Below are 144179 nucleotides of genomic sequence, written 5' to 3'. Positions count from 1 at the left end.
CACACAGGGCTGAACACCTTTCATAAAGTAACCATTTCATATATCGAAAGACCAGCTTTGTCCTTCAAGGAAACCTGTACAAGCCTTGCACCATAGGTTCATAACTCTGCTATGGACTTAATAGAAACACTGGTTTTATGGTTCATTATACCCACTTATAACACACCACCCTGCCTGCTACCCTTAAGTACCAACTTTCAAACTCTTTATGCATAACAGTTAACCCCCCACTTCATTTCAAGCCACCACCTCCAACATGCATTTCCCCCTTTTTGCTTAATCTGTCCCAACTTGTATTTAGCTCAGTCACTCTGCTTCCTTCCCCAGACTTGAAGAAGAGCTCTGTGTAGCTTGAAAGCTTGTACCTTCCACCAACAGAAGTGGGTTCAATAAAAGATATTACTTTACCCACCTTGTCCCTTTCATATCCCAGGACAAACACAGCTAAACAACGCTGCAAACAGTCTATGTGAAAGTCTTACCTCAAATCCTGCCATCTTTTGGCAAAGACCCTAGGCAAGCTGCCTTTTTCCAGTCACCTCTAACCTCCGGGTTCTGCGTGTCTGTCTGTTTTCCTTAACTGTGTCTCTTCCTGCCCTTAAGTCTAGTCAGGGTCTCTTTGTTCTCCTGTGTTCAGTAGTTTAGGCACCCTCTTGGCAAACTAGGCCAGCTCTACACTACAGAGTTAGGTCATCACAAGGCAGCTTAAGTCAATCAACTCTGTAAGTGTCTACACTATAGCATTGCTCCTGCCAATATAAATCCCCCACTACACTGACCTAATAACTCCACCTGCATGAAAGGTGTAGCATTTAGGTCAATGTAGGTAGGGTGACAGTGTCTGTGTAGACACTGCATTATTTTCATCACCTGTCAGCTCCCAGCTGGGGGTCCAGGCTGTCGGCCTGGCACCAGGAGCCTGAGCTGTCAGCTCCGCACACTGCCCAACTTAAATTGGTGCCAGCGCTCTTGGTGAGGATGTGCCCCACGGACAGAAGGAAGATGGTGTGGACAAGAAAAAAGCCCACAGTAATTACTGCAGTGGCTGTACATTGACCTAACATAGGTCACTTCATTGTGTAGCGTGGACAAGGCCCTCATCCATTGAGCTCAGCAGGGGCTGGGAAATGGAACAAAGGTAAATCCCTCTTAAGTGTTAGTAGCAGGGTGGCTGGCTGGAGCTATTGTTCCACTTCCAACAGCATTAAACTAAACCAATGTGTTCATACAGCAAATATCCCAATAACCAGGACAAAATACGGTATTCATAAAGTATTCAGAGCTGATGCATGTCCCTCACACCCATTGCCATATTATTTGAGAGACTTCTTGTTGTTAAGGGGTTATCTTTGGATTCAGGAGACCAGGGTTCGATTTGCTGCTCTGCCACAGACTTCCTGGATGACCCTGGGCAAGCTGCTTGGGATCAGGTTCTTCAGAACATGTTTAGGCACCTAAAGATGCAGATAGGCCCCTAGGGGGATTTTTCAGAAGTGTGAGGGCAGGTTAGGTGCCTAATTCTCCTTGATTTCAATGAAAATTAGACTCCTAAATGACTTAGGTACTTTTGAAAGTCCCACTAGTCATTATTTGCATCTGTAGGCACCTAAATACCTTTAAGAATCTAGTCCTTGGTCTCCCTACGCCTCAGTCCCTCGTCTGTAAAATGGGGCACTGACGTACTTTGGTAATGGGGGGCTATATAAGTAACTTCAATAGAGCTCAGAGTATAAACTGTGCCATTAGTTCTGAGATCTTTAATGCCCAGCTCTCCGGCAGCTGGATATTCACCAGCTACTTGTTACCAACATGAATCCATGTCTTTGGGAACACAGGGCTGTTTGGCACCCTACATTCAGTCTGTCTTCCTGAGCAAATGAAATATTAAGGCTGGGTGTATCTTTGCCTCTCTGTGAAACAGGATTCAGATGTGATGTGGCCAAAGGAAGATTCTATAAATAGTGATTTGGCTGGGAGCAGGGTTATTGGAAAAGATAACAAAACAAACAGGCCAATACTGGGCCTATTTATCCAATCTCCTCTCCCCTCTACTCCCCATTCACAATCTATTTATTCTATAGCTTCATAATTTCCCTTGTCTCTCTCTTTTAGTGGGATTGGTTTCTTTTTCAGAAACTTGGAAGGACAACCAGGTTGAAAACAGGGCTCATAATCAGAAGCTAGGCTTCAACTCTTAACTACAGCCTGACCACGGCTGCTCCATAATCATTGCAAGAAAATCACTGCCGAAGAAAGTAGAAATAATGGAAAAGGGTAAAGCTAAAGCTCTGCAAGCAGGGAACCATTTACACCAAATAAACCCAAGATTTCCCCTGTCCTTGTTTGTTTGCACATTTCCCTTCAAACTTAGATTGTTCCATCCTAATTTAGTACAGGAGATTTTTTTTTTAAATACAGGAAAAATACACAAGGGACATTTGATTAGACATTACAGGTTTTTGTTTTCCTGAGATTAACAGGAAGCAAAAAAAAAAAAAAAGACTCCCTTAAGCAGATTTCATTAATATAAGTGCAAAACATGTTTTCGTCCATCATTTTTGCCTTGTGAAAATGACTGCTGGGTAGCACAATAGAAGTGATTGAAGCTTTCGCTGAGTAGGAAGGACTTCATATTATATAGGACTATTAATGAGGTGACTTGTTCGATCAGAAGAAATTACATTTTCAAAGGCTACTTAGCAACAAAGCATAGATTAATGGTGGCTTTGCAGAAAATCAGCCATGCAAGCATACATTGCTTTTTTTAAAAATGTCTTTCTCAATAGTGCTGAATTGAAGGAGCTTGCGAAGGACAGGAGCTAGTAGGACATTTACATAGCCTCTGTGACCTTTGTCTGAACTGTCTCAAGCCATTACCTTGTGCTTCTTCCCAGGAGGACTTCCTGTCGCACGCTCTGATGAGGCACTGTTACTTTTCCTCTAGCAGATGTAAACAGAGCTCAGGGGAACTCTGTAGAGTAACTTGTTTTGCCCACATTTTTAGCACATATTTTAGAAACTGCAAGGTTCACACTGATGGATTTCTCTCTGGTTTCAGTTAGTGTGAAGCCTTCAGCCATTCCAGGTGAGACCATACTAATACATAGCTCTTATACTGATGAAAAATGCTATATATCTCAAAACACTTTACAAAGGACAGAAGTAGAATTCATTCCATTTTGCAGATGGGAAAACTGAGGCAGCAAGAGGTAAAGAGACTTAACTCAGGTCACCCAGCAGGCCAATGGCAGATCCAGAAATAAATACTGAGTCCCAGTCCAGTGCTCTAGCTATTGGGCCACTTCTGATTCTGTTGTTAGAGCCCCTGCATGGTGTTGGGTGCTGTGGTTCAGGAGGTGCTGCCTTTTGTATAACAAAACTGATTTGTTGGCAGCCGGTTTCATGTGGAGTGCCCCAGGGGTTGGTCCTGGGGCCGGTTTTGTTCAATATCTTCATTAATGATCTGGAGGATGGTGTGGACTGCACTCTCAGCAAGTTTGAAGATGACACTAAACTGTTGTGTGTGGGTTACACAGATAACAAACAAAGGCTGGTCCTCAAATTTACACTGCATTTGTTGAGCCAATTTGCCAACATGTAGCACTTTTTCAGTCTTTACAAGGCTTTACAAATATCACCTAGTTGGGTCTCATTGGGAACAAGATTCATGTCGACTGTTTTTAAAATCCTTTTTCTGTGGTGTTATTCTTTGTGCCTATTAAGGTTAAACAATACTTCGATCACCATATCCAGAAGACTGTGGCCGGTAGGGAAGGTAAGAACTGCATGTACCGCACCTAGTTGGACCTGTTGGATATGGCGTGTTGACAGACAGGGTACTGCAGCCCAGGGCCCAGTCTGAGAGTGGGAGAATCAGATTCCATCCCAGGAAAAGTAAAGGTACCAGGCCTGACACCTGAGGGGTGCACTCAAGAGACCAGAGAGGGGGTCGCTGTGCAGCTAGCAACCTCGACAAAGGGCTATATAGAAATGCTCGTTATAATAACAGTACATTAAATATAGGGTCAGTACAGCATGTTTTCATGTGACTGCTCTTTATTTATTAGCCCTATTGATTTCCCTCCCATCAGATATTAATCCTAAAATTCCTTATACAGTCAGCTTACTGTAAATGGAGTAAAAGCCACTTCTTGTGTTTCTCTACATGGAAATAAGCAGCTTTATGCATTAGCCATGCAGTCCAATACCAGGCTACACATCAGCATGTCTCATTAAGACAGAATGTGTGTAAATTGGAGTCCATCGTTATGCTGCATTAACCATGTTACAGAATTTAGTAAACAATTTCTGCCTTATTCATTTCTGAGAAGAAAACAAGCCTGTGACATTTTTTAAAAATTAGCTTTAAGCAAGGAAACACAAAGGTTCTTTGCTCTCTGCAGCTGACAGTCCATCTTCTTTCTCTCGACTACTGGACATAGTAAACCTACAGGCCTGTGTGTAGTGCTTTAATGCATTCAGCCTAAGGAGCTACTTAATGCAACATAGTGCTGTAAAGGCCTCCTCATGACTCAACTGGCTTGCATAGACTGGGCCTGATTTCTCATTTACATTTAAGCCTCTTTACAGCACTTAACAGTGTAAAAGGACCTTAAAAGGGACATAAAAAGGCCCCTTTACACTTCCAGAGCTGTGTAAGGGGCTTCAGTGTAAATGGAGAATCAGGTCCAACGTGTTTTATTTCTCTATACGTTGGGGATAGCCAAATCCACTTGCGAATATGAAACTTTCCATTGTTGTTGGTTGTTGTATGCAGTGTTGACAGCCATGTTGGTCCTGGGATGTTAGAGAGACAAGGTGGGTGAGGTAATGTCTTTTATTGGACCAACGTCTGTTGGTAAGAGAGACAAGCTTTTGAGCTTCTCTATGTAAGCTCAAAGCTTGTCTCTCTCACCAACTGAAGTTGGTCTGATAAAAGATATTACCTCCCCCACCTTGTCTCTCAAACTTTTCACTCTGAGTAAGGGGTTTCTCCATCAATTTCTGCTTAATATAACCTTTCCATTTTAGTAAACTTTTTTTATGAAGAAGCCCATCCATAACTGAACCAAATATCAACCCATGCAGTTTTCTCTAAGGTGCCACAAGTACTCCTGTTCTTCTTTTTGCGGATACAGACTAACACGGCTGTTACTCTGAAACTTGCCATGCAGTTTTGTCTTCCTGAGTCTGGAAACAGCCTAAAACAGAGGTGTGAACTGCCTAAGGCCTCAATGCACACTCTGAGCACCTAGACTATACATTGCCAAAGAGTTCCTCTGGAGTTGGGGCAGAAGAAATCTCCTCCTGCCCCACATATCTCTACAGCAGCAGAACTGCTATACTGGATGAATGGCTAGTGGATGGCAGGAGGCTTCCATCATGGTGCTGGTCTATGTGGTGTGGAGGAGAGGCATATCTCCTGTGTAGGCTCCCTAAATCATGTCCATCCTTTGCATAGTGCTTTCTTGCCACAAAGGAGGGAGGCAGAATTGCCTCAAAAGTTGTGCTTTCTCCCCCCTCATACCTATGGGATGTTAATTCTCAATTCTGTCTCTAGGAATTGGCTTTACCCCTCCAAAATACTATGTCTGGGACTTCCAGTAAGTTTCAACCATCCTCCTCTCACCCCTATTCCCCTCATATTTTGTATAGTGTAAATACAAGTGTACATAGATCTGGCATCTGGCTGGATCATTTTAAGGGCTGATATATGCTGTTACATTCTTGCACTTATCATCTGTGATCCCTCGATTCAAGGATGATCTCAACCATGGATTTACATATGGGTCCTGAGATGATTCAGCAGTCCTATCCTGGAACCACAGATCTGCCCACAGTATGTACAGACATTTCCTGGAGGGTCAGCTGCCTGCTGGGAGTAAGTTCTTTCTTTTTCCTTCCTTCTCTCCATCTTTTCAGCTTCAAGGGCAAGGTGCTTCTCCTCGAAGCGGGCCACTGCCTGATGGAGGATGTGTTGCTATTGGGGTCGGTTGGCAGCTTGCTCCTCCCAGCTTGTAATGTCCACATCAGTTTTCCCGAGATATGCTTTGTGTGTCTTTGTAGCGTTTCCTTTGACCACCACGAGCTCTCTGACCATGGGTGAGCTGAGAGTAGACGACTTGTTTTGGGAGGCAAGAGTCTGGCCTCTGCACCCAATGTCCAACCCAGCTGAGTCTTCCTGAGGGTCATTTCTTAAATGCTGGTCACATTGGCTTCAGTGAGGATGCTGGCATTAATGCAGCGATCTTCCCATGCGATGCGAAGGATCTTCCGGAGGCATCGTTGGTGGTACCTCTCCAGACTCTTGAGGTGCTGTCGATAAGTCACAGAGGTTTCACATCCATACACTTATATACAGGTGACCAAATGCAGGCCTGGCATAAGATGGCAAAGCTTCATTTACCCTAAATGGAGCTGCATTGTCAGCACGGAATTGGACTGTATGTGCAATGTCTGTGCAGACACCTGACTTTTGTGCATTTAAACTTTCAGTATGAATACTGCTTTAATATGCCATTTTTGTACTGAATTCCATGTGTGTTTAATTAAAAATAAGCTATAGTCAAGGGCTGAGATGTTTCTAAAATGCCTATTGCTAAAAAAAGCAGATTTACAGGATACAGGACTACAGCTTAGGGTGGAAGACATAAGGTCAAATTTGTCCTTGCTGGTACCTCACTAGAGTTAAGCACCAAGGATGAATTTGGCCCACAACTCCTTGCTTCATCTTCTCTATCGATGGTGGCTTTAAAAAAAAAAAAGTGCATCTTTAATATATACATTAGCCTGAAGAAAGCTTCACACACATGGTGAGTAATAGAGATTTACATTTTAACAAACATTCTTTTTAATCTTGGGTTGCCCAGCAACTGACAATTTGGCAGTGGTGACTTTTTAAAATCATTAACCTTGTCAATCCACAGGTAGCCATTCTTCCTAACATCTGCTACTGACCTCTTTCTACAATATGTTTGTGACAAGTGATCTTAGGCACCGACTCCGTGGGTGCTCCAGGGCTTGAGCAGCCACCAAAAACAATAGGGGTGCTCAGCACCCACAGAGCCGGATTAATTTTTTGTGGGCTTTTTGGGTGCCTGGACCATGGCCCTGCCCACCATTCTGCCTCGAGGCCCCACCCGCTGCTCTGCCCTGAGACCCTGCCCACGCTCGTCCTATACTCCGCCTGCCACTTGCACCGGGGGCAGGGAAGGAGCACCCACCAGCAAAAACAAAAGTCAATGCCTGTGCAAGTGATTTGCTAATGACTCTCCATTAAACTGTAAGTTCTGAAAATTAAAAAAAAACCATCAGGTAGCACTGCCTATAATAACCTGTGGTCCTATACATTTTCCATTGTAAGATCCTGTTTTCGGTTGCGTATAACTGCCAAATTTAAGCTGTTCACACTGAATTTCCAACACTGGGTATCTGTCTCAGGCTTTAAAAAAACCCAACAACTTAAGTTTCAGCTACAATGGCTCAGTCCCGTCCAAGAATGAGGTTACAGGAAACTGTTTTGCCTGTATAGAAAATTCTTTCAACTCTTCTGCTGAGACGCTCTAGTGCCTCCATGCTTCAGAAGAGGGACCTAAAACTTGCCAGGAGGCCCACCTCAGTGCCAGCACTATGCCTTTAATGTTCCCATTTAAAACTGCCCACATTTGGCTAAGTTATAAGCCACCGACCAATCTGTTTGCACATGCTTAGTAGAAGCTTAGACTTGTAGTTTGAGCCTCTCACTGAGCATGTTCCACCCGCTCACAGCTCCATCTGCCACTGGACTAAATGTATGCCATCCCCACAGAGACAAAACATCCTCCAGCCTGGCACTGCAGGACTTTCCTAGCAATTGCTCCTCCAAGTTGCTGGGGGATAGTAGCTGGGCATAGTAACTGAGAGCAGGCAGACTCTCTCTCCGCATGCTCCCTGCAGACATGTCAGCCGTGTAGGGAAGGAGCGTGCAGCCTAACTCATATGCAGAGATGTGAGGGAAAAGATGCAAGGTGGAGGGTTGGGAGTTTGGAGGGGAGGAGAGGGGGAGGTAAGCATATGAAGAGCAGAAGTCAGCGGGGAGGTGGGGCAGGGTGTAGAGGCAGGAGCAGATGATGTAGGAGGGCTAGGAACACGGGATGCGGGCGGATGGCAGTGGAGTGGTGGAGGAAGTTAGCAGAAGCTGGGGACAGGAGCAGGACCAGAGAGAAAGGGAATGGGACAGGGGCGGGAACAGGGTGGGGATAGGCAGGTGGGGGCAGGTGGGGGCAGATGGGAGCAAAATAGGACAGGGAGGGCCTATAACCACTAGAGCACATTCCCCCTACAGAACCTGGAACTGATCCCTTTTTTGCCTGAGTCTCAGCATTTCTTTACCATGTAGTAAAATAGCTGAGAAACCCACTGGCAAGTTTGCTCCATTCCTTATTAGTGGCAGGCACACACAGAAAATAATAGCCTTCTACTGCTAGCAGTTATTCCATTAGTGCAGGTGGTAGAAGGACTGCTATGAATCTCAAGACCAACCTTGTTGATGACTCTTGTGTATGGAGAGGTCCCCCATGACTACATTTCTTTGTTTTTTTTAAACAATTAAAAATTGAAAAATCTTAAGAAATTACATTAAAAATAACTACACTGAAAGAACAAAAAGATAGCAAAGCTATACACTGAAAAGTTAGGAAATACCAAAATTAAGGTTGCCCGTGTAACCTTAATTTGGCCACCTTGTGCATATATGTTATAAAAACAACGAGGAGTGCAGTGGCACCTGAAAAACTAACAGATTTATTTGGGCATAGAAGTGGAAATAAGAAGGGGAAGAAGTGGGTCTGCATTATGCATCTGAAGAAGTGGGTTTTTTACCCATGAAAGCTTATGCCCAAATAGATCTGTTAGTCTTTAAGGTGCCACTGGACTCCTTGTTGTTTTTGTGGATACAGACTAACACAGACTCTCATATGTTATGATACAGATCAATATGATCATATACTATTTTTCTACTTTTATTACTATATTAATACTAGTTACCTAGCTAACAGTGGCGTTATGAGGCTTATTTCATCAGTGTTTGTGAAGTGCAATTTACAATCCTGTGTTTTAGTATATCCCTGTTTTCTCTTCACCTATCTGCCTCTGATATAAAATTAGACAAAGTTGTTGGTACTTTTATCAAAGGGAATCCCTAGATCTTGAAATTCCTTCTTTAACTAAGCATTCCTCAAGTCTGCCTTCTAGCCAGCAGAGAGAGAGACTGCATGGCTGATGTCAGAAGGACACAGTACCATGAGAATATACACAGAAGAACTGCCAGAAGATGAAGATTAAGTACAAATTCAGACGAATGGATCCTGCTAATGTTACCATAAAAAGCTCCCACAATTCCCACTTTCTAGCATTCCCTAGGCTGCTGATTTTGACCATGGATTTTGCATAAAATGCTCATTGCTCTGTATGGAACTGAAGCACCATATGTTGCTGATTAATAATCACAATATTCATTGATGTAGTAATACTTTGCCCTTCTATAGCAACTTCCATGCAAAGCTCTCAGAGTCAGGCCCACTGACAGCCACTCCGGGCCCCAGGGCAGAACAGTGAATGGACTCCCACGCACGCACAAGCCGCACTGGCATGGACATGGTCCACCTGACATTTGGGCAGTGCTGCACCTGCACTGGCTGGTGCTCAGCGAGCTGCCGGCTGTGCTGCTGGGTGTGCTCTTCTGGCACTGCCAGGGCTTCCACATGCCCGTGCCAACTGTCTAATCGCGCAAACCCAAAGACCCTTGCCCCGCCCCCTGCCCCGCCCCTTCCCTGAGACCAGGTCCCTGTCCCACCCCTTCTCTGAGGCCCTGCCCCCTGCTCACTCCATCCCCCCTCTCTCCATCACTCGCTCTCCCCCACCTTCACTCACTTTCACCAGGCTGGGACAGGGGGTTGGGGTGCAGGAGGGGGTATGGGGTACAGGAGGGGGTGCAGGCTGTGGGAGGGAGTTTGGGTGTGGGAGAGGGTGCAGGGTTCGGGTCTGGGAGGGAGTTTGGTTGTGGGAGAGGGTGCAGCGTTCGGGTCTGGGAGGGCGTTGGGTGTGGGGTGCAGGCTTTAGACTGGGGCAGGGGATTGGGGTGCAGGAGAGGGGCACAGGGTCGGTGCTTACCTCGGGCAGCTCCTGAAAGCAACTGGCACACCCCTCTGGCAGCGGCTCCTAGGCAGGGGGCCCCAAGGGGTCTCTGCACACTACTACCTGCAGGTACCACCCCTGCAGCTCCCATTGGCCCATTGGCCAATGGTAGCTGTGGAGTTGGCGCTCGGGGTGGGGGCAGTACACGGAGATCTCCCTGCTCCCTCAGGGGCCGTAGAGCTGTTCTGGCTGCTTCTGGGAGCAGCGTGGAGTGAGGGCAGACAGGAAGCCTGCCTTAGCTCTGCTGTGCTGCCAGCGGTGGTGGCCAGAGGCCCCCGGGCCCTTTTAAATGGCCCAGACCCCTGGGCAATTGCCCCCTTTGTGCCCCCTCCCCCCCATTGGTGGGCCTGCTCATAGCGATTTGCAAACAGGAAAATGATTTACCCATTGTCAGACCAGAAACAGAAGCCAAATCTCCCAACTCTCAGTTCCTGTCTTAACCACATGACCAACTTTCCTTCTTAGTCACATTAAATTAAGCTCGAACTTGTTATATAATGACAAATTGGGTCAATAAGTAATGGGAAAAAAAGAAGACACGAGAATCTGCTGAAGCTGTTGCTGCTATCCATCGCTGCTGCTTGCTATAACACTAAGCATCTTCCTCTAAACAACACAAATCCACATCAGTGGGTTTTGGTGTCATAAGGCACTTAGTGTACATCTTGTCTTCCCTGTGGACTGGGGCTCTAGTGAGGTTTGGGAGAAGAAGAAAAGATCAGGGGCAGAGTGAAAAGAGAACACCATACCAACAAGATTTAAAATGTGAAAAAGTAGCTTAATCAACAAGTGCAGAGTGTTTAGTGTAAAGTCCAGACGAGTACTATCTGAGGATTTCTTAAAGGGTTTCAGTCTTTGTCGCTCAAAAAGCGCAGTGATGTGCTCCTGAATATTAGGTTTAGGAAGACTCCCCCCCCCCCCCTTCAATTTTCCATTTTACTCTAAGTAGAGCAAGTCGTGATTTAATTAACAACTCATACAAACTATTTTTATACTATTCAAGTTACTGATTTTGAATTAGCACTCGGGACTTCCTAGATCATTTTCTCTCTTGTTGTTCATACTGATCAAAATAACAGCTCTCTAACTCAGCATAGCCTAAAATTGGCTCAAATTTCTGTTATTTAGGCTAACGTTCTTTAAAAAAAAAGTCACTGGTTAGGGTGCCTCAGTTTTTGCCCAAAGTAAGATGCTTTGGGGCTGATTTTTCAGAAAGTACTGAGCATCCAAAACTCGAGTGGAAGTTGATGGGTGTTTGTCCAACCTGTTCTTAAAAACCTCCATTGACTGGGATTCCACAACCTCCCCTGGAAATCTATTTTAATACTTAACTACCCTTGCAGATAGAAAGTTTTTCCTAATATCTAACCTAAAACTCCCTTGCTGCAAATTAAGCCATTCCTCCTCCTCCTACCTGCAGTGGACATGGAGAACAACTGATCACTGTCTTCTTTATAACAGCCCTTAATGTATTTTGAAGACTTAGCAGATTCCACACACCCTCACCCCATCTTCTTTTCTCAAGACTAAACATGCCTAGTTTTTTTCTTAACCTTTCCTCATAGGTCAGGTTTTATAAATCTTTTATCATGTTTTGTAGCACGTTTTTGAACTCTCTTGAATTTGTCCACATCTTTCTTAAAGTGTGGTGCTCAGTACTCCAGCTGAGGTCTTACCAGTGCCGAATAAAGTGATGGGATATTATCTCCCATATCTTACGAACGACACTCCTGTTAATACACTCCAGAATGACATTAGCCTTTTTTGTAACTGCATCATATTGTTGACTCATATTCAATTAGAAATCCACTATATACTCCAGATCCTTTTCAGTGATAGTACCACCTACCCAGTGATTGCCCACTTTGTAGCTGTGCATTTGATTTTTCCTTCCTAAGGGCAAAGTACTACACTTATCTTTATTGAATTTCATCTTGTTGATTTCAGACTAATTCTCCAATTTGTCAGTTTGTTTTGAATTTTACTCCTGTCCTCCAAAGTGCTTGCAACCCCTCCCAGTTTGATGTCATCTTCAGATTTTATAAGCACACTCTCCACTCCACTATCCCATCATTAATGAACATATTGAATAGTATTTGACCCAGGACTGGCTTCTGCAGGGCCCCATTAGATACAGCTACCCAGTTTGACAGTGAACCATTGATAAATTACTCCTCTGATTACGGTCTTTCAACCAGTTGTCCACCCCACCTTATAGTAATCCCATGCCTTGCTAGGGAATGGTACATTATCTTTCCTAGAGAAGACTCAGGGTGATGGGCTGAAGCTATGCTGTCAACATTTGCAAAAGAGAAGTCCTTGATCTACCTGGGGTATGTGGAATGGCAGTGCACACTGCTGTTCATAGTGGTGCAGCTTGAAGAGCATGAGGGGCAGTATTCCCCCGTGTGTCATTTTATATCTATATTGCAACAACAGAGGCTCCAATCAGGATTGGGCCCCATTGTGCTAGGTGCTGTACAAACACAGAGGAAGACATGATTTCTGCCCTAGCAATGCCATGAATCTGCACTCTGAATAGCCTCTTTTCTTTGGTAAGAACTAGATGTCTCACACTGTAGAGCTCCTTCTATATTGTTTTTCAAACCATATTAGCTTCCCTATTTATAAGATAAATGTTGAGCTATTAATGAGAGCAGACAACACTTCACTGTGAATTAATGTTTGGGGATTCTCTCCTCACTCCACCCCCCCCGCTTCTTGCAGACAGGGTCTTATATAGTCTCTTCCATATGTAAAGCTGTGGGTTGTTGGGTGGTTTTTTGTCAAAGCACATTTTTCAAAAATGAAATCTCTCATACGCTTTATTGCTTGTGTCATCATGGCTGTCTGGGAAATCAAGGGAACGCTCACCCTCACACTCGCCCGACACACACAACCATATGCAGTGACTATTCCTACTTCAGTTGCTAGAAGAGTCCAAAATTTTTCCCCGTATATGAATTATAGGTTATTTGGTTTGAAAGTGGAGCTATGAGAATTCAAGAGGGTCCTTCCGAAATCCTGCTGTTCATGCTCCTTTCAATTCCACCATCCCATGATGTAGGCACATCCACGGATTTCACTACTCAAGAGCAAGTTATAATTTTCATAACAGGGCAATTTGAGTCATGGGATAGTAAAGGCAACTCCATCACCCTGCCATGCACCATTCGTTATGAAAACTCTGCTAGTACTTTAGGATTCTGGAAGGATGGAGGCGCCAGGATTTAAAGGCTGGAGAGAGACACACGGCTGCTGTGGGAAGATCAGTGAGAATGGGCTTGACGCGGTCAATACAACAAACCTTTCACATTTTAAATGTGTGTGTTTCATCCCTTGTACAGGATAAATGTATGTGTATAACTATATATATATATAAAGTGCACCAGGCGTTTTAAAAATAAAGACCCCAAGCCTGCAATATAATCTACACAGGCAGAGCCAAGCCAGCAGCCCCTTGAACCCAACAGAGGCACTCCCTTCCCAGCATCACTGTACCTGGCTAGCAGCCAACTGTACAACTTAGAGGGAGCCATCTGTGCTAGTCATTCTGATGCTTCTTTTTATCAGCCCAGTCCAACACCCATTAACGTTAATGGGAATCTTTCCATTGACTTTAGCAGGACTCTACGGAGGATAATCCACACAGATCGGGTTTCAGGATCAGGTCCTAAGTGTGCGCTGAATTCACGTTCTGTCTAGTTGCAATGTTACAGTCCTGTTGCAAAATGGGGAAGAAAAATTCTGTTCTGGTTTCATTTCAGCTTTTAATTAAATGACTTTGTCGCCAAAATTAAACTTGAGTTTTCCACTAAAATCATAGAATCACAGGACTGGAAGGGACCTCAAGGGGTCATCTAGTCCAGTCCCCTGCATGCATGGTAGGACTAAGTATTATCTAGACCAGGGGTCGGCAACCTTTCAGAAGTGGTGTGCCGAGTCTTCATTTATTCACTCTAATTTAAGGTTTCGCGTGCCAGTAATACATTGTAACTTTTTTAGAAGGTCTCATTTCTATAATTCTATAATATATAACTAAACTATTCTTGTATGTAAAGTAAATAAGGTTTTTAAAATGTTTAAGAAGCTTCATTGAAAATTAAATTAAAATGCAGAGCCCCCCGGACCAGTGGCCAGGACCTGGGCAGTGTGAGTGCCACTGAAAATCAGCTCTCGTGCTGCCTTTGGCACGCGTGCCATAGGTTGCCTACCCCTGATCCAGACCATCCCTGACTGGTGTTTGTCTAGCCTGTTCTTAAAAATTCCACAACCTCCCTAGGCAATTTATTCCAGTGCTTAACCACCCTGACAGTTTTTTCCCCCTAATATCCTACCTAAACCACTCTTGCTGCAATTTAAACCCATTGCTTCTTGTCCTATTCTCAGAGGTTAAGGAGAATAATTTTGCTCCCTCCTCCTTGTTAACAGTTTTAATTACTTAAAAGGTTGTTATCATGTCCCCTTCCTTCTCCAGACTAAACAAACCCAGATTTTTCAATCTTCCCTCATAGGTCATGTTTTCTAGACCTTTAATCGTTTTTGTTGCTCTTCTCTGGACTTTCTCCTATTTGTCCATATCTGAAATGTGGGTGCCCAGAACTGGACATAATACTCCAGTTGAGGCCAAATCAGTGCGGAGTAGAACAGAATTAAAATTAAGCTGTTGGGTTTGGTTTCCTATTTGGGATGGGATGGGTTTGGTTTGCTATTTGGGATGGGTTTGATTTGGGGTTGGGTTTTTGCTTTACCAATAATGGTAAAAAGCAATACTTCCTGTAATGGGGTTCCCGGGTGCAACCTGGACTGTGGGACCACTGAGCCCTCCAAACCCACCAACCTGGGTTATCTCTCACACTGTGATGCTGATGTCAAGCAACAAGCCTCTGACAGGCACTGCGCTCACATAGACTCCAGAGTCAGGGACACAACCAGCAGAGTTACATGAATGCTCTCCCCGCCACTCATGAGCCATTAATAGGGAGGCTCCAGCCAATTCCCCACCAATTCCCCAGTCTTGCACCCCAGAACTATGCCATCTTGCACTGGTCAGAAGCCTGGCCAGTGTAAGCTCATTGCCTAGTTCACCACTTCTTCATAGGAAAGTGGACATGCAACAGCCTTTGTAACCTGAGCAGATTTCCCAAGCACTTTAGTCAATCTCTCTGATAAGGATAAAACATTAAAATTAGTTTATTAACCACAGAAAGATTTTAAGTTGTTATAAGTGGTAGGCTAAAGATCAGAGAGAGTTACCTTAAGAAATAAAAATAGAAACATGCTTTCTAAATCCTAAACTTTTAGTCTAAGGGCATGTCTACACTTGCAAAGTTACAGCGCCGCTCAAAGAGTGCCGAAGGAAAACCGCTGTTGTGTGTTCACACTGACAGCTGCCTGAACAATTGCATGTTCACACTTGCGGTGCTATGCGGAGTGGTGCACTCTGGGCAGGTATCCCACAGAGCACCTCTTTCTCTTCTGCCGCTAAGACTTGTGGGAAGGCAGAAGGGGTCTCAGGGCATCCTTGGTTCTGTCCCAATGCCCCGTGATGCATTGCGTCACATCCCAGCAATCCCTATGCTTCCATCCACATTTGGCTCCATCTTTCAATGGTTTGTGTACTGTGCGCCCTGCCCTGTCTCTTTCTGGCTGCAGGAATGGATCCCGAGCTGTTGACAAGAATGCTGTTCGCACTGACCAACAAGTCACGAGTGGCAGTGGAGTTATTCCTTAAACTACAAAGGCAAGAGGAGTGCGACATTGATCTCACCACATGTAATAGCTATGACACGAGAATGCTTGTGGCATTCACGGAGGTGCTGACTACTGTGGAACGCCGCTTTTGAGCTCGGGAAACAAGCACTGAGTGGTGGGATCGCATCGTGATGCACGTCTGAGATGATGAGCAGTTGCTGCAGAACTTTCGCATGAGGAAAGCCACATTCATGGGATGTGTGATGAGCTCACACCAGCCCTGCGGCGCAAGGACACGAGAATGAGAGCTGCCCTGTCGCTGGAGAATTGCATGGCTATTGCACTGTGGAAGCTGGCTATTCCAGACTGCTACCATCGGTCGCTAACCAGTTCAGAGTGGGAAAGTCGACCGTTGGAGTCATGTTGATGCAAGTGTGCAGGGCCATTAACTGCATCCTGCTCCAAAAGACCATGACTCTGGGCAATGTGCGTGAGATTGTGGATGGCTTTGCACATTCCAATTCTGGTACCAGACCACCTAGCCACCGAGTACATTAATCGCAAGGGGTATTTCTCAATGGTTCTCCAGGTACTTGTGGATCACTGTGGGCGTGTCACAGACATTAACGCAGGCTGGTCTGGAAAGGTGCATGACGCACGCATCTTTCAGAACACTGGCCTGTTCAAGAAACTGCAAGCAGAGACTTCCTTCCTGGACCAGAAGATCATTGTAGGGGATGTCGAAATGCCCATTGTGATCCTGGGAGACCATGCCTACCCCTTAATGCTATGGCTCATGAAGCCATACACAAAGCAACTTGACAGCAGCAAGGAGCGGTTCAAGAACAGGCTGAGCAAGTGCAGAATGACCGTGGCGTGTGCATTTGACTGTTTAAAAGCCTGCTGGCAATGCCTGTATGGGAAGCTGGACATGGCCGATGACAATATTCCTATGCTTATAGCCGCGTATGCTCCATAATATTTGTGAAGGGAAGGGTGAAAGCTTCACTCAGGGCTGGACCACAGAGACTCAGCACCTGGAGGCTGAGTTTGAACAGTCAGAGACCAGGGCTAGTAGAGGGGCAAAGCGTGGGGCCATAAGGATCAGGGATGCTTTGAGGCAGCAATTTAAAGCTGAAAGCCACTAATATTTGTTGCTATGCTCGGGATTGCAGTGCTTGTAATGCTAGGAGGTGATTGGTGCACATGATGCAAGAAGGGGCCTTAACATAACTCTGTGTTGCTTTGCAGAGCTCTTTTTGCTTTCACTGAATAGAATAAAGATTGCTTTCAAACCAACACAATTCTTTTATTGAAAGACAACAACCAGAGAGTCAAACGAAAAAATTCATCAGCAGGGAAGGGGATGGGGGAATGGAAGGTCTCAAGAGGAGGAGGGGTCCCAGGATGGCTACAGATTTGTGTATGTCCAGGGATCATACCCAACCTTCTCCTTTGGATGCAGCGGGTGCTGTACTTCAGCAGGGCCAAACTGCAGAAGGATGGGTGTTCAGTTCAGTGGGTAGTAGGAGTCCGCAGTGCTGGACTGGGAGGAGGGAGGAGTGGAATGCTGCGGGTAGAGAGTGGAGCCAGGAGGTTGATAAGTGTGTGTTGGCGGTGGTGGGGCAGGGGAAAGAGTTTTGCGACAGCGGCTGCAAGGGAGGGCGGGCGCGGAGCTGCTCGGTTTGCAGTGTTAGTAGCACCTGAAGCGTATCTGCTTGGCGCTCCATAATTGTTAAGAGCTGCTCCGTGGCTTCTTTCTGGTATGCTGCGTTCGCCTTTCGTTCCCTCTTCTCACTGTCCCGCCACTCCTGTAAACCCAGGCTCTGAGACTTGCTGCCAGGTGTTTTAAAACAGTGTAGACATACCCTTGGAGACCTGGAAAATTTGTACCAGAATCAGGCTGTTTAAGGCATTGCTTTTAATTGCCTCTCTGGTCAGAGGTTTACAGCAATGTTGCAAAATATTCAGCCTTAGCCAGACACTTATTAAACATTGGCAAAAAGAAGAGGGATAGGAAAGAGGAAAAGCTCAGGTGGGGAAGGGAACAGACACAGAGTGGGGGGATGGGTGACAGCAGGAACCAAAGTCTGGAGCGGTGGAGGTGGCGATGTCCTCGGGATCCCTCTCTTTGGTCAGGACAATGAAGGCCTAGTTGTGTTATGGTGCATCCCAGGAGATGGGAGCAGGAGCCATCAGGGCGAAGCTCACCCCTTCCTGTCTACTGTCTAGTTGTTTAGTTTTCACTTTTAAAATCTCCCTGCTCCCCTCCCCCACTTTTTTAAGGGCCTCAGAAAGGAGCAAGAGGCATTGCCAATCCCCTGTTTTTTTTGTTCTCCAATTATGCCTAATTTTGGACACACTGATTTTTGTTCATTGATTTGTGGTCCCATACTGCTCTTGTTTAATGGACATGATCTTAACTCAGTCCTTGAGTTATATCAGTAGGCCTCTTTGGGTCAATTCAGTCCGTCTCTCTTCCATATTTCTTCCATCAGCATCCATCGTTATGGGTTACTGTAACATTTTACAAACTCTCATTCACTTTTTAACAACTGAGCTTATAATTGTGGTAGGCCTAGCAGGCCCAAATTATTACCACAGTCCCTGACATAGCTGTTATAGTGTAGATGTGGCCTTAGTCTCTTCAGCGCAGTAGAGACAACACCCTGTTATATTAATCACCTACAGGAGGTTGCAAAGATTGTATTCATAGTTAATAAATGGACAATTATAGTTAAAACATTCTAAAACTACTAGGAACTGGCTCCACAGGCACCATGGTTGCCAACATTGTATTCATGTAACCTAATCCTTATCCTGTGTATAGGTTAGGATCTCCAGCAATCTTTGCCATGGATGAAAATGGTGACAAGAAGCGAAGCAGGGCCCAATAAGGAGTTCTCACTACCTTAAAAAAAGAACAGGAGTACTTGTGGCACCTTAGAGACTAACAAATTTATTAGAGCATAAGCTTTCGTGGACTACAGCCCTCTTCTTCGGATGCATAGAGCTTATGCTCTAATAAATTTGTTAGTCTCTAAGGTGCCACAAGTACTCCTGTTCTTTTTGCGGATACAGACTAACACGGCTGCTGCTCTGAAACCTACCTTAAAAAAGAGATCAGACATAGCCCATGTTATGCAGGTAAGCACTCATCCCACGTAGCTCTGGGTTGAGATCAGAGAGCCTTCTCTCAGAAGGGGTTTGTGGGCCACTAATCCAGTGCAGGACCATGTTCAAGTTGCCCAAAAGCAATTTTTACCAGCTTATGAGGTGGAGTCTGAGGGGGAAAACTCATGAATGCCTGCAGGCCTCCTTTTCACAGACAGATGAGGGAACTGGGAAAAAGTCAGGGAGGTCTAGTCCCTTCCCTGTGGGTAAATCTATTAGCTTGTTCCTCCACAAGAGATTACATTCATACAGTGAACCCTTAGCATATTCTCACCCATAGTGTGTGATGGCTGTCTTGTTTGCAATTTAAATATTTGCCTTTCCTGTCACAATTACGATGAACAGGTTTTAAACTCATGCTCTCCAAACCAAATATCGGTGCCATGAATACAAAGTATTTTAGTAACAATACAGCAAGCACTCCATTTTCTTCAATGTTTGCAGCAAAAATAAAAAAAAAAAAAAAAGCCCCTTTTATTTCTTCCATTAAATTTTCATGAGCTTTATATGAAAAGCTTTTATACTCTAAAAGGTACATCAATACTATACCAAGTTCAATGCCACAGATGGGGAGATAAAGGACAATTTACAAAGATGCAGTAGATGGGGTGAGGTGTCAGCTTAAACACATGATAAAAGTGAGGAGGATAACAGTGGTACAGTGCAGAGCCCAAGTACCTTAACAGGAACTCCCTTCTGCATCACAATGGCACAGACCTGCTCCCAGTTAAGGAAATGCTAAATTTCAGAGTAATAGCCGTGTTAGTCTGTATCCGCAAAAAGAAGAACAGGAGTACTTGTGGCACCTTAGAGACTAACAAATTTATTAGAGCATAAGCTTGAAGTGGGCTGTAGTCCACGAAAGCTTATGCTCTAATAAATTTGTTAGTCTCTAAGGTGCCACAAGTACTCCTGTTCTTCTTTTTGCGGAAATGCTAAAACGTCTCTTCATTCCAATGAGAGAAGGCCCTAAATGGAGCCTAAATTCAGGAGCGCCTTACAGATTATCCTTCACAGCTAGTGATAGAGACTGGGAATGTTGAGGTCATGGCTCTGCCTTTGAAGGATCACTCCTTTCACTGCTACTCTGAAACCTGTCACTGGGCTGCTTGTGGCTTCATTATTCAGCACTTGTCTGGGTCTGCTCTTTATGTAGAGGATGCTATCACAAAATGGAGACTGCTCTCATGGAATACAATAGGACTACTTGTAAATAAGTCCTGCAGGTTCAGGGCCATGATGGACAAAAAGATGGTTGGAGGGCGGATAGATGGGTGATGAACTGCAAAAGCAGGCCTCTGCAACCAGTCTTCAACTCTAGGTGCTTAACATAATTAACAATATTTCTATACAAATTAAAACCAGGTAGTTACAAAAATCTCCATACATCATCATTTAACAATTTAAGTGACCTGCCACAAAACAAGTCCATTATTTATTTATTATTTGTAGTAGTAGCACCTAGTGGCCCCAGCTGGCATGGGGGCCTCATTGGTGGTAGGCATTGTATAGACATGAGGGACAGTCCAGCTCCCGGAAAGCTTACAGTCTAAACAGACAAGACTGACAAAGGGTGGGCAGAGACACATAGGCACAAAGAGGTGAAGCGACTTGCCTACGGTCACAGAGCAGGTAAGTGGCAGATCTGGGAACAGATTGCAGAAATCCTGAGTCCCAGTCCAGTGCTGTATCATTCGAGCATGCTGCAGACAATCAAATGAGTAACTCCAAGTCAAATACTTTATTACCCTGTGTGACAGGATCCCTGGGGTACAACCTGGAACTGAGGTATCGGTGTGCCCCCTTAACTCTCCAGCCTGGGCTGTCTCTCACAATGCTTTTCAGGTGCTGTTATCACTTAGCACAACAGCATGTGGAGCCCCATACCCAGCTAGATTGCATGAATGCTCCCTGAGCCACTCATGAATCACACAGAGAAAGGCAGCAGCAAATCTCCCAAGCCCTCAGCCTTGCACCCCCAGAATATACCACCTGATCAGAAGCCTAACCAGTGTAAATTCATTACCCAGCCCACCTCCGATGTGGAGAGGACACACACTAGCCTTTAGTATCAAAGGGGGAGCCGTGTTAGTCTGGATCTGTAAAAGCAGCAAAGAGTCCTATGGCACCTTATAGACTAACAGACGTATTGGAGCATGAGCTTTCGTGGGTGAATACCTACTTCTTCGGATGCACGAAAGCTCATGCTCCAATAAGTCTGTTAGTCTATAAGGTGCCACAGGACTCTTTGCTGCTTTTACACTAGCCTTTGTAAACTGAGCTGAGATTTCCCAAGCACTTCAACCAAAATACACTGTTTTAGGTAAAATATAAAACAGATTTATTAACTGATTAAAAAGACTGATTTTAAGAGATAGGCACAAAAGGTCAGATAGTTATCATAGAAAATAAAAGATAAGCGCAGTCTAAATCTTAAACCTTATTAGACTAGGCAGAATTTGGATCAAGCAGTTTTCTCATGTCACTAGTTGTTACAATTCTTAATACACAGGCTTCCCATTTAAGCCCGGGACCAGTCTCCTCAGTTCAAGTCTGTGCCGCTGCACTGTTGTAAGGTGCGCAGTGTAGCTGCTCTTTATCGCCAGGAGAGAGCTCTCCCTGTGACAAAATAAAACCACCCCGAATGAGGGATGGTAGCTTTGTCGCTGGGAGAGCATCTCCTGTCAAGGCACACTCAAAAGGTGAGGACCCCTCACAGAGTATGCCCTGACCGCAACCTTTTAAACATATGATCACAACAGCAACAGCAGGACACAAGCTGGCAGGCAGTGGGTTAGTTAACCAGGTCTTTTAGGGTTTTTTAGCTTCAAATCAATTCTTTGAAATTCACCTGGAGATATGATGACAACCAATGTAGATGACAGAGCACTGATGTAATGCAGGAAGTTGCATTCTGCACAAGCTTCAGTTTCTGTCTGGTCTCAGCGTGTAGCCTAACATGGATTATATCACAGCAGTCCAGCTACACATATGTGATCCAGTAAAGTAGCCAATGTTCTAACATAGTAGGTTTTTTACTGAAACACCCTGCATCCTCTATTAAATGTAAAGTGTATATTTAGCAAGTTGTATGTATGTTCTATTTGTATTGCTCATCTTAATCCAGGTTCACAAACTCCCTCTCAAGTCAAGGAACTTCCATTTGCATGAATAGGTAAGTTTATACAGTCTTTCATACAGGATATGTCTTCCGTCACTAACAGTAATGCTTTACTAATTCACACCAACCGATGAGAGGCACTTTGTGAATTAGGGAATAAGTTTGGGTCAATGCATGAAATGAAACATGGTTCTCTTGAGTAGCTAGCCAGGCAATTTGATGCACAATTACCCTGACCCAGAGACAGTATCTGAACCATTGCTTCCTGTTTACCATTCCGGAAGTAGGCCACATCCTATTCACTCGTCTGTTTGAACAAATATAGAAGCTAGATTGAAATTTGGGCCAAATTGTTGTTAAGGATTTTACTGGTAGGGAGGAGATTTAAATCTTTTGCTGGACTGTGATTGGTTTAAGCACCAGCTATAGAGATTGTGAAGTTTGGAACCTGTACAACCTGAATTGCTCTAGATACTTTTTTTTCTACGTCAACTCCATAAACAAATTTTGTGTTCTTGTTGAAAACACCCTAGGAAAAGAAATGCAGAAAACACTGTTAATGCAGTGTCAGTATTGCACAAAGGACTTGATCCTGCTTCTATTCAATTCAGGGATTTTGCCAGACCTCAGTGAATGAAGGATGAGGCCTAAAATTACCAGGAAACAATAAACAAATGCCCTCTGAATTCTGCGTTCAGAGCACCATTTGTATGGGGTGCAGCAACTGAAGTATAGGGCCACGCAATGAATGACGAGGAGAAAACAAAATACTGAATAACTGCTCACTCAGAAAGCACTGTCCAGTCTGTGCCCTGAAGAAGTCAGAAGGCTTGTAGAAAAAATAGTCTGAGACAATGTAATTAAACACTATCATAATGCATATGAATGAATAAACTTAATTCTGGAATTACCTAACTTTTCAATACTTGGCATTGCAACCTTAATGGTCTTTTAACTTAGTGGTTTTTTTGGGGGTGGGGGTTGTATGTGATGTCCTAGATTTTTTAAAAAAGAAAATTGAAAATACCAGAAATTCCATCATGTGGAACCACATGGTTCATCAGCAGGGTTAGAACCTTTAGATTCACAGCATAAATCTCTGCCAGTTGAGTGAGCACACTAACTGATAGCAGTGGGCTGTAACCCTCTGTGGGCCAGCCACTAGAAGGGAGATGAGACATCAGCTGTGAAACCCATTGGCAAAGCAATCTGCTGCCAGCAAAGGAATGTTGAGACTCAGGAATCCAGGTGTTCCGGGTGCCATGTTTAATTCTAGTGGTTAAAGACCCTTCTGCCCTTGGCCCCTCTAGACTGTCCTTGTCCCAGTATGTTTCCACCCCCTATCTCTTCTTGGCTCAATGCCTGTCTCAATCCCCCCGACTTTGGCTCCATGTCCTAGTTCCAGTCCCTATTTACTTCTTTTGGCTGTATGTCCAAATATCCACTCTTATCTTAGGCCTTGTCTACACTACACAATTTTGTTGTCCCTAGCCTCTGTTTGCCAGAAGCTGGGAATGGGCAACAAGGAATGGATCTCTTGATGGTTACCTGTTCTGTTCATTCCCTGTGGGGCACCTGGCATTGGCCACTGTCAGAAGACAGGATATTGGGCTAGATGAACCTTTGGTCTGACCCAGTATGGCCATTCTTATGTTCTTATTTAATATGCCAAACCACTATATCTGCCTGTGAGGTCATCAACGGGAGGCACCACTTTGAATCAAAGCACAGTAACTTCAACACGTCGCGGCCTGTCCTTCTGGCAGCATTGCAAGATATGACAAAATTGAAAATCTGAAGTCTTCATATCATACTTCAAATGTCATTCTCACAATAACAGCGACTGTACAGAGAAAAGCAACAGCTGCTTCTCTTCATATAATGTGGGCGCTAGCGAAAAAGAAAAAGCCTTTTCTGGCTGCAGAGCTTGTGAAGTAGTGCACATTTGAAATGTTGGAAAAGCTTTTTGTCAGAGATAAAAACAAAGATAACATTGTGACGCAAGTTCCCCTGTCTGATTCCACGGCAGTGCGAAGACTGCAAGTAATTTACAAGGATTGTCTGTCCGCACTGTCTCCAGAGGTGTGCGATTAATGCTCGTTTTAAAAAAAAGTGTTAATTGCATTGCGATAACTGCAATTACTTGACAGCCCTAATATAAAGCCAGAGACTTGTATTGCTAATTTCACAAGACCAAAGACTATGGCATACTGTGCAAGCAGCTTCACAGGAAATACTGCAGTCCCTGTAATGTATCAAGCAGTCAGGGCCGGCTCCAGGCACGAGCCCTACAAGCATGTGCTTGGGGCAGCACCTGGAGGGGGGCGGCGCTCACCCGGGGAGAGCGGGGCCGCGGCCGGGCTCACCGCCCTCCCCCCAGCGTTCCGGCCGCCAGGGAGAGTGAGGCCCAGGCCGGGCTCTCCGCCCTCCTCCCGGCGCTCTGGCCGGTACTCCGGCCGGCCAGGGAGAGTGGGGCCGCGGCCGGGCTCTCCGCCCTCCTCCCGGTGCTCCGGCCGGCTGGGGAGAGCAGGGCCGCGGCCAGGCTCTCCGCCCTCCTCCCGGCGCTCCGGCCGGATGGGGCCCAGGCCGGGCTCTCCACCCCCCTCACGGCGCTCTGGCCGGTCGGAGAGAGCGGGGCCCCAGCCGGGCTCTCCGCCCTCCTCCCGGTGCTCTGGCCGGCCAGGGTGAGTGGGGCCGCGGCCGGGCTCGCTGCCCTCCCCTGCCGCGCTCCACTCCACAGAATAAGAGTAGGGGTGCTGCATGAGTCTCAGGTTTTGACCAGCTGTTTAAAGAGCATCAATAAAAAATATTCTGACTCTTTTGTGCAACTAATCACATCCATATGAGACAGAAACAGAAGCCCTTTATCCAAACTCAGTCCTGTTTCTTGTCTGATTCTTGTAATGGAATATCTCCTCGGTGCCTTAGAACATCCAGAGCGATACAGAAGGGAGCTACCTACAAAACCAGGGATGCACATGCCAAGCCCTTTGCAGCTGACAGCAAAAGTTAGTTAGATTCTGAACGCTGCTCACAGATGAGGTGTTCAACACAGTGCAGGGCCTGGTCTCTGGAAAAGGATATCACTGAGATCGTTGTGTTATAAATACAAATAAATATACATAACCAAGGATTTCAACTGCTTTCAGTAGAGGCTTCCTCTGAAGTCCAAAGTTTTCCACATTCATTTCTACCCCACATTCTCGGAGTTGAAGCCACTGACATTATGTGCAGTGCTGCTATTAATGTAGATGGAATATATAGGCCCAAAGATTTAAAGGTGTTAACATGACCCTGTCACTGTCTGACATTAAACAAGATTTGCAGTTTGGGTATACAGAGATGTAGGTTTGTTATTTGCATGGCAAACACACTAAAACTCATGCCAAAGTAATGTAGGAATGTATTATCTAAAATACAGGGGTGGGAGAGCTAAAACAAGTAATAAATCTGTTTTAAAATTGATAACACTGTTTACAACTGGAATTAAAAGATGATATGAGACAAACTTAACTAACACCCATCAAAGTCCCTTTTGAAGAAAGGATATCAGTTAGAGTCCCTTATTTAGTTGGACAAGCCTTCTTAGTGGGAGGAAAGGGTTCATTTCCGAGACGTGAAGGATGGTTACTTTTCCTGCTTTTGACAAACAGATAGACACAAGGGGGTGAAGAGACAGGCTAGTAAGGGTAGCGGAAACATGGCTTTTGTTGATGTTCTTGAGATTCTGGGCAGCAGGTGTTGTATCCACCAGGCAAGGTATTAACAAACTTTGACAGAACTTTATTTACAGTGGAAATCTCTTTACCAAGCTGTAGCTGCACACTCTGTAACTCTCCCAGCCGCCTCAACTCCTCCCCCTCTTTCCTGTTTCCTGTCCTTTCAGACTCCCAACAGCCAGTGCTCCCAGTTCTAATAATCACATGCAGCATCTAAACACCACAGCAGGTCAGTCATAGATAGATATTCTGCTATCATGGCTAACCTGCCAACCCAGTGCTCTGGGCTCTGGGTCTGCGACATCATCTGATTGCTCTGGTCCCTCTCCTGTACCAGTCTTTCTCAGGATGGGCAGAACTGGGTAGAGCTGATGGGCTGCCTTGTCTCATTGTGCTGGTGCTATGTGATACAGCTGACCTCAGGATCAGATTGGACAGAAAGCTGGGAGAAAGAGAAGGGAAATAGTGGGGCAGAAAGGAGTACACAAGGAAAATGGAGACAAAGCAGGATCTCATGTGTCCCCAGCTGGGATCTAGTCTGCTGGTGTGTCAAGGTCTAGATTTCATGATGATGCTGTGACCTTTGGGATCCCCAAGCCAAGGATGAAGTTGCTGGAGTGAGGCACCAGCCTGAAAGCCTTCACCCTCTTCCAGGAATTCCTGCCGCCAATTCATCAGTCCCACCCCTCAAAGTGGAGCAAGTCCTCAAGGAATCAATTATGAAACATTTAGAGGAGAGGAAAGTGATCAGGAACAGTCAGCATGGATTCACGAAGGGGAAGTCGTGCCTGACTAACCTAATTGCCTTCTATGATGAGATAACTGGCTCTGTGGATGAGGGGAAAGCAGTGGATGTGTTATTTCTTGACTTTAGCAAAGCTTTTGATACTGTCTCCCACAGTATTCTTGCCACCAAATTAAAGAAGTATGGGCTGGATGAATGGACTGTAAGGTGGATAGAAAGCTGGCTAGATCGTCGGGCTCAACGGGTAGTGATCAATGGCTCCATGTCTAGTTGGCAGCCGGTTTCAAGTGGAGTGCCCCAAGGGTCGGTCCTGGGGCCGGTTTTGTTTAATATCTTTATTAATGATCTGGAGGATGGTGTGGACTGCACTCTCAGCAAGTTTGCAGATGACACTAAACTAGGAGGCGTGGTAGATACACTAGAGGGTAGGGATCGGATACAGAGGGACCTAGACAAATTAGAGGATTGGGCAGAAAAAAACCTGATGAGGTTCAACAAGGACAAGTGCAGAGTCCTGCACTTAGGACGGAAGAATCCCATGCACTGCTACAGACTAGGGACCGAATGGCTAGGTAGCAGTTCTGCTGAAAAGGACCTAGGGGTCACAGTGGACGAGAAGCTGGATATGAGTCAACAGTGTGCTCTTGTTGCCAAGAAGGCTAACGGCATTTTGGGCTGTATAAGTAGGGGCATTGCCAGCAGATCGAGGAACGTGATCGTTCCCCTTTATTCGACATTGGTGAGGCCTCATCTGGAATACTGTGTCCAGTTTTGGTCCCCACACTACAAGAAGGATGTGGAAAAATTGGAAAGAGTCCAGCGGAGGGCAACAAAAATGATTAGGGGTCTGGAGCACATGACTTATGAGGAGAGGCTGAGAGAACTGGGATTGTTTAGTCTCCAGAAGAGAAGAATGAGGGGGGATTTGATAGCAGCCTTCAACTACCTGAAGGGGGGTTCCAAAGAGGATGGAGCTCGGCTGTTCTCAGTGGTGGCAGATGACAGAACAAGGAGCAATGGTCTCAAGTTGCAGTGGGGGAGGTCCAGGTTGGATAGCAGGAAAAACTATTTCACTAGGAGGGTGGTGAAACACTGGAATGCGTTACCTAGGGAGGTGGTGGAGTCTCCTTCCTTGGAGGTTTTTAAGGCCCGGCTTGACAAAGCCCTGGCTGGGATGATTTAGCTGGGAATTGGTCCTGCTTTGAGCAGGGGGTTGGACTAGATGACCTCTTGAGGTCCCTTCCAACCCTGATATTCTATGATTCTATGAAAGTCTCTTTTTAAGGACCCCGAGAGAGAGATGATGGGTGGAATAATCCATCTTTTCATTATTTTGTTCGCCAATTAGGCCTAATTTCTGACATGCCAATTCTGATTCACTGATTTCCAGCTCCACACTTTTCTTATTCATAAAGCATTATTTTTAATACATTCCTTGTGTTATGTTGGTAAAAGCCCTTTTGTTGAGACTAACTCGCTCTAGTTTTTCACTTTTACTGATTTTTATAAACAACCTTATATAACAGTCTGAGTTGGACATTTGTGACTTTTCCCCCATCAACATTTTCTGACATTTGTTATTACAGATGACAAAACCATTTTACAAACTTTCATTCCCTTTCCCACAGTTAGGCTCAGAGTTAGGATCACAACTGGCATTGGCCTTCTAGGCCTCAATTATTACAATAGTACCCATGTGATATTTGTTAAGTTATTATGAACATTTTAATTTCATTTATCACATTTAGTTGTCATAAAACTGATTTGTAGAAAATGTACTTAAGTAGAGTTTAAAACAATGGATTGTGTACTTTTCTGAAGGGGGGGCTTCATTTATAATTTGAGTAAAATATATAATTATTTCTCCTGAATGGTTTGTTTAGTTTCCTGTTGGCTGCAATACTCTAGTCTAATTTTAGTTGTTGGGTTTAGTGTGAGGGTGCTGGTTGGCTTTGGTGGACTGTGACATGTGTCTGACGAAGTGGGTATTCACCCATGAAAGCTTATGCTCCAATACATCTGTTAGTCTTAAAGGTGCCACAGGACTCTCTGTTGCTTTTTACAGATCCAGACTAACAGGGCTACCCCTCTGATACCGTAACATACCAGAGGTCACAGTAGATGATCCAGTGGTCCCTTCTGGCCTTAAACTCTATTTGCTTTTTCATAGCCTGACATTTCTCTCTCTCTCCTGGCTATAGGTATAATTCTTTTTATATTGATTTAATCTATCACACTATTTATTCTCCTTTTCAGGCATTCATCTCATACCACGTCCACCTTCTGCTTCTTCGGCAACAGTAGTTGACCCAGAAACATCACAAGGTTTAGCTGACAGACATGATCAATCCTAGATCAGGACAGGAAAAATTGTGCTGGACCTGTTCTGTGATAACTAAAGGATTACATTCTGAATGGTTCCATGAAGATGATCTTACAGTTAAAGCAAATTCAGGATTTCACTACCAGGGGACTTGATTCAGGATAACTGGGTTCTATTTCTGCCTCTTGTAGACCTCCTCTGAGACCTTGGGCAAGTCACAATCTTTCTCTGACATAGTTTCCTCTGAGGTAAAATGAGAAGACTATCAGTGATCTCCAAGTATTATCATTATTAATTATTATTATAGCTGATTTCTTCCTGAACACAGAAATCATATGAAAAACAGTTCTAAAAATATTCTCAGCAGTAGCTCAATGGCAGCGGCTCAAAGGTGAAATACCGTAATTCAACCAGGCCAAATATGTAATTAGACACATCGGATGGCACTAAATTCCTATCAGTCAGTTTCTGTGTCTTGCTACTTCCAGTGGAAGATACCAAATGCTGTTTATAGCTAGAGGCCACTTCCTAAATCTCTTCCAGTTTGCAACTTCCTCCCAATTCTTAAGAACCAAAACATTCTGGAATAATAATACCTATAAAAGTCATCTTGATTTTTTTTTTTAAAGCTGCAATCAAAAGCAGAAGATACCTGTAAAATACATGAGGCAGGTAGTGATATTTCCAGAGCAAGACACAGGTGTACTGATTTCACCCCCAACTAAAGGACCTAATTATTTTTAAGGCTTGTTGCATCTGCAGCCATATTGAAATTTCATTTTTCAGAAGAGAAATGTACTTTCTGTGAATCTGAACATTTTGATGTGATTTCGATTTAAAATAAATTGTAGGAAATGTCAAGTCTTGTTACTTCTAGAATCCAACAGCCCCAGCAACACAGCTACGTGGCTGTTTCTGCATGCAAATATCCATTTGTAGGCATAATCACAGGAACAGTGCATGCAAATTATGCCTACTCTTGCACTTGATTTTTGAAAACCAGACCCTAAGAGCCCCAATAACTACTTCCCAAGAGTCCAAGGCTGCAGCTCATTTGTATATGAATTTACAAATATTTCATCAATGCTGATAACTAACATTTGCTTATACTTTCCAGATCAATATATAAAAATTGCTTATGGCTGAGACTACCAGCAAAACAAGCAAAAAATCCCCAAGGCATTCACACATGTGCTAGGCATAGCTCACTTAGGTTCTAGCTTCTTAGAATCCTAAATCGTGTAATAATTATTCTGTTGGTCAAAGTCAGGTCTGCATATCTTACTTACATGGAGAAACAAGAGTTGGACACATTTGGGGCAACACTGTGCAAAATGATTAGTACTGTTTTACCAAAATAGTGAAGAAAAAGACTGCCCCTTTCCCAGTTCTCCTATTCCCCACTGTGTCCAGTCCCCTTCTCCAGTGTCCTGCCCCATCTGCCCATTTTCCTAAACTTCTATCTGCTCCCTGTGTCCTAGCCCCTCCCACCAATTTGTCCCCAACTGTGCCCTGAGCCCCACCCTATCTGTCCCATGTCCTGGTCTCTCCCAGGGGTCCTGGCCTGGATGCCCACTCCATTGAGACTCCAGTCCCTCTGTATCAGTGGGGTAGCCATGTTAGTCTGTATCCACAAAAACAAGGAGTCCGGTGGCACCTTAAAGACTAACAAATTTATTTGGGCATAAGCTTTTGTGGGTAAAAAACCCACTTTTTACCCACAAAAGCTTATACCCAAATAAATCTGTTAGTCTTTAAGGTGCCACCAGTCCCTCTGTGTTATCCCTCCCCTCCACAGGCTGGGGACTCATCTACCCTATTGCAGCTGCCCCTACACCTGGGTGCCCTTTAGATCATCACCCAGAGGGGTTTGCTCAGGATTGGGGTTAGAATCCAGCTGGGAGGGCATATATAGCCCGGGGCCCCGTGCCTTGAGTGTGTCAGCACCTTCTTGGAAAGATTCCTAATTCAGGGGTGGGCAAGGCTGCTAGCTCCTTGGGGTGGGGACCGCAATGGGGGTCTTTCCAGGAAAGTCTGTTTAAGGAGACCCTTGCTGCTATATTTGCTGCTCTGTCACCCCAAAAAGGGTAAACTTGCTTGCGGGGGGCTGGGGGGGAGGAGCCACAGGGGGTCACCTTTGAAATGTGGTGCTGTTTTTAAAGGAGTCACATAGGTTCCATAAATCTTTTTACCAGATCCTGCAGGGGGGGGGGGGTCTTACCCACCCAGGCAGTGCTGTAGTCAGGTTTAGCACCCCACTCCGAGCCAGTCTGCATGGACTGGCCTTTCCCTTGTGCCCTTATTTTTAACTTTTTCTCCTACTTGGGGGGTGCCTCGCCCTCCAGACCCCCAAGTATAGGGGGCTCTGCCCCTTGCAGCCCCGCGGTGGGCTTTGCCCCCGGGCCGGCCCCAGTTAGTGCGCGCACGGCGCACGCCGGGCAGCAGGGTCCTGCCCCTTGCAGCGCACAGGCCCCCTAGCCTGCGCCCTCCTCCGCGCCTGCGCCAGCAAAGCTCTCCCGGGCAAGGTGCGGGCTGAGGCGTCGCTCCTATAACGCGCATGCGCGGGGACAGCTCGGCGCACGCGCAGCGGCACGTTTCCAAGGTGTCCGACGGTTGTTAGGTCCGCGGGCCGGCCTGAGCCATGTCGGCGGCGCCGCTGAGTCCGGAGCCGGCAGGGAGCGGCGGTAGGTGCCTGGCGGCGGGGAGACGCCGGTTGCCGGGCCTGATTTGGAAGCGGGAGGAGTCCGGCCGCCTCCAGCTGAGGCGGGGGCCGGGCCGGGGGCCGGGCCGGGGGCGGTGGGTCGGGGCGGGGCGGAGCCCTGGCAGGGCAAGGGGCCGGGCGCCCCAACCCCCCCGGGGACGGGGGACAAAGGCGGGGGCCCCTTGGCTCGCCTGGGTGGAGGCACGTTCAGAACGAGGGTCCGATAGTTCGCGGGGAACTCGAGCCTGCGAGCCCCGCCTGCCCGGCCGGGTGGCAGCGTGACCACTAGTCTGCGGGAGAGATGATGCCTCTGGGCTCCTTGGCGAAGCGAGCTCTGCTGATGTGACTCTATCCGCCTCGGTACCAAAAATCCTTACGCTTGTAATCGGGAAATAAGGTTTGTAACCTGGAACAAAACCCAGAGTAGCAATTGTGTTAAATGACTTGGGTAATTTCACCTGAATTCCTGCCTAATAAACCTGGGATGTTCTGTCCCAAACAAGGGGTGAGCTGTGCCAAATGACTCACAAAGTCCTGCAGGGGTGACAGTGTGAATGCTCAAGATGAAACCGTATGAGATGACTTTTTGGTCCTGGAAACTTTTAACTGTTCTAAGGGATCCACCGAAATTTTCGTAGTACTAATTACTATGTCCAGATGTGTTTGCAGTAAGCAATCCTAACATAGAACAAAGATTGTGTTGATAAGTACAAAGTAATGAACGTTGGAAAACATTCCAACTATACATGCGAAATGATGGGGTCTAAATTAGCTGTTATCACTCAAGAAAGAGATTGTTGAGTCATTAAGAACATAAGAGTTGCCGTACTGGGTCAGACCAAAGATCTATCCAGCCCAGTATCTTGTCTACCGACATTGGCCAATGCTGGGTGGCCCAGAGGGAGTGAACCTAACAGGCAATGATCAAGTGATCTCTCTCCTGCCATCCATCTCCACCCTCTGACAAACAGAGGCTTGGGACACCATTCCTTACCCATCCTGGCTAATAGCCATTAATGGACTTAACCTCCATGAATTTATCCAGTTTTCTTTTAAACCCTGTTACAGTCCTAGCCATCACAACCTCCTCAGGCAAGGAGTTCCACAAGTTGACTGTGAGCTGGGTGAAGAACTTCCTTTTATTTTTTTTAAATCTGCTGCCCATTAATTTCATTTGGTGGCCCCTAGTTCTTATATTATGGGACCAAGTAAATAACTTTTCCTTATTCACTTTCTCCACATCACTCATGATTTTATATACCTCTATCATATCCCCCCTTAGTCTCCTCTTTTCCAAGCTGAAGAGTCCTAGCCTCTTTAATCTCTCCTCATATGGGACCCGCTCCAAACCCCTAATCATTTTAGTTGCCCTTCTCTGAACCTTTTCTAGTGCCAGTATATCTTTTTTGAGATAAGGGGACCACATCTGTACGCAGTATTCAAGATGTGAGGGTACCATGGATTTATATAAGGGCAATAAGATATTCTCTGTCTTATTCTCTATCCCCTTTTTAATGATTCCTAACATCCTGTTTGCTTTTTTGATTGCCGCTGCACACTGCGTGGATGTCTTCAGAGAACTGTCCACAATGACTCCAAGATCTTTTTCTTGATTAGTTGTAGCTAAATTAGCCCCCATCATATTGTATATATAGTTGGGGTTATTTTTCCCAATGTGTATTACTTTACATTTATCCACATTAAATTTCATTTGCCATTTTGTTACCCAATCACTTAATTTTGTGAGCTCTTTTTGAAGTTCTTCACAGTCTGCTTTGGTCTTAACAATCTTGAGCAGTTTAGTATCATCTGCAAACTTTGCCACCTCACTTTTTACCCTTTTCTCCAGATCATTTATGAATAAGTTGAATAGGATTGGTCCTAGGATTTACCCTTGGGGAATACCACTAGTTACCCCTCTCCATTCTGAAAATTTACCATTTATTCCTACCCTTTGTTCCCTGTCTTTTAACCAGTTCTCAATCCATGAAAGGATCTTCCCTCTTATCCCATGACAACTTAATTTACGTAAGAGCCTTTGGTGAGGGACCTTGTCAAAGGTTTTCTGGAAATCTAAGTATACTGTGTCCACTGGATCCCCCTTGTCCACATGTTTGTTGACCCCTTCAAAGAACTCTAATAGATTAGTAAGATATGATTTCTCTTTACAGAAACCATGTTGACTTTTGCCCAACAATTTATGTTCTATGTGTCTGACAATTTTATTCTTTACTATTGTTTCAACTAATTTGCCCAGTACTGATGTTAGACTTACCGGTCTGTAATTGCCGGGATCACCTCTAGAGCCCTTTTTAAATATTGGCGTTACATTAGCTATCTTCCAGTCATTGGGTATAGAAGCCAATTTAAAGGACAGATTACAAACCATAGTTAGTAGTTCTGCAATTTCACATTTGAGTTCTTTCATGACTCTTGGGTGAATGCCATCTGGTCCCGGTGACTTGTTACTATTAAGCTTATCAATTAATTCCAAAACCTCCTCTAGTGACACCTCAATCTGTGATAATTCCTCAGATTTATCACCTACAAAAGCCGGCTCAGGTTTGGGAAGCTCCCTAACATCCTCAGGCGTGAAGACTGAAGCAAAGAATTCACTTAGTTTCTCAGCAATGACTTTATCGTCTTTAAGCGCTCCTTTGTCTCTCGATCGTCCAGGGCCCCCACTGGTTGTTTAGCAGGCTTCCTGCTTCTGATGTACTTAAAACACATTTTGTTATTACCTTTTGAGTTTTTGGCTAGCTGTTCTTCAAACTCCTTTTTGGCTTTTCTTATTACATTTTTACACTTTATTTGGCAGTGTTTATGCTCCTGTCTATTTACCTCACTAGGATTTGACTTCCACTTTTTAAGATGCCTTTTCATCTCCCACTGCTTCTTTTACATGGTTGTTAAGCCACAGTTGCTCTTTTTTAGTTCTTTTATTGTGTTTTTTTTTTTAATTTGGGGTGTACATTTAAGTTGGGCCTCTATTATGGTGTCTCTGAAAAGTGTCCATGAAGCTTGCAGGGATTTTACTCTAGTCACTGTACCTTTTAATTTCTGTTCTCTGAAAACATCCACTCAACGTGCAGCAGCAGTCAAAAAAAAGCTAACAAGGTTTGAAACCATTAGGAAAGGGATAAATAATAAGACAGAAGATGATATAATACCGCTATATAAATCCATAGTATGCCCACACCTTGATACTGCATGCAGTTCTGGTCACCCCATCTCAAAAAAGATGTATTAGAATTTGAAAAGGTACAGAGAAGGGTAACAAAAATGATTAGGGGTATGGAACATCTTCCATAGGAGGAGAGATTAAAAAGACTGGGACTGTTCAGCATGGAAAAAACTAAGGGGGATATGATAGAGGTCTATAAAATCTTGAATGGTGTGGAGAAAGTGAATAGGGAAGTATTACACTGGTCTACAATTTTTGAGAAATCGTCTGCTTCAGAGATAAAATGTGCTATTTATTATGTATTTTGATGTGCTGATTTCAAATATGACAAACCAACTGGCTACTGTTTCTAAGATATTTAAGTTTTTACATTTTATGTCTATGTATATTGTGTAGATAGTAGAGTTTTAATCATAAATTGTAAACCTAGGTCTTATCATGTGAAGCAACCATAAACACATGAAAATATTTCACCTGTCCTGTTTATGTAACACTTTAAAAATCAGCAAAAGGGTTATATAAATAAAATGTATTATGAAACAAAAGGCAAAAAACTATTATGTACGGCGCTTCTTGGCTTGTCTCTTGTATTCATTAAATGGAGCATCTCTTGTCACTGTCCAGCAATAGTCTGCAAGCATTGATGGGCTCCATTTGCCCTGATAGCGTTTCTCCATTGTTGCAATGTCCTGGTGAAATCGCTCGCCGTGCTCATCGCTCACTGCTCCGCAGTTCGGTGGAAAAAAATCTAGATGAGAGTGCAAAAAATGTATCTTTAGTGACATGTTGCAACCAAGGCTTTTGTATGCCTTGAGGAGGTTTTCCACCAACAACATGTAGTTGTCTGCCTTGTTGTTTCCGAGAAAATTTATTGCCACTCACTGGAAGGCTTTCCATGCCTTCTTTTCCTTGCCACGCAGTGCATGGTCAAATGCATCATCTCGAAGAAGTTCACGAATCTGAGGACCAACAAAGACACCTTCCTTTATCTTAGCTTGACTTAACCTTGGAAATTTTCCACGGAGGTACTTGAAAGCTGCTTGTGTTTTGTCAATGGCCTTGACAAAGTTCTTCATCAGACCCATCTTGATGTGTAAGGGTGGTAGCAAAATCTTCCTTGATTCAACAAGTGGTGGATGCCGAACACTTTTCCTCCCAGGCTCCAATGACTGTCAGAGTGGCCAATCTTTCTTGATGTAGTGGGAATCTCTTGCACGACTATCCCATTCACAGAGAAAACAGCAGTACTTTGTGTATCCAATCTGCAGACCAAGCAAGAGAGCAACAACCTTCAAGTTGCCACAAAGCTGCCACTGATGTTGGTCATAATTTATGCGCCGCAAAAGTTGTTTCATGTTGTCATAGGTTTCCTTCATATGGACTGCATGACCAACTGGAATTGATGGCAAAACATTGCCATTATGCAGTAAAACAGCTTTAAGACTCGTCTTCGATGAATCAATGAACAGTCTCCACTCATCTGGATCGTGAACGATGTTGAAGGCTGCCATCACACCATCGATGTTGTTGCAGCTCTGCCTTACTCTTGGGTAGTTCCAAATCCCTGACAAGGTCATTCAGCTCACCTTGTGTTATGAGGTGTGGTTCAGAGGAGGAGGATGGGAGAAAATGTGGGTCCTGTGACATTGATGGTTCAGGACCAGAAGTTTCATCTCTTCTTCATCTGACTCAAGTGAGAATGATTCTGGCGCATCAGGAAGCGGCAGTCCTTCTCCGTGGGGTACTGGGCGTATAGCTGATGGAATGTTTGGATAATGCACAGTCCACTTTTTCTTCTTTGACACACCTTTCCCAACTGGAGGCACCATGCGGAAGTAACAATTGCTGGTATGATCTGTTGGCTCTCCAAATCATTGGCACTGCAAAAGGCATAGATTTCCTTTTCCTGTTCAACCACTGGCGAAGATTTGTTGTGTTGCAGCATATGTGTGGGGCCCACCTCTTGTCCTGATCACCAATTTTGCAGCCAAAATAAAGGTGATAGGCTTTCTTAACCATAGTGGTTATACTGCGTTTTTGTGATGCAAAAGTCACTTCACCACAAACATAGCAAAAGTTATCTGCACTGTTCACACAAGTACGAGGCATCTCTGCTCACTTTGGCTAAACAGAAATGTGTCCCTTTGCAAAATCAAACACTGACAAATAAGAGAGCACGACACTATGATTTCTAGAGCTGATATAGGGCAATTTGTTCAGCAGAGTGATGTAAGCTTCGTTATGATTGCATCATCCATGACTTCTAGGAATAACATGATGCAATACCAGCTTCAGATTGCATCATTCATTGTTTTGCCTAAAAAGCAAGTACTGTCCAAACCCAGTCATAGATTTAGTCATAGGTCCAGTCAAAGATGTATTTTAGTCATTTCTGGTTTAAATTGAGATCCCTTCCCTTTATAACTCACTTATCCTCCGCCATTCCCAAGTCAAGGGTCGTATATACTGACCCAATAGCATATCTTGAAAACTAGAGCCAATCAACAATTTTAAGCATCATTTTCATTCTCAGTGACCCAGAATTAGTAAAGTTTGACTACATTTATTTCAGAAGCAATTTGGTTGTAGAGCAGTGTTATTTATCCCTCCACATAACATAAGTACCAGGGATCTTCTGATGAAATTAATGGGCTGCAGATTTAGAACAAACACAAGGAAGTGCTTCTTCAAAATATGCCAGGGAATGTTGTGAAGGCCAAAAATATAACAGGGTTCAAAAAAGAATTAGATAATTTCATGGAGGATAGGTCCATCAATGGCTATTAAGGACACTAGATGGGGAGGGCTCTGAGTTACTACAGAGAATTCTTTCCCATGTGTCTGGGTGGTGGGTCTTGCCCATATGCTCAGAGTCTAACTGACTGCCATATTTGGGGTCGGGAAAGAATTTTCTCTCAAGCCAGATTAGCGGAGACCCCAGTGGGTTTTATTTTTTTGCCTTCCTCTGCAGCATGGGGCCTGGGTCACTTATAGGTTTAAACTAGTGTAAATAGTGGATTCTCTGTAACTTGAAGTCTTTAAACCATGATTTGAGGACTTCAGTAACCACCCAGAGGTTAGGGGTCTATTACAGAAGTGGGTGAGGTTCTGTGGCCTCCAATGTGCAGAATGTCAGACTAGATGATCATGATGGTCCCTTCTGACCTTACATTCTTCATCATCTCATAGACTTTAACCCCATGCTCTGGGTGTCCCTTACCATCCTGGGTGACAGGAGATGGCTCACTAAATTAATTGCCCGTGTCTGTTCATTCCCTCTGAAGCATCTGCATTGGTCACTGTCGGAAGACAGAATACTGGGCTAGATGGACCATTGGTTGGACCCAGTATGGCTGTTCTTATGTTGTGACAGTGCTGTAGCTGAGCATGGTGCTCTGCAGACAAATAGGAACATATAATTCCTGCTTCCCGAAGAATTAAGAATTTAAGTTAAAAGCAACAGAGTCCTGTGGCACCTTTAAGACTAACAGATGTATTGGAGCATAAGCTTTCGTGGGTGAATGCCCACTTCGTCAGACGCATGTAATGGAAATTACCTGCCTCTGGAAATTTCCATTACATGCGTCTGACGAAGTGGGCATTCACCCACGAAAGCTTATGCACCAATACATCTGTTAGTCTTAAAGGTGCCACAGGACTCTCTGTTGCTTTTTACAGATCCAGACTAACACGGCTACCCCTCTGAATTTAAGTTAGATGATAAGATGACCCCTGATCCCTCTTCTCACATTCCTATCCCCACCACTCCTCCCCAAAAGTAAATTTAAAAAAAACCAAAACTGTGTGAGGAAATACAGAAGTGTGTAGGTGGGATTTTTTAGATTGTATTTTTATAAGAACGTAGGACACAGAGCTCTCACTACATATAGATGTTTAGAAATGAGGAAACTTTTTAATTTACAAGAGAAGAAGAAAAATGTTTTTCTTTCGTTTTTATATTTATTAAAGCTTATATTTAGTAATAAACTTTTTTTCATATTCTCTCCAGACATTTCCCCAGCAGAGCCAAGACCAGTGAGAACCTTGGTGTCTTGAGGCAGTGTGGTCTAGTGGATAGGGCATTGGACTGGAAGTCAGGAGACTTGGATTGGATTCCTGCCTATGTCACTGCCCTCTTGTGTGACCTTGATCAAATCGCTTTTCTTCTCTGTGCCTGATTCCCTTCCTACCCTTTGCTTGTGTTGTATATTTAGATTGTAAACAAACTTTGGGTCTGATGTTCGTAGTGTGTGTGCGTGTGAGTATGAGAGTACAGTGCCTTCCATAATGGGATCCTGATCTCAGTTGTGGCCTCTATGCTCTATTGTAATACAAATAATAGTAATAGTTCTCATGCCTGCTGATGGAGATTGCATTGTGGCATGAAGCTGGGAGACGTAGCTGTAACACTACACAATATGTAGATTTCTGGTGTGGACTGCATTGACAAAGCTACAGGCTGGGCTGAGATGTGCTCAGAAATTGTGTTTTCCGCTGGTGGTTGCAATGCCTGTGAAGCATGGGTATGGAAACAAGGTGTCTTAGAAATGTTGTGCGCAGTAGATCCTGGAACTGCCAAGTAGCAATGCAATTTTTGATTATGTAGATGGGCCTCTATCTTACTCTACATTGAAGAGAGTTAGGTGCCTTGTGTTTTTTGTTTTTTTTTTTGGAAGGAGTGCTAATACTGTTTTTGTCTGTTTTCAGAGTCTGATGTCTTTGAAATTGACCTTCCCATCACTATCTTTGTGCTGAGTGATGATGATTTTCCAGAAAGTGAAGATGAAGAGCAGGCAATCTTGAGTAGTGATGATATTTTGAAGAGTGAAGAAGAAGAGGCGGCCACTTCCAATGATGGTGATCTAAAAAAAAGCAAAGAGGAAAAGCAGGTGCCTTCAAGTGGTGATGATCTAAGGAGTCAAGTGCAGCCCAGCTTGAATGAAGAAGTTGTTCTAAAATGTCCAGAGAGAGAGCAGGTTACTCTAAGTGTGTTTGAGAAATTAAATTCACCCCAAGTTTCTTTAAGTGATCAATATGCTCTGGGCAGTAGCAAACCCAGCCAAAATTATCTGTCATGTCCCTCAGCTCCCAGAATGGACCCTGGAGAGGTAAATGGATGTGTCGAAAGCAAAGAATGCAAGGGTGACATTGATTGCCAAAAGGTTCCTGTTCCTCTCTCATGTGGTGACAATAAGGATAGAGATGGTCTGACTATTGAGACAACCAGGCAGTTGATTCCAGGAGCAATATTTAAAGATGGAAAGGAACGTGAGACCTCTGCAATCAGTTCCTCTGACAGCACTCAAGAGTGCCAGCCAGCACTCCATTGTAAAGAAGCAGAGAGATGTGTTGAGACTGAAGGTAAGAGAGAGGGAGAGAGAAAAGGACAAAGACATAGTCATGAGCTAAGGTTAAAAAACAGAAGTATGGTATTAAGAGAGATTTGGGGAAGAAGTGAGAAAAGAAAGAGGTACAAAACACAGGAGTGAGAAATGGGGAAGAGCAAGGAAGTGCACTGAAGACAGCTCAGGATAAAGTTACACCATATTGTATTATAGGAAAGAAAAAGATTTAATAATGGTGGAATTTGATATACTCTGACTTCTGCTATTTGACCACCCCAGTAGAGGCACATGCAATACATTTATGAAATAGAAAGATGATTGCCAGTGTTATAATGGTACACAGCTGTTCTGTTCCTTTAATTTGGAGTGGAGTGGCACCATGGTGGCACAGGCATTTTCCATCCTGGCTAGTAAACTGAGTCATCAGACTATTAGGCATTAGGTAAATTTTCAAGACCTGTCCACGGAAGTGTTCATTTCTATGATTGTATGGAGAAACGTGGTACATGATTTACTGGTGTGAATGAAAATGAACTTGGTCTCATTCTCATGCCCAGCACAAAATTTCTGCACAGACTTTGTCCAATCAGCATTTTTTGCTCACAAGTAGCCCAGGACCAAAATAACAGGTGTATTACAGATTTAAATTTAAAATTTAAAATAAATAAATTTAAAATACATTTTTTTTAAAATTTTTAAAATTAATGGAGATATCCTATCTCCTAGAACTAGAAGGGACCCTGAAGGTCATTGAGTCCAGTCCCCTGCTTTCACTAGCAGGACCAAGTACTGATTTTGCCACAGATCCCTAAGTGGTCCCCTTAAGGATTGAACTCACAACCCTGGATTTAGCAGGCCAATGCTCAAACCCACTGAGCTAGCCCTCCCCCCCATATTGTTGGGGGAAGTTTGCCCTGCACCTCTCCTACATTATTTATACCTCTAGTCAGTGGTTTCAGTCCCTAATTTAGCACTTTACCTTATCCTTATTGGTGAGCAAAGTTAAGGGCTATGAAGATATGAATACTCTTGGAGAACCAGTAGTTATGTTGTGTGGTCCACTTCTACTACAGCTGAGTGAAATTATATAAGGAAATCATTTTACCTTTTTTAGCATCAGTGAGTGGCATTCCGTACTCTGAATACAAACTCTGCTGGCAGTCAGTAATTTTCCACTTTTATCACTAGGCTAAATGGAGAAAACAAGAGAGCCCTATCATAACTTAGGTGGGAGTTACTGAGATCATGCCAGGCTGTAGAAGATTACTGGATGACATGTCACATGTATTTTTCTTACATTTTTAGGTACTGTCCCTTTAGAGACAGCAAAGAATAAAACTGATGACAGAACAAGAATGAGAAATGGTTCTACAGATGAAACTCTGAATTGTGGAATGGATAGCAAATTTGAAGATCTGAATGCTGTAAAAGAAATAGAGCAAGTCCAAAGTATTTTTTTTACTTGTATTAATGGTGACTTTTCTACAGCAGGAGAGTTGCTAGAAGATGTAGGGGACTTGGCAACGACTACTTGTGATAATCCTGGATTAAATATTTCTGAAGAGTTTATTCATCAGTCTGTAATTCATTCTCCCAGGGAGATGGATAAGCAAGAAGATTGTGATGTTTCTCATGTGATTATAAAACACCCAAATGCAAAGCATCAAGAAGAGACATTCCTACTAGGTAATGAGCATAACAGTGAAGCTCTTTCTATGGGATCTTGTTCTACGTGCAAGCATGAGAAGACACTGAATGTGAAATGCAGGTTTTGTAGCTCTGTGTGTGCAAGTAAAAATATTCTAAAGAAACATGTTTATTCAGCACATCAGGATAAAAAAATTCACAAATGCTGCTTTTGCCAAAGAAGCTTTTTCTTTTCTGTCAACGTTAAACGCCATCTTAAATTTCATAAGAAAATGACCAGGTTGAAAAATACAAGAAAAGGTAGAAGTATGAACACTGAAAAAGCCAGGAAGGAGAACCCAGCAAAAACACAATCTGCGAATAAAAAAAAGGAAAGTAAGTATGAGAAATTCTTCATCAGAATCGAAAGGGACTGTAAAACTGCAGATGCTCCAGTTATTTTTTCTTGTAAAATTTGTCTCTTTGCTTCACCAGATCCTAAGCTTTTTGTTTATCATATGAAGGGACATAAAGGCAGACAACCTTATCAGTGTCCCCAGTGTGACTATTCTTGTATTAGCTTGTCCTATATGCTAAATCACATGTACTGGCATGCTGGCTATAGACTGTACAAATGCAGGTTCTGTACATTTTTTTCACTGTATTTTGCAAGCATGGTGAAACACAGTTACATTCATACAGGGGCTAAGCCGTATTCCTGTGAATTCTGCCAGTCATCATTCACAAGCACAAGTGGCTTAAAGAGACACACAAATATACATGCTGGCAAAGAATTGTGCCAAGGGAAGCAACACCTTGGCTTGCCTGTTGAGGGGAAGAGAACTAAAAGTCCTCCAAAGAGCTATACATGTGATCAGTGTAACTTAGTATTTTACTCTAAAGGACTGCTCTACTTTCATGAGAAATTTCATACTCAAGTTAAAGGCTGTGATGAGAGCTTTGTAAATGATTATGCAAATGAGAGTAATGAATACAGTAAAAGCAAAGCATGTAAAGATGACAATGATTACCAAAAGGATTGGGTTTCTTCTGGTTCTGACAATAAATGGGATGATCACCTGCTTAATGAGACACATGAAATGCTGGCTTCAGGAGCAGAACTTGAACAGGAGAATGAATTTGAGAGGGATATGAATATATGCTGTAGCAAAAAAACGTGCCAAAGCAGCCAGGGAACCAACAATTTGCCTGTTGTGAGGACTGGATCAGAAACTCTTTTCAGTATTTACAAGAGCGATCAGTGTGATTTAGTGTTTTGCAAAGAGAAGCATCTGTGTTTTCAGAAGGTCACTCATTCACAAGTTCAGGAATGTAATGAGATAGTTACAAATGCTCCCAAGACTGAGGAAAATGCTAAGTGTATTGATGTACAGCCTCCTATTGGGACTTCTCACAAACTGTTCAAGTGTCAACAATGTGATTATTCCACTTATATTTTTAGCAACCTTAAGCTGCATTTTAGAATACACACTGGCAAAAAACCATTTGAGTGTAAAGAGTGCAACAAGATGTTTCGCACCTCCAGCCATTTGCGGAGACATAGTCTTATGCACATAAAGAAAGGTCAAGAATGTGACCATTGCCATTATTTGGGCAGCACTTCAGACGATCTTAAACTGCACTGTGAAATACATAAGGGCACCTGCCCTAAAAGGGAAGATCTTATTTCTTCAAAAGACGTAAAGTGTGTCCGTTCCATATTCAGCTCAGAAGACCTTCAGAAACAGATGGATGTTCATGAGGGCAAAGAAAATGAACATGTTCTGCCATCACGAAGTCTTTCACAACTTTACAAGTGTGAACAGTGTAATTACATCACTTATGTTTTAAGCAACCTCAAGCTACACACAAGGATTCATACAGGTGAAAAACCCCACAGCTGTGACACTTGTCAGAAGAAGTTTCGTACGTCAGGCCATCTAAATCGACACAAGCTTGTGCATTTAAAGATGGAACGCCTCAAATGTAGGAACTGTGATTATTCAACAGACAAATGGCAATCCCTTAAGTGGCATTTGGCTTCACACTTAGATGAAAAAAACCTGGCTGGTAGCAAAGTCCAAGAGCAGTCGCTGCTACCTGTCAAAATATACAAGTGTGAAGAGTGTGGCTATGCTACTGCCCATAGTGGAAACTTCAAGCAGCATTTGAGAATTCATACAGGTGAAAAGCCATACAAATGTGATCAGTGTGCTCTTGCTTTCCGCACTTCTAGCCACCTGAAGCGCCACTTACTAACTCATTTAAAGTTACGCTGCAACGAGTGTGAGTTTTCCACTATAGATAGATGTGCTCTGGAGAAACATGTAAAAACACACAAGGATAAAAATATGTACAAATGCCAAAAGTGCAATGTAATACTTTCCACTATACATCTCTTAGAGAAACATAAGAAACAGCATTTATAAACTGGAAAATAAAACTGGGATTTGTTAAAATTCCCGAGTTACAAGCTTAGATCTAGAAAGTTTGCAGTAGTTTGAACTTGCACCTTGGCAGAAGAGCACAATTTCTTCCTCTCTTCGCCCTGTATCCCACCTATATGAAATGTCTTCAACTGGCACTAGGTAAAATTGGCATGGCAACGATTATGGACCAGACTCCTGGGTATTCCCACAGCGTATACAGTGGAGGTCAGGGGATGGTGTGGAATGCTGACATAAAACACTGCCCTATTGCTATGAGCATTACTTCCACTGCTGTGTTAAAGAAGCCTCAGAGCTGTTTCTATATTATACTGGCCTATAAAAGTGTCACAGGGCTGTTAAACTATCTCAGATTGGAGTGTTCAGACAAACTTCTGCTAATGCTCAACTATTCGTAAGCGCACTTTATACCACTATCCTGTCAGCAAGGAAGAGGGTGTGATATCAGCGCTCCTATACTGGCTGTACTCCACTGCTGGGTCACCCTTATACTAAGATCTTCCTGTCCCACTTACTTGGGTTTTACAACCAAAATATGCTGTCTTTCTGAAAAGAATTTAAATCAAATTCTTCTCTATCACAAATCAGTAATCTGCAGATCAAAAATCTAGTTACAAATTAGTCCTACCTATTTGCTACCACCTGCACTCACTGCTCTGAAGTTCTTCTGCAACTACTGATATTGCCACACCTACCTAATACTGCAAGAGGACTGAATCAAGAGGGTGACTTACAAAACCACGGTTACAATAATTGGTTATAAAAACGCAGAGTGGGCATGTTTATATATGTGCATATATAAACACACCCCAGAAAACAAGTTACTAATGTGGATTCAGCATTGGTGAGTGCTGCTGCATCAGTAGCTTTTGAGGCTTAACTCTTGATTTGGACTCTGAGTAGAAATGTCCTTAAAGTTTTGTATTGCTGTCCTTCAAAGGCCTAATCCTGTAAAATACTGTGCCCCTCAAAGCACTTTGCAAGATAAGTTCCAAACTGTTTGCAAGAAATGGAGGAAGCACAAGATATAAATAATGGATACCTCCAACCTACCGTTTGATGCCTGCTTTCCAAGTGTTCTGTTGCCTATCAGAAAATCTTCTTCATTAAGAGGATTTGATGGAAAAGCTGTGGATCCATTAAGATTCCTACAGTTTTAAACTAATGTCTCCTTAAAGGTGACTTTTCTAGAGTTGCTTGTTTGCTCATGTTCTTTGTTGTTGATAGAGGTCATTATCAATGAAGTGTTTATTCCAAATGTCTGTCTCTGACTGTGGGTCAAACTTTTTTCTTTCTTTTAGATGAAGGAAATGACTCAGTTGATTTAAATACATTTGGCAAAATGCTGGTATAGTTTTTTAGAAACATTCAAGTTTATACTTTTCAGTGCTGCCTGTATCTTTTGAAGATTCCTCTGTTAGCCCTATACAAAGGACAAATAAGGGAAACGTAGTATGTGTATTAAACAGTTTAGTTAATGTTTGTAAAATGTTTTCATGGTTTTGATGCATTTTCCTAACATTAGTCTCAAGCGCTTAAATAATTTCCCTTTTGCTGAAGGTGGGTAAAATTCAGTTTTTGCCATTAAAATATTTAATTTTGCCCTTGTAGGGAGATATAGTTGAAGGAACCATAGTAAAGTTAAGGAACACTGTGGTAATGTTAAAGATGTTAATGGAAAAATTGGTAAATCTTTTTCTAAACATTTTGATATACTGCCTCAAAGCAATTTCATTAAATCATGTTATACTGTCTCTTTAAAATTGCGTGTGCAAGGTCCACTCAAGCAAAGAGCTAGCTCAACAAAGTATCTAGCTACACATTAGTAAAAATACAGCAAGTGGGAGAGCCAAGAATGGAATTGGGGGTTTTTCTTTCATGCGGTAAGAGTAGGTGTTACTTGAGCATCTGCAATGTATGGTGCTAAGATTTCCCCAGCACTACTTGCACCAGGGGATTTGTAATGGCAGAACTTTGTGCCCAGCATCTGTTACAATTACTGAAAGGATTAAGAGACTGGTAAATTAAAAGAAAAACTCTAGGGGATTCTTGGTATTCCCTTCTTTAATCTCCTGTTTGAAGCCACAAGACAGGAAAGTTGCACTGCAGACCGAGTAAAACTAGAAAACAAGAGAGCATGAAGTATGGGAAGTGCTGTAGAGTCTACATTTGAAATATAAAAAGCTTTCTTAATTTGATTTATAATTGAAACCACAAATTCTGAAGAAAGCAGCAAAAATCAATTTAAAAGGGCAAGTTATGCACTATGCCAGTGGGGCCCCCTAGTGCTCTCTAGGTATAACTGCACTTGCGCCTTTGTTTTTGATCTTACCTACCTTTCAACATTGTTGAGACATCGGAAAAGAGTGAATAGCCTTGCCAATGGGAAAAATGTGGCAATGACAGATTTCTACACTTTAGTCCTGTTTTTGTATGCCATGCACCACAACTCTTATTACCTTGCATTGTGCCTTTTCCGGAGTATAGAGTATTATAAAATTCATCTTTGTGAAAAGTAAATGGGTATAGGTGAATTACATCATTTCATGTAATCAGTTAGACCACTTCATTTATCTATTAATGGAGGCATCTGGGTTAAAAAAAAAATAAAAATATTACAATAAGGTGAAGGTTATTCCATGTTTCTTGGTATCCGAGTTCAGTGTGCAAAAGGAATATTTATTAATATACATTATATGGAAGTTTGGTGTGTGCTTTGTAGTAAGAGCAAGCAAAAGATTGTGAATTTATATAAAAATGATGGTCCTTTTTGAAATAAAAGTACAGTTGGAGGTCTCTGGAACAAATGAAGTACACTCCTTTACATTTTCTTGCATATAAAAGGCTTCCAGGGTACATGAATGTCAATATAGGTGAAGAGAATGTTCCTGATCCATGTCATATGTTTCTTATCAATAAAGATGTTCTTTTGTAAACAACCATTAATCACCCGAACTTAAATTCTAGTAAGTAGCTTAATAACTGATTCTAGAACAGGTTGTATTCAACTAGAGAAATATTTAGAGGACCAAATTTTTGTCTCATTCAAGTAAATAGTCCCATTGATTTCACTAGACTACTCATGATTCAGACACGCAAGGATTAGGTAAAAATACTGTGATCTGTATAAGTAGCCGTGATTTCTACTTTTTTTTAAAATAATAAAACACATTGTCAAATAATGAAAGGATATTGCCTACTTTGCTGTGAAAAGGAAAGAGGGTCTTTACAACTACTTTCTTCACATCCACTTAATGACCATGGTGGAAAGCAAATGATAAGATCTGCTATCTTCATTTAAAGTCTAACTACAGTGAATGGTGGTATTTTTGGATAGCTACTTAGCTTTCTTTAGCTAAAACTAGGTTTAGCGTGTACACTGTAAAGGAGTGTAAATAAGGAATAACAGGAAAACTAATTGTGCACAGCATTAAACACCACAGCTCTTAAGAGAAAAGAGAGCTTTACCTACAGTGTCTCACTGCAATTAAAGAGCCAGTGTTGCAATACAAAACCTTTTAGAAATTCCTTTCTCCATAACTATAAATGTATGTGTACGTCAGTGAAAGTTGCTAATTTCATACTTTCCCTTCCCAATCTGAAGTTTTATCTCATAATTTATTACAACCAGGCATTTATTCTGCCTATCATCTACAGTATGTAATTTGTATCTTTTTGCTGATAGGGAAACCGAGGCAAAGTGATTGTGACCCACCAATGATAACACAGGAAAAGCAAGTATATCTGAAATCTGCGCTGCTTCCAACTGACTAGAGCACTTTGGCTAGTTTGTAATCATGTGAGCTTGCAAGTTGCAGTGCAAAAATATCTTCTTATGCTGAAGCAGAACAATTCCTTCAGTAGAAGAGGAATTTCAATTATACACAGAAGGATACTTCAGCCAGCAATGAAAGCCAGCATCTGTTGTGCTAATTGTTTAACAGTAAGAGAAAGTTTATCATATCCTGATGAAATTAGAGGCAATCTAGGGTAGGCCACGTTTAATTACCAACATTTTTAATTTGTTCAGGATGTACCCCTATTCTTTCCAAAAAACTTCATGAGCCACTACTCTTCAGAACCTTGGTTTCATGTTTTAGTGGAAAGACAGCACCAGAGTGCCACCTGTTACCATGCATGAATGGTGGTTGATCATGATTGAGAAAAGAGCAACACCTTCTCCACCAAAACTTTCTTCTGCACGAGCTGGGTGTTCCTTTGCTTCTTTAGTAAACGTGATGATGTGTGAAAGTGCAGTCTGAGGAGAGGTGACATGCTTACAGCAGGGGCAGTTTACACGGTTTTAAATACACCATACTCATTAATTATGTATGGCAGCACTTAGGGACCACACTAAGATTAGGATACCACTGTGCTAGGCACTGTACACACAGGAGTTTGTCCCTGCTCCAAAGAATTTACAATCTAAATAAGCAAGACAGACAAAGGAGAGCATCTAATCTGAATAAACAACGTGATGGTCAGCAGTGGGCATGTTAGCTACTTTTTTTTTTTTTTAATAGTTGGCTGGGGTTGTGGTGAGAGCAGATTAGCTTAAAAAAAAAAAATCTAAGCATGGACCTTAAAAGGAGGGGAAAGAAAAATGGGAGCCCAGAAGGAAGGCAGCATAATGGAGCAGGAGCCAACAGCCACCGATCAGAGAGGAGAGAACTCCAGTGTAAATGCGGTAAAAACCAGTGAGAGGCTGCTGACATCATGACTCCAGGCCACTGCTGCAGCTGCTTTCCTCTGCTGTTGCTGGTTGAGTTTCTAGCTGGCTCCTGCCACCAGTTCCTTTTGTCCAGGAACAAACATGGATCAGAAGCGTGGGACTGAATAGGCTCTGGAGCCCCCGGACAGGAGGTCTCCCCTGCATAACGCTGGGTCTGGAGATGCTAGAAGAGGAGAAGAGCAACTGGATTTCAGTTCCTGCTTCCTTTAGTGGTACTGTTGTACCTGGTTCCACAGGCTGTTTTTCTCTACTGCTGCTGGCTGAGTTGTGAAAAACAATTCTAGGTGTAGCCTTCCTAGCGATTAACCACTGTAATACATATATCTGTGTGTTGTGATGAAAGGGCCAAGTTAATGTTTTGAGGAGAAGGTTTTAGGAAAAAGTCCAGATGTTTAAAATGTAAAAATCTAAATATACCTTAAATCTGTCTTCAGGTGAACCTGGATATTTTCATATCACATTAACTCTATCATACACCTGTACTGTAAATTTAAAGAGGCATAATCAACTTAAAAATAGGGCTATCACTTGCGATTAATTACACTGTTAAACAATAATAGAATGAAAATTTTTAAAAAATGGTAGTTTTCTACATTTTTAAATATATTGATTTCAATTACAACACAGAAAGTGTGCAGTGCTCAGTTTATATTTATTTTTTATTACAAATATTTGCACTGTAGAAAACCAAAGAAATAGTATTTTTCAATTCACTTAATACAAGTACTACAGTGCAATCTCTATCACGCAAGTTGAACTTTTAAATGTAGAATTATGTACAAAAAATAACTGCATTCAAAAACAAAATAATGTAAAACTTTAGGGCCTACAAGTCCACTCAGTCCTACTTCTTGTTCAGCCAATTGCTCAAACAAGTTTGTTTACATTTGCAGGAATTAATGCTGCCCCGCTTCTTGTTTACGATGTCACCTGAAAGTGATAACAGGCGTTCGCATGGCACTGTTGTAGCTGATGTTGCAAGATATTTACATGCCAGAAGCGCTGAAGATTCGTATGTCCCTTCATGCTTCAATCACCATTCCAGAGGACATGCATCCATGCTGATGACAGGTTCTGCTCATGGTGGTTCGGGTTCTGTAGTTTCCGCATCGGAGTGTTGCTCTTTTAAGACTTCTGAAAGCATGCGCCACACCTCATCCCTCCCAGATTGTGGAAGGCACTTTAGATTCTTATACCTTGGGTTGAGTGCTGTAGCTATCTTTAGAAATCTCACATTGGTACTTTCTTTGCAGTTTTGTCAAAAATGCAGTGAAAGTGTTCTTAAAATGAACAACGTGCTGGGTCATCATCTGAGATTGCTATAATATAAAATATATGGTAGAATGCAGATAAAACGGAGCAGGAGACATACACAAGGAGTTCAGTCACAAATGTTAAAAAAAAAAGTATTAATTACAAGTGTCATCAGCATGGAAGCATGCCTCTGGAATGGTGGCAGAAGCATGAAGGGACATATAAATGTTTAGCATATCTGGCACGTAAATACCTTGCAATGCCGGCTACAAAAGCACCATGCAAATACCTGTTCTCGCTTCCAAGTGACACTGTAAATAAGCGGGCAGCAGTATCTTCTGTAAATATAAACTTGTTTGTCTTAGCGATTGGCTGAAAAAGAAGTAGAACTGAGTGGACTTGTAGGGTCGAAAGTTCTACATTGTTTTGTTTTTAAGTGCAGTTATGTAACAAAAAAAATCTACATTTGTAAGATGCATTTTCACACTAAAGAGGTTGCACTACAGTACTTGTATGAGGTGAACTGAAAAATACTATTTCTTTGGTTTTCTACAGTGCAAATATTTGTAATAAAAATAATATAAAGTGAGTACTATACACTTTGTATTCTGTGTTGTAACTGAAATTAATATATTTGAAAATGTAGAAAAACATCCAAAATATTTAATAAATTCCTATTTGTATTCTATTGTTTAACAGTGCAATTAAAACTCTAATCACAATTTTTTAATCGTGATTTATTTTTTGAAGTTAATCATGTGAGTTAACTGCAATTAATCCACAGCCATACTTAATAACACTTTGTTAATCCTACTATTACATTAATTAACATTGTGTTATTTGTAAGTGAAAGAGAAAATATATTTTCCTCTTTTTTCCTGTTTTATTGGTGTATTTGACAGCACTTGGGTACAGCCAGTCTGTTTCCCCTGTTTGTGTAGGTCTTTCATTCAGCAAAAAGGGAGAAGAAAACATTTTTAAATGAGTAAAAATGTGCAGGAAGTATTCCTGTCCTGAGTTGACTTAGATTGTGGTATGCCTCCTGGCTTTTTATACTGGCTGCTGAATGAGCCGCAGATACTGGAGAATGCAGCAGAGGCTGGGAGAAGAGGATCCATATTTTGAGTTCATTGAGTATCAGCTTCTCCCAGATGCCCTGTGAAACCCAACAGAACATGGGGGTTCAGATTTCTGATATGGCTCTTCTCTACGGAAGTGGTTCTCAAAGGCTCCATTTGTAAGGAAAACGGTGGTTTCCCTGAATACCAGTCCTGAAAACGCAATGTGGAACGGGAACACCAGCCCAGGGCAATCCCAGCAACGCACACCTGCATCCCACCTCAACCCAAGGGACCTCACTTTCTTCACACGCAGACAGACACTTCCCCTCCATCCCCCATCCCAAAGCACTGCCTTACCTTCACAGACACCTCCCCACCACCCCAAGCTCCTTATGGTCATCCCAAGAGACACTCCCCTGCACAGATAGACAGACGGCTCCCCACGGCCATCCCAAGAGACGCTCCCCTGCACAGATAGACAGACAGACGGCTCCCCACGGCCATCCCAAGAGCCACTCCCCTGCACAGATAGACAGACGGCTCCCCACGGCCATCCCAAGAGCCACTCCCCTGCACAGATAGACAGACAGACGGCTCCCCACCACCCCATCCCAAGAGACGCTCCCCTGCACAGATAGACAGACGGCTCCCCACGGCCATCCCAAGAGCCACTCCCCTGCACAGATAGACAGACAGACGGCTCCCCACCACCCCATCCCAAGAGACGCTCCCCTGCACAGATAGACAGACAGACGGCTCCCCACCACCCCATCCCAAGAGACGCTCCCCTGCACAGATAGACAGACAGACGGCTCCCCACGGCCATCCCAAGAGACACTCCCCTGCACAGCCAGCTCCCCCCAAGCAGGGCCCACTTTGGTTACAGACACACACACACACCCCGCCCTCCGGCGCTCCCTCCCCCCCATAACATACCGGTACGAGGCTGTCTCACCTCCAGGGTCAGACCCAGCCCCGCTCCCTCCTCCCGCAGCCTCGCTCGGACTGGAGCGGGACCCCTTCCCCGCCCCTGGGTCCCGCAGGTTGCATCCAGCCGGCGGGGTTCTGTGCCCGCAGCACCGCCTGGCGCCAGGTGGCGCTATGACAATGCCGGCTGCCCCTGAGCGGCCCTGCACACCAGCCCTGCTCGTCTCTTCCCGTCCCTCCGCCTTCAGAGCTGCGCACGCGTAGTTTCTGTCATCTCACTAGCGGGAGACTCGTCCCCTCTCAGTGCGCATGCGTGCAGCTACGACTCACGGCCTAACTGCGCGTCGGCTCGGAGTTTTGACACATTCCCCGCGCTCTTGCCCGAACGGCGCCTGCGCAGAATCTCAACCGTCCGTAGCGCGGAGAGACCAGTGGTGTCTCTCCTACGCCGCCATCGTCTGTTTTCTTCCGCAGCCCGCTCGCCTTCGCTGCCAAGATGCCGCGGATTATGATCAAAGGGGGCGTGTGGCGAAACACCGAGGTAGGGGCCGCTTCCGCTCCTGAGGCCCAGCCGCAGGGTCGCCCGCTGAGCCTCCGCTCGGCAGCGAGAAGGGGTAGCAGAGCGCATGCGCTGAAACGGGGCTGGAGGGGTCCTGCGCATGCGCAGAGGGTGTCTTCAGAATGGTCTCTGAGATACTTTTCTGTGCCTCGGGTTCTCCAGCCCCTGTCCCACCCCCCGCCTGCTTAATACTTGAGGGTCCTCAGCGTGCAGCGTGGGGAGGGCCCAGATCCACATCGGTTCCGTGTGCTGGGAGCTGTTCCCTTTGCAGTCTGGGGTCCCTAGTGTGTAGCATGGGCAGGGAGCCTGGGCCCTGTATGCTGGGAGCTGTCCCCCCCCTCTGCAGTCTGGGGTCCCTAGTGTGTAGCATGGGCAGAGAGCCCAGATCCGCACGGGCCCTGGGTGCTGGGAGCTGTTCCCTCTGCAGTCTGGGGTCCCTAGTGTGTAGCATGGGCAGAGAGCCCGGGCCCTGTGTGCTGGGAGCTGTTCCCTCTGCAGTCTGGGGTCCCTAGTGTGTAGCATGGGCAGAGAGCCCAGATCCGCACGGGCCCTGGGTGCTGGGAGCTGTTCCCTCTGCAGTCTGGGGTCCCTAGTGTGTAGCATGGGCAGAGAGCCTGTGTGCTGGGAGCTGTCCCCCCCCCTCTGCAGTCTGGGGTCCCTAGTGTGTAGCATGGGCAGAGAGCCCAGATCCGCACGGGCCCTGGGTGCTGGGAGCTGTTCCCTCTGCAGTCTGGGGTCCCTAGTGTGTAGCATGGGCAGAGAGCCCGGGCCCTGTGTGCTGGGAGCTGTTCCCTCTGCAGTCTGGGGTCCCTAGTGTGTAGCATGGGCAGAGAGCCCAGATCCGCACGGGCCCTGGGTGCTGGGAGCTGTTCCCTCTGCAGTCTGGGGTCCCTAGTGTGTAGCATGGGCAGAGAGCCCAGATCCGCACGGGCCCTGGGTGCTGGGAGCTGTTCCCTCTGCAGTCTGGGGTCCCTAGTGTGTAGCGTGGGCAGACAGCACAGATCTGCACGGGCCCTGTGTGCTGGGAGCTGGCTCTGCTGCAGGCTGGGGTTCACAGTGTGCAGCATAGCCAGGGGTCTCAGATTCATGTGAGCACCCGTGTGCTGGCAGTGGTCCCCAGTGTGCACAAAGGGCAGGGGTCCCTTGTGCACTGGGAGCCAGTTCCTCTGCAGGCTTGGGTCCCCAGTGTGCAGTATGAGTAGGGGACTCATATCCACATGTGCCCTGTGTTCTAGGAGCTGTTCTCTGTGCTGGGGTTCAGTGTGTGCTGCGTGGGCAGGGGGTCAGAGCTGCATGGGTCCCTGTGTGCTGGAAAGTGTTTCTTTCTGCAGAATGTTTTATCTCTCCCTATGAGGAAGAGTGAGGATAAGTATAGGCTGCTCTCCTATGGTAAGAAGCGTTTCTGACAAAGCAATTATGTGGTCCTTCAGTTAGCTAAAGTTTGGTCATATCCTGACATCACAAGCACAAGCATTTCCCTCCATCTGGCAAGGCCTGTATTCTCCTACCTTCTCAGACTTTCAGAGATATTCTCTCCCCTTCGTCCTTATCCTCTCAAAGGATGATGATCTCAAGAATGCATCTCCTCTGAGGGCTCTACAGAGGCTAGAGTCCTACCAGGATGACACCGAAGCAAGTGTTTGTATTTGGTGCGGTACTGTGGTGATTGGTTCATAATAAACATATGAGTAGCTACATGATGGTCATGCAAAAAATTACCAGTGATTATTTGTACATCTTATCAGTGTTATTACTGTGGTGCTAACTTGTAGCAAATGGAATCTTGCAGGAAGAGATGGAAGTATGATATATATAGAGAAGATCTTTTCATTTAAAAATATATATATATATATATATATATATACACACACACACCCCTGTAGTATCCCAAACCAAAACTCAGCAGCCTACGGTTAAAGCCACAATGCACTCTGAAGACTTGTGTACATGAGGAAAAACAACTTTGTGCAGTTCAACTGGCACTGAACATAATTTAACTGCAAATTTCTATTGTTGGCAATGGATACTCTTCTTGTATAGACTAGACTGTAATGAGCGTTTGTGAAGCACCTGATAGATCACTTATTTGATCACTTTGTGTGCTTTTTCTCTATACAAAACAAGGCTTCTGTTTTCAGCTCAGTTAGGGTGGTCTACACTACTAAAGTCACTCGGGTTTGAAAACAACATCCCAATGAGCTACATAAGTTACATCAACTTAAAGCGATGTCTACGCCACGCTATGTCAGAGGGAGACACTCTCCTGCTGATATAGCTTCCACCTCTCACGGAGGTGGAGTAATTATGCTGACGGGAGAGCGCTCTCCTGTCACCATAACGCATCTTCACCAGATGCGCTACAGCGGTGCAGCTGTGCAAATGTAGTGCGGTAGTGTAGACTTTCCCTTAGAAAAAGATGCCATCCGATCCCAGGAAAACTTCAAAGGATAACTGAGCTCTTGTTCACATCTCTGGCCGCAGTTCCAGTGCATGCACTTCATGGTTTCCATGCTAGAATAGTCTGCAACAGGTCCATAACTTTCTTCCATAATCTCCTAAATTTTGGGTTTCTAACTTCTTATAATAAAAGTGAAATTTATGGCTTCTGTAGAAGAGGCGAAGTTTGGGCTTGGGGACATGAAGCTCTTTCTGTTTCATGGGATTGATGCTTCTATAACTTTGTCTTCTGAGACAAAACTGTTCTATCTCAACACAGGTTTGAATTCCAGTGTCTTGAAGTTATCTTCACTATGTCACTTGCCATCAGGAAGTCATGGTGCACACCTTGTCTTGTGATGTAGTGTCAGTCCTGATGAAGTGTAGTAATGTAGTATCAGCCCTAATGGACTTTATTGTGAGATAACCCTGTGAAAATTGGAGCTGATGTTTACTGAATTCTTGTAGTGAAGATTTCATGATACTTTTTCCTTTGTTTGAAGTCTTCTCAGGGTCTGCAGCTGTTTCAGTTGAAACACCTGCAAATGGGATATTTCATAAATAGATTTCAAATGCCATTGGTTGGTCAGGTTTGGATCAAGAACTGTTCGCACTCCTAAGTAATGTATTGCCATTAAACTGTAAAATTAAGTGTGTCTACAGTTACCTTGTCACAAAACAAGTGTTCCTAACAATACTTTGTTCATACGACACATGTATATCATCATGTCCACTATCTCCAAACAAAGCTGAGAATAGGAAATGGCTGTTAATCTGCCATTTATTTTATTAAATGAACTATACAAGAACCGAAACTTCCTTAGGTTTACGATGTAAATATCAAAAAATAAACAGTTCTAGCTATGACTGGATCTGCAACCAAGGGCTTGTCTTGATATTGACGTCTTCTTTTTAGGACCTTCAAAGCTTGCTGTTTTTTAGGCAGTTTTGGCTCAATTTCCATCGCAAACTTTAAACTTCCAATTAAAGGGACATCACCAACTTGAAATCTGCTCAATTTAAAAAAAGTTGAAAGTGGTTTTAGGTGCCACACATGCCCCAGTTTTCATGCTTTTACCATGTCCTTTTGTTAAAAATATTTTCTCACCATCCTTGTTGTGTGAAGGATCCACACAACCCTGGAAACTTACTGTACAGGAGAAACAATGAAACTGGCCATTCACCAAGTGCTGTCAAATACCCAAAGTAAATGACAATACTTTTCTTTTGCTAACCTCTTTCAGCTATAGTAATTTTAAATGTTAGCGGTAAGATTAATGGCATTGGTAAAACAGCCCTACATCTTCACTCATCTTCGATGAGAGCAAAATTTTGGGAAGAAGAGGGTTCCTTTGCCCTTCCCACCAGGCCACCATCCTTGTCAAACCCTCTCCTCCATCTCTCCTCACAGATTTCAAAGCAAGCATTCATCTCTGATAAAGTTTTCTAATGACCCATCGTAATAAGAATTCTTTTTGTTTTAAGGATGAAATTCTTAAAGCAGCTGTGATGAAATATGGCAAAAACCAGTGGTCTCGTATTGCTTCCTTGTTGCACAGAAAATCAGCAAAACAATGCAAAGCCAGATGGTAAGTAGAGAACACAGTAATGGGAAAGCGAGATCCACAGTTAATGTGAATTTAAAAGTTACTATAGAGTTTGTCAGTGGTTCAGGTCCAGGGAAGGGAGATAGAGCTTTGTGATTCTTACTTGATTTCATCTTCTGCAGCTATCACAAACTCATATTCCTTGAAAGTAACGTGAGCAAAAATAGAAAGCCATTCACTTTACAGATGACATTAGTGAAATCACATAAACTGAAGATACAGGATCACTGTAAAAATTTAGTTCAAAATAACCACTTTGTAGTCTGATTTACATATTTTAACGAGATGTTTGTCAGAAAGAAAATTTACTTTAAATAAGCTCTTTGTATTAATATGAAGAGGCTTTCAGACCATTCAGTTTATCCTCCCCTTTTTTATTTTCCAGTACTAGATTTGAATGTGTACCAAAAAAACCCCAACCCTTAAAATTAACACACATGTACTAACAAATCCATATGAGAATTAGACCCCAATCCTGCAGACACTGAAGCGCGCATGCTAAACTTAATGGAAGCATAATCTAACGGAACTACTTGCACACTTAAAGTTAAGTGTGTGCTTAAGTATTTACAGTATTGGGACCTTAATTGTTCTCCACCATTTCTTGTAACCATTTGAAAATGGTATGTAAAACCACATGACTAGTAAAGACTAGTTTTGTGAATCCTGTCTTTTGGCGAAAAAAAGTGAGGATGAGGAGAGATGGGAAGATCTGTATGACAAATGAGAAAAAAACATAAAGCTTTATATGTATAAAAGTGCTGTGTATAATACACATTTTTATATAGCCATAGATCAGATATATCCAGGATGAGATTCTGAAATCCCATCATAATGGTGTGTGGAAGCAATATGACTTGCTCACAACTGAATTGTCATAAACTGTCTCAGAAATGCCCTCTTTTAATTTTACCGCTGTGTAACAGGTACGAGTGGTTGGACCCAAGTATCAAAAAGACAGAATGGTCACGGGAAGAAGAGGAGAAACTATTACACTTGGCCAAGCTAATGCCAACCCAGTGGAGGACCATTGCTCCAATCATTGGAAGAACAGCTGCGCAGTGCTTGGAACACTATGAATTTCTTTTGTAAGTGACTCTGTTTTGCTAAAGACAAATAGCATGAAAATGTTTATAGTTTGTTACATAGACATCAGGAGGTTGCTGGCTGTGTGGCGGTATTCTCTTCTCCCTCCCGGGTGCTGCAGCTGGAAGGGCTTCCAGTTGGCTTGGGCCTTCTATAGGCTGCTAGGTTGGGCCACCTAGCTTGATGGGAAAGGCTCCTGGTCCCTGGTGCCTGGAGGGAGGCAGAGAGAGAAATGACTGGCCCATTTTCTATGCTGGCAGGGGTTGCTAGCAGGCCCAGTTCTCTCCTCTCCTTCAAGCTGCTGCTAGGGCTGTTGGTGCTTAGAAGCAACAAGTGAGATGTAGGGTGGTTTGTCTTGAAGCAGTTCTCTATTATCAGTATCTTTCCATGTACTGCTGTTGCCCTCAAAAGGTGAGTTCACTTCTGTCACCCTCATTAGTGCTGACTTGTCCACTTGGCATGTTTCATTGCCTCTCTTTCGGTTGTTTGTATTAATTTGTGATGCTTTTGTTTTAGTGGCTTAAATATTAGTGTTCAATGATTTATAATTCTTCTCTGCAGTTAGTAAGTGTCTGTGATATTTACTGTGAGCTACTGGCTTACATTTCTTGGGCAGTTTTGGGGGTTGGGATTTCAGGAGATAGTTACACGTTTTCCCCAGTTTCATAAAGTGGGTCATATCACCTGAATGTGCTGGTACATCTTTACAGGGATAAAGCTGCTCAGAGAGACAATGAGGAAGAAACTGCAGATGATCCTCGAAAACTGAAACCAGGAGAAATTGATCCAAATCCAGAAACCAAACCGGCCCGTCCAGATCCTATTGATATGGATGAAGGTAAATTAAGAATGTGTTACATGTATCAGTATTTTTTAACAATTCAGTCTCTTGCAGTTTCTTTGGCCTTTGTTTGCTTCATCCTGTCTCTTCTGTTCCTCCTACAGTCTTTATCTTGTATTCTGCCTCTGGCCCTCTGTTTCACTCTCGTCTTTCAGGTTTCCTCTGTCTTGTTTTCAATTTCATATGGTCCCCTTCCTCCTTTGGATCTGCTCCCCTCCTTCTCTTCTGTCTCTTTATCACCTCTGTTTCCTTGGATGGCTGGTTTTTTATTTCACTGCCTGGCTTTCTGCTATTTACTGCCCTTCCACTGGCAATTCTCCTCTCTGTGTCTTCACACCAGCTAATATCTCCTAGATGAATCATCACTGAAATGTACCAGTACAAATTCTTCTGTATGGTACACCAGTGATATTTGAGACTGTAAGGAGAGGTAGGAGTCCATGAAGGTGCCCAGGGTGAAGATTGAATAAGGACTGTTCTCAAGTGTCATGTTCCTGTCATCATCATAATAGGTCACTCATCATTATTGTGTAGGCCTAAATATAAATGAAATTGTTTTCTTTTATTGTGCTAGGTCTCCCTTTTACTAGGAATATTCTGATTTCAGTTTAAACAGCCTTGTACATCAGTGAAATATTGCCAACATTATGAATGTTCTTGTGATCTGTTTGGTTCATCTAGTTGGTATCTTGATCTCTTGTGTTCATCTGGTTGTTTGTGTTCATTGTAAAGAGAGAATGAGAGGGCATGGGGAATCCATGCTGGCACACCGATCCTGGCATCTTTCTAAAGGTTTTCTTCTGATCTTAATATTAACCCCTAGCTCCCCAATATAATGTGAAAAATTGGTAACCTTCCTTCTCTATACTTTTTGCAGATGAACTTGAAATGCTATCTGAAGCTAGAGCACGTCTGGCTAATACTCAGGGAAAGAAGGCCAAGAGAAAAGCAAGAGAGAAGCAGCTGGAAGAAGCTAGGTACACATAACCCATCGCTTCCACTTGTCTGCTCTGTTGTCTCTTGAGTTTTTAGTTTCTCCCTCTGTCCCTTTCACATGGAATCCCTTCCCCGAACTGATCTGAGAAGCCTCTGCTCTCTCCTCTTTCAGCTTCTCTTCAAGACCCACCTCTACTGAGATGCCAAAAAGAAATGATCAAGTTGATGATGTTTGAAAGAAAGATGGGATTAGTTGCCACTTTGCTTTATCTAGTTAGAATGATTAAAAAAACAAATTTGCAAATGTGTCTATAACAGCAGTATATGGTGTACCCCTCCCCTATCCTTCATATGCCACTCGTCTTCTTGGGCCCCACTCCTGTAAAGACTTGTTCGTGCTTACACTGATGCAATAGAATTACTCACATTGACTTCACTGGGACTACATGCATTGTACAAAGTAAAGCACATACTTAAGTCTCTGCAGGATTAGGGCTTTAGATTGTAAACTTTTCAGGGCAACAGCGGCTGTGTCATTGTATCTTTGGATTTGTCTGCATAGCACCTAGCACAATGAGTCTGCAGCCTGACTGGGGCATCTGGGTGCCCCTGGAATATAAACATTTAATAATATCAGTGCTATTATGGTCCATCACATGTTATAAATAATATCTCATCCCTAAGTAATATCTGATGTTAGCAGGTGACTGTTGTACAGGAGGCATTAACTTTGAATTAAGTAGCATTTACTGTGTTTCCTCAGACGTCTTGCTGCTCTCCAGAAGAGGAGGGAACTTAGAGCTGCGGGGATAGAGATCCAGAAGAAAAGGAAAAAGAAGAGAGGAGTGGATTACAATGCAGAAATCCCATTTGAAAAGAAGCCTGCACCTGGCTTTTATGATACATTGGAGGAAAACTACCAGGCACTGGATGCGGACTTCAGGAAGCTACGTCAGCAAGACCTGGATGGAGAATTAAGATCGTAAGTTTGTTTTAAGTTTTCTGAGTGAACTTTTAGTGCTTATGTAACAGAGGCCTGGTCTGGGAAAGTGTGTTCCTCACTGGGTATATGCCAGTGCACCTTGATTCTGACTTGCAGGCCCTTTCTCTTCAGTTCTAGGTCTCTTATGATTGCTTGTCTTGGTGAATTTTGTCAGTTTCATAATGTGGAAAAATGTCGACTGGACACAAGAATGAGGCTCCCAAACTCTTTTTTTACTCCTTGGAACCTAAGAATGTAAAGGCTTTAAAGACTTTAAACCGTTGCATCACCTCTCTCTGTCAGATTTTTACATCAGTAAGATAATTGCATTTTAGTTTTCATCAGAGAAATGATTGATTTTTCTTCCTACAAAACGTGGCTTTATTAAATTGCTTGTAAGAGCAGCTTTGACATGTCATAGCAATACTTTGTTAGTTTGTTTTATTGCCATTTTGCCACATGTAATTATATTATTATTATTAGAATCTGCTCAAGTACTTTTTCTTTATTTGACAAAATTGTCTCTGCAAATGTGCGCTTGAGAAGTGACATACATGTTGTCAAATGGAACAGCAGAGCTAGCCAGCATGCTGTTATTTGTACTTCCACAATTCACTTCCAGTTACTTCTGCCAACTGTTCTCTATTGAGTGGGCAGATCCAACAATCCATCCAACTTGATTTACTAGCTCTAATCTAATCAATTTTTCTTTCAATAATTCCTAGTTCAGGCAATCCATTGTATACAGTAGAAATAGCAGACAGCTGTGAATTACGGAGCTGCAATTCCAGCAAGAGGGTCATGTGATTGTGAACCATGAGAAGGAAGCTCAAGTGGCTTCACCAGAAACTCTTGTTGGAATTATAGCCCCTAATTCAAGTGTTGTTTAAAAAAGTGTGTGTAATATACAGATTGAAACCTGGCTCCATGCCCTACTAACTCTTCCCCCAACTTCCCATGCAAGATTTCATGTGCTGCTTCTCTTACTATTCCTCCAAGGGCAGAGCCTTGTTTCCGAAACTCCCATGGCTCCCTAGTTTCCTCCTACCACTTGTGGGAGGAAGGGCAGCTCCTGCTTGCTTACACTTGGGGCTTCTTAGTATTTTTCAGTGCTCCTCCCTCTCCCTGCAGTCACTGGCGTGTTGTCTAGCACCAATGGATGTCCACTAACTGTTTCCTAAATCCTGTTATTTACAGATGTGACATTCCTGTGCATGGTTTTCAATCCATATACTATCAATCGACTTCTGATCCACAAGGCTGCTACCTCTTCCTGAAATATGATTTGTTACAGCACATCCCACCTTCACCAGCTAGAGCAAAGGATTTTCTGTCTCTCTCTGAAATGCCAGTTTTGCTTTCCTGATCAGTTCTGAGTATTTTAAATGACTTTCTTGTCCATTGTGACAGGGAGAAGGAAGGAAGAGAGCGCAAAAAAGACAAACAGCATATGAAACGGAAGAAAGAATCTGACTTGCCTTCAGCTATTCTTCAGACCAGTGGGGTGTCAGAGTTTACTAAAAAAAGAAGCAAACTAGTGCTTCCAGCACCTCAGGTAAATTGTCGCTCAGATGCAAACTGTTCCCAGCTGTCGGATGTTTGGTGGCCTGTGTGAAATGAGTCTAATGGTCACAGTTCTGTACCCAGCGCACCACAGTTGTCGAAGAGACCGAGGTTCAAACAGGCATAGACGGAACTTTTGTCTCATCCGTAGAGGTGCTTTTCCTAGGTTCGAGCTGACATACGTTGGCAGGGCAGGGAAGCTTGTTCTGCCATTGCACATACCGTACCTTTCGACCTCTCAATCTTGCACCTTGTATGATCATACATGTCAGACAGGTTGTTTATTTTTTTTAATGCATTGAATAAGCAACTAGCCAGTGCATTAAGTAGGAGTAGAGTATCTGCTTGAGCTGGGTGAGAGGAGAGTATTCTTAAAGTGCTACCTTTTTCTTTTGGTATGTAATTCTTGATACCTGCCAGTAAGAACTTTATTCTCCCAAATGTAACTCGCTGTTTGATACTGGTTTCCTTTGAAAGATTTCAGATACAGAACTCGAGGAAGTAGTGAAAGTAGGCCAGGCGAGCGAGATTGCACGTCAAACAGCTGAAGAATCTGGAATTACGAACTCTGCTTCCAGCACCCTTTTGTCTGAATACAATGTCACCAACAACAGCATCGCCCTTAGAACGCCCAAAACTCCAGCGGCACAGGACAGGATCCTGCAGGTAAAGTATAAATATGTTATACTAGAGCGAGGATACTCAGACTTTGTCCTAGCAAGCCTCCCTAAGCGAAGGAAAACAAGTTATGCCACTCCATAGTTTAGGAAGACAACACAGAGGTGAAAATCCTATAGTTTATAAGAATACAAGTAATAAAGTAGAAGGGCTTTGATCAGTATAGTTATAACAAGAGTCTGAGTATCAGACGTAGTAATTTGATTTCCTAGTATCGGAGGGGTAGCCGTGTTAGTCTGGATCTGTAAAAAGCAACAGAGAGTCCTGTGGCACCTTTACATCTGCTCCAATACATCTGTTAGTCTTAAAGGTGCCACAGGACTCTCTGTTGTTAATTTCCTAGAGCACCTTTTGTGTTATCTCACAGTTCTGCTCAAAAAGAGTATATAAATCATAGCAGCTAAAATAAAACTTGCAAACATTTTAAGGAATTGTAACACCCATTGACACTGCAACACCCCCCACCACGACCTGAGGGGCCCTGGAATGAAGAGAGCAGGGCTCATAGGTGCTAGGGTCGCAGGCAGGGAGAATGGGTACCTCTCTTAGTGCGGGCGGGGCAGCGTGGGCCATGGGTATGGGGGCAGAGCTTGGCACTCCCAGGTTCACCAGTACCATGAGCACTGTAGAGAGATGCCGCTGCAGGAAGTCAAGGGTGTGAGCCAGTAGCTGGGACTGAGGCCGGGGCCAAGGTGGTGCTGCTGTCAGCTGGTTACCCTCCAACTGCACCAGCGCTATGTGGGAGGCAATATGTCACCCGAGGCAGGAACCCTGTGGGGCCCCCGCTTCTCCCAGGAACTGACCCGACCAGCCATCCCTTCCTGCTGCATCTCGCCCCCAAGTGATTAGGTACATCAGCGTGGGGTGAAAGTGCCATCTGCCTCAAGCCTCACATATAAGCCACTTTTGGAGGCAAGATACCAGAATAGAAGGAGCATCATTGTGTTGTACAGTTACAGTTTTGTGTGAATCTGTTTAGTCCACTGTGTTCACCTTTAGGGTTGTCTGATTTCTTTAAGACAAAAGAATAAGATCTTTGTGAGAAGAAAATGTTCTTGACTCATTTCAGGCATATACCAAGATTTTCAAAAGTGGCTAAGGCCTGGTCTACCCTATGAAGTTAAGTCGACCTAACTACATCACAAATTTCACCCCCTATGCAACATAATTAGGCTGAACTAAGCCCTGATGTAGACACTTCTAGGTCGATGGGAGACTTCTTCCTTCAACATAGCTACTACCTCTTGGAGAAGTGGATTTATTACATCTAGACATGGCCTTATGATCTTGATGACTTTTGGATGAATGTAGGACACCTTAAAGGGCCCTGATTTTCAGAGGGCGGGAGAACAGCACTTTCTGAAAATCAGGGCCTTTAAAGTGTCTTTAATTGCATGTCAGAAATCACTGATCACTTTTGAAAATCTTAGCTGTGGTATCTACCCAGATTGAAGAAAGCTGAAATATTAAGCAACTCCCTCATTGTAGCAACTAAGGAAGATTAAAATTCTCAGCTGTGTTGTAACACATGTAAGTAGCCAGTGTATTCTTCTTAAAATTAGGAAATTTTTAGCAATTTCAACAAAATACTTTGACATTTAAATGACTATTCAGCATTCATACCTATTTTTTCACACTAGGACTATTAAACTTGCACAACAGAGTTTGATTTTGGAAATCGTGGTAACGTGCTCTGTATATTGTCTGTCACACAGGAAGCCCAGAACTTGATGGCTCTGACGAACGTAGACACCCCCCTGAAAGGTGGTCTTAATACCCCCCTCCATGAGAGTGACTTCTCTGGAGTGACACCCCAGAGACAAGTTGTTCAGACTCCAAATACAGTGCTTTCCACACCCTTCAGGTAAAGCAAACTATTCAGAGATGGTGGGATGGGTGGAAGTTCTTAAAATATTTTAAGTTACAGGATTTGATTATTGTCTTACAAGAAATGCTAGCTTGATTTTTGTTTTAAGCCCTCATTATACCACTTGCTTTTTCTTCTTATCATCTTTTGTCAAGTTGAGAGCCTCACATCTTTTAGTACAGTGTCTAGCACAATGGGGTACCGGTCCATGACTAGAACTCCTGGCTGCTATGGCAATACAAATATGGTATATTTAAAATGGACAGTGGCATTCTCTGTAACATTTGAGCCTAACATTTCCTAAGTATCGCATCTGAGTTTCAGCTGTCGAGAGACACTTGATTAAAACTTCTGTGAACCTTTGAAAAGCTGAGGTGAATATTTTATAGGCCGTGTTTGTGTGTGTATGTATATATATATATTATATAATTCTTGTACAGCCAATCCAAACATTATGGAATTGTTACTTTGACTCTTACAGTAGGTCCTGAATAAACATATCCCACAAATGCCATATTCCATAGAACTGGAACATTCCATAGACTCGGTATATTTTGTGGCTGAAGTTTTTCAACTCAAGTTTTAATTTTACTTCTGTTTATCGTACTTGAGGAAGCAGAGGCAAATGAAGTAAATAGGTATTCTTGTGGCAACTTTTCAAAAATAATCTCAGTCTGTTCCCTAACATTTTTTATCCAGATGCTGCAATTGTATCCACTCAAGCAGGTCTTTATTTTATGCAGAGTCCTTTTTGAAGTCAGCGCAGCTTAACACAAGTGCAAAGGTCAGCCTGTGCTGATCCAATTGCTGTTGTGTGTGTCTGTGTGTAATCTAATTTTGCATTCAAGTTTTTCATTCATTAAAGATCAGGTTTGCACATGCAAATAGGGTTGTTTTCGAGACACCTAACTTTCATGCATTGTGGGTGTTCACATCCTAAATCTTGGATGGAAAAATGTGTGCTTGTTATGTTAGAAACCGTATTTACAATGTCTCTTTTATTTAAAGGAAGCAGTATAACAAAGCAGAACCTTCATGTTAACAGTTTTAAGATGTGTTAGATGTTTTCATTATTTATTCTCTCAACAGAGCAAGTTTAAACATCTAAGAGCCCTTTTAACTGAAATGTTTCCTGTACTTAAGTATTACTCTGTGGCAATCTGTGAAATTTGTAACATTTTGCTGTGACTAACCCATGCAGAATACATGGGGACTTTAGTTGTAACAATACTTCAAAAAAATCTAAGTTAAAAAATATGTTACTTTAATAAATTCAAGCCTGTAATAATTTTTTTGGCACCCATGGAAAACTGTGTTTTTCATCTGTGCAACCAGAACAAAGCTTTCTCTGGGCTAAATAAAATCAATAGGCTAAGTAAAATGGGCTTTGCCATTCTGACATGTGAAGTGTTTTAAGAAGTCCCCATCCTTTCAAGCTAAAGAGAACTGCAGTATTTTTCTAAATACATTTATGCAAGGCTATAGCATTTTAAACTTCGCATATTAAATACGGTGCTTTGAATCAGTAATAGATTCTCTGTGTGCGCGCGTGTGCGTTCTCCATTATTGTTTCTTCTATGAAAGAAACCACTTCCATTAAGCTATCATCACAGATTGCGATGTCTTACAAAAAGTTCTGAAAATTGGATCAATTTAGCTGTATCTTACTATATAAAAAAGCATTCAAACTCTTTCAGAGCTGATGCCCTTTGATTAAAAGGTCAAATGTGCTTCTACCTAACTCTATAGGACTCCATCTCATGGAGCAGAAGGTTTGACCCCTCGTGGTGGAATAACTCCTAAACCAGTGGTTGGAGCAACTCCAGGTAGGACTCCCCTGCGAGATAAATTGAACATCAATCCAGAAGAGGGAATGGCAGATTACAATGATCCTTCTTATGCAAAACAACTGGTAAGTAGTACATGTGAGGAAGAGAAAAATGTTCTATTAACTTCCTGGGATTTGAAATTCATTTTGATCTCCTGTACAGAACTTGTATTACCAGTTGCATATAAATATTCATTCATGACCTAATAAAATTACATCTTTGCATTTTCATCACATCAAGAATACACTTTAAAAGCAAAAATCTCACCACACATGAAAAAGAAAAACAGTTTTGAGTATGCCCAGTCAAAGAGCTCCAACACTCTCCACCACATAAAGACATTTGGATATAACTAGGCCTCAGTCCCACTTGTGTCTTTGAAGTGGAACAGGAAATACTTAGTCCCAAGAAAAGATTCATTTATCCTGTAATCCCATTCCACCCTCAAATCCCTCGTATTTTGGCCGCCAATTCTAGATACAGGACTTTCTCATCAGTGTACCCCGTTGACAAAATTGAAGTAGAGCGGTATTAAGGTTTACCCATTAGGAGCTGTAGCCCTTGAGATGCCGAATAATGTAGCAGTCTGGTCCAGATTCTTTCATCACCTTTGTCAACAGACATTTCCATTCCTGGATATTCTGCCAGATGAATCTCGCCAAATAGATGTGGTGTAAGAGGGCACAGAACTATATAGGAATTGCCTTGGGAGCTCCTTTTATGTGGCAAATTCTGCAGCCTGTACTGTGGTTTTGGATATCTCCCACCAGAAGCACTAGTGTTTCTCTTTGGGCTAGCAAAAGATTTCCAGTCCAAAGTGCTGGCACGTTCTTTTGAAGGAAATAGCTCTTTTAATCCAGAATCTGAAGTTTTCTCTTAGCTTAAAGAAGCTTTCTCTAAGTCTATTTGGAGGTCCTTGCAAGTGACTCAGTGCCATCTCATCCTTTTCAAGGGTAAGCTTGGCTCTTGACTTCGGAAGTTCAACAAGAGAATTCAGCTTCCTAACAGTTTCCAGAGGTGCTTGTGCTTTTGCCATTATCCTACTGGCATAATTGCCAGATCTGTGAGCCACTGCATTGAAATTGTAGAGTAGTGATATCTGAAGAGAAATGTTCCATTTAGACAACTCTCCACAAATAGCCCTATATCCAGGCTATGCAACAACTCTCTGTATGAGTAACTTCATAAAGTGCATGTTATCTTGAACGTCTAGTGTCATGTTGAAACTGACAGTGAGAAAAGAGGAGTCACTTCTATGCTATACTCCTACACTAAATAGCTGTTTCTCTGAATGCCTTTCCTTGCACCTTTTACAAACTGTTTTCAGGGAAGCTGCACATCTTCCTCCCACAGGCCTCAAGAGACTGTATTCGTAGAGCATGAATTCTGGAGTCATTGTCTTTTGTATAATGTGGATTAATAACATTCATCTTTCATTCGTTAAACTTTCTTTTAAGTTTTTACTTACATTTTCTGTTAAGTTGACTGCATAGCTAGCTAAAATCACCAGATGGAATCTGTGTACTCTTTTTCTGTATTTATTAGTACCTTAAGAAAACGGAAATCTACCAAATAATATAAACCTCTGTGCATTCAGAATGATTAAAACTTGATTAACTTTCAACAGGAAAGAGAGTCTCGTGAGCATCTGCGTCTAGGGCTTATGGGCCTTCCTGCCCCAAAGAATGACTTTGAGATTGTTTTACCGGAAAATGCAGAGAAGGAACTTGAGGAACATGAAACAGATGATACCTATATAGAAGATGCTGCTGATGTGGATGCACGCAAACAGGTGGGAGTACATTGTGAAATTAGTAAAAGTTCTCTATTCTGTATGTTATTTCCTGTAGCTCAAGATACATAATTAATGAAAGCAATAAGTTGTATGAGGAAAATTAGTAAAACTTACATGTTACCTGCCTTAGGGTAATATTAGAATATTTAAAGGAACACACTCAAGTTAAAAATCACACTTCTGTTGAAATTATTTTTTTAATTTACTAGTATCGTAAATCACACCTAATCTTAACACGAGGAAAGATATAATAAATATAAATTTTTCTGAAATATTATTTTTTTCCTAGTCACAGTTTTTGGTCCCGATTCTGTAAAGGCTTAAACGTGCTTAACTTTATGCACATGAATTAAATTAAAAACTGTTTATTCAGGTTTTCTTTCAGAATCTAATATGGCAACCACAGAATATTACATGTGAAATATAGTAAGGATGTTCGCCATTTATTGGCACCTTGTTTTTATTTGTTGATTTTTTTCTAAGCTCTTTGGGGTATTAATTTTGGGAACATAATTAGAAATTTTCTTTCAGTGCATACCTTTAAAACAATATTTTAATAATTCTCTTTGCCCTTCGCTATACGCTGGCAAGTGAACTAAAAATGAGGATCGCTATTCAAAATATAATTGGGTGCAAAATTCCCACTTGCCTACTGCTTTACAACAAATAACAATCACAATGGTGGTGAATGTAGTGTAAATGCTGGGATAAATAGTACAATGGTTATTTTGTAGGTGAGGAAAACAAGTTGCAGGGTCAGGTGCACAGTCCAAGACCAGGTGCTTGGCGGCATTGTGCTTTTAAAAAAACAATACTTCTATTGGCACTGAAGAGAAGGGGCTCGGAGGAGGCGGCTCTTATACTTTTGGAAAGGTGTAGCTAATGCTCCTCACCTGCATGCATACACACCCCTCCTCTGGCTAGTGTTTGGAGGAGAAGGGGACATTATTATTTAATGATAATGAATAAATGGCCATTGGTCCCTAAGGCAGCAGGCAAGACCTGCTATCCTCCTCAACCTTTCCAGTGTCCTGCAGCCTCCTGCGCAAGTACATTGGGCAAAGTCACTTGATTGTCTTTTTCTCCTCTTGCACACCCATGCGGGGCCAGCTGGTGTCCCGTTTTAAGAGGCAATGTAATGACAGAGCTAGGATTAAAATTTAGGAGATCCTGCTACCACTCCTGAGCTTTTAGACAGTGCTGCCTCTCCATTTTATTTGTACCCTGTGGGTTGGAAAGTGTGAGAATCCTCCTATTATTTTCTTAAACGTCCATTATTATAATTCAGGTGGAGGCTTAGTCCCCTGATTTCATAGAAGGGAGAAGCGAGGGCCTGCTAGCAAAATGAAAGGAAGTGGTAAGGAGCCTAGGCTGGATGAGCCAGGACCACATGGGATTGTGGAGCAGGTGTCTCATGAGGTTGAAACCAAAGGACAGGAGGAATTTCTAAAGAACAAAGAGTATGGAAAAGGATGACCCTATGGGACAATATTACGGTTGGGTGTAGTGTCATTAGGGATATCTTCTCTAAGGGCCTGATCCAAAGCCCAAGAAAGCCAATGAAAGTCTTTCCATTGAATTCTATGAGCTTTGGCTGAGGCCCTAAGTTCTGTCTAGTACAGTGGATGGGAGGTAAGCTGTCAGTTGGTCATCATACGCTGTCCCCCATTCTCTTACAGTCTTGCTGTAGACTTAATTCTTACCAAAAAAAACCCCAAATAATAATAATAATACCATCTGTACTGCAGTAGCCTAATGGCATTCATCTTTCTTGTATTACTGGGAATCAGACTGTATTGTGGTGGTTGGACTAACATTTGAAATATCTGTTTAGGCTATTCGAGATGCAGAGCGTGTAAAGGAGCTAAAGCGGATGCACAAAGCTGTTCAGAAGGATCTGCCAAGGCCCGCAGAAGTAAGTAAGAGAAGCTTCTTCATGATGGTGTAAGATCAAAATGCTGTTTAAAGGAAAAAAAGGAATAAAGGAGACATTGAGAATAGTTGTTTGGCTCTCTTTTAAACAATAACCAGTGTGAGGCATAATACAACTAAGTTGGAGCATGAAAGAATAGAATCATTCCTTCAGTATGCTAATTTCATCATCTTGTGGCCAATTTCTGCCTTCATATGGTTATAATCCGTGGGTGTTGCATACGCATAACTGAAAACAAAATTTGGGTTTTAGATTATTGTGCTGGTACAAAGTTCTTTAATCATCTGTTACATACAGCTCAGTTTTAAATACCAATATTCTAGTGTGTGCATTGCACAAGTATATTTTGCCTAACGTGACATTATTAATGCCTAATATTTTGGAACACATTTTATTTCTGGCTAGGTAAATGAAACGATTCTGAGACCCTTGAATGTAGAGCCTCCTCTAACAGACTTGCAGAAAAGTGAAGAGCTGATAAAGAAAGAGATGATCACCATGCTTCATTTTGATCTTCTGCATCACCCATATGGAGAGCAGCCTGGGGTTAAAAAGGGGAAAGGCCCAGGATTTGGAACGAACAGTGCGGAGCATATTACATACCTCGAACAAAATTCTTATGAGAAGCACTCCAAAGAGGACCTCAAAAAGGTAAGAATGACGTGTCACAGGATTACTGACGTATGGGCTCCAGGTACTATGATCCTGTCATCTTGCAAGGAAAACAAGCTCAAGCCTGGATGAAATTTAGTGGGAGACCTCTAAGCAACATGTAGGCGCTGCAGGAAGTGTTATTGAAGATGCAGCAGATGGCACTCTCCCCTGGGGGTTATAACTGAGCCAGTGCTCCAACATGGTGTTGGGAGGCACTGTGTAGTTGGAGGTGCTGTCCTTTGGATGAAACGTAGAACTGTGGTTCTGATCACTTGTCTGTTAGTAAGAGTAGGAGCTCTATAGCCTCTCCGGTTGCCAATTTACATCTTGATAACAGTCCATTCCATGAAATTAAATGACCCCAAAGTTTGAATTGGATCTGATATTATTAACTTCCAATCTTCTACTGGCTGTGTAGTGTTCCTGTGCACTGTTAGATAACTGTGTTTCTTTTTGTCACTGCTGAGGTGGAAGCAAATCCATGTATTATAAAAATAATAATAATACATAACTCTGTGTATAACACTTTACATATTCAAAGCACTGTACAGGCATGAACTAAAGCGCACAAAATTCCTGAAAGTATTACCCATTTTGCACATGGGAAAACCTGAGACTGAATGATGAAGTGGATTTCCGAAGCCATGCAGTGAGTCAGTGGCAGCGCCAGGATTAGAATTTGGGGCCTTCTGACTCATGCAGACCTCACTGTCTTTCAGTATCCATTGCCTATGTCACAGGGTGTTTAGTTTGTTTTGTAACATTTGGAAAGCGCTTTTGAGATTCTTTTGAGATGCTATAGAAGGGTGAACTATAATATGGAAAATAATAATAAAGCATTTTCGATCCCCTTTCCCATCTAATCACTCAGCTTCTAAATAGACTCTAGCTATATCCAGCTATAAGCCTACAGCATTTGATTTAGGCCATTGCCAAGGCTGCTGCTCTACATCAATATGATCCTCAGTTATAGCAACTGAACTTAAACCATAGCTGGCTGGACATGGCTATGAAGCAGAATTGGCTGCAACTGGAACAAAGCAGCAGGCCTCAGAGCTCCGTTCTCACTTGCATTGTATGCCCAAAGTTATATATCAAGATCTCTGGTTGTGGGAGTTCATTTATTAAGTAGCTACAGATGTTTCACTTCACAGCCAAGTGACTGACTGGCAGATCAGAAATAAAGCAATGGAGTTGGTTCCTTGAGGGGGTCTCCACTGTGAACGTGTCAGTCACCTTTAACTAAGGTTATGTCTACACTAGCACTTTTGTCGGTAAAACTTATGTCACTCAGAGCTGTGGAAAAAACACACCCCTGACTGACAGAAGTTACACCGACAGAAGCACTGGTGTGGCCAGCACTGTGTTGGTGGGAGACACTCTCCCATGGACATAGCTACTGCCACTCGTTGGAGGTGGTTTAATTATGCAGACGGGAGAGCTTTCTCCCGTCAGTATAGAGCAGCTACATGGGAGACCTTACAGCGGTGCCCCTTGTAGGTTCTCTAGTGTAGCTAGTGTAGCCATAGCCTAAATGTTTATGGCAATCAAAATGGATGAAAAGTACAACCCCTGTAGTACTGTGTATAAGCCTTTTTCATTGATAGATTCTGTACAAAATCTATCTAGATTCTTAGACTGTGCCCATCACTCTGGTATTTTAGCACCTACATCCCTGCTTACTTGGAAACATCTTAAAAGATGTATAAATGTGAAATATCTTTCCCTGCCCATATCTGACCCATCATTCAAGAGCCATACTTTGTCCAACTCCAACAATGCTGAACAGAATGTACTTCCAATTTGTTATTAAATTAAAAATTACACTTGAAGATTTCTTAGTAGTAGAAATTAAGTAGATGGAAAATATAGTTAGATCACATAGTTTGCTACTCTGCCACTATCAGTTTGTTTCCTAGACTACATTATCTTAGCACTTTGTCCGGACTCTTTCGAAGTGTAACAAGAGTTGGGGCTGCTATCACTTCCCTTAGAGAATATTCCACAGTTTAATAGAGCTCCTGGTCTGGACATTTTCCATATATTCAGTAGACATTTTCTTAACTTTAGATAGAATTTGTTTCCCATTCTGTCTGGCTTAATCTCTCTGCACATGGGAGTAGTATCCTCTGTACATCCAAACTGCACTTTCACATGGAGTATGGTGGACAATAAGAATGGTCCCTTATGAGGTGTTGATCCTCAAGATGCGGCAAGCTTTTCTGATTTTTTTTTTTTTTCACTTCCTCCTCCAGAAGGTACTGCATTTCCTCAGTGATTGCCCTTCTCTGGAAAGGGCTACTAATGATTCGCAACCTGATACCTGAGCTAATAAAGCTGTGTAGCTTTCACAACCACGTAGTCTAATTCTTAAAGGGGTGAAAATTGATACTAGCAAAAAAATTACCATTTGTGGGATTTAGCTATATTAATAACACTAGGACTACTCCTTTTCTTTCTTTCTTGCTGAGCTACAGGCTTGTGTGGTTAATTAGCTATTCCTTAGATTCACCAGATAAGATGATTTCAGAGATACACCCCCCGGTGTCCCGATATTTTCTTCCTCTCATCTGGTCACCCTATACCCAAGTAGCCTTCTTGATGGTGTGTTGCTATAAACTATAGTTGAAGTTCAGTAATTTATCTAGTGAATCAATACATTTGAAAACTGAGAGTTTGCCTTTTGCCATCTGTGTGTAATATTGTAAGAAAGAAGGTGTAGTTATGACTCGGTCAATAGTATATGTCACATGGCGGTTTTTGTTTCCCTTGTGTATGTGTTCTGTACAGTACATCAGACCTGATGTTATTGGCAGCAGTCGGTTTCACCGCTCTGTTACACCAGCTTTCTGTCAGTGTAACTACATTTGAAGTCGAAGGAGTTACACTGGTATAACAGAACAACTAATTGAGCTCCAGATCTTTGATACTCTTGGCGCCTTAGAGTTCTGTCTTTTTTGCAGTGGGTTCCTGTCCCACAGTAAATGTCATCAGATTATATTGAGTTATGTGTTGAGAGCTTTTCCTGAAGCTGGAGTGCTGGAGCTCTGGATTTCTTACATTCTTGTAATGTTGTATTTTAATATTTAGTTTGAAATAGGCCAAGATTTTCAAAAATGACTAGTGAGTTTGGTGCCTCAGATTTGGCACGTCCAACTTGATATGCCTTTGTAAGGTGCACACCCCGAAATTAAAGCACCCCAGTTTACTAGTCACTCTTGAAAACCTTGGCAGTAATCTTTATTGCTTTAAACTTCGTTTTGTCACAAGAACAGTTGCACCACTCTGTGGGTGTGAGAGGAGCTCTTGAAATCTACTTGTCAGTTTGATCTTAATGTCTAAATATCTCTTGATGGTGTCATTTCAACAGACTGGGACTTGTGCCGTATGTCTCTTTTGGAGGCATATGCGCTCCAGATGGATTGTGTCATGCTTTTTGGTTGTTGGGGGAGCATCATGAGTCCTTTCGTCTTCTCTGTTCCTTCCTCATTGTTAAGATGCTTCATAAGCTGATTTGGAAATGGTAGAACATTCAGGTCCTTCTACAAGGTCAAGCTGTATTTTCTTCAGCTGTAATCAGAGCAGTCTTTCTTGCGTTGTAGCCCATATTGCATGGAGCACAGATCATCCATTCCTGCTAGAATCGATTTTCTAAACTGTGCTAAGGAGAGCAAGCAAAAGAAAATAGAAAGTGATGGTGTTTTCCATTCCTTAGGCATGTGCTGAAGCAGCTGTTCTTTCTCCCTCTCTTAAGATATGTACTTGTATCTCTTTTTTTCCCACCCCATTGCATCAGTGCTAGGCACCTCAACCTGTCTCTGCTTGTATTAGGTACAGCAGATTGTTGGGATTGGTCAAATTGTGTGAAATGAGGAATAGCTGCAGTGTAAGTAGCCCCATTGCCTAGGTTTCATTTATAATTTAACGCATTTGTGTTGAATTTCATATTTAGCTTAACCTAAAGTGGGCTTTTTGTATGGAGAGAGAAATTACCCCTGAAACTTGCACTCTAAAGGATTGAAAACAACAAGAGGAGTTTTCTTGTCGTCTGTACTTTGTGATTGTAATTTCTCATCATTTCCAACAGGCCCAGGATCTACTGGCACAAGAGATGGAAGTGGTAAAGCAAGGAATGGGACATGGAGAGCTTTCAAGTGAGGCTTATAACCAGGTGTGGGAAGAATGTTATAGCCAGGTGTTATACCTACCAGGACAGAACCGCTACACACGAGCTAACTTGGCCAGCAAAAAAGACAGAATAGAATCACTTGAAAAAAGGCTTGAGGTGAGTATCATTTTTCTGCTTTTTCACTTTGTTTTTTTTTTTTTTAATGCCAGCTTTCATTGTTTCGACTGATTTACAGATGACTAGATGATTGATTCAGTTATCACAGATCGGATTGCAGAGAAAAGAGAGTCAAGGAGCTCTCCTGGAGCATCTAAAGACCCTCTGCTGTCCACTTTTCTTCCCTAATAGTAGGGGATGGATTTATAAAACACCATGCTTCAGGTTCCCTTCCACAAGTTTTTTAGCTTTAACTGTTATAACCCTGGTTATTCTTGTTATCCATATAAACATCCAATCCCTCTTTGAGGCCAAGTGCTTCACAAGATTCAGTGAGTTCCTATGACCCAGGAAAGGAGGCAAGATAGTGGATCCCAATGACTCCAGTCCATTTAAACAGGAAAATTCAGACTTTTTTATGCATGTTGGGTCCTCTGGACCTGGAATGTAGGTTAGGTTTTGTGTGTAAGTGTAAAATAAAAATGAAACACCTCTTCAGCAAGTTCAGAATAAAAGAAAGGAAAGAAAGAGAAAAATAGTTCAATGAAAATAATCTGATTGGATTTCAGTATTTCACTGAGGTGTCTGCAGTTTGAATATCGCAGCATTGCGCTAGGGCCTGGGAAGCAGAAAGTGAAACTACTCTTTCTGCAGTTGTCAGAGTTATGCAAAGTGGCTTCCCCCGTTGTCATCTCACTCACCTCAGGTACATACAAAATGCTGCAACCAAAGGCCCCAATCCAGCAAAACATGTCAGCACAGACCTAAAGGTAAGCACATAGGGCCAAAATTTTCTGCATTGTCCTCCTGTTAGATTAGATTACTCCACTCCTTGAATCCCTCCATTGGCTTACTCTTACATTCAGCATCAAATGCAAGCTTCTTGTCCTCTGCTTTAAGGTTGTGCATAACTCCTCTCCCTCCCTCACCTACATCTCTTCTCTGTTCTCAACTATTCCTGTATCTGTCTCATTAGCCCCTTGATATTTTTTTTCTTTTGTCTTCATGCTCTCTTTCCTGCTTCCTTGTTCCTTCTTCCCCTGTTATGCAAGGCTATAACCTTCCTTTCATTCTAGCCCTCTTAATTGCTTTTTTCTATTTAGAGCCGTTAGACAATGGCTGTTTCTTCCTCTTTGTTGCTGTACAAACTGATGCATACAAATAAGTACAGAAAGTACACAGCATTGATAGTGTAAAAAAAGGTTTGCTTAAAATTATTTCTTTTGAAAGATTATGTAGTATCAGTAACACTCAAGGAAACATGATTTATTTCAAAATACAATACAATTACAGTTTTAAGCCTAAAGGTGTCCCTTTAAATAATGCAGGCACCATATTTTTCCATGATAAAAGGAAGATTTCTTTTTTATGTAAATTCTTTATCTGCACATCTATTGTTGCTCGTAGTGAATGCCCTCAAACTACTGGTACTAAGAAAGTAGCATGCCAGGTAGGTCAAAAGGCTGGATTTGTACTTTGCAAGGTTGACTCAGTGAATTTTTAAGTAAGTTTGTCTTGTGTCTGTGTGTAAGTGCAAACCAAGAAGCTAATCCCAAGGACAGTTCTGCTGTTGGATGTTTGGGCCACAAATTGTTCAGCTCCAGGTAACTCTATAACTACTTAGGCCTGGTCTCCCCTAAAACATTAGCTTGACCCAGCTACATTGCTCAGGGGTGTGAAAAATCCACATTTCTGAGCAATGTAGTTAAGCCAACCTAACCTCCAGTATAGACAGCAGTAGGTCAACTGAAGAATTCTTATTTCAAACTAGCTACCACCTCTCGGGGAGGTGGATTACCTATGCTGGGTGGGAGAATCCCTTCCATTGGCATAGGTAGTGTCCACACTGAAACACTACAGCAGTACAGCTGAGTTGTGCTGCAGTAGTATTTCAAGTGTAGACAATCCCTTAGTTCCCTTCTAGGGAACTTTGTCCCATTAATACATGAATGTTGGTTATGTTCAGTGTCTTCCAGCAGAGCGCACTATTGCTCTGCATAATGCTTTATGCTGTGTTGCAATGACAGTAAACTCTGCTGTAAAGAATATTTTTTTTATAAAAGGTATATATTAGTTCAGGAGCACCCAGCCTTTGTGGCGACAAGGGCTGGGTTGGCATCTTGCCTAGAGCCTGAGGACTGTATCTAATTTATGTATAAATACACATAATCTTTGGAATTAAAATTAAGTATTACACACAAAAAACTACAACTTTAAGGTAAAGTCAAGCACTGAAAAGTTAGGAAGTGCTAGAATTAAGGATGCCTGTTCTAATTTAGTTTGGATGCTGGTGCTTATGCATGCATTACAATACAGTCTTTAATTACATGATTACTTATTTATTTTTCTGCATACTCATCAGTGAACAGGATGGATGGTGTTCACTTAATGAGCAGCCATTCAATATTTTTTTCTCCTTGATGTTCAATGTGAGGCCCCATGCTTTATTTACTACATGCTATTCAGACCCTGCTCTGAAGAGAGACTTATTGTTTTCATCATGGGCTTTTCTGAGGTACTATAGTATCTGAGTGCTACACAAATATTTATTAACTTATGTTCACAATGCCCCTATGAGATGAGCGGCTATTATTATCCCCATTTTACGAATGGGGGACTGAAGTATAGAGATTAAGGTCAAAAGTATCAACTGATTTTGGGGCCCAGTTTGAAATGACTAGGACCTGATTTTGATTTTTGAGTACTTAGCATTATATAGCACATCACATATTCGGAGCACAGCTCTCTTTGCTTCAATTGCAGCTGTGAGTGTTCAGTACTTTGCAAATCAGACCTCAGGGTCTCAAGTCATGCACCCAGAAAATGAGGAACACAGAACTAGTGACCACTTGCTAAAAGTATGATTTAAGTGACTTACCTACTGTCACACAGGAACTCTGTGGCAGAGGCAGAGATTAAATCCAGTTCTCCAGGGCAGCATTCAACTTCCTTAACTATAAGACCATCCTATCCATTCCTGCAATCCCCTGTCTCATTCCCACTGTTCCTTCTAAATTCTGCAACAACAGATGAGGCAGGGGCCCTACCGACAACAGCCTCCTGCACTATGCAACCCTGATTCATCCCCAGAGTGGGTTCATCCTATGCACAGAGTGAGGCAGGGTCCCGTGGAAAAAAATAGTATGTGATCATGTAATTAAGGCCTGTATCATAATTCATACACACAAGGAGGTTGAATTAAGACACAGGAAATCTTAGTTCTGGCATTCCTAATTTTTGAGTGCTTGACTTTGCAACTTTTTAACATCGTTTTGTCTGTGTAATTTCCTAGTCTTTCAAAAAAAAGAAAAAAAAAAAAACCCTCAAATTCCATCATGTGGCATTATATTAATCTCTTGATGTGTCGTCTCAGGGTTGGAACCTTTAAATCCACCTCACTGATCTCTGTCACTTGTTCCTAGTAACTCATAGCAGTAGGTGGTTATCCTTTATGTGAACCAGTATTAGAGGGGGATGGAACACTTTTTTCACAGCTTATTGGTGAGACTCAGGAATCTTGGGATCCATTCCAGGCTCTGGAGGGGAGTGAACTCTAGTGGGCACTCATTCTTCTGCCCCATCATCTCCAACCCATCCATGTCTCAGTCCTGGCTTTTCTTCACCCATAATTCCTTTTTGAGTTACCAGTCTGTCCTCACTCCTCAGGCTTCTCATCCCAGGCTCCTTGCCCAGCAAGTCCTTGTCTTTCCCCAGTTCCACTCTCCGTGCCCAGTCATTCCAAGTTGTCATCCTTCCCCCCACTCCCCCAACTACTTTATTGTCTTCAGTCTCTTTACCAACCCAGTCCCAGTCCCATTTCCCCCCTTCTGGTTCTTCATCTGGATCTGTCTCTTCCATTGCTACCTTCCAGCTTGTTCCCTGGCCCTGCCGGCTCCCAGTCATAATCTCACTCCGATTCCCAGTCACAAAGTCACTCCCTGGGCTCCTTGTCCAATCTGAGTGGCACTTCCTCCCCCCCCCCCCCCCCCACTCCCCCGCTGCAGGTCCTTGTCTAACTAGGGCCAATCTTCTCCCACCTGGTCCAATCTCAGTCCTCTACCCCCATCCCGCCACTTCCCCAAAACTTACTGGCTCCTGTCTTCCCCCTCTCCATCTGTTTTTCTCCCTTGGTCCCATTATCCCTGCCCAGTCAGTCCCAGTCTTCAATCCCCCTACTTCTTGTCCCAAGCTATTCCTCCCCACCCCCATACAGGTCTGGCTCTTGTCCCCTCTGTATTCATATTAGACAGGTTCCTCCTCTAGTCTGCCTGAGTCCAGAGGTGGGGAGTATTGACAGCACAGGAGAGACAGGTTCCCTGCTCTTACTTCAGGTCCCCGAATCCAGATGCATATTCACCGTAGGGTGACCAGATGTCCTGATTTTATAGGGACAGTCCCAATTTTGGGGTCTTTTTCTTATATAGGCTCCTATTGCGCCTCCCCCCCCCCCCGTCCCGATTTTTCACACTTGCTGTCTGGTCACCCTAATTCACCATGGCCTGCAACACCGATCAGCAATTGCAAAGAGTGTCTTCCTCAGCACCAGGCTGGAGCATGCTCCGTGCAGATGGAAGTCTCAATAGAGAATGTGGGAACTGGGTTTTTTTCAAAGGTTTATAACTTGGCCAAATTTGGATGGATTTTTACAGGTATGACAAAAGGCACATCCTTGACACACAGGCCAACTCCCTGCCAAATCTCAAGTCCCCACTCCAAAGCATGGATGTGCTAGAGCTTTCTGAAGAAAACGTTGCCAGAATTTTTTAACAGGGGCAAAACAACATATTCCCCCCCCTTGCCTCGTTTTCTGAAATGGCAGAAATTTTAGAACAAAAATTCAGCCTGAGGCAGAGACCCAGCATGGAAAATATCAGACCGAGCAGTTTACAGTTTGTAAAAGCTATAATCAACTGAACACAGAGTCTTATAACGGGACATGTCAGGAAACCTGTATAGGTGGAGTTACCAGCCTCACTTTTAATACAGCAAAATATTTGCTAGTACTTTCCTCTTCCTTGAGAGATGAGTAAAAATTGTATGTTGTTTGAGTTTGCCAACAGCAAAAACTGTAGATGGTCAGCTTTTGGGGCTGCCTTTAAACCCTCAGATTGAACTAAAATCTCATGCAAAGAAAATGTAGGCGTTGCTGTGCTGGCTAGAGGCAGCTGTATATAAGGTGGTGATTGTGTAACATTTCCATATGGGCCTGTTACATCACAGTTCTAATATAACAAAGCCCAGTTATTCCTAGCTCTGTCTTCACTGCACAGAAATTACCAGTTAGATTTATGGTGTGGATAAATAGTCATCTTCTTATAATCCGCCTGGTTCCACTGCCTGCCAGATTGAGTGACGCGTGTTTTGACGGGACATTTACCTCTGTGAAATTGATTGTGCAATTACCAACAGCAGATTGTGTCATTAGTGATTGAACTCTGCAGGAGGAGCAGGTTAATTATGGAAAGCCGCCTGCTTATGCCTGGATAAGCAATCTTGCTGTTCAGCAATAACTAGAAATAAGAAAAACTGCCTGATGATGATGGTAATTTGAATGCTGGAATGTTTGGTTCAGTAATATTGCACGTCAGTGATGTGAGACTTTAGTCTGGGGATTTTAGAGCAGTTGACAAGCATTAACGAATAAAGCCCCTCAACATCCCTTTGAGGTAAATAAGTACTAGTCTCATGTTATAAATGGGGAAACTGAGGCACACACACATTACTAGGCCAAGGTGTCACTTGAAGTCAGCAGCAGCACTTGAGAATCCTGATCCACAGTCCTGCTCTTTTTCACTGCAAGGTTACCCACCCTCCCTCCCTTCTTTCTAGAATATTGGTATGTTCTTTTGACATGCAGCCATAAGGCTAGTGGCACCAGGAATTGGAATTTTCTGATGTGACACTGGTATTCAGCAAGCGGTACAGCCAAAATAATACCATACCTTGTCCCCCCTCCTTTTTCAAGCAGAATATTTTTGGACTTAATGCATCGATTGTAACTTTCTGGTGAAAAGTATACCACTTCAGGTGCAATGAGAGATGGCAGGAGCATCTTCTTCACAAGTTAGTTTCTTTCCTTCTTAGTTCAGATTTCTGCCAGCATTAGTTTGTGTTTGAAGAAAGGAAGTTCAGAATACTGGCTTGCAGCACATAAATATTTTATTTCCATTGTGGTAGTTATGTCGTCATTTCAGTTAATTGCTAAATTATAAATGTAATTCAAAGTCAAGAGAGGAAACTCTTGTTACATTGTATCCACAAAGCACAGTAAGTTATACTTTCCACACAGTCAGATTTGCAAATGTATCTTTTACTGAGTAAGCACAATGCACTGAGGCTACATTAGCTAGTGCTCTTTGTTGGTTGCTACTTTGAACTTGGTAGGAATGAGCAAGATGGTAACTTTCCAGACTAGGCGGCCATTTTTGTTCCTCTAGGCAGCCAAGTTTGACTGAATTCAGTTTCACTGGAAAATCCTAGTTTTACTCTATGGGTTACATGCTCTGTGCTAGTGGATGCTTCAATTACTCTTATTTTATTGGACATACACAAAATACTACCTCTGGTGTGTCTTCTCTAAAGCTTAAAACTTCAAGTGGGTTTTCAGATCTGGTTGGTTAGGGTAGAAAGGGAAAAAGGACACTTTTTAAATAGGAATGACCCTTCATTGTCCAAGTACAAATGGGGAAAAATTACAAGATTTTTCAGTCTCATCTGGTTTATCAGGTGGCTGAAATATGGTGATACCCAAGGGAGGAAAGGCTGAGAAATACTGGCAGTGTGGTAACAGCCTTAAACGCTTGTACTCAAATTTCTGTCTTGGGTATCACTGCAACAGGTATAGAGTTGCCTAGGTGGTGCAGAGTGTCTGCAGACTTGTAGAGAATAAAATCTACTGAGGTATAGTTGGGGGCAGAAAATCACACCTCTCTTCAGGCCCCAGGTTCATTAAAGGCCTGAGCCTCCAGATATCTTGTCTACACACCTAGCTGCCCATCAGGCAAAATAAGGAAGAACTGGCGCATTTTCCATGTTATCTGATGATGCTTATACATTGATGATAACATTTAACATGATAGCTACTGAAGGCATATACCAATCATGGGCATCCCAAATGGGTAGACTAATCCCAGAGTTACCATCTCTACCTGTAATATAAACACATTTTCAGGGAAAGGGAACCATAGCTGAATGGGCACACATCTTGTACTAATAAATCTGAAATGTTTGCCATATAGGCTGGATAGGAACCTGGCCCCTCTTTCTCTTGCCCTTCCAGGAACGGAACAAAGCAACCACCAGCAATGTAGGTGGAGGGGAGGCAATAAAGGGGTCAGAAGACATGATAATGTTCCTTAGCAGCAGATACATCCACAATAAGAAGATACTTTCTCTTGGGAGGGAGGAGACTTATGATTAGAGGCAGGAGTCCTGAGTTTTGGGCCCAGTGCTGCCAAAGATTCACTGCATGGCTTTGAGCAAGTCACTTAACTTCTCCATGCCTCAGTTTTTCAGTCTTTAAAATGGGCATAACACCTACCTTGCAAGAGTATTGTGCAATTCCATGTTTGCGAAGTACTCGCAGTGTTCTGGCTGGAAGTTGCTACAGAACTGCCAAGTTTTATTACTCCTGTTTATAATACATTCAGTGTAACGTCCTTTCCATTCAGAATGTGAACACCTGAAGCACTGAGTAGTTATGAAACTCTGTTTCCTTTCATGCTACAAGCAAGGACATTGGTAAATTGGAGAGGGCTGAGAGAAGAACCACAAGAATGATTAAAGGATTGGAAAATTTTCCTTCTCAAGGAGCACAAACTAGTTAGCTTAACAAAGAAAAGGAGTGTCTTGATCAGTCTGTAAGTACCTACATGGGAAACTCTTTAATGGGCTCTTTAATCTAGCAGACAAAGGTATAACACGAGCCGATGGCTAGACGTTGAAGACTGGAAATAAGGTGTACATTTTAACAGTGAGGATAGCTAACCATTGGAACAATGTTTCAAGGGTTGTGGTGGATTGTCCATCACTAGCAATTTTAAAATCAAGACTGGATGTTTTTCTAAAAGATCTGTTCTAATTCACACAGGAATTATTTCAGGGAAATTCTATGGTCTGTGTTATGCAGGTGGTCAGATTAGATGATCACAGTGGACCCTTCTGGCCTTAAAATCTATCCAAGCTTTCCCAGGCGTTTAGAATAAAATCAGTTGCCTTCCACGTTCAGATGAAGTCACAGATTTGAGACTTGGTTTTATTTTTGCCATTCCCCATAGTTTCTGCCTTACAGTCACAAGGTCCCCTCTCCACAAGCATGCCCTGGGTTAGGATGTCTGTAACAGAACTGATCAACACTGAACCATGGAGTCTGCTTATGAGGAAGAAAGTAAATTTGGTTTTATTCAGAAGTGAGCAGTTCTCTAGGACTTTAACCTTTGGGACACTGGTGCTAGACAAATGAGTTGGTTGGAAACTAGCTAAGAATATTGCTCCTTGAGGGAGAATGACTTACAATAGCACTTGCAAAGTGCTTTTACACATTCCGTGCACTACATGAACTTTAATTAATCCTCAGCACCTTTGTGAGGAAGATACTACCTTGTATATTATGAGGGGCAAATGAGTTCACAGAGAGATGGTCTCACAGGAATCCCCCAGTGGATCATTGGCAGAGCAAGGAATGTAGATGTCCTGAATTTCCATCTCCTAAACAGTCCACTAGGCCATAGCCATACTGCCTCTCACTCATTTAAGGGTTAATATTCTAAGAGGCTATAATGTATGAATGGTTTGAGAACTGCTCTATATTAAAATTTTATTAAAGCTAATGTTTAAAAATGTATATAATACATAGGTTGGGGAAAGAGTGTCTGTACATTGGGTATAATGCTTAGATTATCCACAAATATAAAGTTAGTTTTTACAAGTCATATGATACATAGAGTACATAATCAGCAATATTTGGGTAATTTAGGTGAACAGATTTAATAATACAGTTTAGATATTAGAATCCGAATACTCGGGTAAATCACTCATGAAAAGTTATACAGGGATTTGGTTGTGGAAAGCAAAATATATCAATGAGTGGAGATTGTCCCTCAGTAATTGAGAATTAGGTTGGTTGCCAATTTAGAAAATACAATCCATGAGGAAAGTATTTGTTACTTTCCTGACTGCGCTTCTCATCGGCACTCCAGCTCATCCCTCCTGGTATTGCCCATGTCCAGTGATGTGTTCTATAGATGTCCCTTGAACACCTGATTGCGTTCGACACTGAGTTGCCGCATCAGCCAAATGTAGCGTTGACTGATTCTGCATTCTCTCAGCACTCACTCATTACTGGGGTCCCATGCGCCTAAGGCTCCGATGATCAGTGCATGTGTCTGGACCTAGTAACCCTTAGCTCTCAAGATTTCAGCCAGAGGGGCATATTTCTCTACCTTTCAAGCTATTGTAGAAGGCCGGGGTCCTGTTCTCGAACAGCACTGTGGCATTCACCATGACGATCTTCCGGTCCTCATTGGTGATGACGGTGTCTGGTCGCAGTTGGCTGTCAGTTCCGGGGATGGTAGAGTTTACGACAACCTTCACCATGGGTGGCGGGATGGCTCTGGATTGCACCATACTTTTACCCAGTTGGTGGACTCATTTGTGTTAGTGCTCAGCAATGGCATTGTTCATGAATCCTTTAAGACATGCCAAGAATCCAAATAGAAATGGAAGTTGGCAGTCAAAAAAAAAAGGTAAAATGTCTGGCAGTTACATGTTGCTTAATCAGCTACCATTAGTGAGGTGGGGACTCTTTACTAAAACCATTGCATTTCGGTAAACAAAGCTTAGACATTTGAAAAAGGTGATTCATAATAGGGATCTGTGTGATTAGGAATTAAGGTAATCTTTTTTAGCACTGACATAGCTCTCTACCATCAAAGGATTTCACAAACACTAACCATTAAACATTAGTTTATTTTCTGGTCTCTCAAGAATCAGAATGATCAATGAGAATGAGGCCACCTATTTGCCTATGAAGCTATTGCAAAATAATGGCTGTAGTGTAAAACACTATCAGAGCTTACCTGATTGGCTCTAGGGTCGTCCATTTTGTATGTTGCGCAGCCAGGAGGCACGAACTGCTGCTGATGCAGTGATTTGCAGTTTTGCTGTGGTGCTCCAGCTAATCTGGTGATAGCCTTATGGACCTGGGTACTAGCATTTCCTAGAAGCTCCTAGGCTCTCAGTTACTTCATGTGATTAGTATTGTATTGTATTGTGTACTAAGTAGCTAGATGGAGTACTTTGTTCTTCTGATTGACCGGGTAGCTTTTTTCTCTGCTTGAATTTCCACGTGATTTTAGCATCCTTTATGACAAAGACATAGAAACCAATATTTTACAATTGGAAAGAAAGGAAACCCAGCTTTCCTAGAACATTTTATTTAAAAAGGTAATTCTGTAGCATCCATCACCAGTAGTATCTGATTGTGCATTCCATAAATAAATATGGATATACTATTAATCAAAGATGTCATTTTGAGAGAATGGTTGCTATGATCGTATTGTGATTCTGTGGGAGTAAATTATCACAATGACAAGGAGAGTGATGTGATTCGTTTTTTACGGGCAATATCTCTTGAGCCACTAGGGGTAGAAACACACAGGCCACATAACAGGCGTGGCCAAACCGCGGCTCGTCAGCTGCATGCATGTCTTTTACAGTTAAAGTGCAGCTCATGGACCCCCTAATGCCCGCCCCCTATTCCCCACCTACCAGATTGCGGGGTGAGGGAGCTTGGGGCTTCTGCGCTGCAGAGAGGGGAGGTCTCTGGACTTTAGCCCTGCGCCCTGACAGGTGCCGCCCCGCAGGGCAGGTTGTGCATATCTTGCAGCTCTCGAATTTTGAAGATTATCGTATGCGGCTTGGAGGGTCAGTAAATTTGGCCACCCCGCCATATAAGCTCAAATGCTATTGGGACAAGTAACTTCCAAACACTAGTTATGCATCCACGTTCAGAAAGAATGTTTTGATTCCTGTTGTTCGTTTGGGAGACCAGTGTGCTGTAGCATGTGTGCTGTGTTCTGGCAGAGTGGTGGAATTTCTCTTTCCGGTCAGAGTAGTGCTGTTCTCTAGAAAAGTGACTGTGAACTTGAATGCCAAAGCATGGAGCTCCCACACACCTTTCGTTTGGCGTGAAAGGTTCGTAAACAGGTGTTGCCTACGGCAGGGGTTCTCAACCTTTTTCTTTCTGAGGCCACCCTCAACATGGTAGAAAAACTCCAGGGCCCAGCCAGCGGGGGGTGAACTTGGGGCTCCGGACCAGGAGTGGGAACCCTTGGGCTTAGGCGTAGTTTGACTTCTATTTTTTGGGGAAGGGAGACAAGGGCCAGCGGGGCTCTGGCCAGCTCTGCACAGCAGGGTCCAGGCAGGGAGCGCCATCTCGACTCCCGACTCACCTCAGCAGGCCAGCCACCTGTCTGGGGCTGTGTGCCGGAGGTTACTCCTTGAGGGCTCTCCTGAGCCCGGAGCCACCCTGGCAGCTCTGACCGGCTGCGTGAGCAGTCAAAGGGGGCTGGGAGCTGAGGAGCAGCCACAACCCCAGGCACCAGCAGCAGATGGGGTGGGGAGCTCGGGGTTTCAGCCCTGCATTGCTCCTGGCTTCAGCGGGGGAAGGAGGGAGGGGTAGAGAGGGGGAGGGAGGGGTTTCAGCCCTGTGCTGCTCCTGGCTGCAGTGTGGGAGGGGAAGGTGGATAGCTCAGGGCTTCAGCCCTGCGCCACGCCCAGCGTCAGCCCAGTGAGGGGGTGCGGGGTACCAGGCTTCAGTGGCGGGGCTCCACAGACCCCTGATTGAGAACCGCTGGCCTACAGTATGGTATTGAGCTGGGGGGAGAATTTAAATACTGAAGAGGGAAAAGACTTCAGGAAAGTTTAAAAAAGAGAGCGGGAGAGAATCCAAGGCAACACCTCTTTACTAAAATCACACTTCTCTAGGTTTATCTTTATTGGGATCAATCATTATGATGGGCCGGGTTATTCAGTGTACTGCAATTATAGCAGGTGATTTCCACATAGGGATGTTAAAAGGAGATGTGATCTAAATGAATCTAGTGTTTATAAAGATTGCTAATGAACTTAGTCAGATCTGGCTCCTACGGATTTTTTCTGTTTATAAAATAAATCCAGTATTTAGTTAATTGGATCACCATTTTCAGAGAAAGTTATGAGCTTGTGTGTTGGTAACAGCCAGGGAACCGAATTGTTAAGGGTGTAACATGATATAAATCTTGTATTGGCTTTATTAAAAAAATCCTACCAAAATGTATTATGACACTTGAAGGAGGCTCATAATAATCCCCACTTCCAGCAACATATTTAATTCATAGACTGCTGTTGAGTTATTAGTTGTGATCTTGGCCAAACTGTTCAGGAGACAGTCTGTCACAAGTGTTAATAAACAGTAGTGGCATGTAATCTATATAATAAAGTGCAAAAGAGTGGTTCACCCTTAGGCCTCCTGATTGTTGGATTAAATAGGAACATAAAATGTTAGCTGGCCTTTTCTCATTTGAGTTATGTCTGTTTTCAGTTCTGGGATATAATTATATACAGTAATACCTCACTTCAGGGAATTTTTATTGAGTTCTTTTTCTATGAAAAATCAAGATGCCTGAGTAAATCAGGTTTAAATCTCACTTTGCATAATTTTTAAGAGATGTCCAACTCAGTGGCCTTGTTGAATACAGTACACAGGTAGTACCTTTATCCTTGCATCCAGGCTACATTAAGAAATGCTCCTCTTTAGTATAATAGGGAAGTGCTAAGCTTATAGTGTGTTGAGCCATATGAGTGGTAGTGTTGATTAGTTGAGCTTGTGCTAAAGTTGACGTAATTAGTTAACTTTTGAAGATGGTAGCCTTTACTGTCTGACCAGAAAGACTATTTAAAACCATTATTGTTTTATTACAGTAGACCCTAGAGCAGTGGTGAGCAACCTGCGGCCCGTCAGGGTAATCCGCTGGTGAGCCGTGAGCTAGTTTGTTTACAATGACCATCCGCAGGTACGGCCGCCCGCAGCTCCCAGTGTCTGCGATTCACCGTTCCCGGCCAATGGGAGCTGCGAGAAGTGGTCGCCAGCCCGCGCTGCTTCCCGCAGCTCCTATTGGCCAGGAACTGCAAACTGCGGCCACTGGGAGATGCAGGCGCCCATGCCTGCAGACGGTCAATGTAAACAAACTGTCTCACGGCTCACCAGCAGATTATCCTAATGGGCGGCAGGTTGCCCACTGCTGCCCTGTAGTCTTCAGCTGAGATTAGAGTCCCATTATGCTAGCAAGGTAGTGAGAGATGGTCCCTACCCCAAGAGCTTGCAATCTGAATAGGCAAAACAGACAAAAAGATGCTTGAGGGAAAGATGAAGAACTGAGGCCTGGAACTGTTGGTGAGTTGCTGAAGGTCACACACGGAGTGTGTGGAGGAGGTGAGAAATGAATTCAGAATTCCTGAGTCCCAGTCCTGTACCTTAACCACAAGACTGTCCTTCCCCTCATCCTTGCACAGTGTACGTCCAGTGAAGAAATCCTTGGACTCTGTTTTGTTTTGTTAAAGTAGAAATTGGCACAGAAACCTAAGGTTGCATAACCCCCCCCTCTTTCCCAATCACTTCTTGACGTTTTCATATATCGGACTGAAACTTTCCATACTTGGCCTTTGCTCAAAACTGGCACAAAAAAATGGCACAGTCATTTGTGAATACAAGGAGAGTGGAAGAAAAAACACTTTATTTTAAAAAATAAATTCTTGTGACCTTTTGTTTGGTCTACAGCCGAAATAGCTGACTGCTGACACTGGCATGGAAAGAGCTCCCAGTGCCAGAGGATCCTGGGATGCTGGGGGTCTTAGTCCCCATGGGTCCGTTTGAAATATCGGTGTAATTTAACTCGTGTTCCAATGTCACGTGGTATGGGGGGTATAAGCTGCTTCATACTGGTAGAGCTTTGCGGTGACACCCTGATTCCCTAGAGTTATCAAGCAAGTTGTCTCCGTCACTAACAATTTAAATCAAGATTGAATGTTTTTCTAAAAGATCTGCTCTCGGAGTTATTTGAGGGAAGTTCTATGGCCTGTGATATACAGGAGGTTAGACTAGATGATCACAATGGTTCCTTTTGGCCTTGGAATTTATTGATCTAGGAATCTATGATTGCAGCCCTGTCTGGAGCACATAGCAATTTTCCCTCCTCCTACTTTACAGGAAATCTCCATTCCCTTAACTTCCCTAACACATACTAATTCTAGATACCTTCCCATTCCCTACCTTCATCCCACAGAACAAACCATGGGCCAGGAGTTTGGGGTAGAGGGAAAGGTTGCATATTGATATTTAGTGATTGCAGCTGAAGGGCTCCCTGATAACTGCTTTTGTAGGTGGCTGCAGGTTTGCTCCCAAAAGATCTGTAGAGAGAAATATAGTACACGGGCTGGAAAGGGAAGGTTCCTGTGTCTTTTTAAGAAATACAAAGGTTTTGCCCTGATCCAGTGATACTGAATCACTTTGCCCATGTCTGTGCACATTGTTCTGTTCCAGGATAGTGGGTGCATCAGGCAGCATGACCAAAATTGGCCCAGAAGCAGTAGGAAATAAGTAACTAAGCAGAGAAATCCTTCAAGCGTTTCTAATTTTCCTGTTATTTTCACGAGGAAAACAGTTGTCAGACTTTACTGAAATCCATTTCTCAGTTTTAAGGAAAGAATGCATTTAAACACACCTCTCCTTAACAGCTTTGAGTTTTAGCCAGGTATCTGAGCCTTAACGTTTTATGAAGCTTGAACTAAAATTATATGCAGTTCTTGGCATTAATGCAGCAGTCAGCAATTTTTAATACTTAGAATTTGTTACAAAATGTTGAGACAACACACACCCTCCCCCCCGACCCTTCCATGGGGTCCTTAAGTCTTCTAGTTTGGGTGGAAGAGGGAAAGGTGAGGAATGCTCCAGTTTCTTGGTTACAGGCTAGGAAGGAAGGAATAGATGTTTTTTCAGTTTTTAAATATTTAGCAGGCACCAGATATTACCAGGGTGGGGGGAAGGGTCTGTGATTACCTAGATAAGTAGGAAGCAGTGCAGAAAAGCATGAGATGAATGGCAGCTTGAGAATCTGTATGTAGGTGAGAATGAGAATCTGTATCCAGAAGGAAGTGGAGACTTTGAGCTCAATTCTGATCTTCTGAAGATCTGAAAGTATTGGATTATGGGTGACTGAGATCCAACTTGTATTTTCAGTAAGAATCTCACTTGAATCCCTTTTTACTTTGTACCCTGGGCCCTTTGTCAACTTCAGCCTTTATCAAGTGTTAGGGCTTGGCTACAGTTGCAAGTTACAGCGCAATAAAGCAGCCCTGGGCACACTAGCTCACTACCTGTCCACACTGGCAAGGCATGTAGAGCGCTCTGACTCCACGGCTAGAGCGCTCCTAGTACTCTACCTCGGCGAGTGGAATAATGTTTGATGTGCCCCCGCTGGAGCGCCGCAGCGTCAGTGTGAACGAGGTGTTGCATTACTGCGCTCTGATCAGCCTCCAGAAGCGTCCCATAATCTCCTTAGGTCAAGTGGCCACTCTTGTCATTGTTTTGGATATGCCCTTTTAAACACACTCCCTGTCACACTCCACCCCACCCCCCCATTTGAAAAGCACTTGCATGCTGGGATAGCTACCACAATGCACTGCTTTCTGTGGTCGTTGCAAGAGCTGCTAATGTGGCCACTCCAGTGCGCTGTCAGCTGTCAGTGTGGACAGACTACAGCGCTTTCCCTACTGTGTTCTACGAAGGCTGGTTTAACTCAAAGCGCTCTACATCTGCAAGTGTAGCCATGCCCTTAGAATTAGGAGTATTTGTTTGTGTGGGGCCAGCCTATCTCATTGCTGGGACTGTGGTCTCCAGCATTTTAATGGGAAGTTATATAAAGCACAGATTATACACTTGGTTCTGTTATACAATCCTCCTCTCTTATAGTGAAGTCATTTCCAGCCTCTTCCCGTGAGCAACTTCATTGTAAATGGAGGTTGGCTTTTGTGCACTGCAATACAATGAACCAATGTGGTACTCTCTTCTCCTTTGCTATAAGTAGAGTTCTCTACCTACATATGAATCTATCCATGCTGTGGCATCCAAGCATAAATTATTCCAAAGACTTGTTTCTTAGTAGTAGTAATCAGAAAAATGGTCCATTTATTATGTCGCTGTATTTGTTGATGAAGTAACAATACATTTAACCATCTGCACATTTAAAGTTTTCATAGTTTTTTTAGTCATAAAGTAACCTCAGGAAGATTAGGGACTCATTTATTTATGTGATTTTTTTTTTTTTCTTTAGATGTTTACAAATGTTGAGAAAGGGGCACCTCTTCATATACTCTTGATCAGAGGCTTTCAAACCGTGGGGCATGCCCCCTGGGGGGGGGGAGGAAGTAGCGATGCCAGGCAGCTCGGGCCGCCGATGCCAAGTGGCTCGGGGACGGAGTGCCCTCTACCCCCTGACTCACCTCAGAAGGTCACCCAGCCTGTGGGTCAGTGTCAGCATCTGCGGTGGCTGTGCTGATTTCTGCTTCCCCAGCGCTGGCTCCACCCCCCAGAGTCGTCACACATACCTTCCCCCACCCTGAAAGTCCGAGAGAGGAGGGGCAGGTATTGTGTCTGTTTTTGTCTGGCTTGCGGGAGAGGGGGTTGCAACTAAAAATTGTAACTCAAAGTCGGGGCTCAGCTGAAAAAGTTTTAAAAACGCTGCTCTAGATACCATGAAAATACATTGAAAAGAGCTACAGTCCAGTTCAGTCTAACCCTTACCAGCAAGCCAGGCAGCTCAGAAGCGCAAATCTGTCTCCCTTGTCCCATTAACAGTTTCCCACCCTTACAATCCCCTTGTTTTTCTGTATTTTGCCTATTAAAATACTGGTATGTGAAAGGCTCTAATTTGCACGTTTAGTTCTAGAGTAAAACTCGTTAAGAAGTTGAGTTCTACAGGAGTTGGCATTAATATCTGCTTTGTCCTAACATGGATCATGTGACTATAATGGTTGTGATTGATTGGTGTGGACGTAGGTGTCTTTTTGAGTATATTTGATACACTACAGAACACTTAGAAAAATGGTCCTTGCCCAATGTGCTTACAGTCTTCATACACAATAAAACGCATCATGCACTGGGAGACCAGAGGGTAGACTTAGCACAAAACAATGCAGTATTCTGTATTTTTTTTAATCGGTTAATAATGACTTTGTGTTTGATAGATGTGATATTTACCAATGCAGCACTTGATTTCTAAAAGAAAATAGACCCCACTGACTACTGCTACATGAGTTGGGAACTTGTAATTTAGCATTTACAGATTGTATTGCCAGCTTAAAAGAAGCATTTATTCCCATCTCCTGCACTGTTTAATACACCGTTAGCATACCTCTACCCCAATATAACACTGTCCTCGGAAACCAAAAAATCTTACCGCGTATAGGTGAAACCGCGTTATATCGAACTTGCTTTGATCCACCGGAGTGCGCAGCCCACACACCCCCTTCCCCCCCCCCCCTCCCGGAGCACTGCTTTACCGCATTATATTCGAATTCGTGTTATATCGGATCGCGTTATATCAGGGTAGAGGTGTACTGGGAAGCCACATTTTGAGAAGATGGACTTTTACCCTTTTATTAAATTTAGAATCATTTGCACAACGCTTTCTGCAAAAAGACGTATTCCATGAGTATAGCCTAAAACAACAAGTAAATCCATATGTCCATAAATAGAGATGTGAAATGCTACCTCACCCAGACTCTGTTCAGTGATATTTCATAGTGCTACTAGACTGCTGATTCAACACAGAGCATTTCTTTGATACTATCAGTTGCAGCTGGACTAGGAGTGTAAGCGTTAACAATCCTTCAAAACTTTGACAGTCCAATTAATATTGCCCAGATAAGCAAGGTGTCTCTCTCTCTCAGCACTATCTGTGGTTGGCAGACATATATCTCACAATACGTGACAGGTTATGATGCCTTTCATTTCCAATGATAAAAGTTGTCTTTACTGTGCTTGCTCCTCTGCATATATAATGTCCTACGTGGCAGGTGTTTGGATTTCTTCTTTTTCATTAGCATTTGTCATTTGAAAACCCTAATTCTGGACTGTGGCTCCCATCCGAATAGTTTAGAGGCCTGGGCAGGACTCTCCTGGGCCAAGGTGTTACCGTGAGTCAATGTAAAGTGCTCACTGCAAGACCCCAGGAATAAGAATCAAATTCCGGTAACTAGCAGGCCTCTACCATGGTGCAGATTCTTTTCTCTCATTTTAGTGTATCATGGAGCCACAGCTGGAGCAGGGGGTGCTGTTGTGCATGCCGTTAGAGTATGAAATTTCATTAGAATAGCTTTAAAGTCCAGTTTGGGCAGGGGATTAGGCAGGATATCTTTCCACCAAACCAGGGGTGGCCAACCTGAACCTGAGAAGGAGCCAGAATTTACCAATGTACATTGCCAAAGAGCCACAGTAAGTCAATATGTCAGCAGCCCCATATCACTCCTCTCCCCCCCCCTCAGCACCTCCCGCCCACCGGCAGCCCCGCTGATCAGCGCCTCCCCCTCCCTCCCCACACCTCCCAATCATCTGTTTTGTGGCATGCAGGAGGCTCGGAAGGGATGGGGGAGGAGCAAGGGCATGGCAGGCTCGGGAGGGAGCAGGAAGGGGTGGAGTGGGGGCAGAGCCAGGGGTTGAGCAGTGAGCACCCCCTGGCACACTGGAAAGTTGGCACCTGTAGCCCCAGCCCCAGAGTCAGTGCCTATACAAGGAGCCGCATATTAACTTCTGAAGAGCTGCATGTGGCTCCGGAGCCACAGGTTGGCCACCCCTGCACTAAACAGAGGAAATGAAAGAGTAGGGGAAATGGGTATAAACAGACTCTTCTCTGCTGCTTTGATATATTTAGGGTTACAATATTTTTAACTCTTTCTCCCCATTTACACTTCTCATGACCCAGAGCCCCGCTGTTGGCACTCACCAAAATGATGCTTCAGAGAGAGATCACCACTTCTTTCTAGTGTACCAATTGCTCCAGTATGTTGGTACCACCCTTTTACTATTCCCCCGCCCTATTTGCTGCACTTGGTCCTGGATTGCAAATGAGGAGATTTGAGTCCCATTCCTGCTCTGCCACTGACCTGCTGTGTGATCTTAGACAAATCATTTTACCTCAGAGAAGTGTTTGTAAATAGGGGATAATGTTACTTTCCCACTTTTCTACAGTGCTTTGAGTTCCACAGGTGAAAAGCACTGCAGAAGAGTGGTGGTGGTGGTGTTATTGCAGAGGCAACTGTGTTTTTTTAACACTGCTTTTATTACAGAAATATAAACTGGGAGTTGCTCTAAGGTGCCTCATTCCGTTTTTTTTAATGCGAAAGAGCAAGTTAAATGCGGCATAGTCGGGGTAGGGAGGTAAGGGGAGCCAGATTGAAGGTTTTGGCCACCTTTGCAGGTATAGTATGTAATATTTAAAAAGAGGAAAATATTAATCTCCTTTATTTTATTTTCTGTAATGGGGGTAGGGATTTCTCTCCTAGTTATTCCCTTGGGAGTTGGTGTGTAGCCATGATATGCATGGACAGTGGCCTTGCTGCCTACTCAGCACAATGCTTTTAATAATCTTTGTCTAACGCTGTACTCTAATAGACTGTAATGATGCTTGTGTTTTCTAGGGGTCATTACAGTAGGAAAATCTGCTCCTTGATTTGAAGTTTTAGTACAATAATGTCTCGTCCATAGGCGCCGATTCCGTGGGTGCTCTGGGGCTGGAGCACCCACAGGGAAAAATTAGCGGGTGCTCTGCACCCACCGGCAGCCAACCTCCCCCCCCCCCCCTCACCTCCGCCTTCTCCCCTGAGCGCGCTGCGTCTCTGCTCCTCCCTCCCTCCCAGCGCTTGCCACTGCCAAACAGCTGTAGCAAGCACTAGGACAGAGGAGGGAGGAGCGGGAATGTGGCGCACTCAGGGAGGAGGCGGGGAAGAGGCGGGGCCGGGGAGGATTTGGGGAAGGAGTTGAATAGGGATGGGAGGGGATGGAGTCGGGGCAGGGACTTTGGGGAAGGGGTTGGAATGGGGGCGGGAGGGGGGCAAGAGGGGAGGAAGGGCAGGGGTGGAGTTGGGGCGGGGCTGGGAGCAGAGGGGGGTCGAGCACCCACCGGTGCCAGAAGAAGTCGGCGCCTATGGTCTCATCTGTCTTGGGTTGTTGCACTATAGAAGGTGCTTATCGTACAGTGCACTTCAGAAATAGAAAGATTTAGCATTGTTCTGCATCAGTAATACACACAATGGTTTCTTCTCTACAGATAAACAGAGGTCACATGACAACAGAAGCTAAGAGGGCTGCCAAGATGGAAAAGAAGATGAAGATTTTGCTTGGTGGTTACCAGTCTCGGGCAATGGGACTCATGAAACAGTTAAATGATTTGTGGGACCAGATTGAACAGGCTTACCTAGAGTTACGTACTTTTGAGGAGTTAAAGAAACATGAAGACGCTGCTATTCCCAGGAGACTGGAGGTAGGATTCCTAAACACCACTTCAGTGGATCGTCTAGAAGCACAGAAACAGAGAAGTGTTTGTTTAACAGTGTTAAATTTGCATGGGCTGCTGCTACTCGTTGGCTACATTAATTTTTTAATATTGCGTTTTTTAAAATTCATGTCAACTTCTTTTCTTCTGCATAATTATGCAGGTTCTTACACTGTTTCCCATCACTGTAGTATCTGAGATCCTGGGCCATGTTAAAGCTGAAGCTGATCTTTTTATTGCTGCTTCTTCTCCCACCCTTGTTTATTTTATTGTGTTTTGGTTTTTTAATCTCATACAACACAGACTGTTTGATTTAGCAGAAGTTATATGTTACCTAGTTATTTTTAGTTGACTATTATAATATATTGGGATAGATCCGCCGCTGAAGTCAATGAAGCTATGACAGTTTACACCGGCTGGAGATAGGCCTGTTATCTCATGATATGTTAACCTTATTACTCTTTGTTAAGACTATGGTCATGTTTAAATAAAAATTAAAAAGAAAAAGTGGTAGAAGAACCATATCAGAATGGGCATATTACTGTGTAGTATAACATCATGGGAAATTAGGTGCCTGCGTTCTTCATCTATTCCTACACAATGAAAAAGGTCCAGTTTGGATAAGATTGTTTTCACATGAAAAAGATTTCTTATGCATACAACTGGAAAAATGGGAAATAGGGATAAGAAAATATGGGATTCATATAGGATCTGAGCTGGTCAAGGTGACTACAGAACAGCTGCTGTATTCTCTTCTCCCTCTTGTATTTAAAAAAAGAAATTACAACTAAGTTTAATTCCAAATGCTTATGGTAGGAGATGATGTATGAAGCGGGAAGAAGCTTCTTTATTTTCAGATACCAAGCTGTGTGTGCAGTGTTGGCAGTTAGAAAGACCTTGTTTTTATTTTACAACATAGCAAACTATCCGGAAGTCATTAAGGGGAAGGAAAGGTGGAACATCACCCATACATCACTCTTCTGTGCAGTTACTTTTCTGTAGCATGCTTTAAAAAGCTGGTGCTGATTGCTCACTAATTGTCCCAGTTTTGTGAAGTATCATCAGCTGTCTTACTTAAGGCAATTTACGAGAACTGGATGTATTTACATACCTAAGTAGGGAATTTCATGTAAGAAACTGCAAACTCCCTGCACTTTTTCCCATATTGTTTTATCCCAAATCTTTGGCATACACTGCCTTGCAGTCCTAAATGCATCACCGTTTTATTGAATAGTGTATGTCCTGTGGTTCAAAAGTATCACTTATTTTTCTGCTGCACTTAAATGGCCAGATTTTGATTTCTAAGAGAAACATTGTTACATATGTTAGTAGGTCAGGTGACTAGTGCTCTGTGTGCCCCCCCTTGAAGGAATCTGCTCTGAACCCAAAGCTGGTCATAGTCATTCAGTTGTGAACACTCTAGACCAGGGGTTCTCACAACAAAATTTTTGGTGGCCTCAGAGTCCAGTCACCAACTCTTGCTGGTGGCTCCTCTTGACAAACCCATCTCTCTGTCCCTGCCTCCCATGGCCCTTCATCAAGAGCCCTTCCCAGGGAAGGTGGGTCAGGAACTCAACGGCCATCTGCAGAGTCCCAGGCTCCACATGCTCTGGTGAGAGAACACTGCAGCCACCTTCAATGACAAGATCAGCCTCTGGTGCCAAGCACATTGGCCCATGTGTCTCCAGAGGTGCTGCCCAAAGCCTCCAAGGAGGCTGCACGGTGCAAGGTGCTGATCCCTGCTGGCGGTGCCAGCGTAAACACCAAGGCAGCACATCTCACTGCCCTTGATAACAGCTGAGCGCTGCAGGGAGGGGCTGCTGCTCTGCCCCCCACTCCCAGTCTCTGCCCCTGCTTTAGAGGCTGTCGTGGCATGTACTAGAGTTTGGAGCAGCTCCACTCTCATTGTAGACTGCAATGTACACAACCAAATGGGAGATGGCAGCCATGAGAAGTTACAGCCAGGATCTTAATCAGGTAAACTCATGTAGTATGCCAATAGGTTGGGAGCCACTGGTATTAAATTATCATTTGAGTTGGAAACTATAATTAATAGTGCACACAGGAAAATTGTGAAGAGTTTTGTTAATCAGAATAAGAATGGCTGGTCTTTAAAATTGTGTCATTAGGTTAATACAAGAGCTAGTCAGGCAGGAATCTGCTATTTTGTCAAAGCCAAAATGTTTTTGTGGAGACGTATCAGTGTTGATGACGTTTTAGTGAGAGACAGACAACCTCTATAGCTTAGGGTTCTGGCACAGGTCCGGGATGCGGGAGACCCTGCTGTGCCTGATTCCGAACTATTTTTCGTCCCAGGGCTGGTCTACACTGAAAATTTACATCAACATTGCTACGTCTCTCAGATGTGTGAAAAAATCCACGCCCTTGAAGGATGTAGCTATGCTGATCTAACCCCCGGTATAGACATTGCTAGGTCAACGGAAGAATTCTTCTGTCCACCTATCTACTGCCTCTTGGGGAGGAGCGCTACAGCGGTGTCGCATTTTAAGTGTACACATAGCCTGATCACTCTGAACTTGCTCCAGTGCGAGTGAAAGCAAACTTTGTAACCTTGAAAGTTGCCGCAAAATAAAATTGTCATCGTCCTCCTGTCGGCTCTAGTTATAAATGGCAAAGGCAATAAAAGGAAATCCTTTTTCACGCAATGTAATTGAAGTGCGGAACTCCTTTGGCACAGGATGTCATTGAGGCCAAAAACTTGGCAAGAGCTAAAACGCTAAAAATAACTAATACAAACAGATTTTGGAAGAGTCATTAAATCTCAGACATGGGATTTTAAACTAATTGAACTGGGATTAGGAGACCTAATGTGGGGAGCACATCTTCCCATACCTGCGTAAGGCTTCTTGCACTTCCTCTGCAGCAGCTGGGGCTGGCCGCTCTGAGACAGGACACTGGACTGGATGGACCACAGCTCTGATCCAGGATAGCAATTACTGTGTTTCTAAACCAATCAAATAGAATTTCTATCTCAGACAACACACTTTGGTCTCAAGGAAAATACAGCCCATGCTAACTCGGTGTGTGATAGTATAAACTGTGTGAGAATTAACCAGTTGTTACTTTTTGTTTTCCTATTAGTGTCTAAAAGAAGACGTGCAGCGGCAGCAGGAGCGAGAGAAGGAGCTCCAGCAGAGATTTGCAGACTTTATGCTGGATAAGGAGACTTTTCAATCAAAATATTGAAGCACAAAATTACTTGGTTGTTCGGTGTAACATTTTTCAAATGCACGGATACGTCTCCTGCATCTTGCCATCCATATCTCAGAAATCAAGCATAGGTAAATTTGCAGCTCTTTGCATTTTGTGTTTTTTGTAAATGGACTGTCATTGTACCAAATGTTCTAGGTGTGAACGGCTTGGTTCAGTATTCGAGATTTGGATTTAAACGTCCAGGGCTTTGATATTAAAAGAAGAAATCACACTGGGATTTTTTTAGCCATGTTGTTGTTTGCTAGGGTTATTGCTGATTCATGCTCCTAGTGTCTTACCATTCTTAAAATCTACCAAACATATACCTGCAGTATATGTGCTTGTGAATAATGTCTCTTGAATAAACCTGGAATGTAAAGAAATATATCAAAAGAAATGTTTGTCTCTCACTTGGAATCTTGAAGAAAAGGAAATATTTGTTTCATGCTAATGGGAAAGCCTTTCTTTTACTCTACTGTCAAATAATTAAGAGCTATGTGATCAGTAAGGGCATATGTGTAGTATAACTAGAGGACATATACATAGGATTGGAAGGGACCTCCTGGGTTATCCAGTCCAGTCCCCTGCTATTGCAGGCAAGCCAGCTAAAACTAAAGACTCCCCATTATTTTATGCATATGTCACTCAATGCTCTTTTTTTAACATCTGGATACCCAGTGATCATATTGATACATAAAAGGATTGAAGAAATAAGGTTAGCTTTACCTTTCCCACTGAGGAATAGGGTGGTTTTTTTCCAAAAGCACTCAGCATTGGCCTCGCTGCTCCCATCAACATCAATGGGAATTTTACCTCTGAATTCAGGGGGAACGGAATTAGGCCAGCTCTGAGCACTTCTGAAATTCCCACTGTAATAGTATCTCTCCTCTTGATTTAGCTGACAATTAATTTATTGGATGAGATCCTAACCCACATTTTGGCCCCATAAACTTGGAGAAAAGGCCGGAGCAGCATAAAGGGGTTCTAAAGGCACTCGATCCAGCTAGGGAAGAACCTGAGGAAGGCAGGGATATTTCCCAGGGGATGCCTTGCTGCTAAATGATGAACTAGCACTCGGCTGAGCCCTCAAGGGTTAACACGATGTTAATATAGCCTCTCACACAAGGCAGCACAAACACAAGGGAGGGAGACAGCATAGCAGACAGAGACAGACACATACCTTGTGTCTGGGAGAGAGAGAGATGCACACTGCCTCTTTAAGTAAGCTGACCCACTCTTAAGTGCATTGTCTTTTTAAGTGGATCAGGAAGTTGAGACAGCAGCTGCTGCCCCAAGCTCTCTCTGTCTCTCTTCGTCCGTGTCCCCTCCCTGCTCTATATGGAGAAGGGGTAAGCGGGGTGCAGGAGCAGGGGGGAGGGGGACACACTGACATTAGCCCTCCCCTTCACCCCTCTCCTGCACAGCAAGCAGGAGTCTCTGGGAGCAGCTCCAAGTTAGAGGTCAGGAGCAGCACATGACAGTGGGGGAAGGGACAGCTGAACTGCCTTGATAGCCTGTTGGGCGGCTGCTGCATAGGAAACTTACGGGAGCGAGGAGCTGATAGGGGGGCTGCTGGTCCACCCTTGTTCCAAGCCTCCACCAGCTAGCTGCAATGGGCTGCTCTTCCTGCAAGCAGTGGACAAAGCAGGCAGCTGCCAAACGACGTTAGAAGGGAGCATTGCACAACTTTAAACGAGCATATTCCCTAATTGATCAGCAACGTAACAACGAAACAATGTTAACCGGGACGACTTTAAGTGAGGAGTTATTGTAGTAACTTTCTGACCTTAACATTCTCCCTCTAAATCATAAGGGTGGGACTTCTGTTCCTAACACACCAAGGAATTTTTCAGAATCCCACCCCAAATCTTTTTCCCTTTGTTGTTCTGACTAACCTAAGACAATAAAGATTTGGGTTTTACTATTATGTATAGGCCCGTGGGTTTTTAGCGTTACTTTCATGTTGGTTTTTTGACATTTTTTAACTACATCCCTTGTTCCTTTTCCCTTTTTTTTTCTGGTTCAGGTAATCTCATAAAAAAAAACTATTCTGTTAGACTGGACCTATTTTCCATAAACCCAGATTGATTGGCATTAATTATATTATCCTCCTTGAATTCTTTATTAATCGAATTCCTTATAAGCTGCTCCGTTATCTTACCTGAGATCGGTATCAGAGTGAGAGGCCTCTAATTACACAGGTCCTCCTGTTTACCCTTTTTTAAATATTGGCACAACATTACCTTTCTTCCAGCTTCAGGAACTTCCCTGGCGTTCCATGTCTTACTGAACATCAACATTAACAGTCCAAGGAACTCCTCAGCCAGCTCTTATAAAAGTCTTTGGATGCAAGTTATCTACACCCACTGATTTAAAAACAGTTGTTTGCTCTTTTATTCACGTACTCCACAAACAGTTGCCTCTTTTAATTTAATTGATAGCACTGAAAAACCCCATCAGGCTGCTGTGTGATCATGCAGGGTCTCTGTGCTAATGCGTATATAGTAGAATCTCAGAATTGCAAACACCTCGGAAATGGAGGTTGTTCATAACTGAAACGTTCGTAACTCTGAACAAAACGTTATGGTTCTTTCAAAAGTTGACAACTGAACATTGACTTAATACAGCTTTGAAACTTTACTATGCAGAAGAAAAATGCTGCTTTTAACCATCCTAATTGAAATGAAACAAGCACAGAAACAGTTTCCTTACCTTGCAAAATCTTTCTTTAAACTTTTCCCTTAATTTTTTTAGTAGTTTACATTTAAGATAGTGCTGTACTGTATGTGCTTCTTTGTTTTGTTTTGTCTCTGCTGCTGCCTGATTGCCGCCTTCCGTTTCCAAATGAGGTGTGTGGTTGACTGGTCAGTTTGTGACTCTGAAGTTCTACTGTAACTTGGTTTACTTGATTACAGCATACCCAGGCCTTATGGGAAAAACGTTGGAGAGCAGCATGAAGAGCTTAGGTTTGCAGATTTCTGTTTAAAGCATCAGCAATGGCCATCGTTTGCATTGCTGGATTGAGCAATTTCAAAAGGTATCGATAGTCCGTGTCTGACTCCACTGACTATTGATGGGAGGATTAGCAGCCCTTCAAAATCTCTCTTTCTTCAATACAGATTCATTAGAGGGGGGCATCTCATCATAAGTATTAACACAGCTGAAATTATTTTCTTCACCTTTTGTGTGTGTGTGTTTTTGTTTTTAACTACATCAGAGAAAGCGTCTTTAAAGGATAAAGAAAATAAGGATCAATCTTGCATTTTTGTTATTTTAAAACGTGGTGTATATATAAAAAGGAAAATCTTGTAATGTGTATCGTGTGTTATACAGCAGTTCTTGTGGTTGTATAGTAGCTGGAGATTTTAACAAAACCCCTTTTAGGTTTACCACAACCACAATTGGGATTCTTCCCTTTCTTGTTGAGGAAAGCAACAGAGTCTTTGAGGTTTCCTGCATTTCTTCTTGACAGTTCTATGCCAAGTAGGTACTCAAACCTTCTGCCTCTGACCGTATGCGCTATGGTGACAAGTTAAAGGACAGAGTCGTCATGAAAAGTCACATTTCTCTCTGAAATGTGTGTACCTGCTGTAGTTATTGATATCTGAGGTTACTACATTTGAAAGAAGTTTACAGAAATCTTATTCTGTGTTCTCAGTAGTTTGCTTCCTGCCTTTAACAGCACTTTGTATATAGTCAGTTTCACTGTTTTCCCTGTCTTTGGTCAATTTCTGCCTTGTAGAAAAGATTCTTATTAAACATCAATAAGGAAGCAGAAAAACACTTTCCTAACTCCAGCTCTCGTCTCTTTACACTGCTCCAGCCCTTCTATCCAGTGCAGAGGGACCCCGAAAGCCACATATCTAGCCAGGGGAGGATTCCCCTAGCACAAGCACTGCAAAAGATGCTTCCTGAGAACACCCTCGCAAGCCCTGTTTTAGGGCGTGTGCTGGAAGTGAGAGAGGAGTGTCCAGGGCAGGGCTCCTGCATGTAACTTGGATGGAGATTCTGGGCAGTGCTGTGACCTACAGGGCGGCCAGTGGAGGCTGCTGATATTTAGACCTTGTCTACAGCAGGAGTTATTTTGGAATAGTTATTCCTCATTAACTATTCCTGATTAACTCCATTGTGTGAATGCTCTTATTCTGGAGCAGAATGCCTTGCTCTGAATTAGCATAAATCTGGAATAAGAACTTCTGCATACGGGAATTAATCAAAAATAGTGTATTTGCTTTAAATTCACACCCTGCCTTCTTCCTGATTAATTTCTGTGTGTAGACAAGCCCTCAGTGTAGACAGGCCCCCAGGAGCCTTCCCAGCCCCCAGAGCAGGCCAGAATCAGGAGGGTTCAAAGGCGTCTTAAAGCCACCGTAAGTCTGTGTCCTCCTGGGCTGAGTTCTGGGCTGTTCATTCAAGAAAATCTCACCCTTAGTTTTGTGTTTTGTCCTTAAAAGGAACCTCAAACTGGAATTAAAAACAAAAATGAGTTTTTAAAAAATGGAAGTTGTTAGCAGTCCTCGAAGAAAGTAGATAATGCACATGAGTCACTGACAACCAGGGCCTTTACACTAAAGTACTTGAGTTCTACAGTGTAAACTGTGAGCAAAGAATTGGGCCCAGATGCACAGAGACTTGGATGTCACACCACTGCGTGTCATGACACCTAATTTTTGAGTTGCCTAGAAAATCACAGGAACATGACTGTGATCCAGCAAGCCTGAGATGGGTGTCTAGGCACTAGATGGGGAGAGCTAGGTGCCTTAGGCTGTGATCCACAAAGCTACCACGCTAGGCAGTGAGCTGCTTAAGCTAGCCATTAGGAGGGATGTGTGCTAAGTCCCTCTTCTCTCTTGGAATCCTAGAACCACAGGGTTAGATGGGACCGCAGGGGTCATGTAGTCTAACCTGCTGCTAAGATGCAGGATTTGTTGTGTCTAAACCATCAAAGACTGATGGCCATCCAGCCTCTTTTTGAAATCCTCCAGTGAAGCAGATTCCATGACTTCTCTAGGCAGTTTGTTTCATTGTCTTACTGTTCTTACAGTTAGGAAGCGTTTCCTGAGATTTAATGTAAACGTGCTATGCTGTAGTTTGAATCCATTGCCTCTTGTCCTGCCCTCTGTGACAAGAGAGAACAACTTTCTCCACCTTTTTTTATGGCAGCCCTTCAAGTATTTGAAGACTGCTATAAGGTCCCCCCCTTAATCTCTTTTCCAAACTAAACCTACCCAGTTCCTTCAGTCTTTGCTCATATGGCTTGCATTCCATCCCTTTGATCATCTTTGTGTCTCGCCGCTGGATTTATTCCAGTTTCTCTACATCCTTTCTATACATTGGTGACCAGAACTGGACACAGTGCTCCAGCTGAGACCTAACCAGTGCCGAGTGGAGCGGTACTATCACCTTCTGTGACTTGCATGCTATGCCTCTGTTAACGCAACCTCAAATTGCATTTGCTTTTTTTTTTTTTTTTGCACAACAGCATCGCATTGTTGACTCATGTTGAGATTCACAGATCTCTCCCACAATTCCCAGATCTCTTTCAGCAAATGCTGCTGCCAAGCCAGTTATCCCTCATTCTGTATTTGTGCATTTGGTTTTTCTTCCCTAAGTGTAGCACCTGACATTTGTCTTTATTGAATTTCATTTTGTTGTCTATAGCCCAGTTCTCCAATTTATCAAGATCCCTCTGAATTTTAGCTCTATCCTTCAAAGTGTTTGCAACCCCCTGTAGCTTTATATCATCTGCAAATTTGATCAGTGTGCTTTCTATTCCTACATCCAGGTAATTAATAAAGATGTTAAATAACACCGGACCCAGACCAGATCCCTACAGAACCCTCTTGAGACCTCCCTCCGATCTGACATTCCATTAATAGTTATTCTTTGCAGTTGTTTAGCCATTTATATATCTACTTAATTGTAGTTCTGCCAAGCCCGCATTTCTGCAGCTTACTTATCAGAATGTCATGTGGGACTGTATCAAAAGCCTTGCTGAAGTCCAGGTATATGATGTTCACCAAATTCCCCTATCCACCAAACCAGTTACCCTGTCAAAGAAGGAAATCAAGCTGGTTTGGCATGATTTGATCTGAGTAAATCCATGCTGGCTCCTAGTGATCATAAAATCATAAAACTGGAAGGGACCTCGAGAGGTCATCTGTCCAGTCCCCTGCACACATGGCAGGACTAAGTATTATCTAGACTATCCCTGACAGGTGTTTGTTTAACCTGCTCTTAAAAATCTCCAATGATGGAGATTCCACAACCTCCCTAGGCAATTTCTTCCAGTGTTTAACCACTCTGACAGGAAGTTTTTCCTAATGTCCAACCTAAACCGTCCTTGCTGCCATTTAAGCCCATTGCTTCTTGTCCTATCCTCAGGGGTTAAGAAGAACAATTTTTCTTCCTCCTCCTTGTAACAACCTTTTATATAGTTGAAAACTGTTATCATGTCCCCTCTCAGTCTTTTCTTCTCCAGACTAAACAAACCCAATGTTTTCAATCTTTCCTTATAGGTCATGTTTTCTAGACCTGTAATCATTTTTGCTGCTCTTCTATAGACTTTCTCCAATTTGTCCACATCTTTCTTGAAATGTGGCGTCCAGAACTGGACACAATACTCCAGTTGAGGCCTAATCAGCACGGAGTAGAGCGGAATTATTTCTCGTGTCTTGCTTACAACACTCCTGCTAATACATCCCAGAATGATGTTTGCTTTTTTTTTCAACAATGTTACACTGTTGACTCATATGTGGCTTGTGATCCACTATAAGCCCCAGATCCCTTTCCACAGTACTCCTTCCTAGGCAGTCATTTCCCATTTTTTATGCATGCAACTGATTGCATTTGTCCTTATTGAATTTCATCCTATTTACTTCATACCATTTCTCCAGTTTGTCCAGATCACCCTTTGAACTCCTGGTTCATATCCCCCCTCCTTCTGAGGGGTAGAAGGGATTTGACGAGGGATCTGCCCCCTCTCTGGTGAATGCTCTAACTACTAGGCTAATTAAACAATTTAATTGGGCCAGTGAAATTAAAGTGGAACCATTTCAATTGGAGAGAGTGAGGGAACTCCATGTCAGAATAGTCAATGGTGTGGTGATTTTCTTTTCACCCGTAAGAATCAGACTTGGTATTTTTGTACAGGCTCAGTCCTCAGCTGAGGTCTCTCCAAAGCCTATTGAAGTTTATTGAGAGACTGCCATCCCTTCACTGGGCTTTGGATCAGGCACCTGGTGAAGTAACTGGGGAACTGTGCTGATTTACACCAGCTGAGGATCAGGATCCTGCAGATGACACCATTAAACGTACTCCAGAAACAAAACGATGCGGGAGATTTTCCGAGGCACGAAGGGCAGTTAGGCTGCCACTGAAAGTCAAAAGGAATCAAGCCCTAACTCCCAGTGGTGCCTGGGAAAATCTGGCTTCTCCACAATGAACATTGCATGTAGCCCCGCAGTTTCCATCATTTTGACATGTTACGAGTTACTAGCCAGTCTAGCAGCTGCAAGTGAAGCCTAGAACATGCAGGCCAAAATTTGGGTTCCTAATGCTTGGTACCATAATCAATATTTCGTCACCAGTTTGGCTGGATGGTGGCTGTGGGGGGAGTACAGCACCTTTGAAAATGTAGCCCCTTTTCAAAGTTGCCTTAAAATGTGGCTTAAACATGGATTTTTATGCTTTATATTCAGAAACCCAAATCTGAACATCATTGGCTAAAAATCCTACAGCAATAACTTACTCTAGTGTGCAAACTTCGGCTTGATTTTACTCCCCAAGACAGCATGGTGGCTGGGGAGGGTGGCATTATTACGGCCTGGACTTATTCTCCCTCACACTCATCTCCAAAATCCAATGCTTGGAGTTATCCCCCATGCTGAGAGTTCAAAGCAGCACCTGTATAGCAAGAAGGATTTAAAAGTGCAGTATCAAATAGCATTTTCCCCATTGTCTTAGTTTTGTGAAATGCTGGCTGAAAAATAGCCAGGTATTAATTCTAAAAGCAAAAGCAGTTCATGGTCGCTGTAAATGATTCCAGATTCCCCCCTTCCATCATTCTAATGTTGTGACTTGCAAAGCTATTTATTAGCAAGGTTGGGACTGATCCTGCTCTCAGTGAAGTCAGTGGCACAGCTCAAATGGACTGTAGGGAGAGCGTAAGATCCTGGTTTAAGAAAGCACTGAAGAATGTGCTTAATTTTAAGCACGAGTAAATCAGTCCCTCTTCAGCAAAGTCCTGATTCAGTAACACACTGAAGCCCTGCTTAAGTCCCTTGAAGTTGATGGGACAACTCCATGTGTTTAAAGTTAAGCGTGTGCTTAAGTGCTTTGCTGAACGGAGTCCTTAGTGACTTGAAAATATTCAACAAAGGATGAGTAGCAGTGCATAGCCTCATGGCCTCTTTTTGGGTTGTGCGCAGTCACATCACACTAATGCCAAGGTAGCCTTTCCTCTAGGCCCATATTCTTATAATTAATTTTGTGGATGGCTCATAATACTTACCAGTGCCTCATCCATGATAGTGAAATGCATAACAGGTGTGAGAAATGAATTACTTGACTCTCGAGCTTCGTATTTGAACTCAAGGTTGCCTTTTGTCTTTCTTTCTTTCCTTCGTTTGGCTCAGGATTTGTTAGGGGCTGTCATTGGGCCAGGGTTGGGCTTCTCAAGAAATCTCCCTTTCAAGTTAAAGTCAAAGGTTTCCACATCTCGGATTAGACCGGACTTGCCTCATTAGATCATTTTAACGTTTACAGGTTGTAACAGTGGTTCTGATGTATTCAAATTACTTAAAGATTTCTCAGAGGAAACTCAAGTACCTCTTTTAAGATCATTTATGTACATTGATAGCATTTATGACTTGTGATGCCTGGAAATGGAGACTATATTTCTTATTTAGTCAGTTCATGTGTCAGATCCCTTGCCAAGTATATGCTACAGGTGAATGTTGCTTGGGATCTGACAAAAAAAATGCTCTTTAAAAAAACCCAAACATGTGGGGTCCATTTTGTGTAATCATCATGCCTGTAACATTTTAAACCATTGTAAGCATCGAAGCTTTGCCATTGATTTCAATGGAGCCTAGAATTCACCCTCTTTATATGATTAGTCTTTCTGTAAAGAGAGGGGAAAGATAGCTAGTCACTTATATTTAATAGTTTCATAAGCCAGGCCAACAGCTCACCAAATTAAAAGGAATTCTTTTAACTTGATCTCCTGCAAGGTCTTGTGCCAGAACTAACTCCATTTAAGGAGAATAAATCTCCTGCTCGCACATCAGATGCAAAGGCACCGACTGAATTGTTTGTTTCACTAAATATTTAGCTAACTCTTCCTCTGATGCACGGGGTCTTAGTAAAACTCACCATTATCATTTTGAACCACCATGCTAGCACTATACATGTAACCTGATTAGCATAGTGTAATTGTCACAGGATGTTGGCAAGACTACCACCATATATTTATCTAGTCTCTCTAAAGATATAGCTATGACCATCAATCACATTTATAGCTATGTTAGTGAAGAGTGATTTCATACCAAAGGGCATACAAAGAGTGCAGGCAAAGCCAGGAAGGTATCCCTGTCCAGCTTCCCTAAATCAAACACCGCCAAACCAACATATAATACAAAGACCAGGTGTGCCTTAGGGTACATCTACATAGCAAAATTAAAAACCCACGGTAGCAAGTCTCAGAGCCCAGGTCAACTGAGTTGGGCTAAAAATAGCATTTTGTCTTGGGCTGGAGCCCAGGCTCCAAGATTCTTCCCCCATCACTGCATTTCAGAGCCCAGCCTTCAACCCAAGCCCAAATGTCTACATTGCTATTTTTAGTTATGCAGCATGAGCCCAAGTCAGTTGCCCTGGACTCTAAGACTTGTTGCTGTGGGTTTGGGGATTTTTTTGTGTTTTGTTTTTGCTATGTCGACGTACCCTAAGGCTGTACACACCTGGTCTTTGTATTATGTGTTAGTTTGGCTGTGTTTGATTTAGGGAAGCATCTAAAGTCTAAACGCCAAAGATTTTCATTACCCTTTGCCTGGCACTTTAATAGTATTCTTAGCTGAAAAGAGAAAATGCCAGAGGTTTATGTTTTTTTAAGTTGAGGAGGAAACTGAGACAAGTTGGGAGCCGTTTGCATGGTGGCGAAGGAGGAGCGACATTAATATTTCATGTCCCACAGCTCTAAAAAATCGATCCTGCTGTGCTTCAGACTGCTTAACAGAACAAACCACCAGCGTGCAGCAGCCACCTAAATGTTCCACGTGTTCTTTCATTGCTGCGATCACCAAGGGAGAGGAGAATTGTGGGGAGAGCCTGGCAGAGAGAATTGAGAGAGGAAAGAACAATGACGATTAATAAATAGAGAATGATCCTGCAGCTTAAGAAAGGTCACCCTTCTGCTTTGCAATTAGGCCCAAATAAACACATGGGGCTGCATCTTCATCTGGTGTAAATCAGCATCGCTCCATTGACTCCAGTGGAGCTGGTCTGATTTACATCAGATTATGCTCTGACCCATAAGGAGTAAGATTAGGTGAAGAGGAGTGGATAGCGACCTACTGAGAATCATAGCACCTGTTTATTGTCTTGTGAAGCACTTAGCTTGCTGATGAGCACTTGGTATAATTGCTTACTTAAGAGTATGTTTGCTCCAGGAATGGCACAACTATACACGGATACTGTCCAACTCATGGAGGAAACTAAAGCCAACACCAGCCTGTTTTGCTTGGGCCGCGCACACAAGCTTAGAAGAATGAGCTCACCTGAGCTGGAAAGCAGTTTTTAAAAAAAACGGACTGCTAACATAGGCATGGAGTTACCATATTGATGCAGTAACATATATTGTCAACACGTCTAGCCCAACAGCTATGTAAGCTGATCTAGTTTAAGTGGGGGAAGCCCTGGAGGATGATCGTTCTATCTCCTTGGGATGCCTTCAGGTGAGCTGCTGAGGGGTAGTTTACTGCCTGTGTCTGTGTCATGTTGGCTCTTCCAACAGCAGCTTTCAGTCCCTCCTTTGCTGATATACTTGCATAAAGTGTAGCCAGTGCTTCCCCCACCTGAAAGCTTGCTCCTTCAAGACAACGCTCAGCTCTTTGTGCTTTCTCACAGTTCCAGCTTCACACTGCTGTTCTCTGTTACAGGCAGGATGGTCCAGTGCTTCGGTTGGTAGCCTGGGGCTCACGTGGCCCAGATTCAAATCCCCCCTCAGCCCGAGGTGCCCTGTGTGAACTTACGTGAGTTGCTTAGAGCCAAATTCACAAAACTACTTAGGAGCTTCAGTCCAGTGTGGAGCTGCCACTGATGTTCTCAAAACCACCACGCAGCTGCCACCTCACCCTTTCAATGCCTAAGTTTCTGCCAGTGGGCATGTGCAAACCTGCCTAAGTCCTGTTGCACCTCCTGGCTACTGAGCTGTTTGGAGCCGGAGCCCTAGCCCAAGCCATGGCCCTGAAGTGGGATTCTCAGTGTCTCCCTGTGCGCATGCTCAGAGCAGACCTACAGGCAGGGCCCTGCAGAAGAGGGGGTGAGTATTACCCAGCAGCCCACTGGTTAGGGCACTGAGGTGGGAAACTCTGCTTTGAATTCCCCCTCCGCCTGATTCAGAGCAGGGAATTGGACCCACGTCTCCTACCTGTAACTACCAGGCTAATGGGGGTTTGGAGGCAGGTCTCCCCGTTGGAACTGTTCCACTTTATATAAATAATGAATATGTATTGGTGTAAGGACCTGAGCCTGCCTTTCCCACATCCCAGGCTCTAGAGTCAAGCTCTCACTTTCACTGGACCAATGAGCATTTATTTATAGGAAGTGGAACAGCTTCAGGAGGAGAAATTGAGGGTGACCTAGCACACTGAGTGGTAGGGGGACAGCTGGAGGAGCTGGGTTCAAGGCTCTGCTCCAAAGCAGGCGGAGCAAGGATTTGAATTTGGGTCTCCCACGTAACAGGTAAGTGCCCTAACCAGTGGGCTATTGGCTATAATGAGGCGTGGGGGTCTGTGTCTCTGGTATATCAGGAGAAAGGGCTAACCCAATGCCAGCAGAGCTCTTCCACTTTATTTATCAAATTAGAGAGTCATTAGAGCCAGTGGACTAGACCCGGGGGCTTCCAACTCCCAGGTGAGTGCCCTCACCACCAGACTATAGTGTCATTCTCTGGCCCTATCACTCATTAATTATTTGTCCAATGGGCAACAGCTTCAATAGGTGAGGTGGAGGGAGTCCCACCTCTGAATATCTCCTAGCTCAGTGGTTAGAGCGCTCCCTTGAGAGGTGGAAGAGCCCTGTTCTAAATCCTTTCTTCCCATTAAGCAAAGTGGGAACTGAACTTGGGTCTCCCACATCCCAGGTGGGGGCTCTCACCCCTTGGCTGAAAGTTGTAAGGGAGGTTGCTGCTCCGCCTCTGCCTGCCCATGCCTTGTTTCATGTGGAACGAGACAGGAGCGTCATTCTCCCAGGAAATGTAGGTGCCTAAGCCACCCGATGCCAGGAGAGGGGGTCCTGACTCTGCACCCCAGGCAGTAAAAGGCACCGAGAGGTGGGGCTTAGGACACACGCCTCTCATTGGCAGCTATCATGGGCTAGCTTAGGCCGCTCCCCTCTAGTATGCTGGCTTTTCGAGGATCCCAATAGCAGTGCCTCTCTCTCCCCATTCATTGTATCGAGAGCCTATATGCATTGCAGGTCTCTGTGATGTTCCAGTTATTTTCTTGGTGCTTAAATGTTAGGTGTGGCAACTCTGATTGCCACCCCTAAGTCCCTTTGTGAATCTAGCCCCCAGCTCAAAATGGGCAATAACAGCACTTTCCTATTTTACAGGGGATTGGAAGAATCAATGCACTAAAGTGGTAAGCCCTCAGATACCACCGTGATAGGGGATGAATAAGTACTATAGATAGAGATGTTGTGTCCAGGCGTACTGCAGCTGCTGAGTGTAACATAACCATCTGTTAATGGTACCTAGCTTTAAGAAGCACTTGCCCACCATAGCTCTCAAAGTGCCTTACAAAGGCTCTGTGTATCATTATTCCCATTTTACAGATGGGGAAACTGAGGCACAGGACAGTTAGGTGACTTGCCCAAGGTTACCCCCTCCTCCCCCACATACACACACACACACACACACACACATACCCCATCAGGCCAGTGGCAGAGCCAGGAATGGAATCAGGGTTCCTGAGTCATACTTCACAGTTCTATACAGCAGGTCCAGGAATGCTGAAAGGCTCATCACTGGGATGTCTTCATTAAGCAGATTTTACTATGTTACTCTGAGAACCAAGCAGAGGACAGCCATGAAATCTGCTGTGGGTACAAAGTGTGCTGCCTTATGTTAAACTGTGCTAAGCTTATTAGCAGTTTAAAGGTGGGGGTGTGGATAGGGCCGGCCAGCCAGTCTGGCTTCCTATCAGGTCTAATTAGAAACCAAATCAACTTTACTGAGCTGGGTTTCATCTCCTTCTCTTCAGTGCAAGGCCTTTTTGGTTAATAACAGGGATCTGTTTTGATTTTACAGTCACCCAGTCACCACAGGCTACAGATTGTGCATCACCCAGAAAATGAACAATTGTCTGTCTGCCTTCCCTTGATCAAACAGTAGATTGCCCTACTGAGTGATCACAGGCCTGAAGCCAAGCCCACGGGAGCAAACAAGATGTGGTTGTGGCAGTAACTGAAGAAAGTGTGGAATCACCAAAAGTGTGATGGTTGATTGCGAACACTTGGTCCAGAGAAACACAGCCGTACACTGAAATATGAAATAAACAAGAACAGCAGATGAAGGGCAAGACTTGTCAATAACAGAACAAGAAATGCAGGAAGGTTGAGCCAGATGGCTGGAGGTATCAATCTACTCATAAGGTCCCCTACATTGTAGTATTCTAAGAGCCAGATTTTCCAACATATTTCAGTGCCAAAGGATGCAGGGAGGCAAAAAAAAAAAAAAAACCTAGGCACCTCTCTGCATCTTTAGGTTCTAAATACATTTGGAAATCTGGCCAACGTGCCTCACAATGGATTTTACCTTTGCAGCACGCTTTGAGGTAGGAAATCTTTACACCTATTTTATAGATGGGAAACTGAGGCACAGGGTCGATGAGGTGATTTGCCCAAAGAAGGGGGAGGGAGCTGGTATCTCAAATCCCAAGCTAGTGCTTGGTCCACAAGACCATCCATCAGGCATTTCCCCCACGGTTGGCCAGCCAGGGTGAAGTGACAAGAAGGGGCAGTGCCAGACAAGGGGAGGGTAGAGGCACAACATTCATGAAGTCAACTGGAGCAAATCCAAAGCAGAGCTTCAAAAAAAATGAGGGCAGTTTTGAACTGAATCCCATAGAGCCTAATACTATTTGACAGCCGGTCAAGTCTAGTCAGCAACAGGTCGGAACACTAGCTGAGTGGGAAAGAGATAAACAGGTCCTGTTCCATGAATTGGTATAGAAAATGGAGGGCTGCTTCTGCCAGATCTGCTACAAGAGATGAAAATGGATTGCATAGGCTGGGTGGCCTTTCTCCTACCTAGGTCAGCCAGCCACGAGGCCAAGAGCTGTTACATCCTATGTAGTGATGGTGTGAAAGACAGAGCCCAATCAATTGCATTTGTCACTAACTCTTTTAACCTGTTGGCAGGGCGCTATGTACCCTGGCTGTTGCAGTTTCCCAAGGCAACCTGTAGTGATGCTCAAACAACTGCTTAGTAGGGAAACCAGCATTATGGCTTGCCCCTTTCTCCTCCTCCTGTTTCCTCCCATCCTTTGACTTTTCTTTGGCTTTGGGAGCGAAAGCCCCAACAACTGCACAAGCAGCTTGGAGCCTGTCGCTGCTCACAGCTGGAAGCAGTTTGCTCATGTATTCTGAGTGCAGGTTGGCACCATGCACCTGAGTGTCTTAGGAGGATGTTCAAGGAAAGTACAGCTAAGCGGGCGCTGTAATGAAACACATGCACACGTAACTGCGAAAAAATAACCTGACACTGAGATGCAATCCAGCAAAAGGAAGGAAACTGTAACTTAAGGCTGCCATTGATCTCCTACTTCAGCCCTGATGTCACACACAACCAGCTTCATAGAGGCATCTTCTGTCTGAAACTGAAGTACTCAGTGCTTTTTTTGCCTCAGACTTCACCGACAAGGTCAGCTCCCAAACTGCTGCACCGCTGAGGGCTGCTCACCCTCAGAGGAGGAGGTGAGCAGCCCTCAGCGATGCAAGAACAGGTTAAGGACTATTTAGAAAAGCTGGACATGCACAAGTCCATGGGTTCGGATCTAATGCATCCAAGGGTACTGAGAGAGTTGGCTGATGTGATTGCAAAGTCATTGGCCATTATCTTTGAAAACTTGTGGTGAGCGGGGGAGGTCCCCGACAACTGGAAAAAGGCAAATATAGTGCCCATGTTTAAAAAAGGGAAGAAGGAGAATCTGGGGAACTACAGACCGGTCAGCCTCACCTCAGTCCCTGGAAAAATCATGGAGCAGGTTCTCAAGGAATCCATTTTGAAGCACTTGGACGAGAGGAAGGTGATCAGGATTCATCATGGATTCATCAAGGGCAAGTCATGCCTGACCAACATGATTGCCTTCTATGATGAGATAACTGGCTCTGTGGATATGGGGAAAGTGGTGAACATGATATATCTTGACTTTAGCAAAGTTTTTGATAGGGTCTCTCACAGTATTCTTGCCAGCAAGTTAAAAAGTATGGATTGGATGAATGGACTATAAAGTGGATAGAAAGCTGGCTAGATCGTTGGGCTCAACAGGTAGTGATCAACAGCTTGATGTCTAGTTGGCAGCTGGTATCAAGTGGAGTGCCCTAGGTCCTGGGGCCAGTTTTGTTCTACATCTTCATTAATGATCTGGATGATGGGATGGACAGCACTCTCAGCAAGTTCACGGCTGACACTAAGCTGGAGGGAGAGATAGATACACTGGAGAGTAGGGATAGGGTCCAGAGTGACCTAGACAAATTGGAGGATTGGGCCAAAAGAAATCTGATGAGGTTCAGCAAGAACAAGTGCAGAGTCCTGCACTTAGGACAGAAGAATCCCACGCACTGCTACAGGCTGGGGACAGACTGTCTAAGCAGCAGTTCTGCAGAAAAGGACCTGGGGATCAAAAGCTAAGGACACTCAGAGCATGAGGTTGCATCCCTGACCATCTTAGCTAATAGCCATGGCTGAACCTAAACTCCCTGAACTTATCTACTTCTTTTTGACTACAGGATACAGTCTTCTGTTAGAGGGATCCTCACATATTGCATGTCTACTATGCTTAAGCTTAGCCGAAAGGATCCCAAGGTGCTTTACTATCCACACGGCTATACAAGATACATGTGAGGATCAACTTTTCGTCCAGCCACAGTTGGAGAATGCAGAGCGATATGGGGCAACAGTTTAGGGCAAGAAGAAGACTATGGGACCAGATTGTGAGCTTGTGTAAATCGGCATAACTCCATTAGCTTCAGTGGAGCGATGCCATTTTACACCAGCTAATCTGGCCCTCTGGATCCAGATGGAACTACTGGGCAAGTTAGGTAGGCACACTGTAAGAAGCCTGGTTAGAATTTGGCCATGTTGTGGTGCAAATCACCCCTCACATACATGTCAGTAACGTGGCTGGGACAATACGTTGTATGTCTCAGCTGAAAAAAACTCCAGTAACATAGTGCATTGGTACAGAGAGGAGAGCAGCCCCTAGTGACAGACTGTGGTGCCTAACCAGGTTTTCCTTTGCGGTCTCCCATCAAAACATTTGCCAGGCTGGACCCTGTGAGATCTAAGAAGATCACAGTGGACAGTGGTATGGCCACAGTACAGTACGAGGATGTAGACTAGCATGATTAATTCATGATCCCTCCTCTCACAAAAGATGGCCTTTTACTGCAGCAAGGTGGGTAGAACTGTTGAACCAAAGCACTACAGTAATTTATTTTTATAACATGGTTTCAAGGTTTGAAACCGTTTCAAACCTGCCTACTTTGCATTTAAAATGTTAGTTTTGCTGCCAAGGTTATGAGCATATTTGCTCAGCATATGCCTTACCTGAGCCTTTGATTGATTGGTCCCTAGAATCCTTGTTCATAAAATGTTCCAGGACTTGGAGTTGATTAAACAAAGTAGTGCCAGCGTGTGTGTGGTGGAGGGGGGCAGGGGTGTCACATACTCACTCAATATTTTTCTGAGAGCCCAGTATTTGCAGAGTACTCTTGGCAGGCTGAGCTGCAATAATGCTTGTCCTTCATCCTTCCATTCTGTATCACTGTACAGCATCAGGGAGTCGCCGTGTTAGTCTGTATCCACAGAAACAACAAGGAGTCCGGTGGCACCTTAAAGACTAACCAATTTATTTGGGCATAAGCTTTCATGGGTATCGTAAGAAGCATAAAAAGAATAGTGCTATACTATGGTACTTACATGGCTGCCATCTCTATGGTATATGAGCACACCACAATCTTTATTGTAGCTGTGCAACACATCTGTAAGGTAGGTGTAAATTTTTAACAGTGAGTATTATTCACCGTTACCAAGGATTGTGGTGGATGCGCCATCACTGGCAATTTTTAAATCAAGATTGGATGTTTTACTGAAGGACATGCTCCAGTCTAGAAATTCCTTGCGGGAAGTTCTATGGCCTGTGTTCTACAGGAGGTCAGACTAGATGATCACATGGTCCTTTCTGGCCCGGGAATCTATGAATCACCCCTATTGTACTATGAGATTAAGGCGTAGTTCCTTAAAGGTATTTAGGCACCTAACTCTAATCATACTAGGTGCCTAAATATCTTCTAGGTTCTGGACCTAACAGACTTGCCCAAGGTTACATAGGAAGTCTGTGGTAAAACAGGGAACTGAATGTAGGTGTCCCAAGTTCCATATTAATGCCCTAACCACTGGACCAACCTTCCTCACCTCAGGGGAGTCCATGAACCCTAGGAGAGACACTTGGGTGTACTGAAGGACTACAGTCTTAGAAAGTCATCAAACATTACATGTTAAGCATGGTAAAAGAAGTAACAGATTTCTTTTATATTGCTGTGTAGATAGGGATTTGATAGATATCTCTGGCATCTCATTAAATATGTCCTTTATTAGTCACTACTTACACTTTTCAAGTCTTAAAACACAAGTACATTTTCACAATTAAACAATAAAACAAGGTTCACAAATCGCAGCTGGGCTCTCACTTCACTTCACTTAGTTCTTCTATCTCACTGACAGCATTCTAGGTGGTTCAAGGAAAATGTATGTAACACGGGCAGACCCCAGTTGTCAGTGGATGGGATCGAACCTGGGAACCTCTGGAGTTAAAGGCATAAGCCTCTACTGCATGAGCTAAAAGCCATCTGGCTCTTAGCTAAGGCTGTAAAGCAGACTCATTAATCTCTCTCTAAGGCTAGGTCTACACTACCCGCCTGAATCGGGGGGTAGAAATCGACCTCTTGGGGATCGATTTATCGCGTCCCGTTGGGACGCGACAATCGATCCCCGAATCGGCGCTCTTACTCCACCAGCGGAGGTGGGAGTAAGCGCCGCCGACAGAAAGCCGCAGAAGTCGATTTTGTCGCCGTCCTCACAGCGGGGTAAGTCGGCTGCGATACGTCGAATTCAGCTACGCTATTCACGTAGCTGAATTTGCGTATCTTAAATCGACTCCCCCCTGTAGTGTAGATGTACCCTTAGTGGTCTCAGTGCCACTAGATGCGACAGAACAGCACACACAGGAAGTAGTATGGGTTACATGTAGTTCTCAGAAAGTCTGGAAGGTTCCACGAGATTCTACAAAGGTCCAGAACATTCAAGGAAGTTAGTGAAAAATGAATTCACATACAAAATACCTGAAACATTTTACTTCAAACATTCTATTTTCCCTTTTGATGCTCACAACAAAAACAGCACCCCGAGCCCAGGGCCCCCCAGGTGGTTGCCTGGGTTGCCTGCCCCTAAATCCAGCCCTGGGTTTCCTGCAACATGTGTGAACCCCTTATGCCTAACAATCTGTTCCACCTTGTATTTAACGGTGACGCTTGGTTAATTTTTTCCAGATTTGAAGAAGAGCTCTGTTCAGCTCAAAAGCTCATCTCTTCGACCAACAGAAGTTGATCCAATAAAAGATATTACCTCACCCATCTTGTCTCACTCATATCCTGGGACCAAAATGGCTACAAAAACATGGCAAGCAATATATTTTGGTCAGGCATTTGGCAAAACCAAATAAGATTACGGTAATTACCACAGCCAGATGTTCTGTTATAAGGAAAGTAAAAATAACTCATGAGTCATGACACCAGTGACCATTGTGGAGCCAGAGAGTATATCCTGTTTGCCATTTTCTAGCCACAACCGAGACTAAAAGATGTGATTTTTACAAAATTGTCTGCTGCTATCTTTAGTACCTTTGCTCTGTTTATACAGCAAGGAAAATAATTATCTGGCATTTCCTTTAATGACATACAGACGTGGTTCACATGAAGGATCTGAGAGTAAAAGGCAAGGAAATGGAGTGTTACTCAATATGGCAGAGAGATAGTGGAGGGACGTTCTGTATACATTGTGGTCATATGACTCGGTGGCAACTACATAACCCTTAAATATATCAGAACTCAAAACTAAGGGAAAACCTGTGGTTCTAATTGTGCAAAGCACTTAAGCACGTGTTTTGCTTTAAGTATGTGAATAGTCCTATTGGGACCTTCAGCATGTGCTTAAGTGCTTTGCTGAATTGGGACCTAGCTGCTCCATAGGTAAGAACTCTGCTTATTCCAGAAATGGTGAGTGACTGAGCCATTTTTCATATTAATATTAACTTGTTGCTGTTTTTCTGAGAGGCAGCACGATCTAGAGACTTGAGCATGGGGCTGGGAGCCAGCAATGCCTCCATTCTAAGCCAGCCTCTGATGTTGATTTGCTGGGTGGCTTTGAAAAAGCCACTTCACCTCTCTGTGACTCAGCTCCCTTAGCCACAAACTGAGGTTGCTAGTACTTACCTTCCCCCAGAGAGCTGTAGTGAGGGTGAAAGTTTTGAAAAGCAGGTGCCCACAGTTAGGTGCCTAAGTCAATATTTAGAGGTCTAAATCAGTGGCTTGATTTCTAAACATATGGACAGCCCATCAGTGGGTGCTGGCTTCTATGGGAGCAGCTGGGTGCGCAGTACTTTTGAAAATCAAACCACTTATTTTGGAGACTACCCACTTTGGAAAATCGTGATATAAATCGTTTAGGGAAAGATTTGCAAAGTCATCCAAGAGATTTAGGCGCATGAGTACCGTCAAAGGCAAAGGAACCGTGCTCCTCAGTCCCTTAGAGGCTTTCGGAAAATCTCCTTCGTGATTGGAAACGGTTTGACCTAAAATTTTAGGGCTGGATTCTGATCTCCGTGACGCCCGAGGAAATCCAGAGTAATGCATGGGACAGTCTGGGGGGTATGGCTGTGTCCATTTAGGAATTCCGTTTTGCTTTGCATGTCATTTAGAATGGTAATCTTTCTTGTGGATTAGAGCAGCCATTTTATAGCAAAGCCTTGACACCGAGGATGCATCTACCCAGCAGCTGGCAAAGTAATTTCCAGTTCAGGCAGAGGTACACACACATTAGCTTTGCTTGAACTAGCATGTTAAAAATAGCAGTGTGACCACTTCAGGGAGAGCAGCAGGAGGGGCTAGTCACCTGCTTACACAACCACACTGCTATTTTTAGTGTGTTAGCTTGAACAAAGCTAGCACAGGTGTGTTTACTGTATCCAGAAATTACATCTCCAGTTGCAGTGTGGACATACCCTCACTGAGGCTCTGTCTGTGCGCAAGTAATTTGCGCAGCAAGTAATTTCTGTCTCATAGGGCAGAAGGAGAATATTAAACAGGTTCTTGATTTATATGTTGCTGGGTAACATTTCCAGCAAGATACACAACGTTTATACACATCGGGGCATGCTTGCAGGTGACTGTGTGTTTTACTTCTCCAATACAGAGATTTTTGCCGCCAGTACTGGTTTAAAATGTGCTGATTTATTTCCAGCCACATGCTGGCAAAGTTGTTCTATTCTAAACAGAGACCCCTTGTGCCAGACATGCCAAACCCACAGAAAAAACGCAGAAATTGGACTTGTTTTTGGCTTAATTGGCTTGTGAGTTGCTTGTTGGCTAGTTTTGGGCTTGTTGCAGCTTGTTGGGTTTTTTTTGTTTTTTGTTTTGATCGGCTCTTGGCAAGCAGGGGCAAGGGGCAAGCAGGGGCAAAGGGGGAGAGAGTCAGGGGTGCACAGCGGATGTCCCAGACTGCACACCGGGGGGGATCTAGTCACATAGAGTGTTAGGGTTTTAGGGATCGGCTTGTTTTGGCCTTGTTTGGAAATGGGATTAGGCTTGTTTTTTGGTTTATTGGCAAAGTTGGGGTGCTTATTTACCATGTGAAAGTTGGCAACTGTGCCCTGTGCTGATGCAATTGCTTGAAGGATTTCACTCTGCATGGTGCTTTGGAACCACCAAAGTGCTGTACTCTGTATACGAAATATACAAACTAGCTATGAAATAGGCTCAGAAAGGAAACAGGATCTCTGAGTATAGCTAGGCCTTTTCAGAGAAGATTTTCCCCTCTCCAGACCAGCTAGCTGAACTCCTAGAAACAACCAAGTCTGTTCAAGGAAGTTTGGTTATCAGTGGCAGCAGATGTGGATGCACTGTAAATAAAGAGAAACAATTCAACCCTGTGCAGTGGGACCAGGGCCGGCTCTGGCTTTTTTGCCGCCCTAGGCAAAAAAGCCACCCGCCACCCCGCCCCTCCCCCCCAGTGCCGCAGGGGAGGGCGCCGAGCCTGGCCGTGGGCCCACAATCCCCGACCAGCGGGAGCGCCAGGAGCAGGACGCAGAGCCCAGCTGGGGCTCTCCGCTCTCCCCGGCAGCCAGAGCGCCGGGAGGAGGGCGGAGAGCCCGGCTGGGGCTCTCTGCTCTCTCCAGCGGCCAGAGCGCCGGGAGCAGGGTGGAGAGCCCGGCTGGGGCTCTCCGCTCTCTCCGGCGGCCAGAGCGCCGGGAGCAGGGTGGAGAGCCCCCGGCAGCCAGAGCGCCGGAGGGAGGGAGGCGAGCCCGCCGTGGCTCTCCGCTCTCCCCGACCGGCCGGAGCGCCGGGGGGAGGGCGGCGAGCCCAGCCGGGGCCCCGCTCTCCCCGACCCGCTGGAGCACCGGGGGGAGGGCCGGCCGGGGCCCCACCGCGCCACCCCCCTACAGGCGCCGCCCCAAGCACATGCTTGGTGGGCTGGTGCCTGGAGCCAGCCCTGAGTGGGACAGACCTAGATGATTTGTTTCCTTTCATGTACTTTTAGTGTGTGCGCATCTCGGACACAGTGTGGAGGGATTTTTGAATTGTCTCCTGCTCGTAGAAGTAGGAAGGTATAAAGTGGAGGGTATAATACAGGGGGCCGAGCCGCAAGCGGCTCCTCTACTTTTAAAGTGCGGCCCATGGAGGAGCCTCTCATGCCCCCACCAATCTCCACCTACCAGACTGGGGTAGGGAGGAGTTCAGGGTTTCTGCCCTGTGGTGGCATGGTGGGGCTAGAGGCTTCAGCCCTACAGGAGGCACCTGCCGGGTTGGGACTTCAGTCCTGCAGGGCACACCTGTTGGGGCTGGGAGCTTTAGCAGGAGCAGGGCTGAAGCCAGCAGGTGCCTCCCACAGGGCTGAAGCCCCAAAACCCACCTGCCCACAGGACAGAAGCCCCTAGCCCCACCACTACGCTGCAGGGCTGAAGCCCCGAGCCCCAGCAGGTGCGCCCAGCTCTCCAACTTCTGAAGATCATTGTATGCAGCTCAGAGGGTCAGTAAGTTTGGCCACTCCTGGTATAGTACCACCTAGCTCTTATACACCACTGTTCACCAGTAGCTCTAAAAGCACTGTATAAAGGAGGTAAGTCTCATTAACCCCATTCTGCAGATGGGGAAGCTGAGGCAAAGAAAGATTACGTGACTTTCTCAACATCATCCAGCAGGCCAGTGGCAGATCTAATAAATACATAAATAATAATAATAATTAATAATAAACTATTTGTATTAGTGTAGCACCTAGGAGCCCTAATCATGGTCCAGGACCCCACTATGCTAGGTGTTCTACAAACCCAGATGGGCCCCGCCCCAAGGAGCTTTTAATCGACGTGTAAGACGCAGGGTGGCTATAGACAGCTGGAGTACAAGTGAACAATATTGGTCAGCATGACGGGCAGCGGGCCCAGGCCAGTGCCGTAGCTACTAGGCCACTGTGAAAGATTAGCTGATGAGTGACAGATTCGTGATGGCTAGTGATTATGCTAGCTGGAGTATGCAATTCATAGATTTTAAGACCAGAGGGGACCTTACAATGATCTAGTCTGACTTTCTACATAACACAGGCCATAGAATTTCACCCAGTGATTCATGCAGTGTCGGTTATTATTCTTCTGGACTAGCTAAGTGAAAAGTATCAAGTCCAATAACTTGTGGTTTAACTAGACCATATTTCAGAAAGCCATCTGGTCACGATGTACAGCCTCCAAGTGAGGATGACTTTACCGCCTCCTTTGATAAACTGTTCCGGTGGATAACTGTCCGCCTATTCCCTCCAACTTCTAGCCACTGGATTTCAAACTGCCTCAGGGCGTATTTGCATCACAATATGCACTCCCGCCCTGTAGCTTCGGTCAAAAGGTGTTTATTCCTTATCTCTGTTTCCTTCAAGAGCTATAACCCTTCCTACAGCTATGAGATCAGAAACAGAAACCAAAATCAAAGACGCATGTGAGACAGGTTGAAATTTCACCCCGCTACACACACTTGCTATCTTCTTCCTTGGGAACGGGGAGCCATTGGGTCTCTCTTGCCTCCCCTAATCAGCCCCTGGCAGGTCCCGGGGGAACAACACTGGTTATGGTGCTAAAGGTGAACAGAGCAGTTCTCCTATTACTAATGTTCTGAGCATTTCAAATTCAGTGAGAACGATTCTGGCACATTGTCCATCGCACGCGTGCAAATGAACTGAAAGGTTTTTCTTTTTTAAAAAACGTTGATCTGAGGATTCACATATAATTGCATCATTTCAGTTTCTTACTATAGTTTACATGAACTGTAGAGTGGATAAAAGCCATGACTGAGTTTCAACCAAACCTGGAGCTTCTGGAGGAAACCATGTCAGAATTAAGTGATTTTGCTTGGTTTCCAGCCAAAACTAAACCAAACTTGGAGATTTGGAATGAGTTCCACTGTGAATTTTTCCTTTGTTTCAACCCTGAGGAGTAAAGTGAAACCGAGGAGGGTCAATCCGTCACTGGATGAATCTGGAAAAGGATCCTCACAAGCCCCTGTGAAGTAGCTCTAGTTAACAGCCCCATCTGAGCTAACTTGTTGCAGCGATTTGTACCCATCTCTCTCCCAGTCTGTAAATGAACAGGCTAAAGTGACAGCAACGTTTGCATGTAGTGACCTGCATGACTCCTAAGGTCGTGGCTTTGCTTAAGAGGCCACATACATTTCCATCAATCATTTGGGTGCTGCCCCTCATACCAAGTACTCCAGGGCGGCCCCATCTGCCTGGTATGTTCCCCATTTAGTGCCAGAGTTCCATGGTCAGGGGGTAGCCGTGTTAGTCTGTATCTACAAAAACAGATGCATCCGAAGAAGTGAGGTTTTTACTCACGAAAGCTCATGCCCAAATAAATCTGTTAGTCTTTAAGGTGCCACCAGACTCCTTGTTGTTTTTTTAGAGTTCCATGGGTGCCTCACCATTAATACTCCATGTGCCTGACAACAAAGACAATGGGAGGGCAGACAACTGGACCCCATGCGATATCTAGCACTGTAAATGGAAGTCAAAGTATTAACACCCCCACCTATAGCTATCACAAGAGGGAAGTAACATGGCTGTCAACTCCATGCCTGTTCATTTAGCTCTCTGCCTATCTATCCAACTGTCTGTCCATCAGTTTGTCCCCATAGTGGGGTGCGGAGGAACATTCTGGGGGGGGGCATACAGGTGGGCTAGGGACAGCCCCCACAGCGGGCAGAAAGGGCGTGTCACTCTTCCAGCCCTGCTCCACCCCCGATCAGCTCCGCCCCATTCAGCACCCAGTCCTGCTCCGCCTCCAGGCCCAGCTCCGCCATCACTCCCTCTCCACCCCCCAGATCAGCTCCGCCCCCAGCCCCATTCAGCACCCAGTCCTGCTCCGCCTCCAGCCACAGCTCCACCATCACTCCCTCTCCACCCCCAGATCAGCTCCGCCCCCAGCCCCATTCAGCACCCAGTCCTGCTCCGCCTCCAGCCACAGCTCCACCATCACTCCCTCTCCATCCCCAGATCAGCTCCGCCCCAGTCCCATTCAGCACCCAGTCCTGCTCCGCCCCCAGCCACAGCTCCACCATCACTCCCTCTCCACCCCCAGATCAGCTCCGCCCCCAGTCCCATTCAGCACCCAGTCCTGCTCCGCCCCCAGCCACAGCTCCACCATTACTCCCTCTCCACCCCCAGATCAGCTCCGCCCCCAGCCCCATTCAGCACCCAGTCCTGCTCCGCCCCCAGCCACAGCTCCACCATCACTCCCTCTCCACCCCCAGATCAGCTCCGCCCCCAGCCCCATTCAGCACCCAGTCCTGCTCCGCCCCCAGCCACAGCTCCACCATCACTCCCTCTCCACCCCCAGATCAGCTCCGCCCCCAGCCCCATTCAGCACCCAGTCCTGCTCCGCCCCCAGCCACAGCTCCACCATCACTCCCTCTCCACCCCCAGATCAGCTCCGCCCCCAGCCCCATTCAGCACCCAGTCCTGCTCCGCCTCCAGCCACAGCTCCACCATCACTCCCTCTCCATCCCCAGATCAGCTCCGCCCCCAGTCCTGCTCCGCCCCCAGCCACAGCTCCACCATCACTCCCTCTCCACCCCCAGATCAGCTCCGCCCCCAGCCCCATTCAGCACCCAGTCCTGCTCCGCCTCCAGCCACAGCTCCACCATCACTCCCTCTCCATCCCCAGATCAGCTCCGCCCCCAGCCCCATTCAGCACCCAGTCCTGCTCCACCTCCAGCCACAGCTCCACCATCACTCCCTCTCCACCCCCAGATCAGCTCCGCCCCCAGCCCCATTCAGCACCCAGTCCTGCTCCGCCTCCAGCCACAGTTCCACCATCACTCCCTCTCCACCCCCAGATCAGCTCCGCCCCCAGCCCCATTCAGCACCCAGTCCTGCTCCGCCCCCAGCCACAGCTCCAGTCTGCTTCCTGCTCTGCCCCCAGCCTAACTCTGCCCTCATTCCCTTGCTGCCCCCCAGATCCACTCTGCCGCCAGCCACAGCTCCACTCCGACCCCAGCTCCACCTTCAGCCCAAGCTCCACTGCTGAGGAAGCCTTGGCTGTGCAGTAATGGGGGAGGTGGGGGGGTCTGGCCAGATTCCGTTACTGATGGGGGGGTCAGGGGAGAGTGGACTGAAAAAGTTTGAACACCACTGATCTACATACTTATATTGTGCCCATCTCTGTGGTACCTGGATGCATTTCTCCCACTAGTTTTGTATAGCTCATATTTTCTACCTCTTGTATTTTTATTTTCTCCTCCTTCCCCAAATACTTCCTGCCTTTCACGCCCGCTGCTTTGTGCAGTCAGGCTCCCTGGGGCCTAACAATCTTGGAGTTCCCCCATACATATTTTATTTCACTTATTTTTAGAAGACAGTTTGACCACAAGGCAGCATTTTCCAAGCACCCATTGACAAAAGAGCAAAATGCAAGGAGACAAGATTATTCCCATACAACTGTTCATGGCAACAGAGAGTGCATTTCACTGCAGCGGCTGCACAGCCCTTTCTAGCTGTCATCTGATTAAACATTAGTTATACTGCACATTATATTGCCTAATGAGAAAATTACTCTAAATTGCCCCTAGGGATGGTTGTGATTAAACTGTTTGCCTCCACTTCCTTTACTACATTAAAATAAAAGAAAACAGAAAATCTGGAAAGCGGTCCTAATAATGGTTTCTGAATTCCTAGAGATTTTTCTTTTGCTTTTGCCACTAAGCCAGTTGATTGGACATATTTTCATGCTGCCATTCGAAGCCAAATCTGTGATGAGATGGGGATGCTTTTTTAGGGGATGTATCAAGCTGGAATTGCTGTGTTGTCAACCAGACCCAATTCCTGATCCACTTTAATTGTGTGCATACCCACGGGTGTCATTAAAGCTTCCCCTTCCATTGATGAGCTTTGTCGAGGCATCAGATGTCTGTTTCTTAAAAAGAGCTGCATTTCATAGACACAAATATATGGCGTTTCATTCAGACTCTCTATTTAAACTCTAATTCTTTTGAATTTTGTACGAATAAACAAGGCCAAGTCATTGAAATGCAAGCCATTTTTGCTGTTGACCATTTTCCAAAGCGAGAAAACATGTCATTTATGCTTCTTTTAGACTTTTTTAACTTATCAAGGGTAAAACAGGGTTCCATTGAATTTGTGTGTGTGTTCCTGATTGTGTATGAATAAACTGGTCAGTGACAGGGAATACTATATGTGAATATGTTTTTATATGGGGGTGTCTACAGTTGTCTGAGTGCATGTATGGAAACTGTAGGGGGGTCCAGATCTTCCACTGGTGTAGTGACATAGCTCAGTTTAAGTTAATTTAAATGATAGCAGAATGTTAATGTCAAGCGAGAGTTTACTTCATGCACAGAAATGCCAAAGTTAAAGTTGCATATGCAACCTTAATTCCGTTCCCTCTGGTGTGCATGCCTCATAAGAGAGTTATTAATGACATGATCACATACTAGACCTTAAATAGCACAATATATTACAAAAATATTTCTGCACCTTTAGATATGGTATGGCTGTGCAGTAGTGTTGTGTATTGCTGTATTAACTATTAAGTTTATGCCAGATAGACATGAAAGCCCATGAAAGGCATTAATGATAACATGCAGAGTAAATTCATTTATGTAAAACAAGATATGCAGAGAGAGTCCATGAAAGTCGCTTATATTATGTACAAACAAACAAACAATGGAGATATCCCATCTCTTAGAACTGGAAGGGACCTTGAGAGGTCATCGAGTCCAGCCCCCTGCCTTCACTAGCAGGACCAAGTACTGATTTTGCCCCAGATCCTTAAGTGGCCCCCTCAAGGATTGAACTCACAACCCTGGGTTTAGCAGGCCAATGCTCAAACCACTGACAAAGGATCACTGAGCACCATGCAATACCAATAATAAATGAAGCTAGGGCTTCTGTGGGTGCAGGGTGCTCACCTTAAGAGATCTCCAGCTAACTGCACTCTCATGCATAATACACCCTGACCTCCCTTCATCTCGTTGCTTTAAAAGTGCTGCTGTTGATAAAATTCACTGAGCATGTATCAAGTGTGGTTTTCAAAGTCTCCTAAGCTAGCCTAATCATAACACGCTTTTCACTGGAGCTTTCAAAAGCACTTCTTCTCAGCAAGGGCTAGTTCTCTGTAACAACAGCTTCCTACACCCAGCCATCTCAGTTCTAAAGCTTTTCAAAATGTGGAGCAAGAATTTTTTCTTCTGTTTTTGAACAGCTTGGCTTAGGTATGGTACACATTAGCCCAGTAAGGGAAATTTTTGGATAGTTCTAAGCAACTCAGAGCAGGGCTTTAGAATAGAATGCTTAGGCAACATTTAACTTTAGCTGTCACTAGCACTCAAGGCATAAAACAGTGGTTGCCATTGAAAAGTCAACATTCTAGTACAGGGGTCGGCAACGTTTGGCACGCGGCTCGCCAGGGTAAGCACCCTAGCGGGCCGGGCCAGTTTATTTACCTGCTGACGTGGCAGGTTCGGCCGATCGTGGCCACCACTGGCCTCAGTTCGCCGTCCCGGGACAATGGGGGTGGCGGGAAGTGGCGCGGGCGAGGGATGTGCTGGCCGCGGCTTCCCGCCGCCCCCATTGGCCCGGGACGGCGAACCACGGCCAGTGGGGGCCGTGATCGGCTGAACCTGCCGCGTCAGCAGGTAAATAAACTGGCCCGGCCCGCCAGGGTGCTTACCCTGGCGAGCTGCGTGCCAAACGTTGCCAACCCCTGTTCTAGTATCTGGCATTCTGTGATATTTCTCTGTATTTAGAATAAGAAATGACTTAATAGTCTAGTTAATACTTAGTCCTGCCTCAGTGAAAGGGACGTGGACCAGGAATGGCAGAAGCTTCCTAAAAGTGAGGGGAGTCACTAGCACCTGAACCATGGCTCCGCCCACATGCTGCCCTTCCCCCTGAGACCCTGCCCCCATGCCGTCCTCTCCCAAGACTCCACCCCACCCCTTCCCCTGAACCCTGCCCCCGTGCCACCCCTTCTCCCTGAGCCTCTGCCTTCACGCCGCTCCTTCCCCCAAGACCCTGCTACAGTGCCATCTCTTCCCCCCAAGACCCTGCCCCCCCACTCGATCTTCTCTGCCTCCTTCCCCTCCCCCCACTCACTTGCCCTTATGGCCGGTAAAAAGGCGCTCCTGGACTGGACTAGGTGCCCTATCCCTACATTTCTATAATTCTATTACTTGTATCTATTCAATTGAAATCTGTCTTTTCTTATTATAATTTATATTGTGGTAGCACCTAGAGTCCCCAGTGTTCTTACTCTATGCATTTTACAAACATAACTAGAGCTGGTCAATAAATAGAAAAAACATTGTGAACATTTTCAGAGATTTTGCCGTCATTTTCATTCCATGGGTTCTAGTCCCTCAAAACATTTGCAAATATTTTTTATCTCAAATTTTTTATAAAAATATTTTCATTTAAATGTTTTGTTTGCACAGTTTGGGCTTTTTCGGTTTTCCTCGGTCAGGTCAACACTACAAAATTTTGTTAGCATAGCTCTGTCAGTCAGGAGTGTGGAAAAAAAAAAAAAAAACACTCCTACGCCGGCAAAAATCCCAGTGTAGATGCAGCTATGCCGACAGAAGAGTGCTTCTGTCACCACAGTTGATGGCGTTCAGCATTATTATACTGACAAAAAAACTCCATCTACACTAATGGGGCACTGCTGGTACAACAATTTTGGTAAAGCTGTGTAGCCAAGCTCCATTTCTCCCCTCTTTTTTCCCCATTTCCGCCATCTCTTTTTTCCTCCTTCTACTGTGCACTTGGAAAAGGGGTAGGGGAACAAGAGAAAGAGGAGGGGGGAAGTGAAAGATGATAAACATGAAAAGTGAAAAATAAAAACAAAAACAATTTTTTTTGCTTTCTAGCTTCATTCAAAAATAAACAAAATCAGAAAATGAAAAAAAAACACATTTTAAGAAACTGTCTTATTAAAAAAATGCAATTTTTCAACAACAAAGTTTTTATTCAAAAAGTTTCAACCAGATCAACATAAGAAACAGTTCTTGCCACAAAGTAATCTGTGAGTGGTATGAAAAAATCCTGTCTTGCTGAGCACTGTGTGTCCCTCTTCCCCATGACACACTTGGTTAAAGCTCATAGATTGCTTATACATGCCAGACTGTCCACTGGAGTAAATCGATATAGTTCCACAGACTCCCACCAGCTGAGGATCTGGCCTTGTGTGTTTATATGTATACCTTGGGGGAGGGATAGCTCAGTGGTTTGAGCATTGGCCTGCTAAACCCAGCTGTGAGTTCAATCCTTGAGAGGGCCATTGAGGGATCTGGGGCAAAAATTTGTCTGGGGATTGGTCCTGCTTTGAGCAGGGGGTTGGACTAGATGACCTCCTGAGGTCCCTTCCAACCCTGATATTCTATAATTGAGAGAGATTGTTCTGTGTATATTTTACAGCTACAAAACTATCCTTTAAATCTTCTGGTCCCTCAAGCAGAGCTGTTCTGACCTCAGTGGCAGGGCGCAAGTCTGCATTTTAAAGTGACCCCCATATTTAAGCCCCAAGGCAGAGTCTTTGTATTCTTTTTTTCCCTCCTCTAACTGGAGGGTTATGTGTTTCTTAGCTACTGGTCAGACTGGTAGCGCCTGCCAAAAAGCTTTCAGGGAATTTCCTCACCATGTAACATATTTATGAGTCATATGAAAAACTGGGAAATGATTCAACCAGCTGTCTTTCATTGACTCAAAGATTTTTACAACACCTTCGTGCCTCATCTTTGATTTGAGCCAGCAGAATGGTTTATTGTAACATCAAATAGTCTTATGTTCACTTGAAGGAAACTTCCTACTACAAAAAGGCTGTAAAACTTGTGAAAACAGTCCACCGCTAAAGGAACAATGCACAGAGCTACTGTATTTTTTCCACGACGAATTAATGAATTTAACTTCCATCCATTAATGCTGCAGAGCAGGCTATTAATGCTACCAGTTGCTTGGTGGCTTGAGTATATTTACCAAGTATGGCAGTGATCAAGCTAATGATTTTGTCAGGTTTCTGAGTGCGCCCAATGTGAACTAGATAGTTCCAGGAACTTGAGCGGACGGTGACCGAGCTGAGTGCTCATGAGGTCAATTGAGTGTTGCCAGTTCTCACGATTTTATCACGAGATCTCATGTGTTAAAGCTGCAGGCTCCTGGATTTGTGCTATTAGATGAGAATCTCAGCTTTCATTTTAAATAAAAGACGTTTCTAACCCTCATGCTTGTAGAAAAAAGTTTTAGAACATGACCCAAGTGTATCCTAAAGGTTCAGAAACCAGAAGGCAAACAAAAGAACCTGAAATGTATTACTGTTAAAAAAAAAAAACCCTCATGTTTTTAAAGCCAATCTTTGCGGCCTGACTCATGATTTTTGAGTATTTGGGGTTGGCAATACTGCATGCAACCTGAATTCCCATGTGCTTACTAAACATTTACAGTGGCTAATTGGAAATTTTTAAGAAAAACAGAGGTGGTTCAAATGCAGCCCACAGAATCTAAAATGTTGCCTGCAGTCCCCAGTCATTTGCATGACAGGTGCAACCTTTTAGTCTGCAGAGACTACAAGGCCCACCACCCAATGTTCCATCTTAAGCTGAGTGGCTTTCTGCTCAGGTGAAGTAGCATTGCATGATGGCACACGAAGTCTCCAGGGCCATCACCACTATTCAACCTGAGGGTGGCTACAGAAGTCTTCTCCATTTACTTGAAGCACATTAGTCCTTTGGTCCTGGGAAGTTGTCACACCTCAGCCCTCATCAAGCAGTTTGGGCACCATGCCCTAAAGAAAGTGAGAACATTGCAAGACAGGAAGGAGGGAAGCGTTTCTCTCTGCTTCTTGATTAACCTCAATATCTTTTAACAAAGTAACTCGCAGAAACAGACATCATTTTCTTTCATTATAGCTGGTCAGCTGGACTGCACAAATAATTGTGTTGCAGAATATTATACCTGCTGCTGCCTTTCCTTCATCTTCTTTGCCCGGTAGAGCTCTGAAAGATGAGGAAGAGTTCCTTTAACACATAATTTGGTAAATTTGGCCCTTGTCTAATCAATTCTGTCCTGAAATATTGAAACATCTTAGCTTTATACAGATCTTTTTCATACCAAATTATCCCAAACCACTTTACATACCAAGGGCCAAATACAGGTTCTTCCTCAGTTTTGATGCAATCCCTGTTCACTCAAATACTTATTGACTTCAGAGGGAGTTTTGAACACAGGAATTCTCACACTGGATCAGAACAGTGGCCCATCTAGCACAGTGTTCTCTTTTGATCATGGTGAATACCAGCTGATTCAGAGGAAGAAACCCTGCAGCAGGTAGTTAGGGCATAACATGAGCCCATGGAAAATTTCCTCCGACCGCAATAGTCGGAGGTTGGCTTCTATCCATAATCTTGAGGGTCTATAGTCCTTCCAAAGCTCTTCTTTATTTTCTCATACTTAGTACTATAACTCTGGACATTCTAATTATACTCTTCAACTGTCCCTCGATAGGGTTAGAGATCTAAGGGTTAGAGGAATAATTTTGCCAGTTACAGAATGCATTTCTTTTCTGTTGAATTAATGCTAGGATTTCCTTGTTGTTTTCGCCAACCCAGTCTTGGTGCCAATGAGTGGAATATCCTATGGTTTCAGCACATGCACTGTGAATGGTGTCTTTAAGTTGCCCCCAGTGTTCTTGAATGTCAATGATATTGCCAGGAAGTTAGAGATTTTCTCAGACAAGTGTTGCTGGAACATCTCACAGCTGGGCTGGTTTTGAAGGGCTTTGAGGTTGTACTGCTTTCGCTTAATCTTTGGGTGTTTGTGGTATGGTGGAGCGAGCTGCAGGTACATGATTGATCTTACTAATTGATGGTCTGTCCAACAGTGATCTGTACCTCTCATGGTTCGTGTTATATGGACGTTGGTGTTATCTCGGGCTCTGACTATAATATAAGACAAGGAGGTGTCAGTGTTTGGACTGAGGATGTTTCCAGGTGATCTTAAATTTGTTGCTCTGCCTAAAGAGGATATTTGTGATGAGCAGGTCATGCTCCACACATTTGCTGAGGAGGAGAATACCATTGGGGTTTACATTTCCACCCCTTCTTTGCCTATTGGGTCACTCCAGAGTTGGGAGTCCCGACCAACTCTGACATTGAAATCTCCCAGAAGGATGAGTTTGTCTGCCTTAGGTGTGGCTGTGAGGACTGCATCAACAGCGCTATAAAACTGCTCCCTGTTGTCTTCCTCATCATCGAGAGTTGGGGCATGTGCACTGATGACCGTGGAATATTGGTTGTTGCTGAGCTTGAGCCGAAGAGTCATGAGATGCCCGTTGATCCCCACGGGAAGCTCCAAAAGCCGACTGGCGATCTTATTTTTGATGGCAAAGCCAATCTCATGAATGTGTCTGTCTTCAGGTGACTCCTTTCCAAAAGAAGGTGTAGCCACCTCCATTCTCTTTTAATTGGCCCTCATCGGCCTGGCAGGTCTCACTAAGGGCGGCAATGTCAGCGTTGAGTCTTGCCAGTTCTCTGGCAATTATGGTTCTTCTTTCTGAGCATTCACTGTGCTGAGAGTCCATAAGAGTGTGGACATTCCGGGTGGGGAAATTCATTGTCTTATCTCTCTTATTTCGGCCACAAAGTTGAGTGATCCCACTGGATACAGCCATCCAGTCAGAAGCGTGTGAGACAGCCTGTTTGGGGCACCTTTTATAGCCCCCACCCTACTAGAATATCCTTGGCAATCAAACAAAATGGGTGTGAACACAGTCAAAACAAATTTGTTCACAAATTGAAGTATTTGAAGTATTCACTCAATTATATTAGTACATTACATTACTACTGTCTATCTCTATGGGAACAATAAGGAATAAGGAATCACGTCTAGGCGTCTCAAACCCAGGATACACATAAAATCCCAACCAATGAGGCTGTCTTTTTGCCACATTCTACACCAGAATTCTCCTGTCCTCCACCCAGACTAGCAGAGCGCCCCAAGTGATTGCTCTCGGAGCTCAGCTGCCATTGTTTGAAACGAGGTGTAAAAGATATTTAACTTCATTGGAGTTGGCAAATGTTCTAGGTCTTAACCTAACAGTGGATACAAATCATTTCTAACACACAAAACAGACTCTCGCTTGCTTGCCCTTTGGGGTTTTATTGCTTATCAGGATATGTGGAATCAAGATGTGTTCCCTTGTTCACCATAAAATATTCATGAATTATAAAAATAGCTTGATAATAAACTTCAGAATACTACTTAAATATGCCCACGCAGACTGGGGGAGAATATATGGTTAGTGTTGTGAATGATAGATGCTGGCAACTGATCAGAGCATCCTGCTAATAATGTTAATTAGATCCTGGAAGCATGCTCCATGCATTCTAAGGTTGGAGCAACACCGCCAGTGATGATACTTGCAAGATCAACATCAGAAAACATCTTCTGTAATGAGGCTTCTGAAAATTCCATAAATCACACACAAGCAATTTGTTTCCTGCAGAATTACAAAAAGAAAATTGCAGCTGGAATGCCTTCCAGCTGAGGATTGCCAGTAGATAACAAATGTGCTTCCTAGAGCAATTAGGGATGAATAATTAAATGCTGAAAGGCAGTGTGGTCTAGTACATAAGGGACTAGACTGGGATTCTATTTCTGGTTCTGCCGCATGACCCTAGGTAGGCCATTTCACTTCTTTCTCTTGTCTTTCTAGAGTTTTCTGGGGTAAAGACTGTCTCTTATATGTGTTTGTACATCCTTTAGTGCAATGGTGACCCAGTCTTCATTGGGGCCTCTAGGAGCTAAAAATAATAATAAAGTACAAACAAGCCGGGTAAAAGAAATAATGGACACAGCCATTTTTGAAATTGGTTGGGGCAAGGTCTTCTCATTCTGCGTTGGCATGTTCTGTGCTCTCCAGATCACATTCAAGCTCACATCTCTTTTACTCGCAGTTGGCCTTGAATCAAAGCTCAGCAGGGAATCACAAGTCTTTTTCTAATCAGCTTGACCCAATAAGATATAGATTGCATTTAGACCTTAAGAGAGGCCAGGAACCCATCAGAATATCCATGGGCAGTTCCTTTTAAGACTCTATTGAAAATGTTAACTTATTAGCTATTATTATTGTATTATAGTAACACCAGGAGCCCCAATGATGGACCCAGACCCCCTTGTGCTAGGGGCTGTACAAACACAGAACAAAGCAATGGTCCTTGCCCCCAAAAGTTTACCATCTATGTGACATTCTCCTAGTTAACCACCTTGAAACCTGTTTTTTTTTGACAGCCATAAATCAGGAGCTCCCCAACTCAGTTTTCTAAAAATTTCTTAATGGTGAAATCTATTTTGGCTAAAAGTGAGCTCAGCTGTATTCTTACACTGCATAATAATCTCCCTCAGGGAAGTGATGGAAGAGACATTTCTTGAGTCACTGGACTGGACGGAGCTCTGGAGAACACACAGTCAGGAACAATACTTCACTGGTAGGTGGCTGGGCATGCCAGATTTGAAGCCCTGTGAATCTCAGATGTTTGAAGCTGAGTTTTGCTATGGAGCTGGATGGGGAAATATGTCACGAGAGGAGGACACATGTGTTTCTGTTTATGCCCTTTACTGGATGCCATGAAGACCTTGCTCATAGTGTGTACATCACTCTCTGTTGGCTGGCTCACTGAAGATTTAATCGGCAGTACTACTACAGCAAAAGGTGATTCTTTAACTAAAGTTTAGGGGCATCTGCTTTCAGAGTCTAAGCTCCAGGGTTCTGTTCTCTGCTGAGGAATCCCACACAGGGATCAATCCTCGAATGGCCCCAGCAGGAGGACCTAATAAGTCTTTCCTACCTCTAAAATCAATTATTGTTGTACGGGAGGCAGAACTTCCTCTGGAGACCAGGTCTGAGTCTGGGGAATGAACTCTCCCAGGAACTAAGGACCATCACAAACCTCACCACTTTCCACGCCAAGTGCAAGGCACATTTCTTTGACCTTGCCTTCTCTAACAAACACATCACAACAGGTATATTTATAAAAAACAAACCCTGCCAAAAACAAGAGACACTCCACTGCACATGCTTCTCCCTCTGGGGAGAGGATGAGAAAACAAACAACACGTGGCAGATGTGTAGTCATGTTACTAAATGCACTGTCGGAAGTGCCTGGATACTACAGTGATGAGTGTGGTATAAGAAACTATGCAGAACAGAACATCAGGCCTCCTGTGGAAACCTCACACTGGATACACACGGCCAGCTCAAGATCCTCTGACTGATCAAACTATCCTCTCATGGTCATATAGGTGAAAGGACACGTTTGGAACTAGGAGTGCAGCATCCCCTGGCTTGAAGTGGTTTCCATTATATACAGGGTTGACAGTTTGGTTCAATCGTTCTCAGCATCCCACTATAAAAATTGTTCCAGTATCCCTGGTGCCTTGGCATCTCATGACTGTGGTTTCCACTTCAGGGCAGACTGTTCCATAACAGGGAAGTTAATCCAACTGTGACTCTAACTCCTTAGGCACACGAGCTAATCACACTGCTTATTAACTTTTGCCAGCCTTAATATAGAATTTGAACAGCCTCCTTGGAAACTCCATTCCCTCTTCACGCCATGTAAGCAGACCCCTGTGATATTAGGCCCTTTCACCTTTGTAACAACAGGAAAGTGCCAGCAGACACTTTCAGACACCAGCCTGGGGGGGAGGGATAGCTCAGTGTTTTGAGCATCGGCCTGCTAAATCCAGCGTTGTGAGTTCAATCCTTGAGGGGGGCATTTAGGGATCTGGGGCAAAAATCTGTCTGGGGATTGGTCCTGCATTGAGCAGGGGGTTGGACTAGAACCTCCTGAGGTCCCTCCCAACCCTGATAGTCTATGATTCTATGACTGTTTCCTGGAGGGAAGTGTTTGGAAGTGACACTGCCTGAGAAGCCAGTAGACTGGAGAAGCCATGTTGTAGACAGCCACAATGAAGCTGGAGTTTGTGAATTAACCCTGTGTCAGAGCAAGATTGTATGTAGCAGAAAATCCAGACACAACGAAAGCATAAAACATGGTGGCAGTGGTTGAGTCTTAGACAGTAGGAGCGACCATTGAGGGCTGCACTGCAGAGAGCAGAATACTTCTGTGCATACACAGTTTGCTTTACAAGACCAAGCTGATAACAGAAAATGGAGGGGTATTAAATCTGCCATCTAAGAATTTAGCTCAGGCACAGAAGAGCTGGGAGGAGGAATTTAAAGAGATTACTATGACAGATAAAGAGGATGCTTAGAAAATAAAACTGTTACCTGTTTAGAAAAAGGAGGAGAGAAAGAAGTGAGACTGCACAGAAATTCCCCAAGTTCAACACACCTTCGAAGCAATAACAGGCTGTTTTAATGCTCCCTGTACTCCCAGGAAGAGTGAAATGGTGGGATAATATCATTTCTTAGGATCAAGCAGCTGGGGAGGGTACAGATGAGTATGGCACCAATGCTAGCAGCCAGTTGCAATTTTGGAAATCTTAAAGATTTGTTGATAAAAGACCAGATGGTGTTTGGGATCCAAGAGTCACAAGTATGAGAGTGGTGGCTGAGGGAAGATGAGCCACCTTTGAGGAAAACCTTGGAGATATGAAGGGCTGCAGAGCTATTCAAAGAGAGGACTGGAACCCTGGAAATGCAGTCAGGAGAAACTGTCCATGCAGTACATAAGAAACAGAAATCAAAACCAGATACAACATTAGTAGATGACAATGGTACAGAAACATGCAAGTACTATGGGAGTAGCCATGTAAGACAGAAAAAGAGGTGTCTGGCTTATAGGGGAAAATGCCATATCTATGACAAATTTAATCACTTTGCAGTCAAATGTTTGTCCAGAAAGAAGAAAAACAAATCCCAGGTATACACAGTAACTGAAGAGAGCAACAGAGAGTATGAGGACATTATGTGGCGGACCGAACAGTGGGTAAACACAGTGCAAGAAGACCCTAGTAGGCATCAGAAGCAGTTGCATGGAATCGTGTTACTTGTGAAGAAAGTGATACAATTTCAATTAGATGGTGGCACAAGTTGTAATATTATCCCAACCAGTCTTTGAACCCAGACATACAGTTAGAAGAGACTAACCAGCTGTTAACAATGTACATTCATACCACTTTAAAGCCCCTGGGGAAATGTACAATTAAATTAAGAAATTCAAAGAACAAAAAGAAATACAGACTGGACTTTGTGGTCATAGATGATGAGATAGCAGTACCACTTCTGGGCAGCAAGGCCACCCAAGCCACAAACCTAATAAAAGTATAATTCCAAAACATAATGCAAGTGGATAGCTGAGTGACTGAAGATTCCTTGGATGATATTACCTGAGATCAGGCAATGATACAGAGGAAGCATAGGAATGTATTTCAGGGAGACAGATGGCTGGACAGTGTTTATAAAATAGAGACTGACATCAGTGTGAAGCCAGTTAAATTGCCAAAATGAAAAGTACCTATTGCCTTACTACAGCCACTGAAATACGAACTGCAGAGCCTAGTGAATCACGGAATTATACAGCCTGTAGCGAAGAGCAGTCTTGGATAAGCAGTCTTGTGGTGGTAAGAAAGCCATCCAGAAAACTAAGAATATGGATAGACCCAAAGACATTAAACAAAGTTTTGAAATGGGTAGCCATTTCCTTCTGCCTACAAGTGAGGACATATTATCAGATCGGTCTAAAATGAGACTTTTTACAGTATGCAATTCAAAAAGTGGATTCTGGCACATCAAACTGGATGAAGAATCAAACTATTTGAAGATTAAGGATGCCAATGGGAGTCAGTCCGGCACCAGAAAACTATTACAGAGCAGAGTGACCCAAGCATTGGAGGGCCTGACCAGAATCTGGACAATAGCAGATGATGTACTGATAGTGCGGGAGGATTAAAATCCAGAACAAGCACAACGAGATCATGACTACAAATTACTATAATTTTTACAGAGATGCAGAGAAAAGAGTATTAAATTGAACACAGACAAGCTCAGGTTGAGAATAACCTAGGTGCCACACATTGGACATTTGTTGACTTCCAAAGGCCTGAAAGTAGACTCAGAAAAAGTGAGGGCAATTAGATAAATGCCAAGACCTAGCAACATCAAAGGAGTCCAAAGATTCTAATAATTGAGACTAGTCAATTATTTAGCAAAGTTTTGCAAACATCTGTCTGAGAGCTGCAAGAGAGCTGCTGAGACAGCTGACACATTGAGACATCTTATAGCCGGGGTTCCCAAATTTGGTTCGTGGCTGTGTTCAGGGTAAGCCCCTGGTGGGCCATGAGACACTTTGACTCTGGTTGACCAGACTGGAGGAAGACAGCACCAGGGAGGCACCAGTGAACCATACTGTACTAAAGGATGGTGGATTGTTAAAAGACCTGCTCATCTGAGGGATTTTGTGTGATGGACTTCCAAGTTGTATAGGTATATAGCTAGACAAACTGATAAGGTGATAAATGCAGTAACCACAAAAATGGACAGCATCTGAAAGGAATATGTTAGATTATGTTATCAGTTATTGGTTGGGTGTTTGATAGTTTTCTTTAAAAGAGAAAGGATGTAACAATATGAAAGTGGTAGCAGACACTTCCAGGCAGCATACTGTTTGGAAGTGACACTGTCTGGGGAACTGTCTGAGAAGCCATGAGACTGAAGAAGCCATGTTGTAAGCAGCCACAATGAAGCTGGGGTTTGTTAATTAACCCTGTGTCAGAGTGAGATTGTATATGGCAGAAGATCCAGACACAATGGAGCATAAGACAACCATAATATCAAAGAAAATCCAAGTTCCTGTGCTCCCAAAGGACTAGATACATACCACAGGTCAGTTCCTCCTTAGATCTCCCTCCTTTATCCAATAAGGCAATGGTCAGTCCAACCCGGGAATAAATTTGTTTAGGTTTTATTAATAAATGAAAATGAAGCAAAAGATATTTGTACAATGCTAAGAATTCTAAAGACACAGACAGACAAGGGCAAACTTAGGTTATTAGCTAATAAAATTTCTGTTCAAAGTAACAAGACTTACAGATTCAGCTTCTGAGGCTTATCCCAGCTGTGGCAGCTAGTGGTCCTTTACCTGGCAGACAAAGTACTTGCCTCTTAGGATCTGGTAGAAAAAAACGTTTCCTTCCATTAGGCAGCTTTTATCCAAAAACCCTGCCATGTGAGTGTTCTGACCCCACGCCTCACAGATGCAAAAGGTGGTGAGGAGGGGAGTCCATGAGGTAATTCTTCAGTGAAGTCATCCTGTGTAACTCTTCCCTGGGTGGGAGTTTCCTCTTCTCCATTGTCCTGTAAACAGGGTTCTACGTACTGTAATGAGAATCAAGGGGTTTCCTCTGGACATGTTGCTTTTTAATGGGTATCAACTGACCACTCTCCCCGCTAAGGGATGCAGCCATTTTTATGGGCGAAACTCAGCAATGATTGATGGCTCTTGTTATCATGGGGTCTGGCCCAACCACGTGAGAGTTATGTTACACACATGTAAAGATATTATCCTAACATGAAAAATTCAGAGATTAGCATATGAGTATTAGTCATCCACTCACCAGCATTTAAGAAAGTCCAAAAATTACATGTTACTGCAATTTTAACCACTTAATTATAATAATGTTCCACCAGCATTAAACCTGACATATTGTCAGTTGATACTCAGATCTAAAGCTGGCCTAAGCCTTCAGCCCTTCTTCACAGGGGATTAGAAGAGCCCATATAAAACCCTTCTTTTAAGGAATTTTAAATAAATGATGTCAAAAACTACTATAAACTACAGATAATTTCAAAAAGATCAAATTCACAGTGTCCTTTTAAAAATAGTAGGGTGTACTACTGCCGCTACAGGACTTAGCCTATTATTTCCTAAATGCCTCTTGGAAATGTGTTTTAAGTAGAGACTGGGACAAGGAATGGCGGGTTGTTTGACACAGATTATTATTGTTACTGGAAGATGAATAATAAGAGAAAAGGGTCTGTGGGGAATAGAAACTGCTGGTGTGAAAAGATGCCAGAAACAAAAATCAACCAGACTCTTTGATTAGGAGAAATTTTGGAACAGGTAGCAAGCCACAGGTCTGAGAGGAGTGATATGTCTCCTACCACAGCAATGCATGCCATTCAAGTTGGATATGGAATTAGAGGTACTGGAATCTCCTAGGCTGTGGTTGACAAGAACTGCATCATTAAACCGTGAGGTTTAGAGGAGTGTAGGAGAATATGTATGTGAGGGAGGCACCAACAGGTTTCTGAAATGTAATGTGGCTTTAAGGTACCTATCATATTTTCAGCTCATTCAAGATATAATGGAGATTTTATAGGACTGGAAGCTTCACCATAAACTCAACTCTAACTCAACCTAAACATTATCTATTATTTAGAAAAAGTTTGGATAACTTCCTCTCCCCACCCACTCCATTATAAATCAATGAGCCTAGAGCATATGCTTGAAGTTAAGCACATGTTTAAGTATTTTGCTGAATCAGGACCATCATGAACAAGAGTTTGACCAAGTTCCTCTGTTAATTAGCTTCCAGGAAATGCACATTTGTTTTTAGTAGATGTCTAATGAAGATAGATTTGTTTAAGATGTCAGTTGATAGAGCCAGAAACCAAGACACACCAACAGAACAAAAGCCCGGGGTTCATTAACCACAACAAAAAACCCGATGCTGATTATACTTCCAACAGTACTGGTGTTTCATTAACTTTACTCTCACATTAGAGGTGATTCTTTTCCTAAATGTCTGATGCTGAATGATACATGTACCCCTGTGTGATAGCAGCTGGATAGCTATAATTTTACTGAGCTGGAAGAAACATGGAAAGTCACCTGTACTCTTAACTATTTTATTTCTTTTATGACTTCAGTATGAATCCCATTCCTTAAACGCTACCGGTTACGCGTACATTTGTCAGGGGAAATGTGGGTGTTTTATCACATACCAGCTGTTAAAAGTCTCCTACAACTCTGCAAACTGTTTTAGGAGTCATTGTTTTTATCACTGCTCAAACTTTCAAGCGGTCCCCAGAACAAAGGAAAGAACAGCTGGGAAGTTTTAAAAACAGCAACGTCTGCCGTTTCACCCAGGTTCAAGCACAATAATTAATAAAGCTCTTTTTTCCTCCTCCATTCAAAATTTAAATGCACGATCACTTTTGAATAGATGAACATGACTTCTTTGTATTGTTGACATTGGCACTTCCCTTTGTATTCCAGGAACTGCATACCCCTGATCCAAAAATGCAATTAAACATTGTTATTATTAATAGAGGCCAACCTAGATGCCAACCTGGTAGAGGCCCCATTGAGTTAGGTGCTGCACTAGATAAAGAATATGTGAATCTGCCAATATCTTGCTCAGCTAGGAAAGAAAGAGTCACAAACCTATAAAAGAGTTAACGTACAAATAGCTACATACATGGAGAGACCTATTATCTATCCAGTCTGGTATCCTGACAGTGGCCAATGCCTGATGCTTGCAAGGAAGCCAAGCAGAAAAACAACACCAAGCTCAATAGTGCCCTTAGTTTTGCAACAATGCAGTGAGAGAAAATTGTTTCTTGTTCCCATCTGTTATCAGTTGATGCTTTGAAGTTTAAGGACTGGACTGATGATCTTTGTAATTTTATCATGATTAGTGTAATTAAAGATGCTGGGGTAGGTTTTCACAGACACAAATGACATAGAAAGCCAATGGGAGTTAGGAGCCATTTTCACCTTTGAAAATCTATCCTGCTATCCTTCATCACATAAATGACTTTTCTACTTTTTGAAACTTACAAAGCTTTCTGCTTTAACAATATCCTGGGGCAGGGCATTCCATAGGTTATCTATACGTTGAGTTCAAAAGGAATAGTAAAATAGTGCTCGGGTGCGATACCAAAATGAGTACCTCATTCATGGCAAGTAAGTCTCTGAAATGATATGATAGATACAAAGTAAGACACACATGTATTCAGCAGTACCTTAAAGTAACTACTCTGCTCCAAACAAAGCTTCAAAACCTGGTGGTATCTATATAATAGAAATGTTGTAATCAACAATCTTTCACTGGCCATTGGGAGATACACTCAGAATGTGGCCACCAACTCTTGTTGGTGGCCGCTCTGACAAACCCATCTCTCTGTCCCTGCCTCCCACGGCCCTTCAGCGAGAGCCTGTCCCGGGGAAGATGGCTCGGGAACTCATCGGCCACATGGAGAGTCCCAGGCTCCCCGTGTCCCAGCCTGACGGGAGCGGGGGAGCTGCCCAGAGGAGCGCCCTGGCAACCGAACACCACAACTGCCTCCACAGACAAGAGCTGCCTCTGGCACCATGCAACTCCAGGTGTGTTGCCCGAGCCCCCAGAGAGGCTGTGCAGTGCAGGGCGCTGATCCCTGCTGGCCGCGCTAGCACAAACACCGAGGCGGCACATCTCACTGCCCTTGGTAACAGCTATTCAGGAGCAATAGCTGGGTGCTGCAGGGAGGGGGCTGCTGCTTACCCTCCCCCTCCCCACCTAAGCTTTGGAGGCTGCCAAAAAATCTGCTGTTGGCCACATGAAGCCACGGTGGCCGCATTTCAGAAATGCTGCACCAGATGATCTAATACAGGGGTAGGCAACCAAAGGCGGCACGCGAGCTGATTTTCAGTGGCACTCACTCTGCCTGGATCCTGGCCACTGGTCCGGGGGGCTCTGCATTTTAATTTAATTTTAAATGAAGCTTCTTAAACATTTTAAAAACCTTATTTACTTTACATACAACAATAGTTTAGTTATCTATTATAGACTTATAGAAAGAGACCTGCTAAAAATGTTAAAATGTATTACAGGCACGCGAAACCTTAAATTAGAGTGAATAAATGAAGACTCGGCACACCACTTCTGAAAGGTTGCCGACCCCTGATCTAATACTTACCTCTGTAGCTGTAGGAATGTGATAGATCAAGATTCCAATGGAAGATGAAGTTGGATTCTCCAAATGGATTCACAAGCTTGAAATGTTGCTTGTATTCAAAATAAACGTCAGGCTCTAAAGGAAATGGCAGCGATTAAGTTACAATCTATTAGATACTTTAACAAATACTTACAGCAGGTAAAAAAATGGAAAGCACCTAAGTGACAAGGGATGTCTGCATTGGAGCTGCAGGTGTAATTTCCAGTCCAGGTAGACACAGCCACGCTAGCAGTGACTGAGCTAGGGTTCTGAAAACAGAAGCGTAGCCATGGCGGCATGGGTGGCGAGAAGAGATAGCCATCCGAGTACAATTCTGTCTGAGACCCTACGTCCATACTCGAGGTGGCTCCTGTGGCCACTCACACTTCCATGGCTACACTTCTATTTTTAGCACACTCGCTCGATCAGAGCTAGCGCAGGTATGTCTACTCAAGCTGGGAATTACACTTCCAGCTCCAGTGTGGACATACCCTTAGGGGCATAAATCCCACCAAAAACTAATATATACTTTATACACACACACACTTTCGCTCTCTCTGTCCCCGCATCACAAACATAGGAAATGCATCAGTGCCTTTTGCCATGGCTTGCCCTCACACCGCGTGCACTGGGTAGCTACCTACCTGCCACAGTCCATCTCAAAGCGTGGTTATTAAATTACTTTGGGTTCCTTTGCATTCAAACACTATGGGCCAAGCGGGGTCCTTACTCACAGTCAGCAGCACCATACATCACAGCTACTCCAGTGGGGCTAGTCATGGTGTACGGTAAACAGGGGATCACAATCCTTTGATTAGAAAGCACCTTGAGACCTCCTGA

At 43.7% G+C, this 144179-nt stretch overlaps 2 protein-coding genes and 1 long non-coding RNA gene across 3 annotated transcripts; 2 read left to right on the top strand and 1 right to left on the bottom strand.

Moving 5' to 3' along the window:
• Nucleotides 1-31561: 31561 nt before the first annotated feature.
• On the top strand, nt 31562-47545 carry LOC128835002 (zinc finger protein 107-like). Its single transcript, XM_054024283.1, has 3 exons — nt 31562-31633; nt 39542-40195; nt 41485-47545. Exons 1-3 carry the CDS (start codon nt 31591-31593, stop codon nt 44232-44234), a joined length of 3447 nt encoding a protein of 1148 aa, XP_053880258.1. The 5' UTR covers nt 31562-31590; the 3' UTR covers nt 44235-47545.
• A 703-nt stretch (nt 47546-48248) lies between these two features.
• On the bottom strand, nt 48249-52454 carry LOC128834573 (uncharacterized). The gene is made up of 2 exons (XR_008444451.1): nt 52236-52454; nt 48249-49147 (listed from the first exon to the last, which is right to left on the bottom strand). It is a non-coding gene; the product is annotated as an uncharacterized LOC128834573 (long non-coding RNA).
• A 167-nt stretch (nt 52455-52621) lies between these two features.
• Nucleotides 52622-99460, top strand: CDC5L (cell division cycle 5 like). The gene is made up of 16 exons (XM_054023481.1): nt 52622-52767; nt 56707-56810; nt 57755-57916; nt 58625-58752; nt 59633-59732; nt 60455-60673; nt 62084-62228; nt 62714-62902; nt 64630-64778; nt 66531-66693; nt 68238-68402; nt 70240-70320; nt 70744-70989; nt 75080-75277; nt 95638-95850; nt 98965-99460. The coding sequence occupies exons 1-16, from the start codon at nt 52723-52725 to the stop codon at nt 99067-99069; spliced, it is 2412 nt and encodes an 803-aa protein (XP_053879456.1). The 5' UTR covers nt 52622-52722; the 3' UTR covers nt 99070-99460.
• The last annotated feature ends 44719 nt before the right edge of the window (nt 99461-144179 follow it).

The sequence above is a fragment of the Malaclemys terrapin genome, chromosome 3, assembly GCF_027887155.1.
Source record: "Malaclemys terrapin pileata isolate rMalTer1 chromosome 3, rMalTer1.hap1, whole genome shotgun sequence".
Taxonomy (NCBI): Eukaryota; Metazoa; Chordata; order Testudines; family Emydidae; genus Malaclemys; species Malaclemys terrapin.
The sequence above is the reverse complement of the archived record's forward strand: the minus strand, read 5'-3'. Positions and strand labels throughout refer to the sequence as shown.

Excerpts from the sequence above, each read along its gene's own strand:
- LOC128835002 (XM_054024283.1), top strand. The coding sequence starts at position 31,591 with ATGTCGGCGGCGCCGCTGAGTCCGGAGCCGGCAGGGAGCGGCG. Across the intron at positions 31,634-39,541 it reads GGAGCCGGCAGGGAGCGGCG|AGTCTGATGTCTTTGAAATT; the intron begins GTAGGTGCCTGG and ends GTCTGTTTTCAG. Across the intron at positions 40,196-41,484 it reads GAGATGTGTTGAGACTGAAG|GTACTGTCCCTTTAGAGACA; the intron begins GTAAGAGAGAGG and ends TTACATTTTTAG.
- CDC5L (XM_054023481.1), top strand. The coding sequence starts at position 52,723 with ATGCCGCGGATTATGATCAAAGGGGGCGTGTGGCGAAACACCGAG. Across the intron at positions 60,674-62,083 it reads CTGGATGGAGAATTAAGATC|GGAGAAGGAAGGAAGAGAGC; the intron begins GTAAGTTTGTTT and ends CCATTGTGACAG. Across the intron at positions 62,903-64,629 it reads CACAGGACAGGATCCTGCAG|GAAGCCCAGAACTTGATGGC; the intron begins GTAAAGTATAAA and ends TCTGTCACACAG.